The following is a 144,179-nucleotide window of genomic DNA, read 5'->3' as shown; positions in this document are numbered from 1 at the left end:
TTCCAAACCCAAAGAGTTTCTAGTTAAGAAGAATTTATACACTAATACAGCACTTTGCTAAATAGCATTGTGAATGTGTGATTACAAACCAGGTTACTTGGTTTGGCAGCATTTAAAAAGATAATTTGTGCATGTAAATATACAGCATGTTATTACAAAATAACTATTGTCCATTACCGTCTAATTTCTATGAAAAGCCTAATGTATGGTGACAGCAATACAAAAAAACCTATTATTTGATCAAGAGAAAGGTAATAAAACCTTTTTTAAATTTGCATCAAATGGGGGGAAATCCTTCCTAACTCTAAAAGGCAATTGAACCTGTCCCTGGGTCAAATTTGTTTTTAAAGCAGATACCCTGGATTTTCTGAAACCCCTTCTTAAGATAAGCAATGTATGTGCCAGAATAGCCACTTCATGAAGAGAATTCCACCACTTCACAGTTCTCACTGCTGGAAGGATCTGTTGATTAATAAAGAATCAGAGTTTATTGTAACCATATATATTTATATAGTTATCATATACCCCCTTAAGTGCCTCTTCTTCAGTTTAAAGAACTCCAATTTAGCCAGCCTTTGTTCATAATTGAGAAGTTCCATACTCTTAACAAGTTTATTTGCCCTTCTGTGCCCTATTATTCAATGATAGCCCATTTGAGCACTGGAAACAAAAACTCGACTGCAAATTGTAGATTTGTGGCCTTATCATTGCATTGTAAAGGGGAAGAATTACCTGATCCTTCTATGAATCAATTACCTGTTTTAATACAGTTTTAAACCTTGATTGCCTTTGTAGTTGCTGACTGGCATAGCTTATTACAGCTAGGTTTATTATCCACAGGAATCTACAAAGTTTCTACTTACTTCTACAAACGCCAGCACAGTTCTCGAAAAACATTCTTTGGAGAGATGAAACCAAGATCAACCTCTACCAGAATGATGGCAAGAAAAAAGTTTTCAGAAGGTGTGGAACAGCTCATGATCCAAACATACCACATCATCTGTAGAACATGGTGGAGGCAGTGTGATGGTTTGGGCGTGCATGGCTGCCAGTGGCACCGGGACACTAGTGTTTATCAATGATGTGACAAAGGACAGAAGCAGCCAAATTAATTCTGAGGTGTTCAGAGACATAGTGGGGATCATTTATCAACAATGGGCAAATTTGCCCATGGGCAGCAACCCATGTCAACCAATCAGGTTCTTGCTTTCATTGTTCTACTTGCAGGTGACTTTAAAAAGCTAATCACTGATAGGTTGCTATGGGTAACTGCATGTGGGCAAATTTGCCCAGTGTTGATAAATGAGCCCCACTGTCTGCTCAAATCCAGCTACATGCAGTCAAATTGGGAGATGTTTCATAATACAGATGGACAATGACCCAAAACATACAGCCAAAGCAACCCAGGAGTTTATTAAAGCAAATAAGTGGAATATTCTTGAATAGCCAAGTCAGTCACCTGATCTGAACCCAATTGAGCATGCATTTCACTTGTTGAAGACTAAACTTCGGACAGAAAGGCCCACAAACAAACAGCAACTGAAATCCGCTGCAGTAAAGTCCTGGCAGAGCATTAAAAAGGAGGAAACCCAGAATCTGGTGATGTCCATGAGTTTAAGACTTCAGGCTTGTCATTGCCAGCAAAGGGGTTTTTAACCGAGTATTAGAAATGAACATTTTAATTTCAGTTTTTTAATTTGTCTAATTACTTTTGAGCCCCTGAAATGAAGTGATTAAAAAAGGCTTTAGTTCCTCACATTTTTATGCAATCTTTTTGTTCAACCAACTGAATTAAAGTCTACAGTTAAACTGCATCTGAGTCGTTTCTTTGAAAATTCATTGTGGTAATGTACAATTTCACAGTGTAATATTATTTGCTAAATAGTTACTGCACTTATTGCACTTATTACACTTTTAAGTCATGCTTGAAGGTGGCATATTTTACATACACTGCACACTGGTGAAAACTATAACATTTTCAATATTTCTTCAACTGGCAGATGTTTTTGGGTTTGCAAAAGCTGTATTAAATTTGTGCAAATGAATATTTGTTCACACATTTTAACATTGCAAATATTTTTCCATGAACAACTTTTATTACCGTACATGTAATAACTCAAGGTGACTCACAATTTGCTTGAACTGAGCCTTGTGTACCTATATGACTCCTCTGACGTACATTGAAGCAAAGAACTGTACATTTGCTTTTTCACTGTCCCCAACCACACAACCCACATCTTTATACTAATGAAATACTTATAATATTTGGAATAGTATGATGAGTCTTTTCAGTGCAGCAAAGCTATTTTTGTCTTCTTGCTGCTTTAGAAAACTTTACATATTTGTGGATCCTACAAGTAGTAATGGTAATGATTTAATATAATATTAAATGACAATCATTTGTATGTGTGTGTTTTGTGCAGATAAAAACCTCATGTCCAAACCTACCAAACTTAAAAACTTAAAAATATTCAAATCTAAAAAACTTAATTCAAAGCGAGAAAAAAAACCTTATAGGCTTTATAGGGAACTGAAGCCTGTATTTGCTTGTGTGACCACAGGGCTGTGATTGGTTATTCCTCTCCTATTGTGCTTCTGGCAGGGCCCATCAGAACATGCCTAAATTCAACTTTTGTTTTCCATGAAATTCGAGTTTTGGAGGTTTTTTTCTCAAAAATCAATTTTTCAGGTTAAAAAAAACTTGAATTTTTCAAGATTTATTATACCCTGCCCCAGTAATGAATCCGAAAATACATCTATAACCTGTCGAGGTCATGTAGGAGCCAGTGGCAGAGGTCCCTTAAACCATTTGAAGATGTTAATAGCCTTCATGATGTTCACTTTTTTTTCTGAGGGTTGTGCCAGAAAACGCAATCAATTATAGCGATTCAAGTTCTTTCCCGACGAAAACAGGATTCAATGGAGTTTTTGAGTTGTTAACCCTGAACTCGCTGACTCAAATTTTTTTTTAACTAGAAACCATTTGAGTTGTGAGTTTGAGTTCATTCGAGGTATAAAAAAACTGTAACATTTACCTTTGATAAATAACCCCCATAGTGTTTATATTCATTGAACACAGCAGCTGTCCCCTCTGACTTGTAGTTTTAAATACCATGCTTCCTCTTCTTTCCTTCTTAATTGAGCCACATAGGGTGGACCTTAAGGCTCCTACATTTACTTCTTAAGGGAACAGTAATGATTTAATATGATTTTAACCCTTTCGTTACTCCAAAGCAGCAAGCTGCAAGCGTTTCCTAAATCTGGTGATTTTGGTGACATTTCCTAAAATCACCTTTACAACTTCCACTTTGCAGCATCTTATTTCCAACATACTATTAGGTGTAAAAATACATCACCCTAAACATGGGTAAATAGATAAATAGTTTACCTAAGTATGTTGCATATAGGGGCCCCAAAATATAGACACCCTATTTAAGCTATCAGTTTTGTAATTCCAGATACTGCGAAATCAACACATTTACATAATTTTTGGTTAGAAAAAAGTACATTCAACCCAGAAAACCATATTTTTGGAAAGTACACATTTCCCTGAATCCAAATTGGGTATTTGTGTCGCAAGCTTTTAATAATTTAAGTGATTTTGGTCACATTTCCAAAAATCACCACAAAACTTCCACCCTGCAGCATCTTATCTCTGCATACTATTAGGTATCAGGATAAAACACCGTAAAAAATGAAAGCCTGGGGTCTGCTAAACAGTTTGATGCCCAATAGAGATAGGTTTATTGAAGAAAATAGAATGTAAAGACCCCAAAATCTACCTTGTGCATACTTATTTGATTTACATTTACACTCATTTATAAACATTGCCAGTTTTCTGTGGGATAAACGCTACAAAAAGGCGATGCCCCAAAACCATATATTTTTGGAAAGTACACATTCTGATGAATGCAAAATAGGTAATTATGTCTTACTATTTCAAATTACCATACTGCAAAGCTACACTAAAGGCAATGTTTTTTCTGATATTTCTGAAAACTGCCTAAAAATATTGTAATTGCCCACATTTATCTCACCATATTTCTTACATACAATTGGAAAACACCATAAATATTGACGCCAAGGGTCTACTGAACAATTTGATGCCCAATATGCATAGATATACCAAATAATTAGCATTTGCGAACCCCAAATAAAATAGTGCATATGAATTTTCTTGACTGCCGATTCGCCTTCTGTGAACAAAAACCTCTGACTGCGTATTATGTGCTGAAACAGGCCCGGACTGGCAATCTGTGGGTTCTGACAAATGCCAGAGGGGCTGCTGGAATGGCAGGGCCTATTTTGACTCCCAGTCCAGGCTTGGCTGCAAGACCCCGTAACTGTAGAAAGACCCCCCAAAATCATATATTTTTGGAAAGTACACATTCTGACAAACTACACCAAAAAAACCCATAAGGAACAACAATTGTAACGTTCACGTTATTGGGAACCTTGTACAGTGTTGGATACCTTCAGATGCACAGGTGGGCCGTGTGGATTCTGGTGTTCACCGACGCCCTTTTGGGGCCCTGGGCTTTCTGCTGCGTAGGAAGGCGTAACTAGAATCAAGTCCATAAGCAAGGTACCGGCAGGGATTAATAGAAGACAAGGTCAGAATCAGGCAAAGGGTCATGGCAGGCAGCAGGAATCGGAGTCACAAATCAGGCAGAAGTCAAAACCAGGAATTCTAATCACAATCAAAATGCTTTGGCAGGAACAGAGAACTGAAACCACCTTGGGCACAGACAAAAAGTCACGCTGGGAAATCAACAGTTTTAGGGGAATAACAAGAGGGAAACTGATAAAATGAAGAACTAAAACCCCCCTATAAGTGTGGTGTGTGTTGTGTATGCATGTGTCGCAGCTCTAAAAAGTGTATAAATGTGTATATGTGTATGTGACTGTGTAAATATGTGCATATGTGTGAAAAACAAAGAAAATAAATATAAAAACTACCTACTGTACTGTGTATGTGTAAATGCATGTATGTATGTATGTATGTGTAAATGCATGTATGTGTGTGTATATGTGTAAAAAAGGGCACTTGCCATTGCTAGATGAAGAAGGGGTCCTTATCAGAGCTGGAGTCCCCAGAATCACAGAGACAGGCAGCAGGAAGTGAGTGGACGGCACTGATCTCACAATTGTGACTGATCGGGTAAATAGTGTGGCAGCCCCCATGGCTCATTGCCTAGGAGGTTGGTGGCAGATAGGGTGTCACAAATTAAATTTTAGCAACATGCCATGTACTGTACCTGTGGTTTCACTGGCAGAATAAATGGGATAAGCCAAAATTGAGATTCAATAAGAGGAGAAAACACAAAAAACTGTAATTCAAAACTTTGCCAAATAAAAGCAGTCAAAATCCCATAGAAGTTATGGGAGCTGCGATGATCCTATTGGATTTAGCCATTCAGACATTTGAAGGTTTTTAGATTTGCTTTGCTTCTAACTGTCCAAAAAAAAATGTTTATAGTTTTAGAGATATTCTTATTTTTCCAATTCATTTTTTCTGTCCATACATCTACAGTATATATATCATGGCATTCATGATTTTAGAGAAATATGGAGAAATGTAATACGTTTGTTAGGGTAAAAAAAACATTCACAAAAAACGTGACCAAGATTTTCATTGTTTGCATCCTTGTTGACTTCAGGTGGTAAAGGGGTAGGTCACTTTTAGGGTATCTATTAGAATGATATTCCAAGAAAATTTGCAATTGGTTTTCATTTTTTATTTGTGTTTTTTTTTATTCAGCAGCTCTCCAGTTTGCAAGTTCAGCAATCTGGGTGCTATGGTCTAAATTGCCCTAGCAACCATGCATTGATTTAAATAAGAGACTGGAATATGAATAGAAGAGGACCTGAATAGAAAGACGAGTAATAACAAGTAGCAATAACAATAAATGTGTTGCTTTAAATAGCATTCGTTTGTAGAAGGTGTAAGTGACCACTATTTTAAAGCTGGATAGCATCCGAAGAAAAAAGCAAAAGTTACCTAGAATTGGCCATTCAATAACATACTAAAATTAACTAAAATATATTCTGTTTGCCCTTGTATTAAATACTGTTTTTTTGCTAAACATGGTGTTAACGGTGCTAACTTGGTGCAAGGAACTATTTGTAATTAGCAGGAGGGACAAAATAAGAACCTCTAGATGGATGGAAGCAGATAAAAGAAGAATACATCATGTTTCATAGAATCTAGAGGCAGAAATAACATAAAAATGTGTTCCGCAATTTGTTTGATAACAACAGAATATTGTAAAGGGGGTTTTCAATACAGACCACACACAAATACGAAAAGTAGATAAGAGCCATGGCTGACTCTACAATAATAAGTTATTACTGAGCAATGCACCCGCTCCGGGTGCATGAAGTCTTTTACTAAGCACAAGGACATCGCATGGATGGCTATTCAAGGTGGACTTCCCCTTACGACCTTCATGCATGCCTGTAAACTGTGTAGGTACCAGGATTGCCCACGGGGCATTATTCATGATGAAACATCTATGTAAATTTTCTGGAATTGATGCCCTGGAACATGACTGTGTGCCCAGGATGTGTATGAAGTGTTTCAGGGCACCCATACGGAAGGGGCAATTTTGGAATCTTGGTGCCTTATGAACTGTGTTAAGGATATTCTGTCGTTTTCCAGGAGCCACCTTATTCTAAGGTGGGAAAAGCATCCAAGACTGCCGCAGACTGATTCAATGGGTTCCACAACTACAAAATCTGTTACATCCTTTAGGAAGAAGAGGTCTAACATGACTCTCCTACTCCAATTGTTTTACGTGGAAAATAAAGTGTTGGGCCAGTCAACTCCACTATCCGTACCCCACCTACCTCTCCCATCCACTCCCCCTTCCCTATAAAATTATATTTTTTCAATAAAAAAGTGTGCTGCTATAATCTGCAGCAGCTGTATATGTATTCCACTGGAAAAGAAGTTCTAAAGTTGTCAAGTTGTCTATAACTGTGTAACATTTTAGATACAACAAAAAATGCTAATGGTGAGGCTGGGAAATTACTGTAAAATTCATGTTTAATTTCTTTAGCGTCAAGAAGCATAAGGACTGAATTAGAAAGGGTCTCCATTTGCATCGCCCTGTAGAAGTGGTCCCTTGAGTTAGAATACGTTTTATTACTTACTGTTTTATTATTATTACAGAGAAAAAGGAAATCATTTTTATCTGCAGATAAAACGAAGACTATGGAAGCTGGCCATCCTTTCTGGATTATGAATGAAACTATGCCATGGGCTAGGCTTCGTTCAACATAGATTTACCTATGTGGATCCAATTTCTGGCATTTATGATATTTACTTGTATTCCGCTTTAAAATTGTCACAAATTTCTTTGCTTTTTTGAGACCATGGCAACTCCAGTTACCAGTGACATTCTTATTTTTAGATACAACAAAAAATGCTAATGTGAGGCTGGGAAATCACTGTAAAATTCATGTTTAGTTTCTTTAGCGTCAAGAAGTAGAAGGACTGAATTAGAAAGGGACTCTAAAGAACCACTTCTACAGGGAGACCCTTTACATAGGTAAATCTATGTTGAACGAAGCCTAGCCCATGGCATAGTTTCATTCATTATCCAGAAAGGATGGCCATCTTCCATAGTCTTCGTTTTATCTGCAGAACCAGATTTTTAAAAATGATTTCCTTTTTTTTCTGTAACAATAATAAAACAGTAAGTAATAATTAATCCTTATTGGAAGCAAAACCATCCTATTGGGTTTATTTAATGTTTAAATTATTTTCTAGTAGACTTAAGGTATGAAGATCCAAATTACAGAAAGCTCCATTATCAGGAAAATCCCAGGTCCAAAGCATTCTGTTTGTCACAGAGACCACCTCCAGAAATGTAAAAGACAACTCATTACCTAAACAATAGGTAATATGTAATAAATAGATCCCTAAACTTTTAGTGGATGTGTCATATTTATTCACATGTAAATGGTTTATTAGTATCCTTTCTAATTATTTTACCTACTACAAACAACTCAGAATAGAGGTTTAAGAACTCATAAATTGAATTTCTAAAAATATAAATAATTGTAAGGGAAAAAAATGTATTTGGTAAAAAAAAGCCTTTGAGCATATATTTTCCTAATCTTAGTATAAAATGTATGACAAGGGAACTCCTCATTTGACCCTTTGCCTTCAGACATCCCACTGAACTCCATTGTTAGATACCTTAATTAAGAACTAGGAAACAGAAATGGGGAAAAATGGCCACAGCATTTATTCACATTTCATCAAAAAAAATAGGGCATTGCCCGCCTAACCCAATGTAATATTCCAAAGCCAGAATTCCATAAAAGATCTGCCATTCCTCACTGAAGACTTGGGACCAGCACTATGTAATTTTATCCACCACTGAGTATTAGGCTGCACTTACATAAAGAGAGGATGGCCCCCAAACTTTGCTACCAGCAACAGCTGCATCTCCCAACATGAAAGAAGCTCAGCAGCCCTGCTGGCAGCCCTGAATCTGCAGTGTCTCAATGATAGAAAATCTAAGCAGTCTGTCACCTAGCACAAGCAGTAGTAGCGTCCATATCAATAAGCCCACTGTGCAGTCATAGAAGAGAACCTCTTTTCTCCATCTTCTAAAATTTCCTGTGCAGTACTCCGGCAAGGTCCTACCACTGCTGTGACAAATAAAACTTAAAATACATTATCATATACAGTATTCACTGTTTTGATCCAGAGGAAGACAAAAAAAAACCAACCTGAAGCCATTGCCAATTATGGCCCCAATGGCAATTGGAAACATTCCATGGATCAAGCATTCAGAATTAACATGAATGAAGACAATGCTGACTCTCACTTTATACTGTATAAAGGGACAGAAACCACCATATTAAATGCATTCAGGAAAACATCCACATTTATTTATTAATAAATAATATGTGAACATAAAGAGATAAACTCCTGACATTTTCGCAAATATATTACAGTACTTTCAAACAATTAAGAAATTGAAAATATAGAGTAAGTTGTCATCCAATAATGAAAATTCAGTATACACATTCAACTGTGTATTCAAATGGAAACAAAAAATGAACAGTGACATAAATATTATATGCTGAATGCTATCAAATTACAGTGACACTGATATAGTGGGATCCACTTGTAACACTGCCCTAACATTCCCAGGAACCTATTAACTAGTTTCACATAGTACTCTGTTGCTAGTTTGGGAAGCTCATAGCAACAAGATGCTTTATATTTTTACAAATCTAGCTTTAGATAATTCTGCCCTCTTATCAGCACAGACACCGACAGAGCAGTATAAGATATGAAATGGTTGATCCAGTGGAAAAATGAGAGATTGATATTTATTGTGTTTGATGCCTAATTGTTTCTCAATAAGCAACACATTTGTAATATTAATAGCAATATGTTGCATGCTTAGATGGATTGACTAATATAAGGCTACATTGTGTCTTGTTTTTAACTAGGGGTTTGGTAACTTGTTTTTTACTTGCTGTTTAACATATGTTATACCTTGCTGATATTTGGTGAATGAATTGATTTTGTCTGTGACAATGATTATATGAGTTTTGTTATAGCTGATGTTTCCCACCAGTGAGTGAATATAAGGCATGACTGTGAATCATTTGGCACTTTGAAAAAGTCCTTGGGGAGGCCGAAACGTCAGTCCTGTGTAACTAATAAATTATTTATTTTTCTCTGTAAGACCTGTGAGTGTGGATCTTTCTACAGTTGTTGTGTGTATATATATTACTTTTCAAAGGACCCGGATAATATATAGCACCCGAAGTGTTCTAAAGACTGGCTCAGAGTGCAAGCAATAACCTTGAGCAGCAATAACTGCAACTAAACATTTGCTGCAGTAACTGTTGATCAGTCCTGCACAGCGACTCAGAGGAATTTCAGCCCATTCCTCGATACAGAACAGAGTCATCTTTTGGATGTTGGTGGGCTTCCTCACATGGCTTTCTCTTAAGGGCTTTCCACATCATTTCAATTGGATTAAGGTCAGGACTTTGACGTGGCCATAACAGAACATTTACTTTATTCTTCTTTGGATTGTCTTGCTGCATGATCCACTGACTTATGAGATTCAGTTCACATACAGATGTCAAAAAGATGACATTTTTCCTTTAGAATTCTCTGGTATGGTTCAGAATTCATTGTTCCTTCAATGATGGAACACATTTGGTAAAATATGTTTTCTTGGCAAGAGTGAGAACAGTATTATAAGATAAAAACCTGAACTTGTAGTGTATGAAGCCTTTCTTTGTGCGTGATTTTCTCCAGTGACACTATGCAGTTCTTGATCACTGCTGAATTGCAAATAAAATCTATGAAAATATGAATATATGAAAACAATGAACTATATATTGGTTCTTTTTAAGATATGAAGCACTTTATTCAGATTTTCAGGCCCAGATACAATGACTAGTAATGAGTAGTCTTTTAAATTGTCCAAGGGAGCATCTAAAGGAGTAAGTAAGGGATAGAAGATAAGATGCTGTTGAACTGTTGTGAATGTCAGTAGGAATATTGATGCATCATGAAATAAGAAGGACAGATCTGAGGATATAAATTATTGATAGTGATGGGCGAATCTGTGGCGTTTCGTTTCGCTGAATAATTCCCGAATTTCCAGCGAAATTCGTGAAACGGCGAAAAATTCGCGAAACGAGACTCGCGGCCCGATTTCGTCGCGCGTCAAAATAATTTTGGCGCGGGCGCATGTAAGTGTTTTAGCGCGCGACGTTATTTTTGATGTACAGTGCAATTTGATGAAACCCATCTTCTATGGGTGTTTTGTTTGTATAACCTTTTTTCACCTTTGGGGCTACGAATAAAAAATTTTCCCTTAGTTTCAAGCTTTGTAGTCTGTGATGATAAATGAATATGGTATCTTTTGCTTTGTGTCTGAATGTGCTGAATTGGATTGGACTCAATGGGAAGACCAATACACACGCATGTTTCACTTAGTATACTGCTACACACATGCCCTGCATTGTTAGAGGACTCCTATCTTGAAAAAAATGGCTCCCATTTTGCAAGTTTCTTAAACTTTTAACGTTTGTGGATTTTTTTACATTACCTCTGGTCAACTGGTAATGGTATCTACTACTACACTGTTTAACCAAAAAGTACCATCTGTACTTTATATATCTAATAGTAGATTACTAACACAAGTACAACTAATAAATCTGAACAGATAGTATCTGGATGCTTTGTATCTCAGATAAAAATTAATAAACCATATGTTTATGTGAATGAACCTTATATTTATATCATGTAATTGTAATGATTCTGAAATACTATGTAATGTAATTTTAATGACTCCGATTAAGAATAGTCATCGTTGTGTTATTAGAATCCAAACAATTTCAAGTACCATGTGAGTATTAGTTTAGTTATATGAAAAATGAACTTAAAATATAGAGATATAAAAAAACTTTTTTGATAAACAAAATAGCACAACGGTGCTGCTGGCCAAAAAAGGAATATATTACAGTGGAGGAGGAGGAGGAGCAATGACCCTCTGCAGGGACTCCACGATTTCCCTGACCTCTCCCAGATCCTGCCTGATGGCATTCACCTGGTGGACCAGGGTGACCAGGAGTAGGGATGTAGCGAACGTCGGAAAAAATGTTCGCGAACATATTCGCGAACTTGCGTCAAAAATGCGAACGGTTCGCGAACGTCGCGAACCCCATAGACTTCAATGGGAAGGCGAATTTTAAAAGCTAGAAAAGACATTTCTGGCCAGAAAAATTATTTTAAAGTTGTTTAAAGGGTAGAAATCACACTACATTTCTAAACTTGTGTAATAAACTGCTTTAAAACGTCCGGCGTCTACATGCCAATCAAGTCGTGTAAAGGTTACAGCCTGTTCACACGCAAAGACAAAACGCGGCGCTTACTGCAACGCAAAAAAATGCAAAGAGCTTTCATGAATGATACCGTCAAGTGAGCAAATAATAGTTTTTAATTACTAGTTGCTTGTCACCTCCAGGATGTTCGTCCTGTTGGTGGCAATATTTCTGTAGTGGTGTGTTTAGCAGTCACCGTGCTTGTGCGCACGTGCACGGTCAAGCAGAGGTAATTCAATGTACAGTGAAGTGAACCAAAAAACACTGATTCTGCAGTGTGGGCCCAGTTTTGGTCTACTTTATTGATCACCTGCGGTGACCATAAAAGATGCGATTTTGCCACTGTTGCAGAACCCTGAAAAATTAGGCATGTGTACTTTCCTGAAAAATTATGTTTTTTTTGTCGCAGCCACTGAAGCACAGAGGCCAGAAAAAATATGCCATATGAATGCTAAAAATATAATTTTTTTTTGTCGCAGCCACTGAAGCACAGAGGCCTGAAAAAATATGCCATATGAATGCTAAAAATATAAAAAAATTTTGTCGCAGCCACTGAAGCACAGAGGCCAGAAAAAATATGCCATATAAATGCTGAAAATAGTAATTTTTTTTGTCGCAGCCACTGAAGCACAGAGGCCAGAAAAAATATGCCATATAAATGCTGAAAATAGTCATTTTTTTGTCGCAGCCACTGAAGCACAGAGGCCAGAAAAAATATGCCATATAAATGCTGAAAATATGAATTTTTTTTAGTCGCAGCCACTGAAGCACAGAGGCCAGAAAAATATGCCATATAAATGCTAAAAATAGTCATTTTTTTTGTCGCAGCCACTGAAGCACAGAGGCCAGAAAAAATATGCCATATAAATGCTGAAAATAGTCATTTTTTTTGTCGCAGCCACTGAAGCACAGAGGCCAGAAAAAATATGCCATATAAATGTTGAAAATAGTCATTTTTTTTGTCGCAGCCACTGAAGCACAGAGGCCAGAAAAAATATGCCATATAAATGCTAAAAATAGTCATTTTTTTTGTCGCAGCCACTGAAGCACAGAGGCCAGAAAAAATATGCCATATAAATGCTGAAAATAGTCATTTTTTTTGTCGCAGCCACTGAAGCACAAAGGCCAGAAAAACTCAGGATTTACCTGTCCAAAAAGTTTTGATTCAAATGAAACCAAACCAGTAGGGTTTGCACCCTAGTTTGTAACGGTGGCGGAGGGAGGAGGACGCTAAAGGACAGCTGTGTGTGGAGTCATGCGGTGTGCAGAGAAGGACAGCTGAATGGGGAGTCAGAACAAGTCTTCCGGCGTGCAGTAACCCTCCGAGATCCATGCCTCGTTCATTTTAATAAAGGTCAGGTAATCCACACTTTTGTGACCTAGGCGAGTTCTCTTGTCAGTTACAATCCCTCCTGCTGCACTGAAGGTCCTTTCTGAGAGGACACTTGAGGCGGGGCAAGACAAGAGGTTCATGGCAAATTGTGACAGCTCTGGCCACAGATCAAGCCTGCGCACCCAGTAGTCCAGGGGTTCATCGCTCCTCAGAGTGTCGATATCTGCAGTTAATGCCAGGTAGTCCGCTACCTGCCGGTCGAGGCGTTCTTTGAGGGTGGATCCCGAAGGGTTCTGGCGCTGCCTTGGACTAAAAAAACATAAGCATGTCTGACGTTACAGAGTGGCCAAAGTGCATTGTCCTTGCAGGTGCGCTCGTGGCAGGATTACTGGCAACTCTGCCCCTGGAATGTTGATGAGTTCCTGAAGTGACATCACCCTTAAAAGCATTGTACAACATGTTTTGCAGGCTGGTTTGTAAATGCAGCATCCTTTCGGACTTGTGGTACGTTGGTAACATTTCTGCCACTTTATGCTTGTACCGAGGGTCTAGTAGCGTTGCGACCCAGTACAGGTCCTTCTCCTTAAGCCTCTTGATACGGGGGTCCTTCAACAGGCATGACAGCATGAAAGACCCCATTCTCACAAGGTTGGATGCAGAGGTATCCATCTCCGCTTCCTCGTTATCAAGGACTACATCATCCACGGTCTCCTCCCCCCAGCCACGTACAAGACCAGGGGTCCCCAAACGGTCACCACAAGCCCCCTGGGAAGCCTGCTCCTGTTGGTCCTCCTCCTCCACAAAGCCACCTTCCTCCTCTGACTCCACTTCTGACACCTCTCCCTGCGTTGCAGCAGGTGCCTGGGCTCGTTCTGGTGATTCCGACCAGAAATCGTGCGCTTCCTGCTCCTCGTCACGCTGGTCTACAGCCTCATCTGTCACTCGTCGCACGGCACGCTCCAGGAAGAAAGCAAAGGGTATTAGGTCGCTGATGGTGCCTTCGGTGCGACTGACCATGTTTGTAACCTCTTCAAAAGGGCGCATGAGCCTGCAGGCATCGCGCATAAGCACCCAGTAACGGGGGAAAAAAATCCCCAGCTCTGCAGATCCAGTCCTACCACCCAGTTCAAACAGGTATTCATTGACGGCTCTTTGTTGTTGCAGCAGACGTTCCAACATGAGGAGCGTTGAATTCCAGCGAGTCTGGCTGTCGCAAATTAAACGCCTGACTGGCATGTTGTACCGCTTCTGAATGTCAGCAAGGCGTGCCATGGCTGTGTAGGAACGTCTGAAATGGGCCAACACCTTCCTGGACTGCCTGAGAATGTCCTGGAATCCTGGGTACTTCGAGATAAAACGTTGGACTATTAAATTCAGAACATGTGCCATGCAGGGCACATGTGTTAAATTGCCCAGTCTCAGTGCTGCCAACAGATTGCTTCCGTTGTCACACACCACTTTTCCGATCTTCAGTTGGTGTGGGGTCAGCCACCGATCGGCCTGTGACTGCAGAGATGACAGGAGTACAGATCCGGTATGGTTTCTGCTTTCCAGGCACGTCATCCCCAAGACAGCATGACAACGGCGTACCTGGCACGTCGAATAGCCTAAGGGGAGCTGGGGGTGCACAGGTGTGGAGGAGGAGGACCCAGCAGCAGAGGAGGAGGAAGCAGAGGAAGAAGACGAGGTAGAGAGCGAAGGAGGAGTAGAGGTGGTGGCAGAACCGCGTGCAATCCGTGGCGGTGACACCAACTCCACTGTTGTTGTTGAGCCACGCATTCCCTGCTTCCCAGCCATAAGCAAGTTCACCCAGTGGGCAGTGTAGGTGACATACCTGCCCTGACCATGCTTGGAGGACCATGTGTCAGTAGTCATATGGACCTTTGCCCCAACACTAAGTGACAGAGATGCGGTGACTTGGCTCTGCACATGGTGGTACAGGTGTGGTATTCCCTTCTTGGAGAAAAAATTGCGGCTGGGTACCTTCCACTGCGGTGTCCCAATTACTACAAATTTGCGGAAGGCCTCAGAGTCCACCAGCTGGTATGGTAAAAGCTGGCGGGCTAAGAGTGCAGACAAGCCAGCTGTCAGACGCCGGGCAAGGGGGTGACTCGCAGACATTAGCTTCTTATGCTCAAACATGGCCCTCACAGAAACTTGGCTGGGGGCAGATGACTGGGAACTGGTGGTCAAGGTGGAAGGCGGAGTGGAGGGTGGTTCAGACGGGTCAAGGACAGCAGAGGTAGAGCAGTAAGATGCTGGACCAGAAGGAGGGTGGCTTTTAGTTTGTCTGCTGCCTTTGAGGTGTTGCTCCCATAGTGCTTTGTGCTTGCCGTTCATGTGCCTTCGCATAGAAGTTGTACCTATGTGGCTGTTGGGCTTCCCAAGACTCAGTTTCTGACTGCACTCATTGCAAATTACAACGCTTTTGTCAGAGGCACACACATTAAAAAAATCCCACACTGCTGACCTATTTGAAGCTGGCAATCTGGCGGTAACAGTAGAAGTTGGCGGCAATGGCGGGTGCGTTGGCCGGCTGACCACAGGTGGCGATACATGTTGTTGCCCTACTGTTCCCTGCGAGCTGTCCTCCCTGCTTCTTCTAAGTCTTATTCTCCTCCTGCCTCTCTGACTCTCCGTCTCTCCATCTGAACTATCCTCCTCTTGCTCTCTTCTACTGGGCACCCACAAAACATCAATCTCCTCATCATCATTCTCCTCAGATGCATCAATTTCTTCTAACAGCTCACAGAAGGAAGCAGCAGCGGGGACCTCCTCATCACTCATTATGTCCATCTCTGTTGTGTTGTCTGCCAGAATTATATCTGGTGTAACGTCCTCATCTCCTTCATCTTCTTCTGCCAATAATGGTTGCGCATCACTCAGTTAAAAAAACTCATGTGTAAATAACTCCTCTGACTCCAGTGAAGAAGGGGCGCCGGTGGTGGAGGAAGTGTTACGTGGGGTGCCCATAGCAGAGGAGGATGAGGATGTTGTGGCAAAGTTAGAAACGGTAGAGGATGGGGTGTGCTGTGTAAGCCAGTCAACTACCTCTTCAGCATTTTGGGAGTTCAGGGTAATTGCCTTTGTAAAACTGGGCAATTTCCTAGGGCCACAGGATAGCATAGCAGCACGGCCCCTAGTGCCTCTGCGTGGCGGCCTGCCTTTGCCTGGCATTTTTTTTAAAACAACAACAACAACAACTCAGGTGGTGTTTCTGGAGACGGTATTATTATTGATATTTAGACAGAATGTGAACAAGCTCACACAGCTAGGTGGCAGTTGTTTGAAAATGAAGAACACACTGGGCAAACAATGCCTGCAAGGTCAACGTATACACTACAGCAGTGGATACGGAATATATTATTGCTGCTTGAAAAACGTCACTCAGGTGGTGTTTCTGGAGACGGTATTATTATTGATATTAAGACAGAATGTGAACAAGCTCACACAGCTAGGTGGCCGTTGTTTGAAAAATGAAGAACACACTGGGCAAACAATGCCTGCAACGTCAACGTATACACTACAGCAGTGGATACGGAATATATTATTGCTGCTTGAAAAACGTCACTCAGGTGGTGTTTCTGGAGACGGTATTATTATTGATATTTAGACAGAATGTGAACAAGCTCACACAGCTAGCTGGCCGTTGTTTGAAAATGAAGAACACACTGGGCAAACAAATTGAAACAATGCCTGCAAGGTCAACGTATACACTACAGCAGTGGATACGGAATATATTATTGCTGCTTGAAAAACGTCATTCAGGTGGTGTTTCTGGAGACGGTATTATTATTGATATTTAGACAGAATGTGAACAAGCTCACACAGCTAGGTGGTCGTTGTTTGAAGAACACACTGGGCAAATAATGCCTGCAAGTGCACTACTATTGGTGCACTACTATGAAGAACAGCAAACAGCACTGGACACGTTAAAGAACAGTGAGATAAGTAAAATAAAAAAAATATATATATATTAAAAAAAAAAAAATTACTCTGGTTGGTGCTGAACTACTAGGAGCAGCACACCAGTCCCACTCCCCAACCCAACACAGCTAGACTAATAGCACTGGGCTCTTATAGTAGCAACTAGCAAAGTAAAAAAACAAAAAAGAAAATAAAAGCAGTCCTTACAAGGACTATTGGGTTACAGGCAGCAGTCAGCAGATGAGAGATCAGCAGCAGTGCCCACAGCAGCTACACACAGAGCACTGCAGTAGAAGGTAGATTACTAGCCAGCAAAGCTACCTAACCTAAAATGTCCCTCAAATCCCTGCAGAGTTCTGTCCCTACAATACAGAGCAGTATCAAGTAGATTACTAGCCAGCAAAGTTACTATCAACTGTCCCTCAAATCACTAAACAGCTCTCTCCCTACACTAGCTCTTCCAAGCACACACAGGCAGAATGAAAAAACGCTGCAGGGCTTCAGTTTATATATGGAAGGGGAGTGGTCCAGGGGGTGTGGGGGTGGTCCTGGAGGGAGAGCTTCCTGATTGGCTGCCATGTATCTGCTGGTCTGGGGTGAGAGGTCAAAAATAAGCGCCAGCTATGGCAAACCCAAATTGGCGAACGTCGCGCGACGTTCGCGAACATTCGGCGGACGCGAACGGTAGATGTTCACGCGAATTAGTTCGCGGGCGAACAGTCCGCGACATCCCTAACCAGGAGCTCAGTGTGGTCATAATAGGCATTCCCAGTCTGAGTGCCTACACTGAGCCCCTGGTTAGGTGGTGGTGCTTCCTGGTCCGGTGGTGGTGCTGCCCTGTCAGGTGGTGGTGCCCGGTCCGGTGGTGGTGCCGCCTGTTTGGGTAGTGGTGCTGCCCGGTGAGGTGGAGGTGCCTGGACAGCTGGCGGTGCTGCCTAGTCAGGTGGTGGCGGTGCTGCCTGGTCAGGTGGTGGTCAGGCCTGGACTGGCAATGTAACTTTTTGGGCAAATGCCCGAGGGGCCGCACTATATTTTGTTTAATTGGGCCACGGCAATACTAATTTAGAACTTTCACCGCATCTGGCGGGCTCTAGGACCCCGCTCCTCAGTCCTAGCTCCAACTGTGGCCCTGCCCCTCCCACTCGTCTCTGCTCTCTGCTGCTGTCGCTGCCATGCACGAGTGGTGTGGAAGCAGAATACACAGGGCCTCTCAGTCTCCTGTCTCCCCCATCGAATAAAAAATATAGGGCCAAACTAAATAGGAGTGAAGATGGGGAAGCAGAATAAGGAATGAACGGAGAGAAAGCTGGAATAAAAAAAACTTAAATGCTGAAGGGTGGTAAAATGAAGAGGAAGAGATAGATACAGTACAAAGGCAGGGTTACAGCAACAGTTAGCAGGAGAGAGACAGGCACTGGAGTCCCTGTGGTATGCTAGTTGGCAACTCTAGAACTGCTGCAGGCTGAGTTATACAGGGAACTCTGAGTATCACTCATGTATTATAAGGGATAATGTACCCCCTACTGTAAATGATAAGGATATTAGAAGTCACTGAGGGGTTGTTCTGTGACCATATAAAGACACAAGGCTACAGGCTGAGTTATACAGGGAACTCTGAGTATCACTCATGTATTATAAGGGATAATGTACCCCCTACTGTAAATGATAAGGATATTAGAAGTCACTGAGGGGTTGTTTTGTGACCATATAAAGACACAAGGCTGCAGGCTAAGTTATACAGGGAACTCTGAGTATCACTCATGTATTATAAGGGATAATGTACCCCCTACTGTAAATGATAAGCAAATATAAATTTAAATGCCCATTGGTATGTATCATATAGGATGCATTATTAGTTCTCCTTTAGCGCAAGCCCAGAAACTAAAATGTACTCCTTTTGCATTTGTTTATGACTTATAATATAATATAAAAAAAAAATATATATATATATATAATATATCTATATATACGTATATAATATGTCCAAGGTACCTGCACTCCAACCACTTAGATACTTTCACGGGTGCTTGGTCAAAATAATGTTGTATAATCATCAAAGGATGGACCAGCACTCCAGTTCAGATAAATAATCGTGCTTTTATTTACATATCACCGTGCGTATATATATATATATAATCGTGTGTAAATAAAAGACCAGCATGCATTTCTTTGGGGGCTGCTTTGATTTTTTTTTTGCCAGGGCTGCTTTTTACTCCCAGTCCGGCCCTGGTGGTGGGGGTGCTGCCTGGTCAGGTGGTGGTGGTGCTGCTGCATTATCAGGATCATCCTGGATCCACTCAGCTGGCAATGAATGAATTTCAGTTTGAATAACGCAGCAATTGCATTTGTACAGTATGAATTATACAGGATAAGGTGTCATGTTGTAACTAAGTAATTAACTTTATTGTAGTTAAGAAGGGAAACCTATTTATTCCGTTTAAAAAAATCTACCTTTATGTGAAGTAAAATTCTCTCAGGCCTAAACAAATACACATTTGCTCCAAAATGCCAAAATAAATAGGAATCAAGTGCAGGGCCAGATTTACATAGTAGGCACCCCTAGGCCCACTGCCATTCGTCGCCTCTGTCCCCTTTATTCAGGCAAATTTTTATCATCTGGACAGGAACAATGGGGATTGCTGCATGGGAAACTATTGTATCTCCTGTGCATCCCCAGTGTTTCTGAACCAATATGGGTGTGGTTGGGCAGCATGCCGTCACCCTAAAATCCTCCAGCCCTAGGCCTGCGCCTTGGTGGCTTTTCCACAGATCCAAGCCTGATCAAGTGGCTTTATTGTAGTTAAGAAGGGAAACCTATTTATTCCGTTTAAATAAATCTACCTTTATGTGAAGTAAAATTCTTATTAGCCTTGCCACAGGCCTAAACAAATACACATTTGCTCCAAAATACCAAAATAAATAGGAATCAAGTGGCTTTATTGTAGTTAAGAAGGGAAACCTATGTATTCCGTTTAAATAAATCTATTATAATCTGTTTAAATAATCTCCATTTGACAGCTCATTTACTTGTTATCTAATTTGTCTGCAATTATGACAGTCAGTCAAAGTCAACTGTTCCAATCCTAATTACGGTATTCACTTAAATACGTTTTTGCTGTAAAATAGCAAATCATTATAAGATGTTTTCTTTTTAAATAACTCTACCTTCAACCTCCATGCGCAGTTCTTCAACAAATGCGCTGTGGCACCTTTTCAAATCGCTCCATATCCTCTGGAGCGCCCTCAAAGTTAGGCGCATGCCAAACTCCCTGCGCAGCCTGCGCCTCAGCCTCTCCATAATGCTGCGGCAGAGTGCCTGGATATTGTCGTATCCCTCCCGATGCAGGTACCTGACGAAGTACCGCAGCTGCTGGCTTGTCATCATGCCAGGTCCTGCCATTTTCTAACTGCACTCCTACAACTGTAAGCAAGGGCGGGGCTATTTATAGTGGTGACGTTCGTTTTTGAAGCGAGCACGACGCGTGCGTCACATGATGCGCGCAGGCTCAAACCTAGTTTGCTATGACGCGCACCGAATTTCGACGCAACGGCGCAGAAATTGATAAATTGACTACTGTAACACTCAAATACATTGATTTTTTAAATAAATTTTGACATTAACTCACACTATATTTGCTAATTAGGCACTATTAGAAGTAACATTATTCCCCTAGCAATACTCATTGATTTAAATAAGAGACTGGAATATGAATAGGAGAGGCCTAAACAGAAAAAAGTAGCAATGACTAACAATACATTTGTAGCCTGACATAGTATTTGCTTTTTAGTTGGGGTCAGTGACCCACATTTAAATGCTGCAAAGAGTCAGAACTTAGAAGAAAAAAGCAAATAATTAAAAAACCAAAAAAAATAAATAATGAAAACCAAATTAAAAGTTGCTTAGAATTTGCCATACTATTGCATACTAAAAGTTACCTTAAAGGTGAACCATCCCTTTAAGGCAGGGATCCCCAACCTTTTGAACCCGTGAGCAACATTCAGAAGTAAAAGGAGTTGGGGAGCAACACTAGCATGAAAAATGTTCCTGGGGTGCCAAATAAGGGCTGTGATTGGCCATTTGGTAGCCCCTAACTTATAATCAACTCTATATTAGAGCCAGAAGAATTAAATGAGGCAGGCCTCAAACAGAAGACTTTTGCCAAATAATGAGGCATTAGTAGCAACAGCAGAGGCAGCAACAGTCATGTTATAACTTATAATCAACTCTATATTAGAGCCAGAAGAATTAAATGAGGCAGGCCTCAAACAGAAGACTTTTGCCAAATAACGAGGCATAAGTAGCAACAGCAGCAACAACAGTCATGTTGTAATTAACTCTGTATTAGAGCTAGAAGAATTAAATGAGGCAGGCCTCAAACAGAAGACTTTTGCCAAATAATGAGGCATTAGTAGCAACAGCAGCAACAGTCATGTTATAACTTATAATCAACTCTGTATTAGAGCCAGAAGAATTAAATGAGGCAGGCCTCAAACAGAAGACGTTTGCCAAATAATGAGGCATTAGTAGCAACAGCAGCAACAGTCATGTTATAACTTATAATCAACTCTGTATTACAACCAGAAGAATTAAATGAGGGAGGCCTCAAACAGAAGACTTTTGCCAAATAATGAGGCATTAGTAGCAATAGCAGCAACAACAGTCATGTTGTAATCAACTCTATATTAGAGCCAGAAGAATTAAATGAGGCAGGCCTCAAACAGAAGACATTAGCCGCAAAATTATAAGCAACATATTTAGATGTCATGTTAGGCCTCAACCCGAAGAAATTAGCCAACTAAATGGCAAAATTATAAGCAACATATTTAGAAGCCAAGTAAGGCCTCAACCCGATGAAATTAGCCAACAATGTGGCAGTACTCGAAGAAACATATTTAGATGCCATGTTAGGCCTCAACTACTAAAAAAATTTTCCGACAATGCAGCAGTAGTATCTACGATTGCAGTAGGAGCTTTGATAGGCCCCCACCATAAAAAAAATTGCCGACAATGCAGCACAGCAGCAGTACTACTAGGGCTAGTACCAGGCTGCAGTAGCAGCAGCAAGGGCAGCAGGTGCAGACAGATGGGGAATGGGCAATACTACTGAGGAGGAGAGTATGGGCACCAATGGAGAGAGGAGGCTAAATCTGTGGAGGAGGAGGAGAGGAGGCTAGTCTCTGCTGTCTGCAATGGGCACTTGGATATCCCCGCTTATCCATGCCTCCTTCATTTTACTAAACGTCAGCTTATCCACGCTGCCAGTGGATAGTAGTGTCCGCTTCTCAGTGACCACCCCACCTGCGGCACTGAAGACACGCTCTCACAGGACACTGGCAGGGGGCAAGCCAGCACCTCCAGAGCATACTGTGCCAGTTCTGGCTACTGGTCGAGCCCATTAATGCATGGGGTCATCATCAGGGCGAATGGCATCCTGCACGCTGACTGACCCCATGTAGTCAGCCACCATATGCTCCACTCGCTGCTGGTGGTGGCTTTGGGTGCTGACTGGGCCTGCTGCTGGCCGTTGAGGCTCGAAAAAGCTCTTCCACACACCCATGAGATCTCCGCCCTCACTGCTGCTGCTGCTAGGTCCCCATCTCTGCTGGGTGTGTGGAGTAGTGGAGGCCTGAGAAGTGTCAGACTGGGGGAAGGCCTCCACTAATTTTGAGCACAGAGCCCTCCTCAATTGACCCATCCTCCTCCCTCTCTGGCTGGGTACAAGGAACTCCCCCACCTTTCCCTTGTACCGTGGGTCAAGCAAAGTAGCCACCCAATAATCCTCCCGGTCTTTGATAGAACAGACCCGGGGATCGCTTCGGAGGCAAGTCTGCATATGGGCAGCCATGTAAAAGAGGTGCCCCCGACCAACCTTTTCTTGACTGCCCTCCAGATGCAGCAGGTCATCTGGCTCGACCTGCCCCTACTCTGTACCCTCCCAGCCACGGATAATAGCTGGGGTGGTTGGGTGGCATGTGCCCTTCTCCCCATGCTGCGCAGGCACCCAGTCCTCCTCTCCCTAATCCTCCTCATCAGGCACCATTTCCTCCTCAGCCCCCTCTGCCTGCCTACAGGGCCTACTCTCCTCCTCAGGCACGTCACCCTCCTCTAGCAGCCCATCCAACGTGCGCTTGAGGAGGAACACCAGGGGTATCACATCACTAAGACACGCATTGTCCCTGCTAACAAAGCGTGTCGCCTGCTCAAAGGGGGCAAGTACTTGGCAGAGCTGCCTCATTTGCTGCTCTGCATTAAAGTACCCTAAATCTGCCCCCTGAGTACCCCTGGCACTGTGCTCCAGCAGGTAATTGCTGACCGCCCAGCGCTGCTCTACGAAGCACTCCACCATGTGCAGGGTGGAATTCCAGCGCGTCGGCAGGTCACAGATGAGCCGGTGGGGTGGCAGATTATGCTGCCGCTGCATCCGTGCCAAAGACGCGCTGGCGGTGGGGGACCTGTGAAAATGGGCGCATACCCTACGTACCTTCTCCAGCATGTCACCCAACCCATGGTAGCTCTTGAGGAAGTGCTGCACCACAAGGTTGAGGACATGTGCAAAGCAAGGCACGTGGGTCAGGTGGCCTAGGTGGATGGCGGCCAGCAGGTTGCAACCGTTGTCGCAAACAATGTTACCTGCTTGGAGCTGGCGGGGAGTGAACCATCGCTGCATCTGAGTCTGGAAGGCAGCCATGAGCTCAGGTGCAGTATGACTCCTCTCGCCCAGGGAGAGGAGTTGCAGCACAGCCTGACATCGCCTGTGCTGTACTGAAGCGTAGCTGCGGGGATGCTTCAGGGGTGGCTCATCCATAGTGGAGGAGGAGGAGCAAGTGGGCATGTGGGGTTTGCCCTGTACCCCACGGGGAGGCACCTGTAGCCTGAGGGGAGCGCCCCGGCTTGCACCCTCCCCAGCACTCATCAGGGTGACCCAGTGTGCAGTGTAGGTTATGTACCTCCCCTGCCCGTGCCTGCTGGTCCACATGTCAGTGGAGCAGTGCACCCTGTCGCTGACAGCATGATCCAGCGACAGGGACACATTCTCCACCACCTGCTGGTGGAAGGCAGAGACTGCCTTCCTGGCAAAATAATGGCGGCTGGTGATCCGCCAGTTAGGGGCAGCGCAAGCCATCAGCTGTCGGAAGGGGCCTGCTTCGACTAGCTGATAGGGCAGCAGCTGCACTGCCAGAAGTTTTGCCAGGCAGCCATTAAGCCTCATACCTCTGTTACCGCTGCAGAGCGCTGATCAAAGCATTCTTCATTCAAAGGAGGGGATTTACATCTAATGCGTTTCGTGTCAAAAGACCTGAAACTTCATCACATTCATCTCTGATGAAGTGTCAGGTCTTCTGACACGAAACGCATTCGATATAAATCCCCTCCTTTGTAATTTTAAAAAGCGCAAAATAAAGCCGATACATTGATATTAATTTACCAGACTCCAAGAATGCTTTGATCAGCGCTCTGCAGCGGTAACAGAGGTATGATGTAGTAGCCAGTCAGAAGGAGCCGATACATTGCGAGAGCTGCGGCTTAGCAGGAGCTGGCATGCATGGGAAGCGCTCGGCCATTGCCACATCGCCTTTTCGTTTTTACAAGCCATTAAGCCTCTGCACTTGGGGGTGGCTGGGGGAGAGAGGCGTCTTGAGGGTGAGGAACTGGGGGAGGGAAACCTGGCGGGACAGGGATCGCATTGAGGAGGAGGAGGCTGCAGAAGAGGCCGAGCTACACAGTGGCTGCCTCCGACTGTGAGCCCCAGAATCCTCTTCCCTTGCTGCAGGGTCTGGGGAGCTAGCACTTCTTCCCTGAGGAATGGGAGGAGGTGGACAGGAAGCACCGCTGCCCCCCAGTGCCCTGCCACTTTGGTGCTGCTCCCACGTCATCCTGTGATGACATTTCATATGGGAACTTAAAGCTGATGTTCCCATATGTGACCCTGCCTGCCCCCTTCGAACATTCTGCCGGCAGAGCTGGCACACTGCTACTGCCTGGTCCTCTGCCTGGCACGTGAAAAATGCCCACACTGCTGAAGTGCGGGCCACTGCCTTGCCTGCTGTGGAGGGTTGGGGATGGTCCCCACCCATACGCCCATATGCTTTGGACCGAGGCCCAGTGTTGCCCTGTTGCCTGCCCCCCCTAGCAGTGGTCGGTGGAGCCGGCTCTTCATCCTCATCAACAACAAACAGTTCCCCCCCTGAACTGCTGCTGCTCCCAGGGTCATTGTCCTCCCCCAGACCTGACCCGCCTCATACATAGCATCGATACCCACACCAGCAACCTGCTGCCCTGCCATAAGGGGACCCTGCCCAATATCCCCTACTGATGTGGGCTGTGACATGACCTCCTCCTCTTTATCAGACATGAATGCCCCCCCATTCCTGCCTGATCATCAAAAAGATCCTGGGTGCCTGGGCTCAAGTCCACCTCAGGATCAAATAAGAGGGATGGGGTGTCATCCCACACTGAGCTAGCAGGTGATGCCACCTCCTACTGCTCACTGGTGCCCGCTGCAGATGAGGTAGCCTGGGTCAGCCAGTCTACCACCGCCTCTGCTTGCTGCGAGCATATGGGTCACAAAACAGTGGCAAAAAAATCTGGCACAGACCTACGTGTGCCAGTTGCCCCACTGCGACCCAAAGCCAGTGTGGCATTTGCTGCTGCTGTTGTTGCGGCTGCTGCTGTTGTTGTTGCAGCTGCTGCTGTGATGGCAGCTGCTTTGATGGCAGCTAGTGCTGTGCTACAGTGCCCAGACTGGGCATGGCACATGGGCTGGGCTGTTGTGGGGTTGGATGTCCACGGCCAGCACCACGGCCTCTTCCTCGGCCACCCCTCCCTATCCCACCCTTCTTCCCACCACCACCACCCCTCCCCCCTATCCCACGGCCCATCATATTGGGCAACTAAACTAAAAAAATATATATAAGGGGGGGGTTTGGATATTTGGGGGAAGAAAGGAGAAAAAAATAAAACCCTCAACTAAATCCCCTCAGCAGAAGTGTGTACCCACAAGGAATACACACACAAGCACAGACAAAGACAAAGACAGTTAGCCCTAAAAAGGGCTATTGGGTGGTGAGCAGGCAAGCAGAAGAGGGAAAACAGTAAACTGAAATCCACAACCTCCACTTGCAGTGACTCAGAAAAAAAAAGCTCTCTACACAAACTCCACTAGCTAAATCACACACAAATCTCTCACTATCCTGCTCTCTCTACCTCTACCAAAAATGCCACGAGTAATGGCCGCCTCTGCAGCTCCTTATATAGACAGTGGGATGGCTCAAATCTAATTGGCTGCTGTGGGTGACGTTCAGTTTGTCGAAAAGAGCTGCGCGGCAAATTTTTGGCGCAATATTTAACTACGGCGAATTTATTTGCCCATCCCTAATTATTGAAGTTATTCAGAAATAGAGATATAGGTCCAGGAGGGTATTGCATTACAGCCACATAGAGGAGAAGGAGAATACCAATATATAGAGTAGACCTCTGGACCACTGGAGTTGCTAAATAATATCATTCTGATACAATTACTCTGATAAAAAATTTTTCAAAATATGAATCTACATTAAAAGTTACCTATAGGTCATGTTGATTGTTTTTCAATGATAGTTCTGCTTTTTTAAGTAATTGTTACTTGAAGTTCCTAATCCTGACTGTTTTGCCAACCTGACTGTCCCTTCTTTTAACCTCAGTCAGTTAAGAGTTTCTAATGCTAACAGACTGCTGCTGCACAAATATGTCAGCCCCCTCATAGAGGAACATGGGAGTAAGAAAGGTAATTTAAAAGCATCAGGAAAATACTTTTATGGCAAAATTATAAATATCATTCAAAGACAATTGTATGATAGATATTAAAAAAAGTTTATTTTCTGATGTCGGTATCTCTTTAAAGGACACGTCTTTTAATGGTCATTATTTGAAATGACAGGTAAGTCTTTTAATGGTCATTATTTGAAATTTGAACACAAGTAATGACTAGTCTTTTAAATTGTCCAAGGAAGCATCCAAGGGAGTAAGTAAGGGATAGAAAATAAGATGTTGTTGAACTGCTGTAAATGTCAGTAGAGATATTGATGCATCTTAAAGGAATAGTTCAGTGTGAAAATAAAAACTGTGTAAATAGATAGACTGTGCAAAATAAAAAATGTTTCTAATATAGTTAGTTATGCAAAAATGTAATATATAAAGGCTGGAGTGAACAGATGTCTAATAAAACAGCCAGAATCCAACTTCCTGCTTTTCAGCTCTATAACTCTGAGTTAGTCAGCGACTTGAAGGGGGGCCACATGGTACATTTCTGTTCAGTGAGTTTGCAATTGATCCTCAGCATTCAGCTCAGATTCAAAAGCAACAGAAATGACCCATGTGGCCCCCCTCAAGTCTCTGATTGGATACTGCCTGGTAGTCAGTGTAAACCAAGAGAGCTGAAAAGCAGGAAGTAGTGTTCTGACTGACATGTTATACATCAAATCACTCCAGCCTTTATACATTACATTTTTGTCAAACTAACTATATTTAGAAACATTTTTTATTTTGCACAGCCTTTCTATTTAGCCAGTTTTTATTTTAACACTGAACAATTCCTTTAAATTAGGAAAGGACAGATCTGAGGATATAAATTATTGAAGTTGAATTGTGAAGTTATTCAAAAATAGAGATACAGGTCCTGGAGGGTATTGCATTACAGCCACATAGAGCAAAAGTAGAATACAGATGTATAAAGAAGACTTCTGGGCCACTGGAGTTGCTAAATCGTATCATTTTGATACAATTACTCTACAAGACAGACATATTAAAATGGTGAAATACAACTTAATTCAGTGTTTCAAGTTATTTGTAATGCATGAATGATTTATTAATGGCAATTAGTGATGGGCAAATAAATTCACCGGGCACAAGTTAAATGACAGTTAAGTCTTTTAATGGTCATTATTTGAACTTTGAACAGTTATTTGAACACTTCACCTCTTCACATCATGGAAGCTCAACTCCCATAGGACACACCGTAGATACCCAAATTGTATCACAATCAGAAAAATTGAAGGAGCAACATAACTCTACATATACTGTAACTATCCTGCAGTTCTTTTATTAGAATAATGGCATGTTTAAGACCTCAAGGACCCTTTCTTAAGGTCTTGATATGGCCCTTGTTGTCTGTTGTTACATTTTTACGTGCATAACACATGCAAGCCTACTTTAACTTTTGGAGACAGAAGACAAACCTTAAGTAATGGGTTTAGGGCTCCACGCACCTAACCCATCTACTGATGAGTGGCTTTTAATTCCACTGGGTAATAATTCTAAAAGCCAGTGTCACCCATCAGGGAAGGGCTTTAGGCAGTTAGCACCTGAATCCAAGCACACAGTAGCTGAGTCTGTTAGGGTAAGGCCACACTGAGCGTTTTGGGGAGATTTAGTCGCCTGGTGACTAATCTCCTTGTCTTTGTGGCGACCAATCTCCCCAAACGCCTTCCCTCACTCTGCGCTGGCTAAAATGAAAAATCGCCGGCACTAATCAAATGCGGCGATTCATTTTTCGAAGTCGCCCGAAGTTTCCTCATGATTTATGTAATTCCTCTGATTTATGTGATAATTTGTGTAGGGTTTATTGAGGCTTATTAGGAGTGTGTGATTTTTATTTTATTTACCCAAACCAAAAACGAGTTGTTAATCTTAGTAGAGCCACATAGATTTGTCCTGACCAGCTTCAACTTGTTATTGATTTTCTTTATAATTTCACAAGTAGAACTCCCGTATGTCCTCTTTTCTTTGCAAAGTCTTTGGTAGAAAGATTGATTATTTTTATAAAGATAAAAACTTGAGAGGTGCCTGATTTTACTTAATCAGTCAAAATAGTTTTCTATGCAATGCTATGCAATTCTATGCAATTCTATGCAACTCTTAACAAACTTAATCACTAAGGCAGTGTCCTGGCTTTCTGCTTATTTTAATCAAATGCCAAACTACTGTATGGATTTAAATATTAACCTTCATTGATCATTATTATCTATGGTTTAACTTGCAGTAAAACCTTTGAAACAGTACAACAATAAAATGAAAGGCAAAATGTAATTTTATAGAATATTTATTTCACATAATAAAATGTTTAAAAACTGTCAAGGATCTTGAATGAATAAATAATTTAGGAGCAATAACTAAGCAATGGAATATGTACAAAATAGCACACTCAACTAAATGCAGGAGCAATATGACTTTCTTCTAAGTCATAAATACACAGTAAAACTAAAGTATATGCTATAAGAAGTAATATCTAATTATTGTATTTTGTGGGTATTATAAACTGAGGTAAAAAAGCATGGGCATCTCTATACTATACATGACAGTTTTAAGGCTCTTTGCAGTAAAAATTTTATAATTAAGGGAGAGGCATAAATAAAAGGAGCATTTTTTAATATATGACATTATTTAAATCTAGTGACATGACTAGAGGAAATAGATTCTTTGTTTGTTAGATTATATCTCTATAAGAAGTTCAAATATTAGAGGTACTCTGGTCTCGAAACCACTTGCATTTCAATCCCTTCTGTTTTATCTCTCATGGTGCCACCAAGTTTTGCCGAATTTCTATCTCTGCAATAAAACAAAATGTAATTCAATGGATCTGTTTTTCATAGACAACTTAAATAAAATATTAGTACGGAGTCTAAAGAAGCCATAACACAATGCGTGAGTATTCACATGATAGCATTTTTGATATTGTAATAGCTGAGGCCCATATGTATGCTTGATGGCAGTTTATACATGTATGTAATTTCTCTGTACCCATGTAAAATATCTAGCTCTGTTACAATACAATACCCTAGGGGAATAAGTGAATTGGGGCATAAGCAGAGATAGCACAAAATCTAAAGTCAAGTAAAAAATTTAAATAAATTTGCTTAAAAGTCAGAACACTCTACACAAGTTTATTTGCCTCCAGCAACGTATGCAAACTAAAGTTTCACTGGAGACACTGATAACACACCCAATAAACCTTGATACGGACGAATCAGCAGCCATGAGAGCTATTCAACAGAAGGTGGAAGTTTAACATAATTTTTATGTTGACCATGTGATCACTTAGTCCTGGTCCTCCAACTCAAGAATAATAGGAAACATCTGTGTCATCCCTATTAGTTACTCATTAACAGATGAATTTCATCAATTTCAGTTCAGACAACTCTCTGAGTATAGCTTTTATTATTGCATGTAGTCTTTTGCAAAATGTATGCTTTATACCTTATCAAAGTTGTCAACCCTCATAATCACAAAGCCATCACAGATGATTTTGTGATGCAAACTAGGATTAGGGGCCGATTCACTAAGGGTCGAATATCGAGGGTTAATTCACCCTCGATATTCGACTAGGAATTAAAATCCTTCGACTTCGAATATCGAATTCGAAGGATTTAGCGCAGATAGTTTGATCGAACGATCGAAGGATAATTCCTTCGATCGAACGATAAAATCCTTCGAATCGAACGATTTGAAGGATTTTAATCCAATGATCGAAGGAATATCCTTCGATCAAAAAAAGTTAGCCAAGCATATGGGGACCTTCCCCATAGTCTAACATTGACTTCGGTAGCTTTTAGATGGCGAACTAGGGGGTCGAAGTTTTTTTTAATGAGACAGTACTTCGACTATCGAATGGTCGAATAGTCGAACGATTTTTACTTCGGATCCTTCGATTCAAAGTCGTAGTCGAAGGTCGAAGTAGCCCATTCGATGGTCGAAGTAGCCCAAAAAAACTTCGAAATTCAAAGTTTTTTACCTTTGAATCCTTCACTCGAAGTTAGTGAATCGGCCCCTTAGTGTACAAGGAAACTTTAATTTACAAGGGTACTGTAGGTATTAGTCCCCTTTGGGCAAAGTAAACAAGGCTGTGGGGCTTGAAGGAATTAGTGCAAGTGTTTCTAATTTTCTTAGACTTTTTCGCATCTGGTATGGTACCAATGCATTGAAGCTAAGGTAATTCCAATACCAAAAAATGGGGTATGTGCTTAACCTGGTGATTATAGTTGTAAAGACATTTGTAGTAAGAAATGCATTTGAAGATTTGTTAAGAGACTATTAACATTATATCATAGAAAATGACATATAGGTACTACATCAGCTTGGTTTTATGAAGGACAGATCATGCCACACAAATTTACTTGCTTTTTAATATTAAGTAGGAAGTTGGACAGTGGTGTTACAGTAGATGAAGTCTATACATTTTGTCCAAGCTTTTAATAAAAAAGTTTGCTTTCCAAACTAAGACTTGTTATTCTTGGTTGTGCCAAGAAAACAATAGCTATAGGACAGGGAGTAGTTGTCAATTGAACATTCTGTAATTGGACAAAATTACAAGTGGAATGGCACAAGTCCAATAATACATCCTTGTGATAGATCTGGACAAATGCAATATCTGGACTTTTTTATGGCAGATAAAATTCAATGTTGATAAATGTAAGGTTGTAACTGTGCTTGGATTTTTGGTCTAAAGAAATTGCTGTTTATGCTGTTAATGTGTTTAATTACATTCCAATATTAAGCTTTTGCTTTTAAGACTGGAGGAAGCTATTATATGGACAATGTGATTTCAAAAACTAATTAACTTTATAAATAATAATGAAAAAAAGGCTGGAGGAAGCTACAACTTCACATCCCATTTACAGGTTCAAGACCTTAATGATGAAGTTGATTTTGAAAAGTATTAACTGCCAAGATTGTTTGTTTGCTTAAAAACTAATGTTTGTTAGGTAAATAGCACAGTAATATCTATTGTAGCTTCAACTTTGATAGTTAGTGATGGGCGAATAAATTCTCCAGGCATGGATTCACGGCGAATTTCCATGTTTCACCACCAACTAATGTTTTCGGGAAACTGCATTGAAAATTCATTGGCGAAAAATCCACTGCAACAAAAAAAAAATGTTGCATGTCAACATTGGAGCAAGCATGAAAATTGACACACGTCAAAATTATTTGAACGTCCATCGACTTCAATGCATTTCGTAAATCGGAACAATTTTATAGCGTAAGCAAGGAAAAACCTGGGAGGCAGAAGGTATCTGCTCAAGTGATTTTATTGGTCTTTAACACTACGGGGCCGATTCATTAACTTCGAGTGAAGGATTCGAAGGTAAAAAGCTTCGAATTTCGAAGTTTTTTTGGGCTACTTCGACCATCGAATGGGCTACTTCGACCTTCGACTACGACTATCGAAGGATTCGAAGTAAAAATCATTCGACTATTCGACCATTCGATAGTCGAAGTACTGTCTCTTTAAAAAAAAATTCGACCCCCTAGTTCGGCAGCTAAAAGCTACCGAAGTCAATGTTAGCCTATGGGGAAGGTCCCCATAGGCTTTCCTAAGTTTTTTTGATCGAAGGATATTCCTTCGATCGTTGGATTTAAATCCTTCGAATCGTTCGATTCGAAGGATTTAATCGTTCGATCGAAGGAATAATCCTTCGATCGTACGATCACAGAATTTGTGCTAAATCCTTCGACTTCGATATTCGAAGTCGAAGGATTTCAATTCCTAGTCGAATATCGAGGGTTAATTAACCCTCGATATTCGACCCTTGATGAATCGGCCCCTACATGTTTCGAGCCTCCTGGCTCTTTGTCAAGTGTAATTCAAATAAGTGTAGGTGAGGCAAGTAAAGTGTACAACAGGAAATGACATAGTTGCAGTCGTTATTTCCAAATCCCCCTCCCCCTTTAGGTGAATGTGTGAGTCCATAGTCCAATCATTTCGTAAATCACTAATGATAGCTGAAAGACTTCAGTATTTGCAGTTGTTTATGAAACTCTTTTATTAAATTATATGGGTATTGTTAATCTTGACAGTTTATAAATACAATTTTTTTACCATTGTGACATTTCTATTATATATATTATATATATATATATATAACATTGTGGGGCAGATTTATCAAAGGTCGAGGTGAATTTTTGAATGAAAAAAATTTGAATCTCAAGCTAATTTTTGTGTACTTTGACTAGGGAATAGTCCAAATTTGATTCAAATATCGAAATGTATCATGTACTGTCTCTTTAAAAAATTGACTTTGACCATTTGCCATCTAAAACCTGCCGAAATACTTTTTTAGCCTATGGGGGACCTCCTAGAACCTATCTGGAGTCAATTGGTGGACTTTGAAAAATCAAAGTTATTTTTGGGAAAAACTTTGAATCAAACTCGATTGAATGCGCTATTACTTCAATTTGAAAGATTCTAATTCAGCCTAATACAGACCTATTCCATCAAAAACTGACCTATTCGACCAAAAAAAAGCTTCGACTAAATTTCAGTTGGTCTTTTTGAATTCAGATTTCGAAGTTCGACCCTTGGGGGCAGATTCACTAAGGGTCGAATTTCGAAGTTAAAAATACTTCGAAATTCGACCCTCGAATTGAAATCCTTCGACTTCGAATATCGAAGTCGAAGGATTTAGCGCTAATCCTGCGATCGATCGATCGAAGGATTTTTCGTTCGATCGAACGATTAAATCCTTCGAATCGAACGATTCGAAGGATTTTAATCCAACGATCGAAGGAAAATCCTTCGATCAAAAAATCACAGGCAAGCCTATGGGGACCTTCCCCATAGGCTAACATTGACTTCGGTAGCTTTTAGCTACCGAAGTAGGGGGTCGAAGTTTTTTTTAAAGGGGAAGTACTTCGACTATCGAATGGTCGAATAGTCGAACGATTTTTCGTTCGATTCGTTCGATTTCGTTCGAATTCGAACGAATATAACCAATTCGATGGTCGAAGTACCCAAAAAATACTTCGAAATTCGAAGTTTTTTCATTCGAATCCTTCACTCGAGCTTAGTGAATCGGCCCCTTAATAAATATGCCCCTGTATGTCTCTTATAGCTTTTGTGTATATGTCTTGTTGATATGCATTTGTGCGTGTGTATTTCTTTTTCTGAAATCTCTTAGCTCAAAACTGTTGACATGGAAAGCTTCTCTTTTACTGATCTAAGCCACTTAGAGCCTTTAGTAATTCATATGTACATTCTGCCAACACATTTGTCACTAGCCAAAAATGGTTCAAAATGGAAAAACAGGCCAATTAATCACCTGAGCAAGTATTGAGTCAACTAACAACTAGTCAATGCATATGTATGGACTACATCTGCAGAGTCATCTAAGATACATGTATTTATGCCAGAAATGACGCATCTATATTTTAACACATAGTTTCTTATATATCAAAACAAAATGAAGTTTTTACCTGGATAAGCGACAGTGTCTGTTGCTGAATACACAGTAAATGATTGGATTAATGGCACTGTTTAAAAATGGTAAATGCTGAATAATAACAGATGCATAGAAACGTTCTTTGGTTTCAGGGAGCATTTCGAAGTTGTCCAATATATCAAAAAGAAAGTATGGACTCCAACAAAGTATAAAAGCTGAGGTAGAAAAAAAAAAATGACATGTAAATTAATGATTTAGAATTTGTATAATTTATAATTAAAAAAAATTGGTTACTTCCTATTATTACCTGGTACTAGCATCTTTAGGGCTCATTTACTTACTGTTAATCCCTTTTCAGATCTTATGCAAAACATTTGTATTCAGTCTTTTAAAATTTGTTTTTCCACTGTAATAATTTATTTTGTGCACATGAAAATGTATTTGTTACAAATGTGCAAATTCTTTTTGCCTTAACAAATCTAGTGAACTTTTAGTGAGAAAACTAACTGTGAATGGGAAATTTATTATGTGAAGTATATTTCTATAGGACTGCTAATTTGATTCATAGTCTAATGCAAAAAAATGAACGAGTTTGAGTTTGGAAGAGTACCGATAAGAAGGTGTGTTACTAAATATCCTGTATATACTGTACAACAATGAAATAAAAAGTACAATGGCAAATGTATCTAGGGAAATATTCCAGTTACACCAGAAAATTAGTACCAGAGTATGAGGGGCAGATTTATCAAAATGTGAGTTTAGAGCTTAATAAATAACAACTTGCCTATATTCTATTAATTTCTATGGGATTTCTATTTATCAATAGGTGAATTAGAACTCACAATTTGATAGATATGGTTCTAAACATCCCATACTGTAGGAATGAATAGAACATGGGGGAGTTTTTATTTATTAAGTTCTAAACTCACATTTTGATAAATCTGCCCCTTAATCTATGTATTAGAAATGTAAATTATCAGGTATGGGATAGAGCAGTAGAGGTTTCCCGTTGTGCCTTTCAAAGAAATTTTTTGATTATTTGACGAAAAATATTTTTGATTTAAGAATACATTCTAAAGACTACCATGACTTTAAATTAATAAAGATAAACTAAAGTTTGCATATGTGTTATATAATTTAACTATGGCTGCTGCTGACATGTCTTCATGACACTAAATGAAATGTGATTAGAACACATACATTCAAGATGTTGCTTCAAGCAGCAGCTCAACTACTCTTGGTTGCTATAGCAATGCAAATTTAAAATACCAAGAGCTCTCAGTTATCTGCTACATGATGGATAAACAGAACTGTTGTTTTGATATACAAAATATTGATTGTCCTATGCAGTATGATCAGATCAACAAAGGTATTATTTATTTGACATATCCAATAGGTACCGAAATTATTATTCTATAAGTTATTGCCATGTGTTGTATCACATATCACATTCCCCTGATATTGTATTATTTTGCCATTTCTCTTATTAAATGCCAAATGGGGTATAATATGGCATAACTGACAGAATTAAAAAGAAACTGACACCTTGGGGCACATTTACTAAGAGTTGAATATCAAGGGTTAATAAACCCTCAAAGTAAAATCCTACGGATTCGAATATCGAATTCGAAAGATTTACCGCAAATCCTACGATCGATCGAAGGAAAAATCGTTTGATCGATTCGTAAAAAAACCTTAGAAAACTGATGGGGAAGGTCCCCATAGGCTAACATTGTACCTCGGTAGGTTTATACTGCCGAAGTATGTAGTCGAAGTTGTTTTTTAAAGAGACAGTACTTTGACTAACAAATGGTCGAATAGTCGAACAATTTTTAGTTCGAATCGTTCAAATCGAAGTCGAAGTCGTAGTCGAATGTCGTAGTAGCCTATTCGATGGTCGAAGTACCCAAAAAAATACTTCGAAATTCAAAGTTTTTTTTACTTCAAATCCTTCACTCGAGCTTAGTAAATGTGCCCCTTACTGTATGAACATAGTATTGTTCTTTGCAAGTGGTCTGTATATTACAAAGTTTTTACTGTATATCACTGTTTTATGTTAGCTTTTAGTTTTTTGGCTTCTGAATGTAATGGGATATTTATCTTCCTTTTTTTTTGTCAGCTCCCTATTAATCATATGGCTTGTATTTGAAAGCTGATATGTTTTGATGATGGGTATGAGGGTGGAAACAACCTCTAGTTATAAATATAACCATGTGTTTTCCACCTATTCATATTTCATGTATTCATATTTCATCTCTTCAATTTCAAATGACAGCCCCCCCTTACGTTTATAGTCAACCCCACCCTCTCCCACTTCTAGGGGCAGATTCACTAAGGGTCGAATTTCGAAGTAAAAAATAATTCGAAATTCGACCCTCGAAATTGAAATCCTTCGACTTCGAATATCGAAGTCGAAGGATTTAGCGCTAAACGTTCGTTCGATCGATCGAAGGATTTTTCGTTCGATCGAACGATTAAATCCTTCGAATCGAACGATTCGAAGGATTTTAATCCAACGATCGAAGGAAAATCCTTCGATCAAAAAAAGGTTAGCAAACCTATGGGGACCTTCCCCATAGGCTAACATTGACTTCGGTAGGTTTTACCTGCCGAAGTAGGGGGTCGAAGTTTTTTTAAAGGGAAAGTACTTCGACTATCGAATGGTCGAATAGTCGAACGATTTTTCGTTCGATTCGTTCGATTTCGTTCGTATTCGAACGAATTTAACCAATTCGATGGTCGAAGTACCAAAAAAATACTTCGAAATTCGAATTTTTTTCATTCGAATCCTTCACTCGAGCTTAGTGAATCGGCCCCTTAGTGTCAGCTCCCAATCTAAGAAGTTAACATTCTAATTTTGAAAACTGCTGTTCCTCACCACAAACAATGCTCAAGACCGAATTTTCAAATATTGTGTCACCGTCAATTTAAAATTCCATCAACATTTAAATGAGGCCATTATATTTTTATGAATCTGTTCCTGACTGATTTTACCAACATATTCCAATCTACAGAACAGGTATAGAATTCGTTATCTGGAAACCCGTTATATAGAAAGCTCTGAATTACGGAAAGGCTTCAATAAACTCCATTTTATCCAAATAATCCAAATTTTACTAAATACTTTCTTTTTTCTCTGTAAAAATAAAACAGTACCTTGTACATGATCCAAACTAAAATATAATGAATCCTCATTGGAAGCAAAACTAGCCTATTGGGGGGACTCGAGGTATCAGGAAAACCCTAGGTCTCGAGCATTTGGGATAACAGGTCCCATGTTATATTGAACTTTTGCTTAGAGATGAGGATGAGTTGGCACTGGAACTTGGAATGAGAATAAAGCTTTAGGAGGCATGAAAAATGGTTTTAAACTTTGCACATGAACATGAGGTTGGAGAAATAGTAGCACTATATATCTATGTGTGTATGTATGTATATATATATACAGTATATATATATATATATATACAGTATATATATATATATATATATATATATATATATATATATATATATATATATATATGTATATATATCTATGTATATATATATATATATATATATATATATATATATATATATATATATATATATAACGATCCATGGGGAAGTCAGCACTCACGTAACAAAGTATAAGCGTGCCTGGGTGCAGTGTCCAAAATATTTAGAATAACAATTCAACAAAGAAGGTCCGCACTCTCAGGTCTTAAAAATCAAAAATGGTTTATTATAAAAGACTAACGTTTCGGCCTCTCCGAGGCCTTTCTCAAAGTACAGATCGGTATACAATGAAAGCTTTAAATACCCTAGCTGGCGGGAAAGGTTAATTAGCTGACATCATTCTCGTCATCATCATCATCATCACTAAGCGTCAAGTACTAGAGATGTGAAAATACACATATAAAACACATTCAAATTCAAAAACACTTTTATATTAAAAACCCCAATTCTACTGAATAAGGAAATAAAAACATACTAAGTAACAATATTGTTTGTAACTTCTTATTATGCTACGCACAGTGAACCTGGCTGTATTGTTAATGTTACAAAGTATAAAATCTGAGTATAGGTGAAAGGTCTGTTTTTCAAGTTCCCCCAATTGCAATAAAATATAGATACATAAAGTCTAAAACATGAAAACTAAAACATGAATGCAATCCCTTAAGCAGGTCAGGTATTCGTACTATAACTTAATTAATGTAGCACAAGCCCTCTCACTTCAGTATGTCGTTATATTTAAAATTAACCCATTGTTAATATATAGTGTAAGTTAGCCATTTTCCCATCGTTAAAAGTATGTTGTGTTTCTATAATGTGACTACCAGTGTCTGTTATATAACCCCTAGTGTTGGGGATATTAACCCTTAGTGTGGCCACTCCCCCTGTATACATTCTATCCCATAAATTTTATGACCGGCCATATATACTAAATGTGTGCATACAAATTAAAAATATAGCGTTACTCGGACTAGATGTGTATCTAGTAAGATATTCAATAGTTGTAAACGTGAATAGAGTAAAGATAATTCATCCAAAATACATAAAAAATACATAAAAATAATACCCAAAAGATAAAAAAAAATATATAAATAAAAAAGTCACCATACTGTGTAAAAAATCACCAAAATTAGTGGGACATGTTGTTCAGTCCAAAAGTTCATATAATCATCTAATAGAAATAAGTATTTTCCTCTGGGTTATTGTGGTAAGTGGCTTGCACTTGTGGGCGTCGAGACTGTAGTTGTTGCAAGGGTGGATATTAGCACATCGATACATTACATGTTAGCAGATCGAACAATACAATACAATACAAATACAATAGTGTGTATTGTTCGATCTGCTAACATGTAATGTATCGATGTGCTAATATCCACCCTTGCAACAACTACAGTCTCGACGCCCACAAGTGCAAGCCACTTACCACAATAACCCAGAGGAAAATACTTATTTCTATTAGATGATTATATGAACTTTTGGACTGAACAACATGTCCCACTAATTTTGGTGATTTTTTACACAGTATGGTGACTTTTTTATTTATATATTTTTTTTTATCTTTTGGGTATTATTTTTATGTATTTTTTATGTATTTTGGATGAATTATCTTTACTCTATTCACGTTTACAACTATTGAATATCTTACTAGATACACATCTAGTCCGAGTAACGCTATATTTTTAATTTGTATGCACACATTTAGTATATATGGCCGGTCATAAAATTTATGGGATAGAATGTATACAGGGGGAGTGGCCACACTAAGGGTTAATATCCCCAACACTAGGGGTTATATAACAGACACTGGTAGTCACATTATAGAAACACAACATACTTTTAACGATGGGAAAATGGCTAACTTACACTATATATTAACAATGGGTTAATTTTAAATATAACGACATACTGAAGTGAGAGGGCTTGTGCTACATTAATTAAGTTATAGTACGAATACCTGACCTGCTTAAGGGATTGCATTCATGTTTTAGTTTTCATGTTTTAGACTTTATGTATCTATATTTTATTGCAATTGGGGGAACTTGAAAAACAGACCTTTCACCTATACTCAGATTTTATACTTTGTAACATTAACAATACAGCCAGGTTCACTGTGCGTAGCATAATAAGAAGTTACAAACAATATTGTTACTTAGTATGTTTTTATTTCCTTATTCAGTAGAATTGGGGTTTTTAATATAAAAGTGTTTTTGAATTTGAATGTGTTTTATATGTGTATTTTCACATCTCTAGTACTTGACGCTTAGTGATGATGATGATGATGACGAGAATGATGTCAGCTAATTAACCTTTCCCGCCAGCTAGGGTATTTAAAGCTTTCATTGTATACCGATCTGTACTTTGAGAAAGGCCTCGGAGAGGCCGAAACGTTAGTCTTTTATAATAAACCATTTTTGATTTTTAAGACCTGAGAGTGCGGACCTTCTTTGTTGAATTATATATATATATATATATATATATATATATATATATATATATATATATATATATATATATATATATATATATATAAAAGAACTGTCACATTCAAGTTTAGAGAGTATCGCCTGGACATACAACCTTTGGATTATGGAAAACTGACATCTGGTGCAGCTGGAAGAAGGTGGCCAAAAAAGTATTATATTAAATTATATATATATATATATATATATATATATATATATATATATATATATATATATATATATATATATATATATATATATATATATATATATATATATATATATATATATATATATATATATATATATATATATATATATATAACAAACAAGGGAAAGTTGTGCTCACCACTAGTTTTTAAAATCATTGCACCCCCGCCTAATGATTTTAAAAACTAGTGGTGAGCACAACTTTCCCTTGTTTGTTATAGTTCTACAAGAGCAGTGACCAGCTCCATGTTGTAGCTCCCACCCCCTCCAACTATAGTCAGGTGATCCCACTGGTGTCTAATAAAAGGGCAGCCAAGTTTGGGAGTTTTACTTTGAAAGCAGCTAGTAAGTTGCAGGTAAAACGTATTCGTCCCTTTTATAAAATGTATAATGAAACCATAGAATTCTTAATGAATCAAATGAAAATTGAGCATAGGACTGGCCAGATATGGGATGACTTTGACGTAGTTGGCCAGCTTAAATATATTGCAATATATGGACAAACAATCCCTGTTTTGTTTAAAGGGTAAGGCATTTTTCAGTAGCAGTATGCACAAAATGTCTCTGTCTTAAATATATTGATAATGGGTTGAGTGCAGAGGAATCTTGTATTTGTCTATATATATATATATATATATATATTAAATTATGGTTTCAGCATTTATATAAACTACATTTCATTTTACTATGTGAGTACTATCATTGTTAAGAATCAATCAATTAATACAGGTAATACAAAGAGTACAACCAGTTTTCCTTTACAAATACTGTACTCAAAGCTACCAAGAACCTGGTACCCCAAACTAATCTATTGCCAGGGTGATTGTATAAATTTTTGCAAAAAGAAAGGAAAGGGCATGCTATTACATTATCTTCAATAACTACAGGAGGCAAACACAGCTATTAATTACATGCATAGGATAGCATACACATTTTTAAGTTCTTTAATGCTTGCTTTTTTATTTGGATTGAAATTGACTGATTATATTTGCACATGACAATGCTAGCTGTTCTTTTGTAATATATCTTCAGTAATAAAAATTTCACTGTTTCTGAGATTGCGTAGTATATGATTTTATTAATATTGTTAATACAGATATAGGAAATGTTTGCACTTGATATTAGAAAAATGTTTTACTTACCAAGAATAACCACAATGCTGTATTTAATAGCTTTCATTTTGGCTTTGGAAATTAGACCTCGATGACTGTAACTAGTGCAAAAATTTCCATCTAAAAGAACATATATATATTTTTTTGTTTTGGTAGGAAAAGAGACATAATACAAACAAACATAATAATAATCACTTTAAACTCACATGTTTTGTGCACAGTGGATCATGTTGCCCCTAGGTTAGAGGTCATATGTCTATGGGCTAAAAAGTAAATTTGTTTTAGGGCACCAACCTCATAAAAGTAAGGCTAACAGTGTCACTAGGAAGGGCCAGGTTGGAGCAGTTTGGGAAAAATAGATATGGATGATGCTATGGTTTTGTTTTGTTATAAATACCCAACAGGGAAGGGTTTGGTTGACTCCATTAGCTAATAATTGTTGTCACCTATAACTACATGGCAAGAATAGGCACTAGACCCCACACTAACAGTCATATGAAAAAGTTTGGGAACCCTTCCCTGCCTGCATAATAATTTACTCCACTTTCAACAAAAAAGATAACAGTGGTATGTATTTCATTTCTCAGGAACATCTGAGTACTGGGGTGTTTTCCGAACAAAGATTTTTAGTGAAGCAGTATTCAGTTGTATGAAATTAAATCAAATGGGAAAAACTGGCTGTGCAAAAATTTGGGTAATTTTGCTAATTTGAATGCATGTAACTGCTCAATACTGATTACTGGCAACACCAAATTGGTTGGATTATCTTGTTAAACCTTGAACTTCATAGGCAGGTATGTCCAATCATGAGAAAAGGTACAGTACAGTATTTAGGGTGGCCAATTTCAAGTTGTGCTTCTCCTCTGAAGAGTGACAGCATGGGATCCTCAAAGCAACTCTTAAAAGATCTGAAAACAAAGATTGTTTGGTATCATGGTTTAAGGGAAGGCCACAAAAAGCAATCTTAGAGGTTTAAACTGTCAGTTTCAACTATAAGGAATATAATCCAGAAATGGAAGGCCACAGGCACAGTTTCTGTAAAACCCAGGTCTGGCAGGCCAATAAAAATACAGGAGCGCATATGTGGAGGATTGTGAGAATGGTTACAGACAACCCAAAGATCACCTCCAAAGACCTGCAAGAACATCTTGCTGCAGATGGTGTAGCTGTACATCGTTCTACAATTCTGTGCAATTTGCACAAAGAACATCTGTATGGCAGGGTGATGAGAAAGAAGCCCTTTCTGCACTCACGCCACAAACAGAGTTGCTTGTTGTATGCAAAAGCTCATTTAGACAAGCCACAGTCATTTTGCAACAAAGTGCTTTGGACTGATGAGACAAAAATTTAGCTATTTGGTCATGACAAGAATAACACTGCATTCCAAGAAAAACACCTGCTACCTACTGTCAAATTTGGTGGAGGTCCCATTATGCTGTGGGGCTGTGTGGCTAGTTCAGAGACCATGGCCCTGGATGCATGAATTCAATTGAATATCAACAAATTCTTCAGGATAATGTTCCAGCATCAGTCACAAAGTTTAAGTTATGCAGGGGTTGGATATTCCAACAAGACAATGACTATAAACACAATTCAAAATCTACAAAGGCATTTATGCAGAGGGAGAAGTACAATATTCTGGAATGGCCGTCACAGGTCCCCAACTTGAATATCATCGAAAATCTATTGGATGATTTCAACCAGGCTGTCCATGCTCAGCAGCCATCAAATTTAACTGAACTGAAGATATTTTGTATGGAACGAATGGTCAAAAATACCGTCATACAGAATCCAGACACTCATCAAAGGCTATAGGAGATGTCTAGAGGCTGTTACATTTGCAAAAGGAGGCTCAACTAAGTATTGCTATAATATCTCTGGTGTGGTGCCCAAATGCATGCAACTGTCTAATTTTGTTATGATGCATATTGCATATTTTCTGTTAATCCAATAAACGTTATGTCACTGCTGAAATACTACCCTTTCCATAAGGCATGTTATATATTAAAAGGAAGTTGCTACTTTGAAAGCTCAGCCAATGATTAATAAAACTCCAAAGAATTAAGAGGGGTTCCCAAACTTTTTCAAATTATTGTATAGTCACTTGTTGAATGGTATGCTATCCCCAGGAAATTTAAACACTTTGCTAATCACCACCCCACTGCACATATGGTGTGAGAAATAGTGGTCAAAATGACACATGACATTAAGCTAAATCTAAAATTGTTTTCTGTTAAGAAAAACCACCATGCAATTATTTTACTGAGAACATTAGTTGTTTTTAGAAATGTTTACATCCTAGCAACAAAGAAGCACCTATCTTTGTTTAATCAAATAGTTATTTGACCCAGCAGACTGACTACTGTGCTACTGCCTTGCTTACCAGCTGAGTCTAGTGATTGGCGAATTTATTCGCCAGACGCAAATTCGTGGTGAATTTGCACGATTCGCAAAATGGGCGCGAAAATTCACGGGCATCAAAAATGGACACGGCGTCAAAAACTAGACACCGGCGCCGTTTCGCGAATTATTCGCCATTTTGTGAATTTCGCGAGGAATTCGAGAATTTTTCGGCAAAGCGGAACGGCGCAAATTTGCCCATCACTAGCTGAGACTCCTTACCAGGTAATTTTTTCATCTAAATGCTTTCACCATACACAAAAGTTGTCCTGGTAGCCCTTTTTATGTTGTTAATATACAAATCTCAGCATCCCACAACAGTCAAATACAGAAGCATTACTTGTTTTTGCAGAAACATATTTCAGGGTCCCTTTATCCCCCAAACTACCTCATGTAAAATAGTTGTAGTTCAACAATTGCTTAGGCATCATGTGGTTCATTTGTTACTCTACAACTTAACAGCCTTGACTTTGTTTGGCCTGATCAATAGCTGTGGAGGAAATAACTAACAACCTTCTGCACAGGAACAAGAGGGAAAAAAAGACAAATATGCACCTGTCACCTGGTAATTTTAAATTTATGTTTTTTTACAGATGAGATGTTTCAAAATAAAATGATCTTTATAAATACCATATTTTATTTCTGGGTCTGTATATTATATTATACTTATTATGTTGTGTATGCATGCTTTATGTGTTTATTGGAAATCAGAACAGACAGAATTCTGTTCATCTGGCAGCAGTTCTAAATGCGTCAGAGTGAATGCCTGCATCCTAGCATCCTTGTGAGCTAGATTATCTTTGCAACGTGGGATATTGGATTAAAAATCCATTTTTTTCTAGTACATTTTTCATGTTGTTCAAGATACAAAAAAAAATCTAACAACTTAAAATGCCATATCTTTATATCTTTAACCATATGGGCCTTTACTTTATAGACTTACTTTTACCTATAAAGTTTAGATTAAATGGTATAAAGGGACTGACATGCCCCATTCTGCATAAGTCTGAGAGAGAGGTATATGTCCCCATCATTTGGATCTGCAAGTAGTGTTCAAATGACTCTACATGCCAGAGCAGCAATCCAGCTAACTAGCAGGATTAGAATGACCTGGGTTACAAAAAGATATTTAACCTTAACAGGATTCTGACGTGATTTTTATGGTGTCGTTTTTATTTCTAAATTACACTGTTGACACTGTAAATAATTAATTTTACTATGGAACATTTTGTTTCTCCTATTGAGTAGTTGCGGGACATGGATTTTTACTATTGAGTGTTCTTATCTCCACCAGGGAGCTGTTTTCTGGTTACCTTCCCATTGTTCTGCTGATGGGATGCTCGGCGGGGGGGGGGTGATATCACTCCAACTTGCAGTGCAGCAGTAAAGAGTTGACAATATGTCTATCCCCATTTCAAAATTAAATTTAAAAAATCATTTTTTTTTTTTTTGAAAAACAGATTTCAGTCCAGAAGTCTGCTGGAGCAGCACTATTTACTGATGCATTTTGAAAAAAGCATGTTTTCCCATGACAGTATGACCTTTAGCATAAACTTTTAGTATACTTTGAAATATTTGCTTTTATTTTATCTGCAGTTCTCAGCCTCCGGTGGGTAGGGCTCAATTACTCTAGCAACTAGGCAGCAGTTAGGATCAGTACATAATACAGTTCTGAATAGTCCTGAGTGTTTACTGAATAGAAACACTAGCAATTAAAGATAGAATAACAAGAAAAACGATATACTGTATACAATGGTGTTGCATATATCTCTCTGAAGAAATCAGTTAGACTAAACTGACTACTGTGTAATCCATGGCAAATATGACCTTATACCATAAAACGCCTCTATTAATCATTTTTATATTATTCCTGCAAAATAGTGAAGTGGGGAACCACACCTGCTACAATGGCATCTGATGTATCAGAACAAATGCAATTATGCATATATGTGGTAGATAATTGGATGCAAGTTGCAGGTAACATTTTTAGAGAGTTGTATTATTTTTGGTGCATGGATTTAAAATGCAGTTTGCAACTCTGCTGCACCTATAGCACAACCTACTGCAGGAACCCTGGAATTGCCATCAAGTTCAGGGCGACAGAAGCTCCAGGGTTCCCTAGTATTAGTTGGCACACTTGTACAAGATATTTATGTAAAAATAAGGCCAATTGAAAAGTTGCTTAAAATTAGCCATTCTATATGACTTAAAGGTGAACCACCCCTTTAAGAGTCTAATATACTGAGTACAATTCATTTTACAAGATGAACAGACATTCATTTTTATTTTGGTTGACTGTCAATAAAACACAGACCTGCTTGAATTTTTGTCTGCTGTCCTGGGCCTCATTTATGTGTGACCCAAACACAAGTGCTAGCACACTAAGCAGTGCAAACTGAAAAAAATGTAGATCTTAAAATCACCATAAGCCTTGGATATTGTACTTGTGAATGTCATCCAATCCACTCTTAAAGGCATGAATAGAATCAATGCCCTCTGTATAGATGGTCAACTATTCCAAAACTGTGCTCTTCACCACGTGCTGGATTTTTTTAATCTAGGGCAGTCAAACCCCAGCAAAAGGATCATTGCATGAACACGAATGGGCATGATCTTGCAATTCTGCCCAGGCTCTTAAAAGACCAGTGACATCATTTTTTTTTTTAATTGTTTCTACTTAACGGGAAAAAAAACACCAAGGCAGTTTTAACTTTCAATTTGCAAAGTCTTTATTAAGAAATTATTTACTGATTCTCTGCTTGCGCACCTCTTCAGAAACGGCGACAGGGAGACAATCCATCGTGCGGCGCTTGATTTCTCCTCCCTGCCTTCTATAGGAGATAGCCAGGGAGGATAAATTGAGCGCCGCACAATGGATCATCACCGTTTCTGAAGAGGAGCGCAAGCAGAGAATCGGTAAGTAATTTATTAATAAAGACTTTGCAAATTGAAAGTTAAAACTGCCTTGGTGGGGTTTTTTTTGTCACGTAGAAACAAATCTTTTTAAAAAAATAAATTTATGTTACTGAATAACGTTCAGTAAATGATCCCTATGAAATCATAACATTCACATTCAAGTACAGCTATGTGATCTATTATTATCTTTTATAATTATTATAATTTGCACTTGGGCAGTAACCCACAATAACCCAATCAAAAGTTTGATTGGTTGCTTTGGCATAATGTGTCCCTTAGGGGCACATTTATCAGAGTTGGTGTTTTGTTCTCGATCTGAGAAAAAATGTGGCAAAAAATACAAAAGTGTTTATTTTCTGAAACTTCAACTAGTCTGGTGTCACGGCCGGCACCCAATACCAGAACAAGTGCCAAGCACCCTGGTCTCGGCTCGGCTTCACCAGTAGTATGACCACCGTTGGGCTTCGGGAGGAGCCCTCAGCTTACTTGGGTGCCACCTGGACTTAACGAGGGGTACAAGGCGAGGTGTTCTGGCTGGCAAAGGGGCACGGCAGGATGCAGAGTCTTTTGGGCCAAAGGTCACAGTACAAGAGGGTTGGTCAAGCGGATGGTCAGACAGGCTGGGTCGAGGCCGGGTAGTCAATCAAGGGGTTAAACAGGAGAGTTGACGTAGGCAGGCAAGAGTCAGAATACAGATTGGAGAGTAGTCAGGAACAGGCAGGGTCAAACACGGATAATCAGATCAGAATTTTCAAGACAGATGCACAAGGCTCAGAAAAACCACTAGAACAAGTTCTATCACGGGCAAAACTGGGCTTTAATACTATTTGAATTTCACACCTTTGCGCCTTTAAATCCCCAGGAGGGCGACAACCCCGCCGCACAGGTATTCTGACATTACCCCCCTCTCCAGGGGGGGCCACTGGACCCCCAGGCTTCCCAGGAAACTTTTGATGGAATTGCTTCCGGAGATGGTCAGCCTTGATGTCCTCAACTGAGACCCAAGAGTTCTCCTCAGGGCCATAGCCCTTCCATTTAATTAAGTATTGGAGCTTACCCCTTACCAGACGAGAATCAAGGAAGTCTTGGATCTCAAATTCAGGCTGACCCTCGACCAACACTGGGGAAGGAACAGATGACTGTAGGATTTGTGAAGCTGGTTTGAGAAGGGAGACATGAAAGGAGTCAGAAATTTTAAAATTAACAGGTAACTTAAGACGAACAGAGGAAGGGTTAATTATTGCGGTGATGGGATATGGACCAATGAATTTAGGACCCAGTTTGAGAGAGGGCACCTTCAACTTGATATTCTTGGTAGATAACCAGACCAAATCCCCCACTTTATACTGGGGTGCCTCTCTACGAGATCTGTCAGCAGCTTTCTTTTGAGCTGATGTAGCTGCAGACAGAGATTCATGCACTTGAGACCAAACCTTAGAAAATAATTCAACAGAGGAGTTGGCAGATGGTACAGGGGAACCAGACCCAGAGAATGAAAAAGCTTTGGGGTGCAACCCATTGACAATAAAGAAAGGGGATTCTCCAGAGGAAGAATTAGTAGCATTATTGTATGCAAACTCTGCCCAGGGTAATAGTTCCGCCCAAGTGGACTGGTTGTTGGACACATAACACCTGAGGTACTGCTCCAGGGACTGATTCACCCTCTCAGTTTGGCCGTTGTTTTGGGGATGATAAGCAGTGGAAAAAGATAACTCAATCCCCACCAAAGAACAGAAAGCACGCCAAAACTTTGAGACAAACTGAACCCCCCTGTCAGAAACAATATTTTCAGGAAAACCATGTAACTTAAAAATGTGATTAACAAACAAATCAGCCAAGGTCTTAGCAGAAGGGAGGTGTGGAAATGGAACAAAATGGCTCATCTTGCTAAACCTATCCACCACCACCCAGATCACAGTTTTCCCCTGAGAAGGGGGCAAATCAACAATGAAGTCCATTGAAAGATGGGACCAAGGTTTAACTGGAATGGGTAAGGGAATTAACAGACCTTGGGAAGAATTTCGAGAAGCCTTGGATCTTTGGCAGACTGGGCAGGAATTAACGAAGGCCTTAGCATCCTGTTTGAATGATGGCCACCAAACATGAAGGGATAACAGGGACACCGTCTTCAAAATGCCTGGATGCCCTGCCATCTTAGAATCATGAACCTCTCTCAATACTTGCTCCCTTAATTCCTCTGGTACAAACCATCTTCCCGAAGAGGTATCCGTAGGAGCAGATGTTTGAAGAGGGAGCAATAGAGAAGAAAGGTCAGATTCAGGGGTTGCTATGATAATTTCCCTAGGAATAATGGGAGTACACTCACTAGAGTCAGAAGAAATGGATTCGAAACTCCTAGAGAGTGCATCCACCTTGGTGTTTTTAGTCCCAGGCCTGAAAGTCAGAGAAAAATTAAACCTTGTGAAAAATAGAGCCCACCTAGCCTGCCTAGGATTAAGGCGCTTGGCAGACTCTATGTATAGTAAATTCTTGTGGTCAGTATAGACCGTCACCAGATGTTTTGCACCCTCCAGGAGGTGCCACCATTCCTCAAAGGCCCATTTGACTGCCAACAATTCCCTGTTACCTATATCATAATTCACCTCTGCGGGTGAAAACTTCCTGGAGAAGAAAGCACAGGGATGCAACTTGTTGGTAGTCGGGTGCCTTTGAGAAAGGACTGCCCCAGCTCCCACCTCAGAGGCGTCAACCTCCACAATAAAAGGGGAGTGCAGTGTCGGGGTGACGAAGGATTTGGGCAGAACTGAACTCCTTTTTGAGGAATTCAAATGCTTGAACAGCCTCAGGAGGCCAGATGCTGGGGTCAGCACCCTTCTTGGTTAAATTAGTGATGGGGGCCACAATAAGGGACAAATTCTTAATAAACTGACGATAATAATTAGCAAAACCAAGAAACCTTTGGGTTGCACGTAACGAAAGGGGTTGGGTCCAATCCAGGACTGCTCTCACCTTGCCTGGATCCATTTCTAGACCCTTGCTGGAAATATTAAACCCCAAAAACTGAACAGAAGAAACCCCAAAGTACATTTCTCTAGTTTCGCATAAAGATTATTTCCCCTTAGCCTTCGTTTGACTTCACAAACATGATTTTGATGTTCTTTCATGTTGGAGGAAAAAATAAGTATATCGTCTAGGTAGACCACTACGAAGATCCCCAGCAGGTCCTGGAAGATGTCATTGACAAACTCCTGGAACACTGCGGCGGCATTACAGAGACCAAAAGGCATTACAAGATACTCATAGTGGCCATCCCTGGTGTTAAACGCTGTCTTCCACTCGTCACCCTCCCTGATACGTATCAGGTTATAAGCCCCCCTAAGATAAAGTTTGGTAAAGACCTTAGCTCTTTTAACCTGATCAAATAGTTCGGAAATTAAAGGGAGAGGATAGCGGTTCTTTATGGTTATCTTATTGAGCCCCCTATAGTCGATACAGGGACGAAGACCACCATCTTTTTTCCCAACAAAAAAGAAACCCGCCCCTGCAGGAGAACTAGAAGGTCTGATAAAAACCCCTCTCAATATTTTCCTTTATATACTCTTTCATGGCCTGGGCTTCCAGCAATGAAAGAGGGTAGGTTCTATCACGAGGAGGAGTGGACCCGGGGATCAAATCAATTGGGCAGTCATACTGCCGGTGTGGGGGTAGGGTTTCTGCTGCCTTTTTAGAGAACACATCAGCCTATTCTGCATATGCAGCAGGTAACCCCTCAAGGGATGTAGTTGCCACTACTGAGGGAAAGCATACCCCACCACATTTAGAACCCCATTGAATTACCTCCCTCGAGAGCCAGTCAATCAGAGGGTTATGCCTCTGGAACCATGGTAACCCCAAATTGAGAGGAGCGGTAGCACCTTCTATAAGGTACAATGCTATCTCCTCACAATGCACATTGTTTATACACATGGAAAGAGAAACGGTTTGTTTGGAAACCACACCTGACCCTAAGGGTCTCTTGTCCACTGCCCATATTCTCATGGGGTTAGTTAGGGAAACCAAAGGAATCTTGTATTTGGCTGCAAAAGCAGCATCCAGAAAGTCTCCCTCCGCCCCAGAATCCACAAATGCGGACACCTTGACAGAGCCCGTAGGCCAGGTTAGTTTTACCGGAATCAAAATCTTGGAGGCAGATTGGGGAGAGGAAACTCCTGCACCCAAATGGAGCTCCCCTTCTCCATTTAGGCTTCGGAGTTTCCCGGCCTCTTAGAACATTGGTTCAGAAAATGTCCCTTTTCACCACAGTACATGCAAAGACCCAGGGAACGCCAGGAGTTAGATGGGCTATGCCTAATTGCATAGGCTCCTCCTGAGTTAGAGGAACAAAGGGGTTAGGAGATTTTACATTGGTTACCACATTAGATTTTATATTAGAAACCCCAAGAAGTTTGTACTCCTCTCACCCCTTCTCTCCCTTTGCCTTCTATCTACCTGGATGGCAAGGGACATGAGACCATCCAGGTAAGAAGGTAGGGGGTAATTAACCAGACTATCTTTTACTGAATCAGATAACCCCAAACAAAAATGACTCCATAGAGCCAAATCGTTCCACCCAGTTTCTACTGCCCACCAGCGGAATTCGGTGCAGTACACCTCCGCATCCCTTTTCCCTTGGCGCAACTTACGAATCACGGTGTCAGCAGAAGATGCACAATCCGGGTCACCGTAAAGAATTGCCATGCTGTTAAAGAAAGTGTCAAGGAAATAACGAGCGGGATCAGAGGAAGGCAGCCTTAGGGCCCAAATTTGGGGCTCACCCAAAAGCAGGGTTATTACGAACCTTACTTTCTCCTCACTAGATTGGAATGAGTGATGGAAAAAACTAAGGTATAACTTACACGCCTCTTTAATGACTAAAAATTTAGTACGATCCCCACTGAATTTCTCGGGGAACACAATTTTGGGTTCATGATGTTTAGATGAGTTACCCCAATTGGCAGAAGAACCCACAGGAGATGCAGGAACAGGATTAGACAGCTGCTGCGAAGGCCCCAACTGACGGATCAGATTGTGAAACCCTTGAAGCAAATAGTTCTGCTTTTGCTCTTGCTCCTCCATACGTTGCAGCAAAGTAGAGAGCAACATCTCAGTGGAAGTTTGAGGAGATGGTGTAGCAGAGGCAGCAGCAGCTTCGTGACCGTCATCCTCCATGGCCCGTGATAATATCACTGCTGGCACCCAATACTAGAACAAGTGCCAAGCACCCTGGTCTCGGCTCGGCTTCACCAGTAGTGTTACCACCATTGGGCTTCGGGAGGAGCCCTCAGCTTACTTGGGTGCCACCTGGACTTAACGAGGGGTACAAGGTGAGGTGTTCTGGCTGGCAAAGGGGCACGGCAGGGCCGAAGGTCACAATACAAGAGGGTTAGGCAAGCAGATGGTCAGACAGGCTGGCTCGAGGCAGGCGGATATCAGAATCATCAGGCAGGCAAGGGTCAAAACCGGGTAGTCAATCAAGGGGTTAAGCAGGAGAGTTGACGTAGGCAGGCAAGGGTCAGAATACAGATTGGAGAGTAGTCAGGAACAGGCAGGGTCAAACACGGATAATCAGATCAGAATTTTCAAGAAAGATGGACAAGGCTCAGAAAAACCACTAGAACAAGTTCTATCATGGGAAATTACGAACAGCAAAACTGGGCTTTAAATACTATTTGAATTTCACGCCTTTGCGCGCTGACGTATGACTTCAGCACGCCTGCGCCTTTAAATCCCCAGGAGGCGCGCCGCGCGCACCCTATAGAGGAGCCAGGTGCCAGCGAAGACACGCTGGCATGGCTAAAGGGAAGTGCGGGCGTCCCCGCCGATGTCGCAGCGGACGACCCCGCCGCACAGGTATTCTGACATCTGGATTGTTAAGAAGAACTTGTCAAGTAAAAGCTGGTGAGGTTCCATAGAAGTTAATGGGAAATAACCTTATTTTCCCAGTTTATTAAAACATTTGAGACTTTCAGACTCATTGAAAATGAATGTAATTATGTGATTCTCATGAAAGAATGCAATCATGTTCATTTCTGCTTGTGGAAAAAAAGGTAAGGTGTGTTTTGCTGCTTTTTTATGCAACTGCATTTTTTTCTTGACCTCCATAATTAGTAAATAAAATAGGCCTTCAATTTCAAACTTTTATTATTATTGACTGACTGATTTATATTAGTAATAATAAGCCTGTACATTGTTGTACAAGTAAGGGTCCTACTCTCCAGAATGTTCAGGACCTGGCGTTTTTCAGATAATTTGAATTTCTGTAATATGGATCACCATCACAAGGGGAACTATCGTGAAAATGAAAATATAATATAATATAGGTTGCACAACCAATCTATTTACCCATTCTTTATTTTTTATACTGAATAATTTCTTTAATACATTGATAATGGGTTTCCCCTGAAGATCATTTATGACCAATGCAAGTTGCAATGAGGAAGGAACAGTTGAGAAAAATTTCTGAGCTGCAAAGAATCATTCCATGAAAAAAAAGAAAAAAGCATGAAATGTATGCAATGTATAGCAAATTGGCCACTGTGCATTTGAAAACTAAAATATATGCCAAAGGTTTAAAGGAATTGTTCAGTATAAAAATAAAAACTAGGTAAATAAAAGACTGTGCAAAATATAGTTAGTTAGCCAAAAATGTAATGCATAAATGCTGGAGTTACTGGATGTCTAACAGAACAGAACACATCTTCCTGCTTTTCAGCTCTCTTGGTTTCCACTGACTGATTTCCCTGGTTACCAGGAAGTAACCAATTATTGACATGAGGAGAGGCCACATGGGTCATAACTGTTTGCTTTTGAATCTGAGCTGCTGAGGATCAATTACAAACTCACTGAACAGTTATGTCCCATGTGTTCTACCTATTATGCTAGACATCCAGTCACTCCAGCCTTTATACATTACATTTTTGGCTAACTAACTATATTAGAAATATTTTTTGTATTTTGCACAGTCTATCTATTTACCCAGTTTTTATTTTGACAATGAACTGTTCCTTTAAAGTCCTCTTAAAGTTTGTATTGATTGTCCATAGTAATTTTTGAAACTGTATTATTTTTGACATTTCAACCACAACTGTTTCATATAGCAGTACAGTATACAGGTATGGGATCCCTTATTAGGAAACCCATTATCCAGTAAGTTCCGAATAACTGAAGGCTATCTCCATAGACTCCATTTTAATCCTATAATTATTTTTCTTAATCCTTTTTCCCTGTAAAAATAAAACAGTACCTTCTATTAGATACCAACTAACATACAGTAGAATTAATTCTTATTGGTGACAACACAATCCTATTGGATTTAATTATAATTTAAATAATTTTTAGTATGGTGGTCCAAATTATGGAAAGACTTCTTGGAAGTCTTATCTGGAAAACCGCAGGTCCCAAGCATTCTGAATAACAGGTCCCATACCTGTATAGTATTGTATATTATTGTAAACCATTATCCTTACTTATTTTGCATGACACATCTGGTACTGTATATGTGGGCTAAAAAAAATCACTTACCAGTATAGTTGGAAATTATCACTGTGTGTGCTTTACTTTTTACCCATATTGTTCGTATTACAATGAAGTAAATCACACTATAAATTGAAAAAGATATGAAAATAATTAGGACTTGCAGTATGCAATTTAGCATCTAGACTATCTCTGCTGCTTCAAATGTATGCTTTTGAAAGTATAAAAAGAGAAAAACCCTGCATGATTCATTTTAATTCTAACATTTTCTCAGTGCATGGTCTCAGCTGTATTTAACAACTAACCCTTTCTTTGAAAAATACATTAAAGGATTTTCACAGTTATTTAAAGCAGTATATGCTCTAAAGCAGCATATATATTACTGCATGTGATAAAAAAATCAAGTAGTTCTTTACCAGACACATGTGCTAGAGCACTATAGAGCACAAAATCACATCCTGCAAATTGAAAAAGTAAATGCAACTGGGGTATGGCTGCACTCTGCATCTAGGGGCATATTTATTATGCTGTGTAAAAGACAGTGGGATGATACACCACATATTGTCAGGCTTCACCGTGTAAAAAACAGCATAAAAAGACATAACATTTTTATGTTTTTTCTTAGAATGACTTCCACCAGAAGCAATGTAAAATAACCATGGCAAATGTGGCGTTTGCACTGCATAAAATTACACACACTGATAAATTTGCCTTTTATTTTACAGCAAATTAAATTTTACACAACATAATAAATATGCCCCCTAATGTCAATTAGCTGCTAGGTACAGAACACAGCTCCATCAGGTGCAAGGCATCCCTGTTCTACACCTGCCAGAGGGTTGGCAGCAAGTACAGAGATCCATTATAGCATGCTTCCTTAGGCACTCCCTAACTTGTGTATCTGAATAAAGTACAAGATTGGGGAAAGATATTGTGCATTCATCTCCCCTGCCCTCCTGCATGAATACTGTAATAATGGACCTTATAAATGGGGTGCACACAAATCCCTGCACTCTATTTTGGAGTGCAGAGACCTGCAGAAATTCAGAACACTTCCCCTTTTTTGCACTTTGCACCCTGCCTTCCACATTGTAAATGACCCTTAGGGGCTGATTCACTAAGCTCGAGTGAAGGATTTGAATGAAAAATACTTCGAATTTCGAAGTATTTTTTGGGTACTTCGACCATCGAATTGGTTAAATTCGTTCGAATTCGAACGAAATCGAACGAATCGAACGAAAAATCGTTCGACTATTCGACCATTCGATAGTCGAAGTACTTCCCCTTTAAAAAAAACTTCGACCCCCTACTTCGGCAGCTAAAAGCTACCGAAGTCAATGTTAGCCTATGGGGAAGGTCCCCATAGGCTTGCCTGTGATTTTTTGATCGAAGGATTTTCCTTCGATCGTTGGATTAAAATCCTTCGAATCGTTCGATTCGAAGGATTTAATCGTTCGATCGAACGGAAAATCCTTTGATCGATCGATCGCAGGATTAGCGCTAAATCCTTCGACTTCGATATTCGAAGTCGAAGGATTTCAATCAGAGGGTCGAATTTCGAAGTATTTTTAACTTCGAAATTCGACCCTTAGTGAATCGGCCCCTAATTGTGTATAAAAAAGAGTAATCATTAGTGAAGTTTTAATCATAAGTGAATAATAAGTGGAGACTGTGATATGTTGGTACAAACAGAGTCAAAATTCATATTATATCACCTGAACTTTCTTTTTTTAGGACAACCTTCTATTTCCCTTTTGATCCATGCATTCTAATGAAAATGAATTCTATGTTCTCATATGTATGTATTTATTTTATGCATATTTACATACATTATGGGGCTTATGTATCATGCTATGTAAAACAATAGAGAAAAACATCACTGATGATGTTGCCCATAGTAAACAATCAGAAATGTGCTTTTGTTTTCTAACTTGTAGATGGCTTTTGAAATATAATCGCTGATTAGTTGTTGTTGGTGATGAGCAGAGTTTAGCCACAAAAATGATGCCCTTAGACACTAATGGGTAAAAAAAAATTGTTGCTGACAAAAAAATTTATCGCCCATAGACTGCAATGCATTTTGGACATTTTTCAGCATTATGCTAATTTTCAGTGAAGTGAAATGGGTCAGTTTTGTTCAACACTAGTTGCTATTGACTTTGTATTCTACTCATCATTTGCAATGGGTCTACAAATTCTCAAAAAAACTTGACAAGCAAAAATAAGTATTGTAAATATTTATATGTTCAATCTTAACACATTATTACTGTTAATAGCCAAAGATCAGTTCACCAAATTTCCAAAACACAATGAGCTCATCATCAACAGAGTTTATTTGAGGTTTGCACACAACAATATAAAATCATAATAAAGCCTTAACTGTGGATTCAGTTACACCAGTTGATTTACCAGTTGAGTTGTCCATATAAAAAAACAATCTCATTCCTCTCCTTTGGGATTCGATAGCTATATAAGTGCCACCATCTCTACAATGCCTGATGCCTCATCGAATAACTATTGTTTCACCATAAAACAGGCCACCACAATCATTCATCTCTTCCTACTTTCCCTTTGAAACAGTAGGTCACCTTTGCATCCAAGGTTACTCTTGACTTCCTTATCTGGCTGCCCTGGCATCCAACATGTGGAGGTATTTTTATCAAAATTTGAAATTGTGAATTTTAGAGTTTTTTAATTTGAATAAACTTGAAAATTTTACTAGCCTCAAATGTTTGTTTATTTATTAAAAATGTTAATATAAAAAACTTGATAAAATAAAACCGTAAAAAAAAAATATGAACACGTTGAATTATCATTTGCAATGGGTCATCAAAAATCATATTAAACATTTTTGTCTTTTTATTACAGACTTAGATTAATTTTGTAGCAGAAACTAACTCTTTGCTGTGCACAGAATTAACTGGCAGTGAATCCTCCACAACAGTTCTGAAAATTCCAGGAGGAATATGTAAGTGTATGTTGAAGCTGATCCCTTTATTTGAAGCTTTTTGATTGTGCTGTTTAATATAGCAAATCTGAATTTAGAGCATGCCCTATATTGTGATCTCATGTTGAACAAAGCTGCAAAAATGTTATAAATCTTCCTATACACTTTTTAAAATAGTAAAATATGGTAGGAGTTATTAGTGAACATAGTGATAATTTGTAAAAGTGCAGCAACTTTCAAGATTGAATATTAGATTTTTTTATCTTCTTGCTGTGAGAATTGCACCAAAAATAAATATCAAAGGTTAATAAATCAGCAACCTTATCTTCCATTATCTCTAATTACACAAATACTAGGGAATGGTTTATTATGTCTGTATAACTTTATATTTCTGCATTGTTGAAAATTAAAGGAAATTGTACAGTTTAATAAAACACTAAGGGACAGATTTATCAAGGGTCGAGGTGAATTTTCAATTGAAAAAAAATCGAATTTCAAGCTATTTTTTGTGTACTTCATCTAGGGAATAGTCCAAATTCGATTTGAATTTGAAAAAAAGTAAAAAATTCGAATATCGAAATGTATCATGTACTGTCTCTTTAAAAATTCTACCATTCGCCATCTAAAACCTGCCAAATTGCTGTTTTAGCCTATGGGGGACCTCCTAGAACCTATTTGGAGTCAATTGGTGGACTTTGAAAAATCAAAGGTTTTTTTGGGAAAAACTTTGAATCGAATTCGATCGATTGCGCTATTCCTTCGATTCATATGATTCAAATTTGGCCGAATACAGACCTATTAGATCGAAAATGGACCGACTCAACCAAAAAAAAACATCAACTTAATTTCGGTTGGTCTTTTTGAATTTGAATTTCGACGTTTTTTCAATTCGAAATTCGACCCTTGATAAATATGCCCCTAAAAATACTTTCTGACTATTCTACTTATATCCATGTACCATAAAACATATCTCTTTTAGTTCAAATAGGTCACATCACTCAGCTTCTTTAACTGGATTAGATTTGTAAATCATCAGATCTATTTTTAAAACACGATCGATTGACATGTTCATTTGGAAAGTGATGTCTTAAATAAGTAGAAATCTTATGCTTTTTCAGGACCACAAAATTCTTAGAATTCATTGAAGCAACCTATTTATTGTTACTAAGTACTATTCAGTTTATAAATTTCATAAGGTTTGTAAATGGATGATTAAATGGATGATTAATTGGATGATTAAATGGATGATTAAATGGATGATTAAATTAACGTTCTTTCACACATCATTCTGCCTTTAACTATAAATTTAAGGTGTTAAAAACTTGTATTATTGAGGTAAAAATGACATTTTAAAATGTTTATTTTTATGGTAGTGGACTGGTTTAAAAAAATCTTATATTAGATTGGCCACTGATAACTTCACTGGCATAGCACCTACATTTATATACTACATTGCACCTATGTTACTACATTGAGCCCAATGTATAATCACATTTTCTTATGTTCTCCAACTACTTTAAACATCTTGTGAAACAAAATAAACTAATCAAACCATTGAAATAAAAACTGTTAAACTGATAAAATAAACAAACCAACCAAGATCATATAAAATGAGAACAACAATACTAATAAGGAATTAGAATTTAATTTACTGAAGATATGTAGATAAAGTGAATGTAGGGCAATTACTGTTAGGGTATTACTAGTCAAGATAATATAATTAATCTGTGGTTAACCATGTTAAAGGATTAATAATTTTTTGAAAATAATGTTTTCACCGTATTTTGATCATTTATATTGTATTAGCAATTTATCATATTTCTAAGCAAGGTTTAAATAAGGCTTGCTATTTCCTACATATGTTTATCAAAGTATACAGGGCCAGAACTAGCGGTAGGAAGAGTAGGCACATGCCTAGGGTGCAAAGCTGGGGGGAGGGACACCAGGCACATACCTTATCTTATCTGCCTTCTACTCCTAGTCCTGTCCCTTCTCTCCTTGGCTATACACACTTCCGCGCTCACGTCAATTCGCATATGCGTCAATTTGCGCATGTACGCTCCATGTTGCCTAGGGCACCTGGCCGGTCTGGCACAGCTCTGAAAGTATAGCAGTGCATTCTGTTTATGGATAGTGATGGGCAAATTCCTCCCATTTTCTACAAATTTGTGAAACTCAAAAATTGACGCCTGTGTCAATTTTGGACGCACGTCCGAAAAGTCAATTGCGTCAGTTTTTAACGCTGGCATTAAAGTCAATGGGAGTCCGAATAGTGTGTCGGTTTTGACTCGAGTGAGTCTTCGGACGTGCATCCAAAATCTTTTGACGCTGGCGAACTTTTGCGGGAGTTTTGCAAATTTATTCGCTAGCAGAAAAACGTGGAAATTCGTAGCGAAGTTCGCGCCAGGCATATTTATTCACCCATAGCTATTTATGGAGCCTTGATTATCAAATTTTCATGAAATGCAACATCCACATATATCTATGTCTATAAAAATATGGTAGAATACAGTAAATAACAGCAAAAAAAGTCTGTTTGCAATTCAGGAAAAAAAAACTCCTGGGATAACAATAATGAACTATAAAGACTTACCTAATAATAATCAAAGGGATAAAATATACCAAAAGAGCAACAATTGTCATATAAGGTATCCAGTAGGAGTCATCAGGCCAAATTGCCCAGCACTGTATTTCTCCATTAGGAAGTTTGAGTTTTCCAAATATAATAAATGTTGGAATTGAAAATAAAAATGACAAGGTCCATGCAACAGCAATTAGCACTTTTGCTTGTTTTTCTGTTGAATAAAAACAAATGAATATATGATTTATAAGCAATATGGATTAATAATCAAAAGGGTTGGAAGTAAATCTTAAATAAAAAATACATTTATGGTAAACAATTGTCTATATCATTTCAGTCATATGCACTCTGCTCCCTATTTTTTCATGCAACTTTGTTTTACACAGAATGGAAGATGATCTTAGGGTAAATATACCTCCTATGAATTATTTCTCAGCTTTTAGCCTACAGTGTCCAGAAGATCAATATTTATTGTGCCAACTTGAAAGGTACATTTTTTTCAGGTAAGTTTAGGTTGTTTAGCTCGATTAAAAAATATTTAGTTTCTAAGGGGCAGATTTATCAAGGGTTGAATTGAAAATTCAAATTTCAAACTCGAACTTCGAATTTTGAAATTTGAATTTTCAAGTTTATTTAGTGGAACTTGACTAGGGAATAGTTAAAATTCGATTCGAGTTTTAAAAAAATCTGAATTTGAATTTCAAAATGTATCATGTACTGGCCCTTTAAGAATTCTAATTTGACTATTCGCCACCTTAAACCTGCCAAATTGCTGTTTGCTGTAGGGATGTCCTGGGATGAATTTGGAGTTGTTTGCAACCTTCCTGAAATTGCATTTTGTTTTTTAAATTTCAATGGTCGCTTTTTATTCAAATATCAAGTTCCTGGGAGTATATGGGAGTTTTTACAAACTCCCATGAACTCTAAATTCGACCCTTGATAAATCTACCCCTAATTGTGTACTTGACAAAGCTAGGCCAAACACAACTATGTTTTAATAATAGAGCTAGAATCATAGCTGACTGGTGAAAGAATGCATATCATTTTATTTTGCATAGTATCATCTGTAAGAGTTTTTTTAATAATGATAGCTCAAACTTCTCTATACTGTAGGTCAATTTGTGGCCGACCTGGATATGTGTAGGACTAATTTGTGAAATGAGATATAGAGCATCCAATAAATATTTCCTCTTGTGGACCAGCAGTTGCAAGTGAAGAATTAACCATTAGGAAACTATAGTTAAGTATTTAAAACAATTTATTTCGGTAAACAAACGGGACAAATTTGCCCATCACTAGTTCTTAGCTTCCCAGGTGTTCCCAGCTATGTTACTTGCTCTGATAAACTCACTCTTAAATTTGATACTGCTAGTTGGGGGAATATCACCCTTTCCCCTCCAGCAGCCAATTGGCAGTGGGAAGGTAACCAGATAACAGCTCCCTGACAACTGCATTATTAAAAATGCTCCCATGCCGCACCTACTAATAGATATGAGATAAAAAAAATACTTAGAAATTTGACCATTGAATTAAAATACTTCGACTTCAATATCGAAGTCAAAAGATTTTTCACAGATTTTAACATACGATCGAATGATTTTACTTTGATATGTAAAGACTTAGAAAAATGTACTAGAAGGTCCCTATAGGCTAACATAGTACTTCGGCAGGTTTAAATTGGCGAAGTATTGAAGTCGAAGTTTTTTTAAAGAGACAGTACTTCGATATTTTAATATTCAAATATTCAAAATATTTTTACTTCGAATCGAATTCGAAGTAAATTCGAAGTCGTAGTATCCTATTCGATGGTCGAAGTATCCAAAAAATTTCTTTGAATTTTGAATTTTTTTACTTCAAAAATTCCCTCGAATTCACTTCAACCCTTGTTGTAGGAGGTCATAGGCTAAAACACCAATTTGCAGGTTTTAGATGGTGAATAGTCAAATTCAAATTCTTAAAGAGACAGTACATGATACATTTCAAAATTCGAATTTCTAATTTTTTATAAACTCAAATCCAATTTCGACTATTCCCTAGTTGAATTATACTAAAATAAACTCGAAATTCAAATTTTCAATTTTACCCATGATAAATCTTCCCCTAAGTGGCTCCTTTTGTGCCAACCAACTTGTGCCCTTACTCCCACAGACCAGGTTTGGAGAATTCCTATTCCAAATAGAATAGAATGTTGCCTATGCTTAAAATTGCACATCTTCTACCTTTACTACATGCCAGTGTCTATTTATTATTTGTTTCTTGCTATTGCTTCAAAATAGTATGTGATAATAAACCATAATCCATCAAACTTCTGCTTTGCATTAGTTTGAATTTAGATCATAATAACACTCATCATTTTATATTGCCTATTCATATGCCTTTCTAATAACTTTAGGTTCAAACCTACTTTTCATAAACCAATCATACATCTCTATAGCATACAATTGGAAGCTATCCCACATGCAGAAAATCCTGTGAACATGTATACATTTCACTACTGAGCTACAATATAAGAATGAGTAGAAATGGTCGTTAGTAAAATGCAAAAGAGTCTTATGGAAAACTGCACTTCTTATTTCTTATTGTTTCAACTCAATTATATACATGTTTAGATTCAATATAAAAAAATCATAAGTATATTTTAATCATAAAATAATAAAAAAAAATAAGTTTACAAACCAATATCACTCTCTTTGTCATTTCATACCAAGATTAAATCAGTGATGAACAAAGTACATTTTTCAAGATAATTGTGATAATAATTCAGGATCCTTATAAAGATTTGTTCCATGTGGTGGTGTATTTGAAGTACACTGTGGGAACACATTTCCACTTTAATATATAAACTATGGAAAGGGAATGTAGTCAGTAATAAGTCACTCATACTGAAATTTCTTATTATATTACCACAACTTTGAAATTTGTCATACAAAGAGGTTCTTATCTATAATAAGAAAAATAGTTTGAATTACATTATCTATATGTGTATCAATCAGTACTGATTGATGCTAACAAATAAAACTTACCTCCTTGGAGAAACTTCATTGGATGAACTATGGCATGATATCTGTCTATGCTGAGAGATACTAATACATATGTTGAAGCATACAGAAGGACGACCTAGTAAAACATGGAAAGCTTTAGTAAGTGAACCATAAAATATAAAATGTGAGTAACATATATTGATTTCTTACAAAATCGCAGGGCAAAACAGAATTGCCCTCATCTCATTTTGGTGCCAGAGATTTTTTATCATACAGAACAATGATACCTAAAACATGAAACTGAATACTTATTTGTTTCCATTCAAATGAAGAACATTTATAATATGTTATTTACCTGCAGATAACGCACAATCTTGCAGACAATATCAGGGGCCATGAAATCTCCAGTAATTCGCCATATAATGTTTACGGTGATGCTTATTATTCCTGTAAGGAAATCTTTTGAAAAAAAATGAAAACAAATATTAGGATTAATAAATAGTAATTTTTTGCATAATTTTTTTTTTTAGATCTATTTGCATTGTTAGAAGAGTTAGAAGAAGAATGGCCCTCATCTTTTACACCATGTGCATAGTATACAGATATTGGATCTATTTTCTGGAATGCTTGAGACCTCGGGTTTTACGTATAAAGGATCTCACCTTAATTCATATCTCCATACCATTTACACATTTAGGGGCACATTTACTATTGGTGGAATATCGAGGGTATTCGACCCTCAAAGTTAAATCCTTCGACTTCGAATGTCGAAGTCGTAGTCGAAGGTCGAAGTAGCCAATTCGATGGTCAAAGTAGCCAAAAAAATTTTTTATTGTAATCCTTCACTCGAGCTAAGTAAATGTGCCCCTTAATGAACCCAATAGGATTGTTTTGCCACAAAATGAATTTATGCAGTTTAGTAAGGATTAAGCACAAGGTAAAATAAAAAGGAAATCATTTTTAATATTTAATTATTTTCTTAAATTTGACTCTGTGGCATATGGCCGTCCTTTAATTTGGAGCTTTCTGGATAAGAGATCCCATACCTATATTATTTTCTCTCCAAACACCTGGTAGCACAAATATTTTCTCTGGTAGGACAATTTTTGAGTGAGTGAATTTTAAGAAGCACGTTATGATGGCAAAAAACTTGCAAAGTAGCATTGATTCTTTTAACCCATATCGACTTTCTGATGGTTACATAGTCACATAGTTAAATTGGGTTGAAAAAAGACAAAGTCCATCAAGTTCAACCCCTCCAAATGAAAACCCAGCATCCATACACACACCCCTCCATACTTTCACATAAATTATATAGGGGTGGCCTCTGTTACACTGATTTTCTGTATGGGTAAAAAGGTCCCCTGCTATTTGTCTATAATGTCCTCTAATGTGCAATCACGTCCCCTTGCAAGCACCTTTTTTTCCAGAGAAAACAACCCCAACCGTGACAGTCTACCCTATTAATTTAAGTCTTCCATCCCTCTAACCAGTTTAGTTGCATGTCTAAAAGTCACGGAAACTTCCAAAAAATTTTGGAAATTCTCGTGACTTTTCAGCACATGCGCAGTTGTTCGGGACCAGAAATTTAATCCAACTGCGCATGCACCGAAAATGTCGTCAAGACACGAAGATTACCAGAGAAGAAGAATATGGCTGCCGTGAACTCCAAGGCCATAATCTGCACGGAGGGGTGAGTAGAAAATATGGGGCAGGTAGGCTGGGGGGAGGTGGGAGGGGGGGTCTACCCAGGGTAGGCGGGAGGTTTTTTTTTTTTATTTTGGATTGAATTTTTCTTTAAAGACTAGAGTCCAAAACTGCAAACTCCAGATGAGGCCTTACCATGGTACTATAAAGAGGCATAATTAATCATCTCTTGAGTTAATGCCCTTTTTTATGCAAGAAAGAACTTTATTTGCTTTAGTAGCCACAGAATGACACTGCTCAGAATTAGACAACTTGTTATCTACAAAAACCCCAAGATCGTTCTTATTTAAGGAAACTCCCAACACTGTCATTTAGTGTATAAATTGCATTCATATTATTTTTGCCAACTTTGCATTTATCAACATTGAACCTCATTTTCCAGTTTGCTGCCCATTTTCCCAACTTAGGCAGATCACTCTGCAAAGTGGCAACATCCTGCATGGAACCTATAGTTCTACACATTTTAGTATCATCTGCAAAAATAGAAACAAATAGTTTTGAGGCTGAGAACTGGATCCCTTTTTGAATAGTGGCACCAAATTAGCAATTTGCCAGTCTCTTGGCACTATGCCAGACCTCAAAGAATCCTGAAAAAATTAAGTAAAGAGTTCGGCAATCACAGAGTTAAGCTAACTAAGTACCCTAGGATGAATTCCATCTGGCCCCGGATCTTTGTTTATCTTAACATGTTCTAGTCTCTTTTGAACTTACTCACGTGTGGACCATGCATCATTATTTACATTACTAGAATTGGGACTATCAAGAAGGAAACCTTCATTAACTGGTTCCTCATTTGTGTAGACGAAAAATATGAGTTCAGAATCTGCACTTTTTTTTGTTTTCATCAACCAGCTGACCCCCCTATGATATTAAAGGTCCCATCCCTTCCTGCTTTATTTTTTACTATTAACATAGTTAAAAAATATTTTGGATTCTTTTTACTGCTTGCTGCAATATCCTTTTCCATATCAATTTTAGCTTGCCTTATAGCTTTTTTGCATGATTTTTTGGCCTCCTTGTGCCTTATAAATTGTCCTGCTGTAACTGTGACCTTTTCTTACCCACCTCAACACCAACACTTCGATTGAAACAAAAAGGTTTTGCTTTGCAACAATGTTCCATGCTTACAATGGGAATATACTGGCATATTTATTTATGAAGCAGCATTTTAAGGACTTCCCATTTGTGTTTTGTGTTTAACCCTGTGAAAAGCATTTCCCACGTTATATGTTGCAGAGATTCCCTTATACTGTCAAAGTTTGCACGTCTAAAATTTAGTGTTTTAGCTACTCCCTTATAGAATTGCTTCTGCAACATAATCTCAGAATAGACCATGTTATGGTCAGTATTCCCTAAATGCTCACCCACACAAATGCTAGAGATGAGTTCAGTATTATAAGTTGCATTCCAACAGGTATACAGTAAGTGCTCTGTACTGATTGGCTACTGTAGGTTTGTGAAACTGTTGCTCCCTTTATTAAATTTCCAATAATAGTGAGCATGTCGGTATAGATTTTGATGTTTACATTGTAGTGATAGCAGCCTTCCAAATATATTAGCAGCGATCCAAATATATTTCATCTTTGCTCAGTTTAGGCAAGGCAACCATGGAAGCCTTCTACATACCTTGTTGTCGAGAAGATACTCTCATACCTTTCATACCTTACGATAATAAGAGGTTTATATGTTCTATTCACTCTTTATAAAGGCTATGCCCCTATAAGTGGGCAGAGATATGTAGCTGATATCTCTCATATGATGTTATATGAGTCTAGTTTATATACAGTGTTTTAAACACTTAGAGAAAGATGACTAGATGAATATGGTGCAATGGTGGTTAACCCTGTTTCTTGCAGCTTTGGAATCCTAAGTTTGATTCTGACTTGTGCATCATTTTACAACCACTGATGTAGTTGTGGTTCCAAAAACATCAAATGTTCAAATATGCAAGTGCCGTTTTATTAAACTCAAAACACCAAACAAAACTGTGCCTGATGCAACTGCCTCTGGTGACTGCATTGCCACTAGAATTCTGGGAAAGAATGTTACATTGTGGAGAAAAAACATGAGGATTGCCCTCGAAATTGCACATTTCTCACAGTTATTTGGCCCTTGTTGGTACTTTTCCAGTGTGTGTTTGTGCACATTTGTGTAACTAACACAGGAAATTAGATTGCAACTGTAAGCTCCAGGGGCAGGAAATTACATGATGGTAATTTCTGTAAATTGCTGTGTAATATGTTGACAATCCATAAATAAAATAGGACAAAAATAATATGTTCACATAGTAGCTTTATTGGTTATGTCTTTTAAAATGCTAATGCTTTCTAGTTCAGTATTATTACTATTTAGTTTTATTTATCTTAAATAGAAAAAATATGACATAATTGCATGCTGAATATGAACCAAATTATTTCAGAATGTTTACTGTATCTTCTTAAAATGTACTTGAGATTTAAATTTAGTAGAGTAGATAATAGCATGGCATACTTACTTGCCAAGAGTCTAGGAGAACAGCTGTTCACTCCCCTGCATAATGAATTTAACATGATCTAAAACTGATGATTTCTTTGTGTACAACATATGTGATTTGTTTTGGATATTTGTTTGTTTAATATAGCAAGTTTGTAAAGAAATAATTTTATTACTGTGTAAGTAAGAAATACAATAGAACCTGCTTGCATGACCTGGTATAGAACAGTAAACTGTTCAATGCAGCAATAGGTTTGAATGTATAATTGGGATCGCAAAAATTAATCTTTAGTGAAACGGAAAAGAATAAAACATAAAAGGGTCATCCTTTAAATTAATAGAACATATTGAATGATCACATTAAAACCTTATATCCACAATATGTAACTGGAAGTGGTATCTTAAAAAGTGAAACATATTAATATGACTTAGATTGAAACTGTGGCAATATAGAGAAAAATGTTTAAATGTATGCAACAATGTATCAAAGTGATGGGAATTTGTTTGCAGAATTAGAAATGTTAAATCAATTATTTTAGAAGTTTTTCTTTTTTCTCTTTAATTTTGATTGTTTGCATGTGGTGCTAACCAGTGCATAGTTTTAATTAGTTCACCTTTGTGTAAGGGGAGGGGGAGGTCCCCATGTGGGTATAAGTAGTGGTATGGAACTGAGCATGCCCAGGTCTCTGATGAAGTACATAGTTACGAAACGCGTCAGACCATGTGTTAGCATTTCTTCTTTTAAACTGATGTAAACCAATAAAGGATGAATTTTTAACCACAACAACCTATCTGAGCGATCCTTTTGACTTTGGAGTGCGCTGCAACAACTTGGATTTGAATGTATAATTGCACCTGCAATATTTTAGTTCTTAGAATATCCTTTACATGTAATGCTGATGTACAGTTTATTTGTTTGTCAGATGCAGTGCCTTTTAAAACCCTTAGCTATAGGTTTTATTGCATTTGGACATATCTTGTAAAATGCTTAAATATGATTGTTCAGTTAGAATGGAGCCAAGTTGTGAGCAGGGGAACTAATGGTTTGAGTACCAAATGTAGTTATTGTCCTTATTCATGGTGAGAGGACAGTCCCTCTTACATTACCTGTACACATGAATGATTTACTGTATATATCATAAATGACATGAGATGGTGCTCCAAAATACAATGGGCCATTGCATTTTGGAACCCAATTCATTTTTAAATGTCGTTTATCAATACTGGGTGAAATTCCTGGGTAGTAACCATTGCTAACCAATCATTGATTAGATTTTCTATTATCAGAGAACAGTGTAAGCAAAATGTGGTTGCCTGGTTTCTGACTTAGATAAAATTTGCCCAGTTTTGATAAATGACTGAGCCTTATAGTACAGTAAATCATATATGACACTCTCCTTCTTGTGACTATGTTTATATATTCTTTGTTACATTCAAAAAACCCTTTAAAAATCATTAAATATATAAGTGCCAAATAAATGTAGCCAACTTCAATGTCCAACCCTTTCTAGTAACATAATGTGACAAAAAGTTGCATAGTGCACAACCTCTAATATTTGTACATTTCTCATATATGTAAAACTCTTATTGCATATATTCATTGATTTGTACTATAAACTCCAGTGTTTCAAAATAATATTCAGTGTGACACCTTGTTAACCAATAGAAAACTACACTTCACACTTCCTTTGTATAGTGTTTTATCCCAAATATTCCATGTGTAATGAAATTGGGTGAATTTGGTACTTTAGAAATATTTATGGTTAATACTTGTATTTTGTTTAAGTAAACTGAAAGAGAGATTACAATTTTAAGGTCTACACTAATTAGTCTCTATTATCTGAAAATAACCAATTTTTTGTTGGCCCAATAATGTTTGGGTTCCTTAAATATCATATATATAGTTTACATATATAGTTTATATCTGTTATCAGGCAGCCGCACTCAAATTCGGATTTATGATATTCGTGTGGGTACAGGCTCAAAATATATTATTACTTAATTTGTTGCATAGAGCCGCACTCCAAGTCGTTTGTGAATCAAATCACTTTTATTAGCAAAAGTTGGACACAACTTTGGAAACGTTGGGCACATATGCTATTTGATTCACAAATGACTTGGAGTGCGGCTCTATGCAACAAATTATATATATAGTTTATATATGTAAGTGGACAGATAAGCTGTATATAAGATGTTTAGAGGGATTGCACTTGATGAACTTTGATATTTAACCCACATTAACTATGTAACTATGTAATCCTGGCTATACAGTTGAATTGCTAAATCAGACAAAGTCTGCATAGAATATGAGAGTCTACTGCTCCTTCTGTAACACTTTAGAAACTCAAAATGGAGTATATTATTTGGACTAATAGATAGAGTCCTTTATTTGTCACATACAAAGTTATACAAGTACAACCTGTGGTGAAATGTACCCTTATCATTCCAAAACATTGTAATTTTTGAAAATAACAATATACTTGTGCAAAAAAATTGCACAATGGTGCTTAAATACAATAAACAATGACAGTGCAAAGCATTAAACTATACATAATAAATATATAATAAATCAAATGTTGTACCGTATTTTTAAAAAAACACAGCTGCATTATGCTTATAATATAAAATTGCATACTAAATATCCTACTGTGAAACACTAGCAATATCCAGATCTGTTAGGCTACTATAGAGTTAATTCCCTACCCTCTTACTTTACTCTATTGTTATTGGATTAAGCCCCTGTAACATGCCATTTAGTACACCATTAGTTATTGGTCAAAGGGTGTAATACCATTTCTTGCCACACTGCTACATACTGTGTGTAGAGAGTGGCCTCATCCTCTTTGACTCCTGGTGTCTGTGCTGCTAAGTGTTTCCCATTGGGCCTGCGATCACCAAGACCCCAGTAAAGCCATTCACCCCAAAGGGACTCGGAAAGTCTGTGAACGAGGTTAGCTATCATAAGGGCAGTTCTTTAATAGACTCTCTAGGAGTGTGAGATAGTCAGCTTTAAATAGCATGAGCAGTTGTGCTCCATCAAGGATAGTAGCAGGGAGTAGCTCCCCAAAGGCTGTCTCCTGGGAATTGATGTACACTTGACTACTATGCCTTATGTGAGTGACAGTCTTCATTGTGCTGTATCATCTTCTGCTATCCTCCCTCCTCTGTGATAAGCTACACCTGCATCAACTCCTGCGTGAGTAAACCTGTGGTCACTTGCATTTACATTTGTTTAATAAACCATCTACTTTATTTGCACCAAAGAACCGCCTGGCGTCCAATCAATCCATTTTATATGCAGCAGCCTGTGTTATGTAGTTATACTACATCTTAAAGGGATAGCTTCCACTTGGCGAAGGCTCTGACCCTGTTGCGTAATAGTGGGTATTTGTCTAAATACAGCCAAATAGGTGCTACATACAGTATTATAAACAATCCCCCATATGTAATAAAATGTACTGTTTGCCCATGAGCAATAACCAATAGCAACCAATATGATGTTTGCTTTTAAAGAAGTGACCAGTAAATCCTACCTGCTGATAGTTATCCAGAAAGCTCAGAATTACAGAAAGCTATCTACCATAGACTCCATTATAATCCTCTGTAGTAGTAAAACAGTACTTTGTACTTTAGGTAATGTTTACATGATTTTCTAGTAGACTTAAGGTATGAAAATCTAAATTACAGATCTGTAATTTGGAAAATCCCATGTCCCAAGCATTCTGTATAACAGGTCCCATACCCGTATTAATATATTAATATTTTTGTATTATTTCACTAATACAGAGCAGCCTGTCTTTTGAAAGCCACAGTGCCTCTCAAGGTTAAAATCATATAGCAAGCTTTCAATCATAACAAATGGGCTCAACTTTTATTTAGACAAATATAAAATATATGCAACTGTGTATTCTACAATTATTTACATATGTTACATGTCATGTTATTATTTTTATCCCCTCGGATATAAGTTAATAAAACAAATAAATGTATTCAGTACAACAAATCTCCCTTCCTAAAAGACACAACTAAAATGAAACCTTCAGTTGGAAATACAAGTGTGAGTATCCTTAGAATTATAGCAAATATGTCTACAAATTTAGATTTATACAGGAAAAAATAATAGACTGAGATACCAGAGTAATTAAAATCAAAATTAATTAAAAAAGTAAAGGATAAAAAAGAGACAAAAAAAGAAAACATTTTATAGAGAGAGTAATCGGTGTGTCCTTACAATTATATAAATCTTTTTGACACAACGTCCTGTCCTAATCAGTCCAGTGAGCAATAATAACCTCTGCCGCACACATATTGTCTGAATCATTATTTCAGTCACCCTTAAATCAAAATGTCAGTAAAACTGTGCAGGGAATGGTGAATTGAATAAAACCATGATTGGCAGCAGAAATGGCACAGTGCAAGTGTAAGTTATACAATAAGTATAGACGTTACTGACACTATAAACCTTTTCAGACTGAATGGACATAAAATGCTAATTTTAGATATAATACAGATGCGGTGTACCTTCTTTGGATCTTTGGGGGAAAAAAGTAAAATTTTCCTTTTGCAGTGAATGGCATGAGCTTAATACCATAACAAAATGCTGTCCATCGATATACTATCGCAAGCATGCATGCCATTCAACATCAATAGGTGCACTTTCCCTAGTGTTTGAGAGGTGCAGAAATGAAAGTTGAATTCAGCGGCTGGTGGAACATGAAGGGCTAAAGTTTTGGTGTTTTGGTGCAAGCCTGTTGCAGCTATTGATCCAACTAACTGTGTGAACCTTGGAATTATCTCTTTGTTCAGGAAGGATGTATTTCCAGGGTTATGAGCATCAGTATAAACACGTGCACAGTATTCAACATCTATATTGATACAGTGTCTATTTGAATGCTAAAAGTATTTCATATGAATACTTTTCAAGTTATTTAGTTGTTTTAAAACATCACGGGGTGATTCTGCACCTCAGGGTGCTCTGAGGCAGCCTTCCCAATGCCACTCCACTAACCCCACCACTCTTACCTTCTCAGCACCATTGTAAAAACTGGAATTTAGGCTCTTAATGTTACCATGAGGAGCTAGGTTCTCCAGTTTGTTTGTGTGCCCCTGTTTGTTAGATGCAAGCAAAAGACAGGTTAAAGTTCTTTTATTTTGACTATTTTGATGATATTTATATACAGGTATGGGACCATCCATTGCTATCCAGAATGCTCAGGACCTGGGGTTTTCCAGATAATGGATCTTTCTGTAATTTGGATCTTCATACTTTAAGTCCACTAGAAAATCATATAAACATTAAATAAACTCAATAGGCTGGTTTAGCTCCCTATAAGGATTAATTATATCTTAGTTGGGATCAAGTACAAGATACTGTTTTATTATTACAGTGAAAAAGGAAATCATTTTACAATTTTTGGATAAAATGCAGTCTATGGAAAATGGGCACACCGTAATTCGGAGCATTCTGGATCCCATACCTGTACAGGAAACCCTTTATCCAGAAAGCTCAGAATTATGGAAAGTTGTTTCCGATAGATTCCATTTTATCCAAATAATCAAAATCTTTAAAAATGATTTCTTTTTTTTCTGTACTAATAAAACAGTACCTTTTAGTTGATCCCAACTAATTAATCCTTATAGGGAGCTTAACCAGCCTGTTGGATTTATTTAATGTTTACATGATTTTCTAGTAGACTTAAGGTCCCATACCTGTATTATAAACTGAATTTAGAATAGACACAAATCTTTTTAATGCCATATTAACAGTAAGGTGGTTGTTACTGCTGACTTCATATGTGCAGAGTAGTGATGGTTGAAACTGAACCATTTTGCTTTGCCAAAATTCGCAAAATTTCAAAAAATGCATTGATGTCTTTACTATCCATTATAGGCTATGGGTGTTGTTTCTCAGCAACAAAACAATTTTGACAAAGGTAACTGTCCTGTTTACTGTTTACTCATTGCCTCAGTATTATTTTGTAATTCTTACTTTTTACTAGGTGTTTATTTCTCAGTATGTATGATTTTAATGGTCAAAGAACAAGATATTTTTCTAATTTAATTATACTCGAGTATAAGCCGACCCGAGTATATGACGAGGTACCTTATTTTACCTACGGAAACTGGGAAAACGTATTGACTTGAGTATAAGCCTAGACACAACTACAGCCCTGTCTCCCAGCAGCGCACATTCCGCCAAAGCAACCCCCCCCCCAGTGATCAACTTCTTTGCAAAGTTTATACTGACAGATAGTGATGGGCGAATTTATTCGCCAGGTGCAAATTCGCGGCGAATTTGCGCGATTCGCCGCCAGCGAATAAATTCGCAAAACGCCCGCGAAAATTCGCGGCAAAAAATCGCCGGCGTCAAAAAATCGCCGGCGTCAAAAATTTTTTTTCGAAAAAACGGATGCTGGCGTCAAAAACGGACACCGGCGTCAAAAACGGGCGCCGGCGTCAAAAAAACGGGTGCCGGCATCGAAAACGAGACGCCGGCGACGTTTCGCTAATTTTTCGCCGTTTCGTGAATTTTGCGCAAAATTCGCAAATTTTTCGGCGAAGCGAAACGGCACAAATTCGCGCCATTTAGCTTCGCCGAAAAATTTGCGAATTTCGCGTGCAATTCGCGAAACGGCAAAAATTCTCAAAACGGCGCCGTTTTTGACGCCGGCGTCCGTTTTTTCGTAAAAATTTTTTTTGCCGCTTGTGAATTTTTGCCGCGAATTTTGGGGGGGGTTTCGCGAATTTATTCGCTGGCGGCGAATCACGCAAATTCGCCGCGAATTTGCGCCTGGCGAATAAATTTGCCCATCACTGATTACTGTGTGCATTGTCCCACTACCATGTGCAGAGGGTGCTGTGTGATATTGCCATCACTGTTAATCTTTTGTATAACCAACAGAGGGCGCTGTGTGATATTGCAGTCACTGTTATTCTTTCCTATAACCAACAGTGGGCGCTGTGTGATATTGCAGTAACTGTTATTCTTTCATATAACCAACAGAGGGCGCTGTGTGATATTGCAGTCACTGTTATTCTTTCATATAACCAACAGAGGGCGCTGTGTGATATTGCAGTCACTTTTAATCTTTCATATAACCAACAGAGGGCGCACTGTTATTCTTTCATATAACCAACAGATGGCGCTGTGTGATATTGCAGTCACTGTTATTCTTTCATATAACCAACATAGAGGGCGCACTGTTATTCTTTCATATAACCAACAGAGGGCACTGTGTGATATTGCAGTCACTGTTAATCTTTCATATAACCAACAGAGGGCGCACTGTTATTCTTTCATATAACCAACAGATGGCGCTGTGTGATATTGCAGTCACTGTTATTCTTTCATATAACCAACAGAGGGCGCTGTGTGATATTGCAGTCTCTCCCCAAGCGAACTGTTGGTATAGGAATGATTAAAAGTGACTGCAATCTCAGCTACTGCCCACTCAAGTATAAGCTGAGGTAGACTTTTTCAGCTCATTTTGGATGCTGAAAAACTCTGCTTATACTCGAGTATATACGGTAATACAATATAATATCTGGAAATTTCTTACATGTTATGCTACTTGTTTTTAAAAACATGTTTTATTTCATGTAACTTATTTTGTCTGATACAAAGATTGTTTTTATGATTGTTTTTATGTTTGTTAATTTTTTTTAAATACAGTATCTTTCATCCAAAGTGATATGTTACAATGTAAAGCAAAACATGTGTTGTCAGGGCTGCCTGGCTCCAGGCGTCTCGGTTTGTTTGTACCTCACACCATATATTTAATAGAACTAGTGATGGGCGAATAAATTTGTCTGTCACGAATTTGCTGCGAATTTCCACATTTTGCCGCGGGGGACTAAATTTGCGTATCTCCCCCGAAAATTCACTAGCGAAAATTCAACGACGTCAAAAAATTTTTGACTTTAACGCCAGCGACTTTTCAGATGCACATCCAAAATTGGATGCAGGCATCAATTTCCAAGTTTCGCGATTTTTACGCAAATTTTTTGCTGTTTCGCGAATTTCAGGACCTTTAATGATCATTCAAAAAGAATTTACATCTGAACCTTGTGCTGTATTGTCAGTCTGGCTCAAGCAATGGCAGACAAAAACCTGCCCTTGCAGGCAGAAAGGAGGGGGTCTTTAGGCAGCAACTCCTGGGTGCCCCTCAGAAATACAGCCCTTAAAATGAGTGCAGTATTCATTTGTGCCTTTGTGTACTGTTATACAACTCAACTGGATCGGACTGGACTGGTCCAGTAAGGTAAAGGGGCAAGCATTAATACCCTTGCATTTTGCACCCATTTTACAGCACCTTAAACAAAAAAATTGCCAAATAACTGCCATTAACCCTGCTGTTAACTTCACCCTCCTTTAGAAACACACATAGCCACATGCTGTGCTGTTGGACAAAGTAGGCCTGTCCTTTCTTTCTTCCCTATGGCAAGCAGTAAGAAGTCAGACAAGGATGCATTGGACCCATTAATGCTACACTCTGCATTTCTACAGCAATTCCTCAGAAACAATTGCTTGGAGTTTAGGGTGATAATTGGCATGCACTTGCATAAGAGGCATTGTTAACTGGCCCACTATCTCAAAATAACATTATAAGTATTTGAAATAACACACCTAAAATCAAAATATAAACAAATTTATTGATCATATTTGGATTCAATTTCAAAGTCCTTCTTTGAATTTGTTATGTCCCACCAGATACAGAAATGAAAGGTGAGAGGCCAGAAAACATCAACATTCTCCTTTTGAGAGTTAAAGATTCTGAGCTTCCTGTGAGAGGCATCCTTCATGTCCTAGATGTTTTCTTGATCGTAGTTGAAAGGCTGACTTGAAGTTGTTTCTAGTCAGTCAGGCAGGATGTAAGAAGCTCATAATTCTGACAATGCCTACCAAGAAAGATTTTTCTCTGACCTTGAAGCTTGCACTTGCTTGCTTGCTACTCACATACGCATACTGTATCTACATAGTATTTCCAAAGCTAATTAACAGTCCTTCTTGCCAGCTCTACAGCACACACAGCACACACATTTTCTCAGATACAGTATCATTCCAAATCTGTCCTTCACTGCTAGAAGGTGTGAATCTGTAGTGAGTGCCATGTAGTTTCTCATACTTGGCACTGATCTGTGTAAACAAGATTTCGTATTTTATAGCTATAAATTAAAAACAGGTACAAAGTAAAACTTTTACAATGGCTATTTTATGCCATTAGCATTTTTGCTTAAAATACTTTGTATAACTATTGAACATATTTTTTTAATTACATTGGCCTTTCGAGAGGAATACAGATGACATAACATTATAAAGATTTATATTAAATGCACTCAAATGTATACAAAAGCATTTAGAAAGTCAAACTTTATTAGAAGTTCATCACCTATGCATTGCTAGTTAAAACATATGTATATCGTTTAAATATTTACTTTTTCTAAAATATTTTGTTTGGTTATTGACTATTAGAAATGCATTTAGTTGGATAATAACAGAGAAACACCTGAGGACAAACATAATGCAGCACTTATATATGATTATTCGCTCCCTGGGGCTTAGTCATTCATACACAAGCACTCAAAGATAACTATATGTTTCAGGATATTTACTAAGCTATAGTATATTGTAAATTAAATCTTTAAAATGTATTTTCTTTGCATCATTTACCATGTTTTATCATTTTATCAACTTGTTTGTAACACAGAAAAATGGGCATAAAAGCACTATTCACATTTTATACTTTCATTGCCAAGATATTGATTTTGTTTTCAGAGAAGCTTCTAATTTTTACTATGATGGCAGTGCAGGTGAGATGGGGGGGTGGATATTCTTGATGAGTTGGTAGTGAAAGGGTCTGCCTTTAATGCAAGTTTGCAGAAGCCCCTTGTCTCGCCTTGTCTTGTCAAACTATGTGAGACCAAATTCTGTTCTGCACAGTCAAATACAGCAAGCAAGGTTGGACCTAATGCAACACTGGGATGGATTGGGTAATCTCTCCTAAAGATGGTAGATTGGCAGGTTGCTCCCTTAATGCAATGACAGCTGCCTTCGCTGAAGGATTGATCTCTAAATCATGGATTCTAATGGTTGCCAAAACTGAAGTGACATCCAAACTGACATAATAAAATCTAGCCTTTTTTCTGTAAGTAGTTAATGAAAACAGATTATTAAGAATGTCAGGCTTGACTGTCAAATATGCTTCAGCTGATTATAGGCTGCAAGAAATTATTTTATTCAAAGTTTTTTAAATATAAAATATCATCAAACTTTACATTGAATATGTTTAAACACAGGGAGGCACATTTATTAAAGGTCGAATTTCGAATTCATTCTTTTTAAACTCTATTAAATACGAATATACTCACAATTCGACTGGGGGGGATATTTATAAAATAAATCGGATATCTAAAACTCAGACTCATTATACCGACTGGAAAACATTATTCAAATTTGAATCAAATTTGACTAAACCCGATTCGAGTTTTTTCTCCGAAAAAAACTTCAATGTCAGGAAAACTACTAAGATGTCCAAATTGTTCCCTGGACCTCTCCCATTGACTTATACAAGAACTCAGCAGGTTTAAGGTGGCAAATAGTCAAATTCGAGTTCTTATAGGGCCAGAGTATGATAAATCTCAAAATTCTAATTGAGATTCGAATGAGAATTTGAATCAAGTTTGGATAATTCACAATTCAAATGTGAGCGTTTTGACCATAAAAAAAAATCTAATTCAAATGTTCAATTAAACCCTTAATAAATCTGCCCCCTAAAGTATACAAAATTAACAATTTTTTTTAATTTAAAACAAATGATAATACATATAATACATTGCTTTGAAATAAATACAAATTATTAAATCAGGATATAATTATTATACAATTACAATAAAAACTGTGATAGTTTGTGAATTCAAATAAATTGATAAAAATAGTTGTTGTTTTTTAATCAAAGTTAAATACATTCTAGCAAACATTACTTGTATGGGTATAAGATCTATTATCCAGTATGCTTGGGACCTGGGGTTTTCCACATAAGGGATCCCCACTATGTAACATTTGTTAGGATATCACAATCAGTCATCTAAACATGAACTTATATCAGAATACAGCCCATGTTAAGTTGCCCATTCAAGCCCCTTGGTGCTACACAATTTAATTCATGTATCTAAGATGCTTCTAGTTTGAGGAGCTCATTTAAATCTAAATCACCAACCCTTAGCCTCTTTGTCTATGGGCATGCACCTAAAGGCAGTTGGATCATGATGGGCATCTGCCAAATACTTTGCAACTGGTTGTTGGATTATGTCCTGTTTGCCGTCCTCCATTTTTTTGTGCCTTTCAGGGTCTAATGCTGCTCTTATGGATGCCCTGTGCATGCCTATCATCTCTTTAAGTTACCATATTTCGACAATACAATAGCCCACATGGGCATTTAATTATGTAGACAACATTTGCGGAGGCTTTTCACCAACTTATCACATATATAGAATGCTAAAGAAGGGTTTTCAAACTCTGGAATATCAGGATAAGCAATAGTGCATAAAAACAATGGGAGTTATTTATAAACATTGGGCACATTTGCACCTGGGCAGTATCCTATGACAACCAATCAGATGATTGTTTTCAGTGCTCAACCTACAGCTGGCTGAAAAAAAGCTAATCACTGATTGGTTGCTATGTGTTACTGCCCAGGTGCAAATTTGCCCAGTGTTTATAAATGTGGCCCAATGTTTTCTATAGTATGAAGTACTCTTTGCATACAAGGCATACGTATGTATAAAGACTCCAAACTTGGAGGCCTAGTTACTAATTTTTCAGTTTGAGGGGAAAATGCATATATTGATTGGATTGGATACATAGTAAAGATGAGCAAATTTTTTTGCAGAGTTTTGCTGCGAAAATGACTCCCATAAATTCAAATGGTTGAAAAAATTGTCACCCCCCAACTTGCATTGCATCTATAGACTTCAATGCATTCTGGTGAATTTTCGCAGTTTCACAAATTTGTGGCTAAGCAAAATGGGTCAGATTCACCCATCACTACTCCTGCACAATTCCTGTATGAAAAAGCTTGATTTTATTCCACCGAAAGGTGGAATCAGGTGAAAAAATTTGCTCATCCCTACATACAAGCAAAGTGGCCGCTACAGGCCAAAGTATGGAAAGTTCTAACATATTCTAAACTGAATGTAAACTATGTTATAAAATATTATTATAAAATTATAAAATAATCCGAAGGGGGGTAGAATGTACATACAGTAACATCCTGAAAATGTTCATCTGTGTCTTATTGCAGGATAGAGAACAGAGAAATGTCACAACACTACATAGCAGAATAAGCAAGTGGTTGGTTGCCCTTTTACTAAACCATAAATAAAGAAGTTCGACTTGATCAATGCACCACCAAGGGCCAGAAAGAGCCAAAATCAGCCATCTGAAATCTGCAGGCCAATTTCAGCCCATCGCAGTCTTGTGACAGCTCCAGCAAGAACACACTCAGCAGATATCGACGAAGAAACACAGTACTTTGCATTTCTATCTGCTGACTGTGTTTGTGCCGGAGCCAAAGCAAACCTTCCAAATGTGAACAGGGAAGATGATTCTACTAGAGGTGAGAGGCTAAGATTGGCCTTCGGATTTCAGCCAATCTTAGTGTATAGCCTCTAAAGGGCACTTCTGCACTATCCATTATGAATGAGGTGCAGAGAATATGAAGGAGATACCTTTAAATTATACCTTAAAACACAACCGGGGGAATGTAATAAAAATCGCTAACGGAAAAACTATTTGCAATGCGAAAAGTTATGCCTTTGCGCGAACAAATTTTGCTTTATGCGAATTTAATATAGCTTTTGCGAGCCCAGAAACTGTTTAGCGACCACTTCCGACAGTGAAAGACCGTTTGCGAATTTTATAATTTGCACCATTGCGCAGTCAATGTAATAAAACTTCTTAGTGAAAAAGTCGTTATGTTTGCTCCAAAAGATTACGACACCTTCAAGCACTTCTTATGAGTGCGCAATTAGAATTCGCAATGCGCAATTAAAATTCGCAATGCAATAACAGTTCAAGGAACAATATTACATTGCGAGATGTGGATCTTTAGTCTTATTGGTGCGAATTGTTTTGCTCTTTGCAACTTTTATTACATTCCCCTGTTAATCTGAGATAATTTATCTTAAGTGCAAAGTAAGAATTCTGAAAATAGTCTGAGCCCCTTACTGCCCTAACATAAGCTATTATAAAGAATGATGTTCTTGTTTATTCTCATGAAATTTAACAAGCTATTATACCTAAAAATGAAAAACATTTATAAAGAGTAGGTATATTTACAGTATTTTTAGACTTTGTAGAGTTACTTTTCCATCAGAAATGTTTGTGAATTCATTTGCTTCAGTACTGAACACTCAATATCTGCCTTTTTAATTTTTTGTTTAATATCTGTCAGTTCTGTATTGAATTATTTCCAGGCTGTGTATAAACATTTTAAATAAAGATTATATTTATATTCAAAAGGAATTACACATCTAAGGGTACATCTTTTTTCTTTTCATAGACTACAATTAGTACTCTTACATCTCACAATATTTGTGTTTGGTAGACGAAACATTGTTTTATCATGTGTTTCATTTAGATATCAGAAGCTGCAATTTGATCACAGACTTTCAGTATATGTAATCATTGTCCTGAGACCCTTTTATAAATACCATAGCACAGTAATTGTTTGTCTGTTCAGACAAGCAACCAAGTTTGCAAGTACAGCCAACAATTAAACAAACATGTTCTGTGCAATGTATAGTAATTAGCATCCCCTAGTCAGTGCTCAATGTGGTTGTACAGTATTTAGATATATATTATTATATTATACTCTAATAAATAATATATGTCTAGCCTATTTTTCAATATATATATATATATATATATATATTTTAAATGAAACAACTCAGATGCAGTTGAACTGCAGACTTTCAGCTTTAATTCAGTGGGTTGAACACAATCACTTCATTTTAGGGGCTCAAAAGTAATTGGACCATTGATTCAAAGGCTATTTCATGGGCAGGTGTGGGCAATTCCTTTGTTATGTCATTATCAATGAAACAGATAAAAACCCTGGAGCTGATAAGGAGCTCTCCATGCAGGTAAAACAAGCCATCCTTAAGCTGCAGAACAGAAAAAAACCCATCCAAGAAATTGCTATAATATTTGGAGTGGCAAACAGCAACTAAAAGGCGCTGCAGTAAAGGACCGGCAGAGCATTAAAATGCAAGAAACCCAGAATCTGGCGATATCCATGAGTTCAAGACTTCAGGCTGTCATTGCCAGCAAAGGGTTTTCAACCAAGCATTAGAAATTGACATTTTATGGCCATAAATCACCAAAGGTGTATCATTTGGAACTTGCTAATAGCCTTAAATAAAAGTGTGGTGCACTAGAAAAGACTAAGGGGTATACAGTATTTATTAAAAGCGACCACAGTGCTCTAGATTGGAATTCCGCCACTCTCCATTCATTTCTTTTTTTTTTCAACTTAGAATTTTTATTCGAATTTGAGCATACAAGAGTGCAAGCATTACACAGTTACACAGTTGACAGGTATACAGTGAGTGCATGACATTGTGGTGCTCAAGGTGTACATGTACTAATCTCTTGAATTAAGAATATCCAAAGAGGGAAAGGAGAGATGGGAAACATAACCTCTAGAACAAATTTACACTGTACGGTAAGGATACAAACATAGTCTCCACACATGCAAAAAAGAAAAAAAAAAAAGAAAAAGGGAAAAAACCAATACCTAACTCCAACCCTAGTTCAGCAACCACCTTGTCACCCTGCTGAAACCTGTGAACCCCCGTTAAACCTTGTGGGAAATATAGTAAGCCCACTTTGACCAGGTTTTCTCATGTTGGGGGACCTTCCCTCGAAGCCTAGCTGTCATTTCCTCCATCAATTTCATCTCCCGAACCCGTGTAATTACTTCAGTAATGGTGGGGCTCTCACTCAGTTTCCACTTAGAAGTGATAGAGAGCCTAGCAGCTGTGTAGATATAGTTCAGCAGTTTCTGTTCGGAGGCGGAGATGCCTAAGTGGGGGAGACCTAAAAGAGCATTTGGTGCCTGAATCGGTAATTCCACAAAGAGGAGCTTCGTTACAAGCCCCCGGACATTTCTCCAGAAGTCAGACAACCTGGGACACGACCACATTATGTGGGAGAGAGAGCCCCCCTGCCCACATCCCCGCCAACACAGTGCCGAGGTGCCCGGGAAGATTTTACTGAGTTTTTCCGGAGTGTAATACCAAGAAAGCATGACCTTATAGACACTTTCTTTTTGCCGTACACATGTGACACTGCGGCGAGCATTTTCCCATATGTCCTCCCATTGTTCCTGGGACAACGTAATGGAGAGCTCCCTCTCCCACTGTAGCATATATTTATGTCTGGGGGGAGGGTCCCCCTCGACTGTATTCAAAATACTGTAAATACGTGAAATGAGAGCTTTCTGAGGAAGGCCCCCCAGGCATAATTTCTCAAAGGGAGTAAGCGAAGTAGGGAATAATCTGCGACCACATAGACTCTGGACATAGTGAACAATTTGGGCATATTCAAAGCCCCAGTTCCCCGGGATCTGAAGCTTTTCCTGTAACTCTATAAAAATATATAGCCTGTTTTCTAATGGGCGACAGAAATCGTAAATCCTAAAAAGACCTTTGGAGCTCCAATGCTCTTGAAAAGAGCGGGTCAGACCCGGAGGGAACTGGGGATTTGCTAGTACTGACTGCATAAGATGGTGAGGGCCCCGTAGATGATACTTGCCTTGACACCTTTCCCAAATTTTAAGAGTGAATTTGATCACCTGCGGAGTGTCAGGTGGGAGTTTGACCTGTTTCTGGTGTCCCCAAAGCAGGGTGTTCAGGTGGGTTCCAGGTAGTGTAAGGGATTCAATGAGGGCCCATTTGGACTGTGGGGCAAATGTAGTCCAACCTAGCACTTGACGTAAGTGTGCCGCCTCATAGTACCTATGGAGGTTTGGTACTGCTAGTCCTCCCTGAGATCGACTTAGAGTCATCACCACTTTGGGTATCCGGTGTCTAGACTTCGCCCAAATAAACTTAAAAAACATTGACTGAATACTTTTGAGGGTGGCGTTCGGTACAATCACTGGCAATGTTTCGAATAAATAGAGCAGTTTGGGGAGGATAGACATTTTAATAGCAGTTATCTTACCTAGCCAGGAAAGGGTGTAAGTACCCCATTGCTCCAGAAGTGAAGTAATGGAATTAATGAGGGGGATAAAATTTTTCCTGTATAACTGGAAGTATGATTTTGTTAGCTGAATCCCTAGGTAACGTATGGAGCAGTCATTCCATTTATACTTGAAAGTAGCACTCAGACTGTCCCGCTCTTGAAGCGGAATGTTAAGAGCAAGAGCTTCTGACTTTTGGATGTTCAACTTATAGCCTGAGTGTTCACCATATTGTGTTAGAAGGGCGTGGAGGTTCGGCAAGGATATGATGGGGTTCGTGATTGACAAGAGAATATCGTCTGCGAACAGCGAGATTTTGAATTCAGAGCCTTCAATTTTGGGTCCCGTGATGTCTCTATGACCTCTTATAGCTGTGGCTAATGGCTCGATGCTAAGAGCGTATAGGAGAGGAGAAAGTGGGCAACCCTGCCGAGTCCCATTTGAGATGGTAAACGGGCGGCTAGAAGCACCTGGGAGTTTGAGCGTAGCTGTGGGAGTAGAATACATAGATTTTAGGGCCATCAAGAAGGGTCCCTCAAATCCCATCTGTTGCAGCAAATCAAACATAAAGCGCCAGTCCAAGCGGTCAAATGCTTTTTCAGCATCTAAGCTGAGGATGACCGCCGGGATGTGGGCCCTGTTAATCTGAGCTATGGTATTGACAGCCCTTCTGGTGTTATCTCCAGCCTGTCTGCCATGGATAAACCCCACCTGATCCGTATCTATGAGACTGGGCATTATTGGGGCAAGACGGTTCGCCAATATTTTAGTAAAAAGCTTGAGGTCAGAATTTAATAGGGCTATGGGTCGGTAACTCCCGCATTGATTGGGATCCTTGCCCTCTTTGTGTATCAAGGTGATATAAGACGTTAACATAGAAGAGGGGATAGGTGAGCCCGTTAAGAATGAGTTGAAAAGTTCTTTCAGATAGGGGGCCAGGGTAGTGCTAAATGTTTTATAGTAAAGGTATGGGAATCCATCCGGGCCTGGAGCTTTCATAGAGGGGAAAGCCTGTATGGTTGCTAAGATTTCCTCTACTCCTATGGGGGCATTCAGGGACTCGAGGTCAGATTGGGACAGTTTGGCCTTAACATTCTCTCGGAGAAATGCCGCTCTTTGTTGTTTCGTGGGCTGCTGGTTTGAAGGGGTGTGAGTGCGGAGATTGTACAGGGAGAGGTAATATTTTCGGAAAGCCTCTGTAACCTCTTCAGGAGAATACACCATTTGCCCATTACCTATGTCTATGGAGGGTATGGCAGCTTGGGCTAACTGTTCCCTCAGCTTCCGAGCTAGCAGGGTATGTGGCTTATCTCCACTCTCGTAATAACGCTGTTTAAGCCAGCGTAGTGCTTTTTCAGTATTCGCCAAAAGTAGGGATCTAAGGGACCTACGAGCCTGTGAAACTGTTTGACGTAATTGCCTAGTGGGGGTTCGAGAGAGGAGTTTCTCCCCTTGAGCTATTTGGTTTTCTAGGTCAGTAATTCGTTTTAACCGTAAGCGTTTTCGTCTAGACGCTATAGATATAAGGTGGCCCCGCAGGACCGCCTTATGGGCTTCCCACAAGGACGCTACACTGTCAACCGACCCTTGATTCATCTGGAAATACTCAGTCATGAAATCTAAGACCCGTTTTTTAATCTCAGGATCGGCAAGAAGTGACTCATTCAGACGCCAGTGAGGCGATCGTTGGGGGGGTCGGTTAAGATCCACCTCCAATATAGCTGTGGAGTGGTCTGTCCAGGACACGGGCAGAATGTCAGATTCTGTCGTCGCTGAGAGGAGGTCTCTGGAGACTAGGAAATAGTCTAACCTAGTGGACAAATCATGCCTCGCCGAATAGAAGGTATAAGCCTGCTCATTAGGGTGGTGAACCCTCCAAGCGTCACGAAGGTCTAGATTTCGGATCAACTGCCTAAGTTTTCTGGACTGATCAGCTGTATCTTTATTCAAGGGAGGGCTAGAACGATCTCGTACCTCTGAGTATGGCAAATTAAAGTCCCCGCCTATAATAGTGGGTATTTGACAGTCCCCTCTGGCTTTTCTCAATTTCGAGCGAAGGAATTTAATCTGGCCTTTATTAGGGGCATAGAGGTTCATAATGATTATGGGTTTACCCCGCAGTGAGCCCGTGAGAATCAGATATCTACCCGCAGGGTCTGCCTCTACCTTCGAAACCTGCAGCGGGCAGTCTCTGTGGATCAAGATCAACAATCCGGCCTTTTTAACCTCAGCCGAAGCATAATAAATTGTGGGGTAGATATGGGACTTAAGGACCTGCCCCTCGGACCTTCTAAAGTGTGTCTCCTGAACTAGTGCAATGTCTGGCCTAAGTCTATGCAGTTCACGTATGGCCAGGTAACGTTTAATCACACTGTTAAGGCCATTAACATTCATTGTAAGTAACTTAACCATTTGTGTAAATAGAAGGTCGAGCTAACGTCCTGGTAAGTTGGTGTCTAAAGCCCGGGGGGCCCCATAAAAGATAGTTGACAATGGTGGCGTGGTTCTGAGACGGGCATATCGAATAGTAAGGTAGGGTCGAGGAGTGGAAAGGTACAGTAGTTGCATAAATCAGTGTGGAGAGAACCAACAACAATAACAATAACATTTTAAGGAACAAGCAAACAGAGAAAAACCCCCCCTGAAAGTCCACTCACGGATCACCAATAGAGGTGGAGGGGTAAAGTCAGACCATGTATAGCCTAAATTGGGTGCGTCCCGGAGGCTACTAGAGCACTCAGTTATGGAAATCAAGTGATAGGTACTCACGAAACGTCCCCGACTCTGGACCCGTCTCCGTCTGTGGCAAAGGGTCAGAACAAGTGAGTCGAAGGGTTGTAGTCAGTCAACCATCTCCAGCAGGAGTCGAAGAGGACGCTTTCGCTGGCGATCGAACAACCGTGCTCCACTCCGGCGTGAGTCTCTCTTTGGGTCTGGCGCCACTTGGTGATGTTTCCAGTTGCTGGCCCAGATTCGATATCCCCAGCTCTTTAAGGAACCGCTCTCCATCCGCCGGGTCCTGAAGAATGCATTGTCGTTGCCCCTTGTTAACGATTAACTTGAAGGGGAATCCCCACCTGTAGAGGATCTTGTGGGAGCGTAGTGTTTGGGTGACCTGTCGGAGATCCCGTCTTTTCTTCAAAGTAATAGGAGAGACGTCGTTAAATATTTGGAGTCGATGTCCTTGATGGTCGATAAATTGAGAGTTGCGGGTCTTGCTAATGATGCTTTCCTTGCTTTCAAAGTAATGCAGACAGACCACGACATCCCTTGGTCTGGAGGCCCCAGGTAATCTAGGTGCCAATGCACGGTGAGCACGGTCAAAACGCCAGGCTTCAACCGGTAAATCCGGATTGATACTGGAGAAGAGGGAGCGCAGGAACACTCTAATCTCCTGAGGCCCCACATCCTCAGATATACCTCGGATCCGCAGGTTTTGACGTCTGGATCTGTTTTCTAGATCCTCTGCGTAGGATTTAAGTGATGTCACCTCCTCCTGCAGCAGTGCATTTTTATCCTCTAATGCGTTATATCGGAGGGTAAGATCATCCACTGTAGTCTCCAGCTTATCGGTCCGGTCTCCTATGGCATTGACATCTGTGCGTATGTCTTTAAGAGCCAAATGAATAGACTCCGTAATAGTCTCTGAGAGCTTCTCATGCAGCTGGGCAAGCTGTTGAGAGAGGACTTGAGCAGTCACAGTGTCAGCAGGAGATTTGTGGCCAAGCATTAGGGGATCACCTGACAATCCACCCTCTGGTTCTTGATATCGAGGGGATGAGGCCTGTGAATAAGTTTGGCGCTCGTTGTCAGAGTCGTCGGCGCCATCTTGGATCCTGCGTTGGGAGGCCGCCGGAGTTTTCTGCAGGTATGGCGACATAGTGCCTGTCTGGTCATTTAGCTTGCGTCGCCCCATGTAGCGGATCGGTTCCCCCGCCTGAATATGTGCTCGGTGGGGAAGATCAAAGGCTGCAAGAGGCTTATTAGCGAGCAACGCTAAGTCGGGTCACGGAGCTCAGCGGGAGTACGTCTGTTCTCACTCCATGCCGCGCATGCGCCCCCTCTCCATTCATTTCTATGGGATTTTTAAGAGTATTTATCAATGGGTGAAAGTTCATTCTTTCATAAATACGCCTTTCAAAATCCCATAGAAATGGATGGAGAATGGTGGAATTTCACTCTAGCAGACTGTGGCGTTCTTTAACTTCACTCTTTGATAAATAAACCCCATAGCCCCACCTAAACTACTACCACTACTGCTAATGGACATTTACAGAAGTAAAAAAGTTAACAGGAATGAAGAGAAAGGCATTTAAAAATGACATGTCTGTGGGGACAGAAGCTGCATTTAACAAATATAAACACTATAATAAATCTTGTAAAACAGCAATCTGGAAGGTAAAGAAAGCAAATGAGGAGCACTTTGCAACAGAGGCTAAAACTAACTTTTTTTACTATATTAAGGGGCCGATTCACTAACTTCGAGTGAAGGATTCCAAGTAAAAAACTTCGAATTTCAAAGTTTTTTTTGGCTACTTCGGCCATCGAATGGGCTACTTCGACCTTTGACTACGACTACGACTTCGAATTGAAGTACCATTAGATAGTCGAAGTAACATTCGATAGTCGAATTACTGTCTCTTTAAAAAAAACTTCGACCCCCTAGTTCGCCATCTAAAAGCTACCAAAGTCAATGTTAGCCTATGGGGAAGGTCCCCATAGGCTTGGCTAACTTTTTTTGATCGAAGGATATTCCTTCGATCGTTGGATTAAAATCCTTCAAATCGTTCGATTCGAAGGATTTTATCGTTCGATTCGAAGGATTTTATCGTTCGATCGAAGGATTTTATCGTTCGATCGAAGGAATTATCCTTCGATCGTTCGATCAAACTATCTGCGCTAAATCCTTCGACTTCGATATTCGAAGTCGAAGGATTTTAATTCCTAGTCGAATATCGAGGGTTAATTAACCCTCGATATTCGACCCTTAGTGAATCGTTCCCTAATAGTAAAAACATGTGGGTTGAGAGTGTGGCTCCTTTAAATAATGGTACCAGTATGGTTGTAATTAGTGATGAATGAAGAATGTCGCCATGCACAGATTCTCTGCAAACGTAAGCATTTGGGCTGGGGTGAATTTTTTTTGCGAGACTTTGCCCTGAGCACTTTCATTTTGCGCAACAAAACAAAAATGACATGTGACACACAATACATTCATCATTTAATCTTTCCCCTCTCCTTCAACATCAACCGAAGGGATCTGAGCCATCCCACTGTTTATATAAGGACATACACAGTAGTATAAAGTTTATTCATTTCAATGTGATACAAAGCACACAGATATTATCTGTTGGTAGTCATATTTATTATTAGTTGTGTCTGTGTTTGTCAGCAACATGGTGTAGTAGTAGATACCATTGCCAGTCGACCAGAGATAATGTCAAAATTCACTTGCATGTTTTTAAGTAACTGGCAACATTGGAGCCTTTTTTCTATTGAAAAAGCAGTTGCACCACAGTGGATAGAAGCTCCTCTAACAATGTAGGGCATGTGTATAGCAGTATACTGAGCGAAAAATGTATATTATTTTGCCCTCCCAAAGCAGAAGCAAGGGGCCAAGAAAAAATCTCCCATAGATGCTAATGTATAAATTACTTGTCATGTTATAAAATATGCATGACACAAAAGATTCTCACATTTTTCGCCATTTTAGACATTTTTCAGCAGTTTTACAAATCTTTTGGCGAAGAAAAACGGGACAGATTCATCACTAGTTGTAACAGATACAGAAAAGGCTAATGTGCTAAGTCTGTTCTTTTCTTCAGTATATACAAGAAGAGTCAGAGTTCCCAGACCCATCTCAAAACTGAATTGTTGGCTCAGCTCAATCTAGTCAATGGCTGACTCAAGATATGGTCCTTAAAGTTTTACTAAAATAATGTGCACAAGGAGCCAGGGACAAATGGGATACACTAATCTCAGCCTGGCAGTTATAGGCCAGTAAATTTGACATCCATCGTGGGCAAAATATTTGAAGATTTGTCCAAGTAAATGGCATTATGAGTAGATGAGATTCAATGTCGATAAATTTAAAGTCACGTGCCTCGATATAAGAGTATGCAAACTACTTAAACCCTAAATGGGACTGCGCTAGGCAAATCCATAATGGAAAAGGACCATGGAGTCCATGTAGATAAAAAACTTGGCTGTAGCATACAATGTCAATCAGCAGCTTCAAGGGCAAAGCTGTCTTGAGCTGTATAAAAAGGGGCATAGATTCATGAAAGGAGGGGGTTAGAATATGCTGTACAGTTTTGGTCTCCAGAGCTCTAGAACTGGACATTATTGAATTAGAGAGGGTCCAATACCAACTAAACTGGTAAAAGGTATGGAAAATCTCAGTTCAGGTTGTTGATACTGGAGAGGAGGCACTTAAGGGGTGCTTTGATAACTATGCATAAATATATAAGGATATAAAAAAAAATAAAAAAAAAAAAAAATATATATATATATATATATATACAAATTGTAAGACTGTTGCACACACTTCAAAAGAGGATAATGCCCTGGTGCCAACAGAATGTATATACAAAATCTGTAGAAGAAAAGCTGTTGCACGCAAGGGACTCTTATCTGAAGAAAAAATATAAGCTTTATTTAGATCAACGTTTCGACCCTCAATGGGGCCTTTATCAAGATACATACAACTGGTTTATCCCACACATTTATAGCCACATATGTGCACTCCCCCCACACAAGCCACCCCTACCAGAAAGTGTCCAATTTCAAGCCAACAAGTCCCATGATCCTCATTGGGACGGTGATCAGTGCTGCCACCTAGGGGTAAAAACATAAAAATATCCAAAATGTATAAAATTCACTATTTAAATTTAACAGATAAAAACAAATTCAGCGTTCGTCTAAAAAGGATACATAGGAACAGTATTCATTTAGACCCTTAGGGGAAACGGTATTAAGTTTCTTAATCCAAAATGTTTCCTTTTGTAATAATAGGCGACCACGGTCGCCTCCTCTTCTTGGAATGGGGATAGTGTCTATACCCATAAATCGGATACTGTTCCTATGTATCCTTTTTAGACGAACGCTGAATTTGTTTTTATCTGTTAAATTTAAATAGTGAATTTTATACATTTTGGATATTTTTATGTTTTTACCCCTAGGTGGCAGCACTGATCACCGTCCCAATGAGGATCATGGGACTTGTTGGCTTGAAATTGGACACTTTCTGGTAGGGGTGGCTTGTGTGGGGGGAGTGCACATATGTGGCTATAAATGTGTGGGATAAACCAGTTGTATGTATCTTGATAAAGGCCCCATTGAGGGTCGAAACGTCGATCTAAATAAAGCTTATATTTTTTCTTCAGATAAGAGTCCCTTGCGTGCAACAGCTTTTCTTCTACAGATTTTATATATATATATATATATATATATATATATATATATATATATATATATATATATATATATATAATATCATACAATAACCTCTCTAAAACTTTATTTACCAGAGGATTGTTCAAGCTGACAAGAAAGCAACCATTTTGATTAGAAGAATGTAGGTTCCGGCTAAATTTTTAGAGTTTTTTTTTTACAGTGAGAGCTGTGAAGATGAAATTCGCTTGCTGAAGCCTTAAGAAGGGGTTGGATGGCTTTTTAGCAGGTGAGGGAATACACGATTATTGAAAATAGCTTAGAGTACAAGATGTTCCAGGTACTACTCTGATTGCTTCCTGATCTTGGAGTCAGAAAGGAATTTTTCTCTCTATGAGGCAAATTGAAGAGACTTTAAATGGGGTTTTTATGCCTTCATCTGGATGAACTAGCAGTTAGGCAGGTTATCTATAAAGGTTGAACTTGATGGACATGTGTGTGTCTTATTTGAACCTAAATTACTAAGTTACTATGTTACTATGTTACTATCAATTACATCCACTGCCATCTACCTTAACATGTTTTCTATTGCTAGTAGGAGGAGTTTTATTGCCACAAAAAACTCTGTATTATAAAAGGTGCATGGTACACAACTCTGTAACTTTGACAATCATTGTCAATTGTATAATTTAAAAAATGCTGTTGCACACAGGGACTTTTAAATAGAGAGAACATTCTTTATTATATGTACATGATCATGCAATAAACAATTTTTCCTCTATATAAAAGCCCCTGTGTGCAACAGCATTTCTTCAATTTTGTATATGTGATTTATACATCTTACTATACTATATATCTTACTATATATTTACACATTTTGTGGTGTATGCATTTTTAATAGCAGTATTAATGTGTGTTAAATGAACAGGTAGACATTAAAGTACAACTGTACCCTAAAATGTTCCTGACATACTAAGCTTACTACAGTTCAATACCTGTGCAGAATTGTTTTTATAGCACATTATTGTACCAGTTAGCAGAGCCATGTTAGGCTCATGAAGATGTGAGTAGCTAAAACTCAGTTAAGACCACAGCTATCCAATATGTCAGAGAAGAAGTAATATGCTATAGAAGAGGATAAAATATTCTTTACATTGTTAGGTATACCTTATGACATCCTTTCACATGGAATCTGTTTCCTCCCTTGTTTCTTAGAATGTGCTGTCATTGTGAATACCTTTGTTATATTTATTATCATTTGTTACAATTTGTCTCCTATTTGTACAATTACTGTATTGTAAAAATGTACATATATTAAAAACGTTTCATAATGTTTATAAAGTGACATCCTGTGTGTTTTGACATCACAAAGGGGAAGAGAAATGTCCTGGATCAACATAACCATGCCGCTGGAAGAATTAGCAACAACCAGTGGTACTCGTAAGCCACCAGGAAGCTGCTGGCTCGCACTTCTCTTAGATATTGGAGCTGTGAGTATCAATATCTGTGGGTAGGGGAGGATTTGACTCCTATACTTAATACACCAGAATGAACCACATGTCCTGTGAGTTGTTAGGCAAATCACTTGGCGTTGAGCTCAAAGATCACTGGCTTTCATGGATTTAGTTATATATCAGAGTAACTCACTGAAGTGTAAATATTATTTTTGCACCTAAGTATGTAATAGATGTTAGTTGAGTAGAAGTGGCAGAAATTGAGTTAAGATTATAGCATTTAACCAACACTGCTAATCAAGAATACTACACTATTGGAGTGATTTATCAAATTTTGAATTTGAATTTTTGCCATAATTAAATTTTTTTGGCATAAAAACTCACAAATTATATTTATATTTTCAAAAACTGAAATGTTTGGTCTTTATTAAGCACAAAGAAACTTGAATGTAAAACTTTGACTTCTAAAGTCTTGGGAGTACATATAGAAGTCAATGGGAGTTGTCCTAGGCAAAATTCAAGCTATTGGATTTTCGCATTTTTTTATTTTTTTTGATCTTGTAAACTCACAAATTCAAGTTTTTCAAGGTTTTTATATTCAGATTTTTCAATAAATAAACAGAAATTATAGTTTTATTTTAAATTGTGAGTTTATAAGTAGGGAAAAAAACCTCACTAATTCAAATTGTGATAAATAAGCCCATATACTGTATATATATATACTACTGTATCCCTAGTCTATCCCTGCTCCTGTTGAGCACTGGTTATTCCATATATCTATTCTTTTGGAGTTTAAAGGAGAACTTTAACTGGCTTTTGGGACTGAAAGTGAAGAATTGGTTTGGATTTATTCATTAAAAATTGCTCCTATTTGCTATTATTGTAAATATTTTTATTATTATGAATAATCATTCATTGCTATGTGTGTCTCCTATTTGTACAAATACTGTATTGTGAAAATGTACATATATCAATAACATTTCATAAAAACAATAATCATACAATATATGTGTATAGCTACCGTATATATACATAGCTATACAGTATACTGTATATCTCAAGGGGTATATTTATCACACTTTAATTTGTTCTTGCTTTTTTGATATGACAAAAACACTGAGAAAAAGTACATTTATCAAACTTAGAAAATAACTAGTTTGCCAATGAAAAGATTCAACAATCAGTGTAGAGAACACAGTGTAGTCCTCATGATACCAATTTTCAAGAAAGGAATAAATAAATAAAAGTGAAAGACATTCCATTCAAAGACATTATACAGGTTCTAGAACACCTAGAAAATCTAATAATCATAGGAATCCACAGTAGGGATTCCTAAAAATGCACAGGAACTGCAAAAGCAATGTCAGATGTGGCTCTATTTATTTCTCTGCCTTTGCTGGATTAGAGCTGTAGCAGCTGCTACGAGTATGTTGTTTTGATAGAATGCATGTTGACATAATTGGTCTTTAATTAGAAGCACAATTCAGAGAAATTTCTCTATTGAATTACAAGTGGTTTACACTCAGGAGTGAATTATATATATTCACTATAAAAATGATTTCTTTGTTATATAACCGTATTAAGACGATACAGTAGCAAAGAATTGACGTGTAACCATCATCAATTGATGTATACGTGATCGTCATTTAATGGTCAGATGAAGTGGTGATTATTGTCTTTTATCAATGGTAAATTAATCACACGAGTGTGTGGCATTACATTCTCAACAGTATTACACTTTTGTAATTTTTTTTTTCCTTTTCCTTAAATATTGTATTTTTTTCCCCTCTTTTTCTTCTTTCCCCCCCATAAGAACTCCCCTGAGGAGTCTAACCCAGAAGAGGGCACTTTAGAATAAAGAAAAGTATTATAAAGGTGTTGTGCAAAGTATCTGAAGTGGGGGGGGGTACACATACTGTAAGGCCTAAGGCCTCAGGAGTAGTGAGGACCAAGGGAGGAAATAACAATGTCCAAGTTCGCAGTACAGATGAGGATGAGACAGAAGAATGGTCAAACAGGCAACAAGATCAGTCCAGGCAGAAGAGGTTCAAGGTCGAAGTTTTCAGGCAAAGGTCGGTACACAAATATCAAGAAGTTCGCAATGAATCACACCCAGGAGTAGTAAACTAAACCTATAATTGGGCACTGATGACTTCCCAGAGTTCCTTCTTATAGGCCCAGGTTTGGCGCCAATTTTGGACGCATCGGCGTCATAACGTGTGCGCGGATGCGCTGACGTCAGCGACCGATGCGCTGACGTATGCAACCGACGCCGGCGCCGATTATTGATGCCGACGCCCATTCCGTCGCCGTCGACCAATCTGAGTGCGGGAAGAGGTGGATGTCATCCGGCTGCATCCGTGAGGAACCAGGGAGCCACCATCTTGAACGCCATTTTGGAATCCTGACTCAGACTCCATTACAGTACCCCCCTCCCTAGGGGGGGCCTCAGGACCACCTGGGTTAGAAGGAAACTGCCGATAAAATTTTTGGACCAGGAGAGGAGCATGGACATCTGCACTTCTTACCCAGGAGCACTCCTCAGGGCCGAACCTCTTCCATTCAATGAGGTATTGTAGGGTGCCCCTCGAAATTCAGGAGTCCAGGATTCTTTTTACCACGAATTCTTGATGACCGTCCACCAAGACAGGAGCTGAGGAGGAAGAAGAAGAAGAAGTACCTGCAGGTTTGAGCAAGGAGACATGGAAGGCGTTTGGAATCCGCATTTCCGAGGGGAGTTGTAACCGGACAGCCACCGGATTGATAATCTCGGAGATGGAGAAGGGACCAATAAACTTGGGACCAAGTTTCGGAGAGGGGACTTTAAGACGAATGTTCCGGGTAGATAGCCAAACCTTGTCACCAGGTGCATACAGAGGGGAAGGAATTCTTCTTTGATCCGCGAATCTTTTCTGGACCAAGGAACTTTTCTCCAGATTGACAACCGTGGCGTGCCAGATGGCCGACATGTGGGCAGCTTGGTCATTGGAGGCAGGGACATTGGTGAGTAATAAGTCCTGAGGAAAAGCCAAAGGGTTAAGACCATACATACAGAAGAAAGGGGATTTTTCAGAGGAAACGTGTAAGGCATTGTTATGTGCGAATTCAGCCCATGGAAGCAGATCCGCCCAATCGTCTTGGCACAAAGATACATGGCATCGAAGAAACTGTTCAAGGGCCTGGTTAACCCTCTCTGCTGCTCCATTAGACTGTGGATGGTATGAAGAAGAAAATTGAAGAGAAACACCAAGGGCTTTACACAGGGATCTCCAAAACTTGGAAACAAATTGGGAACCACGGTCAGAGACAATTTCGGCAGGGAAACCATGGAGGCGGAAAATGTGTTTAATGAATAATGAAGAAAGTTCAGGAGCAGAGGGGAGTTTTCGAAGAGGAGTAAAATGTGCGACTTTACTGAATCTGTCAATTACCACCCAAATAACAGTGTAACCAGAGGAGTTAGGGAGGTCCACGATGAAGTCCATAGATAAATGAGTCCATGGGCGAGAAGGAATGGGTAGTGGTAAGAGTAACCCCTTGGGAGGGGAACGTCCAGACTTGGATACGGCACATACAGAGCAAGAAGAAACAAAGTCTTTGACATCCTTTCTTATGGAAGGCCACCATACAAGACGAGACAGAAGTTCAGTGGTTTTTCTGATTCCAGGATGCCCGGCCTGCTTGGAGCTGTGGGACTGAACCAAAATGGAATGACGGAGTTCAGGGGGGACAAAGGCAACACCAGGAGGGGTTCCTACAGGAGCAGAAGGTTGAACTGACAATAACTGGGAGGCCAAGGATGGAAATAGAGCAGCGATGATCTTCATAGGAGGTACAATGGACTCTGGTTCGAGGGAAGCGAGATCTTCAAGAAGAAAACTTCTGGAAAGAGCGTCTGCCTTCCTGTTTCTAGCACCAGGCCAAAAAGTTAGAATGAAATTAAAACGAGAGAAGAATAGTGCCCACCTGGCCTGACGAGGGTTGAGGCGTTTGAGTGATTGGATATATTCAAGATTTTTATGGTCTGTATAGATGGTCACAGGGACGGAAGAGCCTTCCAACAAATGTCTCCATTCTTCTAAGGCAAGTTTTACGGCCAGTAACTCACGATTTCCAACATCATAATTTTGTTCAGAAGAGGAGAATTTCTTAGAAAAGAAAGCACAAGGATGTAGTTTCCCATCAGTAGACGCTCTTTGGGACAAAATTGCTCCGGCATCGACATCTGAGGCATCGACTTCAATAAAAAATGGCTGGAATGGTTCAGGGTGTCTGAGAATGGGGGCAGAAGAAAAAGAAGTTTTAAGATCCTTGAATGCTTCCAAAGCTGAAGGTGGCCAATGCTGAGGCTTACCCCCTTTTCTGATAAGTGAAAGAATGGGGGCAATTTTGGAAGAAAACCCCTTGATAAATTGTCTATAATAGTTAGCAAAGCCAATAAATCTTTGGATGGCTTTAACACTGGTGGGGAGAGGCCAGTCCTGGATAGCGGAGACCTTGGCAGGATCCATTCTGAAACCCTGTTGAGAAATGATGTACCCAAGGAAAGAGATGGACGATACTTCAAAGGAACACTTCTCCAATTTGGCAAATAAGTTATTTCTCCGCAGACGGGAAAGGACTTCTTGGACTTGAAGACGGTGCTCAGCAAGGTTCTTGGAAAAATAAGGATATCGTCCAAGTACACCACCACATACTGGCCCAGCAAATCCCTGAAAATGTCATTTACAAATTCTTGGAAGACCGCGGGAGCGTTACAGAGACCGAATGGCATTACTAGATATTCATAATGCCCGTCCCGGGTGTTGAATGCGGTCTTCCATTCATCTCCCTCTCTGACCCGGATTAAATTATAAGCCCCACGAAGATCCAACTTGGTGAAAAGACAAGCCCCTTTGAGTTGGTCGAACAGTTCGGAGATGAGAGGAAGGGGATAACGGTTTTTAATTGTGATTTTATTCAAACCTCTATAATCAATGCAGGGCCGCAAACCTCCATCTTTTTTCTCTACAAAGAAGAAGCCGGCTCCAGCCGGGGAAGAGGAAGGACGAATAAAGCCTCTTTGCAGATTCTCTTGAATGTACTCCTTCATGGCACAGGTTTCAGAAGGAGAAAGCGGATAGGTGCGACCCCTGGGAGGCATGGTTCCAGGAAGAAGTTCAATGGGGCAGTCATAGGGACGATGGGGAGGCAGGACTTCGGCAGACTTTTTATTGAAGACATCAGAGAAGGCTTGATAAACAAAGGGCAAAGAAGAATTGGAAGACACAGATGAAACTTTAATGATGGATTTGGTGGGTAAACAATTTTGTTGGCAGAAGGAACTCCATCGGGAGATCTGAGACGAAGCCCAATCGATTACTGGGTTATGAATATTCAACCAGGGCAAACCAAGTACAATGGGGGTAGAAGGACAATCGATTAGAAGGAAGGACAATCTTTCAAGGTGCATGGATCCCACAATAACGGAAAGTTCATCGGTGGAGTGGGAAATTGTAGCAGAGGATAGTGGACGATCGTCAATCGCCAATGCACGAAGAGGAATAGCCAGAGATCGCAGGGGAATGGAGTGGCTTTCAGCAAAGACTTTATCCATGAAATTCCCAGCTGCGCCGGAGTCAAGGAAAGCTTTAGAAGAAATCGTCTGGGTTCCAAAACGAATCTGCACAGGAAGGAGGAAGCGTTGAGCAGAAGAATGGGGAGAGGGACCAATTCTACCCAGGTAAGTCTCCCCAGTCTTACCTAGGTGTTGGCGTTTCCCGGCTTCACTGGGCACTCATAGGCGAAGTGGGATTTTCCACCACAATAGAGGCAAAGTCCAGCAGCCCTTCTCCGAAGCTTTTCCTGTTCGGTCAGACGAGCCCGTCCGATCTGCATTGGTTCTTCCGAAGGCAGGGAAGAAGAGGCAGGAGTCGCAGGATTTGGAGAAGACAAGGTGGAAGCCGGGTTGGGAAGAAAGGGTCTTTGAAAACGAGGAGCCAGAGTAGGTTGGAACCTGTGGAATCTTTTGGTTGGGGAGCGCTCTCTGTCGAGTTCAGCTTGAAACTCCCTCTGCCGAGTATCTACCTTTATGGCCAGGGCGACTAGATCTTCCCAACGGGATGGAATTTCCCTGGACACCAGATCAGTCTTTATACATATCGCCAGGCCGTTGTAAAAGGCAGCGTGATACCCGTCATTATTCCACGAAGTCTCTGCAACCAGGGTGCGGAATTCAATGGCGTACTCCGAGACTGAGCGAGTTCCCTGTTGAAGATGGAACAGGCGTGCGGAGGAAGCAGTGGCACGACCCGGAGCATCAAAGACCACTCGAAGTTCACGAACGAAGGCTCTGGCATTATCGATAATGGGATCCTCCTTCTCCCATAGAGGCGAAGCCCACTCCAATGCCTTCCCTTGCAGACGGGAGAATATGAAGCCCACCTTGGCACGTTCAGAAATGAATTGGCTGGGTGCGAGTGCAAAGTGGACCTCGCACTGGTTGATAAACCCACGGCAGGCTGCAGGATCACCACTGTAGAGTGGGGGAGCCGGAATGCGAGGCTCAGAGACGTGAAGCGGAGCCACAGGTACAGGTGCAGGAATAGGATCAGCGGGTGTTAGAGCCGACAGCTTTGCAAGAATTGTTTCCAGAGCCTGACCAAAGTGAGACTGCTGTACCTCATAGGACTGCATCCGGGAAGCCAGACCACGAAGCGCTCCACCGACATCAGGCGGCGCTGGATTCTCCTCCGAAGGGTCCATGGCCCAATTATAATGTAAGGCCTAAGGCCTCAGGAGTAGTGAGGACCAAGGGAGGAAATAACAAAGTCCAAGTTCGCAGTACAGATGAGGATGAGACAGAAGAATGGTCAAACAGGCAATAAGATCAGTCCAGGCAGAAGAGGTTCAAGGTCGAAGTTTTCAGGCAAAGGTCGGTACACAAATATCAAGAAGTTCGCAATGAATCACACCCAGGAGTAGTAAACTAAACCTATAATTGGGCACTGATGACTTCCCAGAGTTCCTTCTTATAGGCCCAGGTTTGGCGCCAATTTTGGACGCATCGGCGTCATAACGTGTGCGCGGACGCGCTGACGTCAGCGACCGATGCGCTGACGTATGCAACCGACGCCGGCGCCGATTATTGATGCCGACGCCCATTCCGTCGCCGTCGACCAATCTGAGTGCGGGAAGAGGTGGATGTCATCCGGCTGCGTCCGTGAGGAACCAGGGAGCCACCATCTTGGACGCCATTTTGGAATCCTGACTCAGACTCCATTACACATACCTCCCAACATTTGAAAATTGAAAGAGGTTCAAAAAGGTCTGTTGCAAAATCTTTTTACCATGCCCATTTGGGACCACAGCACCAAAATTCCATGCCCGTTTACACACTTTCATTTGGCAGTTTGAACACATTTTTTGGGGCTTTTAAGGCCATGTTTTATGTGTCTTTAAGGCTTAATTACCCTGCTAAAGTGTTAAAATCCCTCTTATGTGCCTTTCTTGTATAACAGAGATTTTCTTCAGCATAAGCCTTGTTATTTTGTTGTCATTAAAAACTTATTAAAGGGATCCTGTCATCGGAAACAATGTTTTTTTCAAAACACATCAGTTAATAGTGCTACTCCAGCAGAATTCTGCACTGAAACCCATTTCTCAAAATAGCAAACAGATTTTTTTATATTTAATTTTGAAATCTGACATGGGGCTAGACATTTTGTCAATTTTCCAGCTGCCCCATGTCATGTGACTTGTGCCTGCACTTTAGGAGAGAAATGCTTTCTGGCAGGCTGCTGTTTTTCCTTCTCAATGTAACTGAACGGGTCTCAGTGGGACATGGGTTTTTACTATTGAGTGTTGTTCTTCGATCTGCCAGGTAGCTGTTATCTTGTGTTAGGGAGCTGTTATCTGGTTACCTTCCCATTGTTCTTTTGTTTGGCTGCTGGGGGGGTGATATCACTCCAACTTGCCGTACAGCAGTAAAGAGTGATTGAAGTTTATCAGAGCACAAGTCACATGACTTGGGGCAGCTGGGAAATTGACAATATGTCTAGCCCCATGTCAGGTTTCAAAATAGAATATAAAAAAATCTGTTTGCTATTTTGAGAAATGGATTTCAGTGCAGAATTCTGCTGGATCAGCACTATTAACTGATACATTTTGGAAAAAAAAATTTATACCCATGACAGTATCACTTTAAGGTAAATGACATTTGTTAAAAATGTAATAAAACTATAAAATTAACATATACATAGATTGACAGAATGATAATCAATCTGATTAAAATATGTATGCTACTAGTAGTGATAAGCGAAACTGCTGAAAATTCACGAAACAACAAAAAAAAGGTGAAAACATTGAAGTTTTTACACGCAACAATTTTTTTTCCAAATGCATTAAAGTCAATGGCCATTTTTTGTTGCAGTGAGATGTTTCCGACTCCAAATGCATTCTCACTTTAAATGGAGTCAATGACCATTTTTTTTTCTTGCGGTGACTTTTTATCTTGGCGACTTTTTTATCACAGCAAAATTTTTTTGGGTGAATTTTTGCAGCAGTTTTGCAAAAACATTTTCAGATGGCAAAATGCAGAATTTCTCTGCAAATCCATGCCTGTCATCACTAGGTACTAGATGCAATCACATTACTCACATACATCAGTTTAAGGTAATGATCAGCTAAACTGTAATTTAGAAGATTAGAAGATTTCTGTCCATTCTTTTCAAGAGCAAATAAAATTGGCTTTGTTAATTATAACAACTTGTGAAACAAAGCCAGTGTGATTAACTCTACCCACTTTTGTGATGTCACATTGTATTAGGGGTTAGTTTGCTTGATAGTAGAGGCTAGGTGGCTATGTACTGTATTTTCTGCAAAATTCCAAATGATAAGGGCATATTAATCTAGTTTTGTTATGCAGTTGTGTACAACTGTTTATAATGCTGTTCTGATGCTATAATAAAGCTACAGTAGAAATATATACAGTAACTGGATTAGTTCCCTGCAAACTTAAAAGGTGCATTACATTTTTTTAATTTAATCAAGCTATGTACAATTGTTTACAATTAAATAAATAATAGTCTTTGTAATAGGCAAGTTATAAACCTCTGATCCCAGTTTATTATTCACAAGGACTGTGTCCACATAGTTTTAATTGCTTTTATTATTGCAATTATTATATTTTAACATATGTGCATCTTTCTCAAATTATCATCTTGGTATAAGATCATTGCTCCTTGTGGCTTATTGATGATTTATATAGTAGGCTGCTGTAATATTATTTGTTTGTATCTGTACAGTACATTGTTCTTTGTGGTTTGAAAGACCAAAGACCACACCACATTGCTTCTAGCTCTAAGCAATTTACAGCGAAGATGTTTCATGTTTGGATATCTCACATAGTTTTAATTGCTTAGTTGATTATTTTTTCTTTTCTTATAAATAATTTTTAAGTTTGATAAATGAAAATTATGTTTTAACATAAGTGTATCTTTCCCACATTATCGTTATATAAATTACTACAAGATCCTTGCTCTTTGTGACTAATTGAAGATTTACTGTATATAGTAGGCCACTGTCATATTATCTGTTTGTTTTTGTACATTTTTCTTTGTGCTTTGAAAGACCACACTACATTGCTTCTAGCTCCAAGCAGTTTGCAGGGAAGGTGATTCATGTGTAGATTCCAAATCTCATCTTTTCAAGTAGTTGCACAGTGTACTCTCCAACCATTCTGGTTTTCATTGGTGCTTAATACTACAGGCTGTTAGGGAAAAAGATGTGCTTCATTTATCTGATTTATTTTGTTTTTGAGCCACCAGAGCAAGTTCCTGTGGTCACTCAAGTTGACTTGTCTAGAATATGTACTATTCATTTTAAATACAGTAATTTATCAGAAAGTTTTGAAGATGTTTGGATAAGAGTTGTTTTCCAAGTAATGGCCTTTATGGCAGAAGACTTGTGACTTGTCTGTAAGAAGATTTTTTTTCCAAAGAGAGAGTGTTAACTTTTTGCTTGCCTCTCTTCTGACAGCTAAATAACTAGAGGGTATGTAGATGAGGCATGTGTCTAGGATTTAATGGTAAAGGGCAATAGGCACTTAACACTAATGATGAGTGAATCTGCTTTGCTTCTCCAAAAAATTGTCGAAACAGCAAAAAATTTGTGAAACACATTAAACTCAATGGGCGTCAAAATTATTTTGACGCCATGGATAATTTTTATGCGCGCGACTATTTTGTCCAAATGTATTAAAGACAATGAGCATCCAAATAATTTTGATGGATTTCTTGGTAGTAAATTTTTGCCACCGTTTCATGAAAACATTCGCCGTTGGCGAAACATGGAAATTCACAGTAAATTTATGCCTGCCAAATTTATTCGCCCATCACTACTTAACACTTCTTTCTGCCTACCCCTATTTCAGTCCCTTAAGTCCTGCACAGAATGCATTTGAACATCGTCCCTCCGCTGCCTGCTCACTTTGTCCCCCTCCCCAGTCATTGAGGTTGCTGTCTGGATTTTTTTATGCATACGCCATTTTTTTATGATGTAGTGGATTTCTTGCTAGTGAATTTTTGCCACAGTTTCACGAAAACATTCGCTGGTGGCGAAACATGGAAATTTACAGTAAATTCATGCCTGCCAAATTTATTCGCCCATCACTACTTAACACCTCTTTCTGCCTACCCTATTTCAGTCCCTTAAGTCCTGCACAGAATGCATTTGAAAATCGTCCCTCCGTTGCCTGCTCACTTTGTCCCCCGTCCCAGTCATTGAGGTTGCTGTCTGAATTGCCTAGGGCTATTGCTATGCCTACTACTGTGTTTGCAAGTCCCTGTATCAAATAGAAAGGTCAGTGATGTTTTCATTTGAGAGGGTTCTATAGAAGACTTTCTACAGTTCCAGTATCCATCCTAAACTCTAAACACCGAAATCACCAACTGGAGGTTTAACCTTAAGTGATTTAAGAAATGTGCTTTCATAAGATAGTCATCCAAATATAGAAGGATGGCCAAACACAGGATATTAGGTAAAGTGCAATGGCTGCAACAATTTTGGTAAAAACTCTTTGGGCACTAGTTTTGCCAACGGAAGAGCAGTGCATTCTAGATAGTCTACAACCATATTTATTTAAATTGCAAGCCTTATATTTTTGATGAGCTTGTTTTATGAGTACATACAAGTAAACATTTTTGAGATCTACAGTGATCATGTCATCATCTGAAAAAATACAGATTGAACCATTTCCATTTTGGAATTGTTTTGGTTAATAAACGGAATCAGGATAATAGTCCTGGTACTAGGAAGACTGGGGAATATACACCCTCACATTTTTACTTTCATATGTATATATGAATACCGTTTTGCTTCAAAAGAAAATTCACAAAACTGCAGCAAAATTGCACGGTCAAAATTCCTGCAGTGCATTCAAGTCAATGGCTGTTTTTTAGCAGCAACTTTTTTTGTGACAACTTTTTCCATGCAAAATACATTGTGCATAAATAAATAAGTCTATAAGCTGCAACGGTTTTGTTGCAACATTTTGCTGTGGTTTCAAGAAAATATTCACCAAAGGAGATTTTTTTGCTGCCAATCCATACCTGTAAAATAAATGAGACATACACAAAGCTCCTCCAGGAATTCCAGAAGGCAAAAGAAACTGCAATATTGAAGTACAAAAAGCTAAAAAGTCACAGTCTACCACAGAATGTCGATTCCACTTAAGTATGGAGTGCACAACCAGTAAAGCAACCTTTGTATATCGGGTGCTAAACATTTAGTAGATCAACCTGCCATGGATCACACTGTATTTCAAAAACAAAATTCACTGTAGTACACCAAACAAAAGAGAATAGTGTTTCAAAAATGCTTTAATGGCTCCAATTATAGAGCCCGGAATGTCAATACAATCCATAACCAAGGACACAGTAAAAAAAATACTCTTTGCAGATAAATAAATATAAATATGCCTGTAAAAATATAAAACCAAAAAAATTTATATTTTAATGAAAAACGTTATCCTTACAAAATATTTTTCACTTTGCAGTTCCTGTGGCTTGCAGCAACAAAGTCTGTTATGGCTTTCACACTAGCTTCAGAAATATTTTATTTTTTCATAAGCCTTTACTTATCTGGGTCAATCTTTTTAAAAAGTATAGTATTATACTATTATACTGTTATACTAGTATTAATGTTAACCTAACAAAGATACATAAATACTAAACAAATGTATGTAAGCATAGTATTAGAAAGAAATGTTTCCCTCTCGCACACCTGTATTTCACATGCACTGCACTGGTGGTGCTGGCTATCCGTTGACCTGGCTTGGTACCTCAATTACAGCAAATATTCATGGGTTTGCACACACACGAGTTATGCAGTTGGGGAGCTGCACCAAAAGTATCAACGTTTCGGGGAGGTTACACCCTTCTTTCATCAGGATACAAATCCTATGAAGGGAGGGTGTAACCCCCCTGAAAGAGTGTGTGCAGACTCATGAATATTCTAGTCCCTTTAGCACAATAGATTGTTTGCTATCATGCATTTCATAAGTGCTTAATCACATTACTAAGAACATTAGTACATGAGAAGTTGCCACCAATCTCATTTAACATTTTCCAGTATATCGTTCCCCATCCCAGTCTCAGCCCATTTAGTGGAAAAATGTTTGTACTAATATGGAGAATTCATATACAACCTGTATAAATTAATATTTATATCTACAGAACAAACCTAATATAACACAGAGAATAAAACAGAAAAACAGTACCATAAAAAACAAAGTACAGAGGCATGCATTTACTGCTCCTGATTGATCTGCCAGATCTCGGCTTGTTAAATTACCAAAGTAATTAATATTTTACTCCAACCTTTCCATCTTTATCAACGTGTCTTCTGAGAGTCTCAATATTCTAATTCACAGGTTCATAAAGTAATTGGGATGATATTAATCTATTTAATATACATTTCTATGCTCTTTTGGCAATGATTTAGCTAAAAGGTTACTTTAGAAGATGCAGCTAAAAGTTGATTAGAATTTTTTTCTATTGCCAGGCTGAAATTCAAAATAAAAACTCTACATTTCTCAAAGACAATACATTTCTTAGCACATATTTCATGAAATATGATTATAAATGTTTGATACACTAACATTTGTTTAAAGAGACAGTTCTACCTGATTATATGGTACAATAAGGAACACTCTACATATCACCAACATATTGAATATAATTATTTGAAGTCTAGCCTTAATTACCTATAGTTTAACAATACTCTCTTGTTAAAGGAAGAGTTAAAGTGCTCATCTGTCTTGTAAAATTAGTTTTTAATATATGTTTTAAACATATGTTGTTACTTTCTTAAGACCAATTCTGTCCTGTGGATACCTTGAGTTGTTTTATAAATGATATTGTAAAACCAGCTGTTGGAAAGAGCAGATTTTATCCTGAAACAAGCAGAAGTTATTTAATTTGATATTTGTTAAAATGATTTTGTGTGTACTTAAATATTCTGCGACAGTATAAAACCCTTTAGTAGTAGAGTTCAAATAGGTACATTGACATTCATAGCAAAAGCAGCAGGGGATGGTTATTCTGGAAAAACATTTCCTTTTGCTTTTTTCTTCTTTGTGTATTATCTGCAATCAGTTGTTTGCTATCATCTTTTTTTGTGAACCAATTTCATCCTCAACTCACACCCAGACTGTTGTATGCATTCATTAGTTCACTTACATGCAAAAGGAGACTTATTGATCAGGTCACCATGACTGATTCCTCTTTTGAAATTGTATTTGTGTGTGTATACAGTTGTGTGTGCTAAAGTTCCTTGCAAAAGTATTCAGATCATGATCAATTTCTAATTTTACTGAATAGCAAATCCTACACTTACATCTTTCTTCTCCCTGCTATTTTTATTTTAAAATATTGTTTATCAAAATAATGAAAGTTTTTTTATAGTTACAATTCTATAGACTACACACTAGTTTATCAGTATTTGAAAGAATAAGCTTGGGACCAGGAGTGCATCAACCCTCAAAATTTAACAGCATTATTTTGTCCATCTCTTCATCTCTTATAATATTAATTATGCTGCTAGATACAATGCTGAATGAAAAAGGCTACAGCTGACATTCCCCCTTTAAACCTGAGCAATCCTCAGCATAACTGCAGCTGATTGGTATGTATGGAGCCCATACTGTATATAGTAGATAATGCACCCCCTATCACAATTTATATAGATATTAGAAGTCACCAAGGAGTTACGTGAACATATAAAAGCATGAGATCTAGGCTGGTAGGGAGTAAACGAGACACATTGTGAGCGACTCGAGATACTGATAGATGGAGGTTGGGAGCGGCAGATGAAACAAGACTGGAGAATGACAGAGGGAGCATGACTGTAGGGTGGAAAGTGCAGGGGGAACACCACCAGAGATTAACGGAGAGTAGGGGGATGGGAGTGACAGAGGGTTTAAGGGCAGAGGGAGCGATACAGCCAGGAGATTGAATATGCTTACTCTTTCCCTGTTCCTTCTGTCACAAGTTCTGGTTTCCTCACCCTCATCTTGATTCTCTCACTTTAAGACCTGGTGGCATCAGAGTTGCGAGGCGCTCCTCCCAACATGAAAGGCACCTGTTATAGGCAGAAGTGTGAGCTGTGACCGGATCCTTGGTGTTTGTTCTGGGTTTCGGGATACCATATGTGACGAGGTCTTTTGCAATTCAAAGTGAAACTGTTTGTACAGTAGTTATTGGTAAAACAACATCTAAGGAAATTACCTGTTTGACTGAAGCAATTAGATTTTGATATTTTATTAACATGTTAATTATCCAATCAGAACACATGCCTATTTTGGTTAGTGAGACTGTAACTGTATAACTTAGGTAGTTCTCACATAATAGAGTGTGAAGACTTGGATGGAAGGTCAGGTAGAAGTATTCTGAAGGCTGTTCCGTATACAATATATCATGTGGGCACATTTTTATCACTTGCTGTCTCTGGGCTGGACAATCTTAACAAATTGTTCAATCTCTGGGAACCTTGGTTCTATCCATTTGCCTAGCTGTGGTATACAAATAAACATCTCTATTACACAACAAGTGGAACACAATTTGAACACAACAAGGAAATAGAACTGCCTTGTTTTAACTTACAACCATGTAAAGATACACATTAAGGTGAGAAGAAGCTTTCAAAGGGACACTATAATGTGAGTATGACATGTTGAAACTGTGGAGGGCAGCTAATAATTTTTCTGCAGCAAGTGTCTGTTGTTTTTTCTGCTTTGACTGTTTTGTCAACCTTTGACTTATTATTCTTCATTTATCTCTTATCTGGAAACCTGATATCCTAAAAGCTCCAAATTGTGGAAAGGCTATCTCCCATAGGGGCACATATACTAAAGGGCGAATTGTGAATGTTTAGAGAAAATTTGCCAAAAAGACAATTCCTCTTGACATTGCCTATTTACTAAATGGCGAATAGGACATTAAAAGTGAAAAACTAGAGAACTTTTGCACCATTTCACCAGTGAATTTTTTGCCAGCAAAATTTTTCTAACAAAAAATCTGGTAATTTATAAATGTGTGAACGCTACCCTATTTGCCAAAGTGCATTTTGCCTGGTTCAGGCTAGCGACTCCCATTAGCAAGATAGAGCAGCCACTTTTAAATTGCAATCAACATTGCCCTTTCCATTCTATTTTCTGTGCAGAAAATTAGTCAGAAAAAATTCTCTAAGAATTTTCCCTTCTACTATGGTATGGTGAAATATACTGGCGAATTTTTGCTAGCAGAAAATTCGCCACAATTCTCTTGAAAAAGTAAACTTAAGATTTTTAGTAAATATGGAGATGTGTATAAATAAATCCAGACACAGCCTCCCAAACTTACTTTGAAAGGTGGTGCTCTAAAGAATCCATACCCCCAAAAACCATTTCACTTTTATATTGCAACATGATATCACCCAAGACTGCTACTGACCTCATTTACATTAAACTATGGGAGAAAGAGCTGGGATGTGCCCTAACGGAAGAAGAATCGTTTAAAGCTTGGTCTAATCTGAAACATAGCTCAGTCAACACGATCCTAATAGAAGCTGGTTACAAGGTTCTTATGCAATGGTATTTAACACCTGTATGAGTAGTAAAGATATACCAATCCCCCGATAACCACTGTTTTCCGGATGTATGATTCCTGGCTCTATGGGACATATATGGTGGTCATGTCCTAAGGTGACCAGGTTTTGGGGAAGAGTTTACAATTAGATTTTTTCAGTTCTACAGCTAAATCTAAAGAAAAATCCTTATGAAGCCTTAATGGGACTGCCACCTAAGAATGTCCCAAAAATAAAATGTAAGTTACTGAACCATATATTTCTAGCGGCAAGACAAACTATAGCAAAATGTTGTAAGTCCCCTAACATAAACTACATTATGTTTAAAAACAAAATCTCGGAACTTCAATAGGATATACTGTATGTATCAAGCATGAACTTAAGATGTGTTATCTGAAGTAAGGATATAACGTTACGTTTTTGTGGCCAGGTACTGGGATTTTCTCCCATTAGATTTCAGTCTAATATACACATGGGCAGTTTATAATTATCTGTAATTTCAATTGTGTTAAATGTACTGCTGTGTATCATATTGGATTAAAGTACAAATAAAATAAAAAATATGGAGATGAGTTGTGAACATACACCTGACGAAGTGAGACGAACTGTGGTGAAGTTGGGTGAAGATTAAATTTACACTTGAGTAAATGTGCCCCATAGACTCCATATTAAGGAAATAATTATGTTTTTCTTAATTATTTCATTTTTGTATGTGATAATAAACAGTACCTTGTACATTAGGGGGCAGATTCGAATTTCGAGCTGTTTTTGTGCACTTCAACTATTTGAATTTGAAAAAAATGTGACCATTTGAATATCTAAATCTATTATGTACTGTCTCTTAAAAACTTTGAATTCGACCATTTGCTATCTATATATCGCCTATGGGGGGACCTCCTGGAACCTCCTGGAGTCATTTGGTGGATTTTTAAAAATCTAATTTTTTTGGGCAAATTCTTCAATTCGAATTTGATCGAATCTGGTAAAACTTCTATTCGAACAATTCAAAAACAGCCTATTCACCGAAGTTAAAAACTTTTTTTATTCAAACTTTTCAAAAAAAAAAACTCCCATTACTTCAAAATTCGAACCTTGATAAATCTGCCCCTAGGTGACATACAGATGAAGCCACTTGGATTTGTGAGTTAAATGCGTCATGACTCAGAGTTAATTGAAGAAACTGTGTTATCTAAAGTTATCTTAACTCATTTAATGCATTTAACCTTTTCATTAGCATACCAAAGCACCATTGTTCACAATGGTGAATGCTTTAATTAGATGGGATGTTGTGACACAGTTTTCTGTGTTAAATGAGATAAATGGGATATCTGTGTTTAGTTATTCTGTGTCAAACAGACAAACCAAAGTGGCTGCATCTGTAGGTCCATACTGATGGTAAAAAAAAAAAAAAAGTTAAACAAATGTTTTATAGTAGAATTAGGAGGCAATGTAAAAAAAAGTTACTAAGAAAAAATTGCACAAATAAGAAGACAAGATCGCATTTCCCAATTTAATATTCATATTTAGGCTGCTACTGCATTGCAAATTTAAATTGCACATTGCAAACTTTTAAGATGTGCTTGAAGGTGACGTAATCTTTTGGAGCAAACATATATTTTCCAGTAAGAAGTTTTATTACATTACATAGTACAACCATAAAGTTCTCAATCTCTTTCTTCCACAAAAATCCAAAAAATCCAGGCTGAAAAAATCAAGCGATTCTGGAAAAAACTAAAAAAATTGTATGATTTTCACTTTATCGAGTTCTACCCAAACTGATTAAATTGAGATTTTGTAATAATCAATAAGTTAACATCGTGTATTAAAGTTTGGTCGTGTTTTTTTAATTTAAATAATAGCTACATTCAGATTTTAGTAAATAACCCTCCAAAACCTACCTATAGGTCACGTTTACCGGTTTTCGCTGAAATGTCTGCTTTTTTAAGTAATTGTTACTTGAAGTTCCCAAACCTGACTGTTTTGCAAATCTGACTGTCCCCTCTCTACCTGTCTGAGTTTCTAATGCTAACGACTACTGCTGCACAAATATGGCAGCCCCCTCATAGAGGAACATGGCGGATCAGGCAGGTCGTGTAAAAGCATTGGGCAAATACTTTTATGTTAAAATTATTAATAGCATGCAAAGACAGTATTCTGATAAGTCAGTATCTCTTTAAGACATTTTACTAAAAATTTCAGAAACCCTCTTATCCAGAAAACCCTAGGGCCCAAGCAGTCTGAATAATGGAGATTCCATATCTGTATTTTATAGAGAATAATGTATAAGGTAACTCCCTGGAATGAAATATGCTATACTTTTGGCCATTGTGTGAATTTTGCCCATTATAAATGTTGCCAAAGACCTAGAGACTTTTTTCAAACACTAATACAGATAAAAACAAAAGTGATTGGAGGCATCCACTGAAACTTTAACAGCTACAAAACAGCATTCAAATTTTTCTATTGTCAGTGAGGTAAAACCTTCACTATAGTGAATAAAAGAAAGAAGGAGAACTAGGAGAATTAATTTGTGTTATGGCAAATATAATAAATAAGTTACAGAGAATTAGCAAACCTATCATGTCTCTAGAAACTTAAAAAACTCCCATATTCAATCTGAACATTGCCTGGACAGAAATCGGCCAGTCTAGCACTCACAACTAGTGATGGGCGAATTTGCGTGAAATTCGCGAAACGGCGAAAAATTCGTGAAACGGCGCCGATGTCTTGTTTTTGACGCGGGCGCCCGTTTTTGACGCCGGCGCCCGTGTTTTTGACGCTGGCGGCCGTTTTTGACAGGCGATTTTTTTCGCGAGTTTTTTTGCGGGCGTTTTGCGAATTTATTCGATCGCGCAAATTCGCACCTGCCAAATAAATTCGCCCATCGCTACTCACAACATACTGCATAGTCTAAAACTTCTTAACACTGTGGATGGAATTACTTATGATTATACTTAAATTAATTGCTTGGTCGCAGGAAATTGTCAAGCTCTGACTGCTCAAAAACAAAAAAGTGCACTTTGTCACTCCGCTGGAGAAGAAAATTTTGCATCTTTTCAAGGTGTTTTTAAATGCGGAAGGTTCTGGCACTGATTGATCTAAAATCCCCCCATACAATATTATATTTATGGCACTTTATGCCATTTTGTTCTTTCAAGGAAATTCTCTTAAGTTGTCAATAACAAGGCATGTGTAACCAATTTTCTAACAAGTTTGATATTTTTTTAAGATAAAGCCCTTCATAAAAGACAGTTTTAAGCTCTTGGAAAAGGTAACAGGTAATAGGTTGCTCAGATATCAAAATAATTAAATAGTATGCCTGTATGCATAGTTATTGCACCTTTGTAGTGCACTCTGTACACATGTGCAAACATGGGGAGTCCTATTTACTAAATATCTAACCTTGTTAGAGACTATTCCCACTAACTTCTATTGAACCTCATCAGCCTTTACTTGCTGAACTTTTTTGTTCCTTTAATAAACCCCATCTATTCATGGTTTCAGAAAATACTTGAGCATATTTTTCACCCATGAATTTTTTCTCTGCATTTTTATTAAATTTTGGAAAAGATGCTAAATTGGTTTGTGATAAATCAGCCCCTAGGACTGGGCAGTATTGACCATTCCTTGTTATATTGTGGCTCTGTTATCTATGGCTTTAGCTGGAAACACTTGATCTATTAAGAAGCTGAAACAATTTTGCCACTAATAGACATGATTGTTTTTTTAATTTATTCTCTTCTGAAAGTATGATTCTTTTTTAAATGCTTAAAAAATAATCATTATGTGCCCCAACAGCAGGACACCAGAGAAGAAGCAAAAATAATACACTGCATCTAACCAGGTTAGGTAGCAGCAGCAACAATTCAGTTAAATCCAGTGTGACAGCATTGAGTTACAGTACGTACACACTCATTCTAATATTTCACACATTCTTTCTATATACTGTAGATATATTTGTTGTGTTAAATCCTCAATCTGTTCTAATCAAAAGCTGAGCATTTAAGTCAAGTTACAAACTCACAGTGACTAAGAGACAGATTTATTAAAATCAAAGCTTGATTTTTTTCTGTTATTCTGCTCATGTTGAGCAAAGATTTATATATAGGTGTATACTGCCCCTTTAGTAAGAGATACCTGTAAATCCATCTATTCTGTGATGAGTAATAGATTAACAATACATTACTCTCCAAAAGTTACAAGGGTTTTTGTAAGTATATTTTTTTAATTTATTATAAATATTGCGTGCTGCTTATGTGGTTAAAAATGTGAAGAGCTTTTATTAGGGAGTAGTAAAAAATAAAAACAGTAAAATATATCTCTTGTTAATACTTAAAATACTAGTTTGCTTTTTCTAAAAGCTTTGAATGTTTTTACCAAATTTTTTTGTTTTGTCCTTCATTAGAAATATTGATTATAGAAGATTCAAGAGAATCATAGATCCAGCATGCAACTCATAGAGCTTGCCAATTTGTAGTTAGTGACTTTCCATTGCTTCCAAACCATTATTCTCCACTTAGTGCTACCTTTTTGATCGTACTTTCAAACTTGGAAGTTATTTTTTGAAATTAGAATACAAAATCAAAGTACACTGAAAAAAGAGATAGAAATTATTTTTTTGGACAATGATCACTTTCTTGTGATACATAATCTACTTTGTCCATTTGCCCAAGATACATAAGAATCCAGTATAACTGCCTGGTCATGTCATATTGTCAAACTTTTGTGCTCTATGGTAACCATACTGGACACAATACTGGGACCTATACTCCAACAAATATGTACTGTAACTGGGATCTATAATCCAGCAAGTATGTTAAAGATGCAGGACCATTTTTGGATCGACTACATTTAAATATTGAGAACTGAAAACATACAATAATGGTAATGTTAGATTTCATAAGCTTGTTTATCTCAGCCCTCTAACACAGGCTTTTACAGTTTTTCAGAAACTGGGCAGCAAAATTAACAAATGAGCTCTAATATTAATAAATTATGCATTTTATTAGAAATAACATAAATGGTAGTGACTCGTGAGCCACACTTTTTAAAAAGGAATTTGTGGATTTTTGTTGATAACAGACTGTGCATCTATAGACAGTCAGTCAGTGGTTATTAACTTACTAATCAAATAAACTGCTGTCTTGCATAAAAAAAGAGATTGACTGGAGGGAGGAAAATTAATTAATTATTATTAATTATTATTAATTTGGCTCTTTATACGTCCCTTGTAAGGCCCAAGGGACCATGCATTATAATTGAAGTTTTGCTCTGTAGTCCTTAAAAGGATATGACTGATCTGAAAAGAGTGCAGAAACATGCAACTAGACTGGTAAAAGGAAAAATTTAATTATGAGGAAAGACTGCCAGAGTGGGGTTTGTTTTCTCTGGAGAAAATAAATTTGCGAGGAGGCATAATCACTTTTTTCAAATATACAAGAGCAAGAGGCAAACCCCTTTAGACTTGAGAAACTAAAAATCAAAAGAGGTTCTTCACAAGGAGGGCAGTGAGTGTGGAATTCCATACCAAGTATTACTGTGAAGGAATACTCTATTAATGCCTTTAAAAATGGCTTGGATAACTTCTTGGATAAGCAGAATATCCTAGGTTACATGATAAGGTGTCTATGTGGTCATATCTGTATAGGTGAGACCACAAAATGGGAAAAATATAATAAAACATAGTACTCATAGTACTTTAATAAAACATAGTACTCATAGTACTCATAAACTCATAGTATTTTAGTAGAAAAAATGTTATACTGTACATAACTCACCAAATGTAAGATGCACTCCAGATGTGCTTCATAAGATATGGAGCACGAAACACATAAGGCAATAGAGATGTTGCATCAATAAAGATTTTTTGTTTTTAACATAATCTTCTGGTGACCTACATGGCTTCTTGAGTGCCTAACTCAATTTACGTGTTAATATACACAAAGACAGTAAAATCACGTATTTCACATTAGTCCATCGCCAGCTTACCAGTGTTAAAATACTTTGCTGAAAAGTAATTTGTTTCATAAAATATAACAGTAAAGGCCAAGCCATAAGTTGAAATCTTTATTACCAGGGCTAGAACAAGGACTATGACTTGGAGTGCATTTTATTATTTTAGAAAGTTGCATCAAAGACAATACAGTAATTTATACCTATTTCTGTTTTTACAGATCACTATATTGATATATATGATGTCATTCTCTGTCAACCCCTTCAAAGCTTGTGCACTATATTCTCTATATGGATATGTTATTTAGGGTTTGACAAAAAGTGCATTGCTTGCCTTGCATACAGCATATAAACCAGCAAAAAAAGTGATAATTTAAGAAACATTCATGCTTTACCATTTTAGCCATGCAATGCAACTCAATTCTACACAATAACCATGAAAATTTTGTAACTCTCAGTAGTGATGTCATCAGATATAATTGGTGCTTTATGATGTAATTTGTGGCATATGACCTTTGCATTAAAAATCTGTAATTATATACTATTATAATGTTGTGTAGTTCTACCTTAAGGCAATGGTCATAAATCCAGTTAAAGTAAAAAAACTATTACTCAGTTAAGTGCAGAATGGTATATAGTGGTCATATCCCAGAAAACCCCCAGTTCAAGGGTTATACATCATTTGGTAAGGCAAATCAAAAACAAAAATTGGGAAAGACCTACTGTTTGATGAGAAAGTAGCTCAATATTTTTTAATATGTTAGAATTTCACCCATTTATCCAGAACAACTGATAAACATTCCCAATAAATCCCACTATCAATTCAGCTTGGTCTCCACAATCCACAGATCTGCTTTAGAGACAGAAAGAGAGCAATGGGTATGTGCATGCATTCCAGAGTGTGTTACTAATACATATTAAAAATAATGCTTATTAAAACAGAACCATTTCTCATTTTTCATTTATACAGGTTACTTTAGCAACATGAATTGGTAACAAAATGTACAGCATGTTTATATGTTCAATACAAACTATTTAAAGTTTGATGCTGCACATGAGACAGATATTGTCAAAAGTGAATTAAATTATTTATTTCAGAACCAAAGAATTGCTATCATCTATTGGGTAGACCTATCATTTTGGGTCTTAGTCTTTATAAGAATAATTGTAGGCGCAACCATTCAACGTTAAGCAAAAAACATATCTAAGAGGATATTAGTTGGATTAATGCATATAAGTGGTTGTCTTGTAATGCTTCTTCTCTATAAACTGTACATACTGTATATCTCACATGATAAAGGCTTCCTAGCTATGAGAGATAGCTTGAACCCTAAGGGTAGTTTCCCCCAAAAGCAGATACAGTTTACTTTAGGGAATATAATTTATACATAATTATTTCACTTAGGATAGTCAGTTTTATTTACAAACATCCTGTGCTAAAATGGGCACACCATTTCCCCGCATACTCCAATCTACATGAGAATAAAAAAACAAATACATTTGGCAATCGGAAACATATGTGAAACAAATGTTGCCACTATATTGTTGCCACAATATGTTGCCACTATATTGCCACTGTATAATTTTTTTCAGCATCTGAATCATTATGAAAATAATTTTCAATTTACAAAGGAGACTTTTATAGTGAAGATTAATTATGTGGCCTTGAGTCTTATTTACAGATAAACACTAAGCTATATAGGAAATTCACTGATCAAACACATTACTACATACAGTGGTTGTGGTAGGAGATGGATTATCGATATATCTTCTGGCCAAACTTTATGAGCAAAAACAAATTGCTGTTAATAGGTCTTCAATCTAGTGCAAGTGATATATTATGTACACAGAATGAATACAATCCCTTATTAGTTTAACAGACAATTTTAAAGGCTAAACCAATACCAATGGTAGCAATCCAATTAAAATGATCACATAGGTTTCATATTCCATATCCATAAATAGGTACAGTAGTTAGTTTAGTGATGGGTGAATCTGACACGTTTCGCTTCATTGAAAATTCGCAAAACAGACAAAATTTGCAAAAATGAAGTGAAGTCTATAGGTGACAATATATCACCAATTGGCGCCTGGGTGCCAGTCCAAAACAAAATTAAATATCCCAGCAGTATGACAGCACTCTGAGGTAGATAACAATAAAGCTAAAAAAGGTCAAATAGGTGAGGTCTCAAACAATAAGCTGGTGCACTCAAAAACAGTCACTGCCTGGGTGCTGGTTAGAACATAGATAAGTATCCAAAACAGCCAACAAATCGCACTGACAGGAATTATTTTCTTGAAATTAAAGTTTTTTTTATTTACTTCATCTTTTCGGCTTCCAACTTAAACCTGCCTTTCCTGATATCCTGAGGATGGCTTAAGTTGGAAGCCAAAATGTTGAAGTAAATAAAATTCCTGATAAGAAGTCCTTTATCGGTTTGTTGGCTTTTATATATATCCCTACTGATAAGGGCACACCAAGGATAATTCAGCATACACATTTAGATCAAATAAAGTGAAGGTTTATTTAAAGACCAACGTTTCGACTCCTCACTAGAATCTTTGTCAGGGAAACAGAAATGCCTGTGTACAGAGTAAGTAGAAGGATCACCGGCACACAGGAGTTTAGTTAAGCAGGGCAAGCCCTTGCAATTTTATTAAAAGGCATTTAATAAAATTGCAAGGGCTTGCCCTGCTTAACTAAACTCCTGTGTGCCGGTGATCCTTCTACGTACCCTAGCTGGGCGGTTGCTGATTCCCCCATCACTGAGCACCAGGAAACTCTGCTGGGGTTTGTGAGGTGTGCGGTTTCTCCAAATTGGCCTGTGTACAGAGTAACCATTTAAATCTAGAAAATTGGCACCAAAACTCGTTGCTAGGACACCTAGCAACCAAAGTGACATAAAAGAAAAGTGGCAAAGAGGAAGGAAAGTGATACCGCTCAAAGAAGATGTCCCCAGGCCATAAGAGAACTACAAGTGCTTAGGTATAGGCCTGATCAGAAACCAAACCGGAGTACAGCCGCAGCAAAATCGGGCCCGTCTAGCAAAGGTGAACCGGAAGTTCACTAGTGGTTGAGCGTAGTAGAAAAATAGAATACTGTAACACACGACAATAAACAAGAGTAGAACAGTAGGATAGGCAGTAATTATAAGTATGAGTGTAATAGATACATTAATGGTTACAACGAGTAAGGAAAACAGGCTACAATGTTATATACATTTTTAAAATGTTTTCAACAACATATTACAATGTTATAATATATATATATATATATATATATATATATATATATATATATATATATATATATATATATATATATATATTTTTTTTTTTTTTTTTTTTTTTTTTTTTAAATCTTTTCAACAACATATCTTGATAATCATTGCTGTAGATGGACATTATGTTTAGGTGACACCCAGGGTACTAACACTTTTACCTTACTTGTTGGACCCTCTGGCTGCTCTACTAACTACCCATGAAGTGAAACAGGAGCTAAGGGCAAGTTTGCAAATGGACAATCAGCAACAGTGGGAGGCTACTTATAGCCCATATGCATGCTTGCTAGCAGCGGCCACCTGTAATGGTTCCTGCCTGTGCTCCGTTCCATTGCTTCGCACTCAGCAGCTAATTTGGGGGCTTGATCTCGCTCCAGCCAGGTTCACCGAAACTGGGTTCCACTCAAAAAAAAGAACCCTAACACTATTAATCCTGGGAGCAAATTTATTGAGGTGCATATTTTTGCTTTGGAAAATTTTGCTATACTTTGCAAAACTCAGTCATTATTATATTGCAAATATGTGTATTTATTAACAGCAACTCTGTCATAATAACATGTGCCAAATGTATAGCTTTGTCTTTTTACAAAAGCTGAGAATGTTTTACCAGTTTTTCATTCTCCAGGATATGTATTTTACCAATATATAAAAAAGGAATGAGTTATCACACTGTGAGATGTGTTTTTGACATCTGCATGCAGTGTTTTTTGAGGATTTTCATGAGTCTATACATGCCATAGACCCTTGGCATTACAATTTGTCCTATATAAAATGCACAATAGTTAATTTTTCAATAGCAGATATTTTTAGTGTTTTTTTGAAAAGTGTATTACAACTTTGTAAGGTATTTTTCACATATTTGAGTCTCTACATGATGTATAATTTGGCTCATGTTATGTACATATATTATATGAAGAAGACCCCTAGCAGTCCGATTTACTCTTGATTTTAATCAGGCAGGGATCTGCATTCTCATGTTTTGATTTAGCCTTGCTCAATTAAATTGTTTTATCTTTGTTAGAGTAAATTTTGTGCTCACTTCAATTACAGTACATACATACATTGTAATGTATCAAATATCTTCGTGCTTATTAAATAAACTATAAGAATGCCTTTGATTTGTACCCAATAACATGCAAAAAAAATATTAGGCCTCATGTACTAAGCACATGACAGGTCCCAGAATGTACCTCAAGGAGTTGCACCCTCCTAATACTGCACTGTTTGTGTTCAGCATATTGGCATACTCCTAGCTTGCGTGTCTTTAATATACTACCAATTACTATATATAGAGCTTGTTAAGTAATGAGCTAATTTATAGAGTTTTTATCTTGCTTCTTTAAAGCTACAGTATACAGAAATGAACTTACACCGGCTGATTAAGAGACCTGTGAAAAAGCTTGCAAATCGTTGTAGGAATGTGAGCTTTGGTTGGAGAAGAGATGGTTGCTTCATTGTTTCAAGAGTCAGGACCAGCAGTGCATAAAGAGTCAACTACAGCTTTCAATTCGATTGCATTTTCACATAATGTTAAAACCAATGAAAATGCTTATTGTGGAAAGTTGCTTAAAATTAAATGTTCTGCCACTATGCAAAATAGACTAATTCTGCTTTTGCATCTCCTGTAAGATGTATTTATTAAACCAATATAAGATGCTCTTTTACTAGGGTAATATGAATAAAAGGGGTGGTTCACCCTTATGCTAACTTTTAGGGGCAGATTTACTAAGGGTCGAATATCGAGGGTTAATTAACCCTCGATATTCGACCAGGAACTAAAATCGTTCGACTTCGAATATCGAAGTCGAACGATTTAGCGCTAATCCTGCAATCGAACGATTCGAAGGATTTTAATCCAACGATCGAAGGAATATCCTTCGATCAAAAAAACGCAGGCAAGCCTATGGGAACCTTCCCCATAGGCTAACATTGAGTTCGGTAGCTTTTAGCTGCCGAACTAGGGGGTCGAAGTTTTTCTTAAAGAGACAGTACTTCGATTATCGAACGGTCGAATAGTCGAAGGATTTTTAGTTCGAATCGTTCGATTCGTAGTCGAAGTCGTAGTCGAAGGTCGAACTAGCCCATTCGATGGTCGAAGTAGCCAAAAAAACACTTCGAAATTCGAAGTTTTTTTTATTCGAATCCTTCACTCGAGCTTTGTAAATGTGCCCCTTAGAGTGTTATAGACTGTCTAATTCTAATTTTTCATTGGCCTTAATTTTTTCTAGTTTTAGTATTTGCCCTCTTTTTCTGACTCTTACCAGCTTTCAAATGAGGGTCACTGACCCAATCTAAAGGCTACACATTTAGGGGGTTATTTACTAAACCTCAAATTTATCTGGTCGGGCTTTTTGGGGCAAAAAAACCCGCCATCTCAGACCTGTTGAGGTCCTATATAAGTCAATGGGAGAGGCAATATCTCAGTTTGTAGTTGTCATTGTCTACACTGGGTTTAGCCTGAAAATCAAACTTTTTCTGGGGTTTCAGGCAAAATCTTGAAAAATGTTAGCAATTTGGGAAAAAAGCCCAAAGAATTTGAGTGATTTGAGATTCGATTAATTCAGGTTTTTTTTTATCAATAAATAAGGTCAAATCAAGCATGGAAGTTTGATCATGTTTATTTTAAATAAAATATGAGATAAATTAGCATTTTTGTAAATAACCCCCTTATTGTTATTGCTACATTTTATTACTATTTTATTCTGTTCAGGTCCTCTCCTAATCATATTCCAGTCTTTTTTTCAAATCAATGTATGGTTGATTGGGTAATTTGGACCCTAGCAACCAGATTGCTAAACTTGCAAACTGTAGAGCTGCTGAATAAAGCTAACTCAAAAACCACAAATAATAAAAACAAATACCAACTGCAAATTGTCTCAGAATATAACTCTCTACTAAAAGTTAATTTTAAGGTGAACAACCTCTTTAAATTATTTATTAGTGAAATGAAACAGGCAGGAGTTGAAAAACCCTTTCCACAATCTACATGAGATAAACTGCAGAGACTGCCACTGCCTAGTTATAAGTAGAGGAGCACATGAGATAGGTATAGGAGTTGTACTGAGCTTCCTTTCCAGAATTTCAATGCTTTGCATACAAATAAAGAGAGGCTCAACCAAAAAGGTTCTGTTGGGCTTCCATGTATCTTGTTATAATGATTATATTTGTCATATATATGCATATTCCAAAGTGTTTTAATAGATAAGGTGCTGCTCATAGATTTTATAGTGAAAAGCATGTACTATTATATTTAACTGAGTTAATTAGTTATATCACAATGCCCTGCCATTTATTTGCAATACTATTTAGCCCCCAGATTTCTAGTGTTAATTAGGCTCATATTTTAATACCAGGTTACTAGCTACTGTATGTGGTGGCCTTTTTTCTTGTTGCCTTTGTTTAAATCAAGTCCCAATGTCTGATTCAGCAACTGCAATCTTCTTGTAATATATCTTTTGAGCACAAAAATCTGTCATTATTGCAATTCATATTGAAAGGTATCTTACCTGTGATGGCTAGCTGCGTAACAAAGAATGTCATACGCGATTTCCGCTTTCTTTCCTTCCAGGTCAGAAATAGGACAACTGAGTTGCCAAAAATAGTGACAATAAACAAAATCCAGAGGGTAATCAGCTGCTCCATCTATAACAAATGAAAATAATTTGTAGACTGTATTTATTTTAGCTGAACCATATGTAACTAGGTACTACTGTATGTAACACTTATTCCGTGCAAATAATCACATTCAAAAACATATTAAAATTATATAGCCTTATATTTTAAAGTAATATTAAACACAGTTGCAGTCAGTGTTGGACTGGGACACCAGGGGCCCACCAAAAAACCTTAGACCAGGGGCCCACCAAAAGTTTTTAGACCAGGGGCCCACCCTCAGTACTATTTTCTTCCTCTCCTCACTCAACCTCTAATCTCCTGGTCTCTTTTCTTCATATACTATAATCTATTATTCCACCTATTTAGCCTCTTTGTTCTCATATAAATAGGGAATGGCCATGAAATAGGTCAAATATTTAGCAGCATGAGGGCCCACTGACACCTGGGCACACCGGGAGTTTCCCGGTGGGCCAGTCCGACACTGGTTGCAGTGTCTTTAATCCACAGTGCAGTGTTTCCTCAATAATTCCAGCATAATTGCAGTTGAGAGGAGTTGAGTCAATTGTGGCTAATGCATCAAAATTCACACAGTTGCACTTACCTTTCAGCATGAATTGGACACAATGAGAATCCCTTCCCATCAAAATTATATCTATGCCCAATTGTGACCTACATATAAGTGACTTACATATATTGATGCAGAATGGTCAAGGAACCCCTGCGTCAATAGGTGTACTATATGCAATTCACAAGAGGGAGCAGAACTGGTAAAGTGGCACCAAGCACAACTATGCAGAAGTGCAAGAACACCCTTTGACACAGTTACAGAAAACATTTACATTTTATTCACTAAGAACTTGTAAATATAAAAAGTATATAGTACAAGTAGGAGGCCTGTTATCTGAAATGCTTGGGACCTGCTGTTGGATATGAGTTTTCTACTGATACGTGCATGTCACTTTGAATGGGAGAAATTTTGAGTATTGTGTCCACCTCCCATGAAGCTGCAAAAAGCTAAGGTGACAAACTACTCAAAATCGCACTGTATGACATTATCCAACACATCTTTTCGTTTATACGGTGCATATGGCACAAATACAGCAGTAAAAATACTCTGTCAGTGTTCAGACATCCATTAATGTATCCTTAAAGAAAATGTGTAAATAATTTTGTCTTGATGCATGGAATATTTGAATACTTGAAGGATTCTTGATGTGTGACTGCTCATACATTTTTTTTTATTCATTCTTAAAAGCAAATGTACATTCATTTTAAAGATTAGGTAATTTGGGTTTGCTATTATTGTTAGGTTGTGTCTAAAATATATCATTTGAACCTTAACCCAAAACCGCTGAGGGTAAAAGAGAAACTGTCAGAATCCACTGACAGAGACTGCTTCTTTTCTCTAAAATAATTACATTCAAGTTCAGAAAAGGTTCACTGCATATTTATGAAAACCGATAGGTCTGGTAATCTAAAGAGGGTTTCAGGTCTTAGAACTGAATACACTATGTATGCTGTCAGTATAGATTTAATATAAACTTAAGACATATGCATTGATAATATTATTTTCATGCTTTACTGGTCTCTAAGCAAGGGCAGCAAAGGGCACAGTGTCACTTCGCACCGTGCATCTGTGGCATAGCAGTTGTACCCACCTCCTGCCTATGGTAGAAGGTGCAGAGAATAGCCCAAATAATTGCTCCAGGTGTAACAGCATGTACATGGGAATCAAGAGGTAACATTTTACTTCCCTTAGTTCTCTTGAGCTTGTGTCTGGTGTAATGGCAAATAGGCCCTCATGTGTAAGCTTAAACATAGCCAAAATAACCAAGTGACACTTCTGCAAAAATTTGTTGGCATCCAAGAAGTCGCTTGTATCAAAATCGCTGTGCGTCAACACTATTCGGACGCCCACTGATGCAGGTGTCAAAATGGACGCAAGCGTCTTTTCTGACATATGTCCAAAATTTATGCAGACCTCAATATTCGAGTATAACAATTGTTTTTGCAAAAAAAATTCACCGTTTGTGAATTTTGCGGGAAATTCACAAATTTTTCGAAGAAGCGAAACGGGAGACATTTGCTTTTTATTTTTGACTAATTTTATAATATTAAAATGTAAAGTTACATTTTTCATCTTCTCATGTCTCACTTTAACAGCTCTGTGGGGGAGGGTGGTAGCCAACTCTGTAAATTGTACTATTTGCTACATTAGTCAATACATTTCTTATGGACAGTCCTTGCAAAATCTCAGTGTCTGAGCTCAGCTGTTATAATTGATAGAATAGTTGCTAATATTCCAGATGCTGCTGAGAAATGTTTCAACTAATGCAGCGAATTGTAACAGTTCAGTGATTACTGAAATGCCAGACAAATCAGAGAGGGACATTAAAGTTAAATTTCAGTTATAGAAAAAGTAAAAAATAAAATGTTTAAACTATTTGAAAAAAAGTTTTTTCTGTTGTACAAGCTGAAAACAACTGAACTGTTTTTCAGGTGGGAATTACTCCTCTAATATTTCAAAATATGTAAACTTCATATTATTGCTTTATCCTGTTGGTAAATCATTCTTTCATACAGTTTAAATTATTTCTCGTGTTTTTCATGTTGTTATTTGCACTGTTCTTGGGATCATATGTTAATTGCACTTAACTTGGAGAGCTACATAGGGTTGTGTTGAAAAAAGACCAAGTCATTCACTAAAATTATACATACCAACAACTATACTAATTTTAGATTTTAGCATCACAATAGCCTATTATATTATTATTATATCACCACCCTTACTGTGAAGAACTACCTTCAATTAAGGTTCTGTTCTTCTAGTCTTAAGGGGTGGCCTCTGGGGCTGTGATTATTTTTATGGGAAAAATGTCCCCTGCTATCTTATAAAGAGGCAAAATTATGTTTTCATCCCTTGAGTTAATGCCCATTTTTTGCAGGACATTATTTGCTTTAGTAATCATAGAATGACACTACCTGGAATTAGACAACTTCTACAAAAATCCCCAGATCCTTCTCAGTTAAGGAAACCCCCAGCACATTTAGTATGGAACTTGCATTCATATTATTTCTAATAATATTATTTCATTGTTCAGTTTGCTGCCCAGATTTGTCAAATCACTCAGCAAAGTGGCAGAATCCTGAATAGAACTTATAGTTCTGCACAATTTTGAATCATCAGCAAAAATAAGAATTGTACTTTCAATGCCCACCTACAGGTCATTAATAAAAGTTAAAAAGCAAAGGACCAAGGACATAACACTGTTCCGATCACAAAATGTTCCATTTACCAATACTCTTTGTAATCTGTCCTTTAGCCATTTCTTTATCCAAGTAGAAATATTATGTTCCAGACCAATATTTCTTAATTTAACCAGTAACCTGCTGTGTGGTGCTGTATCAAATGCCAATGGCAGATCTATGCTCATTTAGTACCTTGGGATAAATGCCATCTGGTCCCTTGCATCATTAGTTCTAGAAGTGAGACTAGGACCTTCATTAGCTGGTTCCTCATTTGTGTAGACAGACATAAAATAACAGTTCAGAATATATGTTTTTTTCTCTGTTCTCATTGACCCACTAACCCCCCTCTGATATTAAGGGTCCCACCTCTTCCTGCTTTATTTTTTTACTATTTACATATTTAAAACATTTTGGATTAATTATACTTTACTATAATTTTCCTTCTGAATTGTAGCTTGTCTGATGATGATTTCTGTAGAGAGAGAGAACTGTATTCACATTTAATATAACAATATAAAGTGGTTGCCCAAGGCCCTTAAACACCAAGTAGCTCAGCACCGGTTAAAAGGGGAACAGAGCTTGGCACAGGCCAGGGGCTAATGAAATAATTAATCTGTCCCCAACTGTATAAGTGTATTACTTTATTGCTTGTAACATTTTCAAGCCCTTCCTTTTATAATACATTTCTTTAGTAAGTCTATTTATATATGTGCAGTACCACATGTTTTTTTTTTTTACAAAACATGGGGCTTGACTTATAACCATTCATTCTGTTTAACACGTTGTAACAACATTTCTTTAAAAAAGAAATTCACAAATATTTTTTGATTTAGTAATGTTTCATAGTAAGGATAAAAATGTTTTTCTGTTAACTAGGTATGTCTGCCATAGATATAGGACTGCATTACCTTCAGGTATAGAATCAGTAGGGTGTTATAGGTCAGACACAGCACTGATACTGAAAACCAAGTCTATATGAAGTTAATTTATTTTATGAAAAACAATTTTTCTAGACAAGCTTCAAGACTATTAATCAGAAAAGTGCTATTCATGCAGAAAATACTGGGTATTGCTTCTATCTATTACTGGAGCTCAGCTATAGGGATGTAGCGAACTGTTCGCACGAACTTCGACTGTTCGCGTCCGCCGCAAGTTCGCGAACGTCGCGCGACGTTCGCCAATAGGCGTTCGCGTCAAAATCGTTTGACCATTCGACCATTCGATCGCTAAAATCGAACGATTTTCGTTCGATTCGAACGAAAATCGTTCGATCGAACGATTAAAATCCTTCGAATCGAACGATTTTCGGATGTTCGAAGTTCGCGAACAGTTCGCGAACTGTTCGCATTTTTTGCCGGTGTTCGCGAACGGCGTTCGCGAACACATACTCGGCGGTTCGCTACATCCCTACTCAGCTATAATAGCACTCATTTATGACAACAAGTGCAGTGTGCAAATTGCAGTTTCAGATGTACAGTGGGCAAACTGTAATTTCAGAAGTAAATATTCATGCTTCTTATCCACAATGCAGCATTTTTTTTCTTCTCTACTGCACTTTCTACTAAGAACAGCTTCAGATTTTGAGGAAACAGGGCTAAACGAGAGATGGATTGGCAAAACCCCCACTTTTTTAGCAAAACAAAACACAGGTGGAATTCTAGTGTGGATTCACAAAGATTTTTACTGGCAAAATGTAACTGTCCAAATGCAAAAAAACGCCAGTACCTTAGTATGCTGCAACAGGGGTGATCCCAATTTATTCCATGGTGCTACCAGACACTGCAGTTACAATCATGATGATTGAAACGGCAGTGTCTGGTAGCACCATGGAATAAATTGGGATCACCCCTGTTGCAGCATACTAAGGTATTGGCGTTTTTTTGCATTTGGATTAATTGCTGGCGTTTGGCTAGGCCAGTGCCATAGCCTTTTACCCCTTAAACTGAATTTTTGTAAAATGTAACTGTCTCCACAAACTTGTACTAGGTAAAAACATTTTCTCACCCCTACGCATGACTTAATTTGATAAGGAATGCAATTTTAGAAGATAAGATTTTGTAGCAGATGGAAGTCTTGACTTAGAAATGAAATCAGCTGGCTGGCTAGAAGAGATCTAAAGAGACCCAAAAGGCAAAACTAGAAACTTTTCACAGAATCTGATTTATAAAATGCAGAAAAAAACAACTTAGCCAGAACAGTCTAATTAATATCTGTATGACCTCAAATGAAATTTCAAGATTTCTAAGCCAGCTGTCTACAGAACATAAATATTGTCCTGATGATAAAGACCATCTTGAAAAGAGAGCTTTGAGATATCTGCAATGAATGGATCTTTAAACTGAGAAAGGAGTTTGGAGTGTCAAAGCATATAAGGTTTAAAAATAGCCTCTTGACAACAGTCACATTTACTGTGAATATTGCATCTTGTTTTTTCAGTCTTAGAACTAGGTTGGAATGCCACTTTGAACCCTGCCCTACACAAAGGAAAATTGCCAATGGTCTTGAGAGACCTGTGTTTGCCTATGAAGAGAATACTGCCTGTATTTGACAGTGCTGTAATTATTAATGGTGGAATGTACGTGTACGCCTTTCTGCCCCTGCCCATTCCCACCAGCTTTTGTGCCCCTTATTGCTCTTGTACTTTTGTCTGTGTTATAAATAAATGACCCCTTAAACCTTTTAGTTGTAGATTTTTATGAACAGAAGAACTAAAATTGGATGTACTGGAAGATGTTCTCTTTTGGATTGTTAGTTTTCTAGCAATTGAGTGCAGGAAACCTTGAGGACCAACCTGCTAAGGAGAGGCACTGCTGCCATGAGGCGAGTTGAGAAGCTCACCTCAGGCGGCAGCAGCCCACCAGTTACCAATGGTGGCAAAAAGCCACTCCTGGTAACTTTAAGAACCTGATATTCTGTTTTTTTAATTTAAAATCTCAGCTCCTCTAGTGCTTAGAGTGCCACCCTTGATCTGCATGGAAGCTCTGCATCAGAGAGTCCATCTCAGGTGGCTAGGTGCAGCAAATCTCCCCTGCTGCTGACACAAAACTGCAGCAATAGTGTTTTCAAATGCCTCTACTTCAAAAAAAGAATGAGCAGGATTAGGATGTTTTCAAATTGGAGCAGAATTAATTTATTATTTAATATCTTTAAAAGTTTCTTGTGCCTCCAAAGACTGACTGAATGCTTTACAAGTACTTGTTAGGTCGGTAGTTAGTGTGATTATTTTGAAATTGCTGTGGTCCAATATACATTCTATACATAGACTTTGGGTCTCTCCCCAAGTGAACTGTTGGTAAAGGAATGATTAAAAGTGACTGCAATCTCAGCTACTGCCCGCTGACCCGAGTATAAGCCGAGGTAGACTTTTTCAGCACATTTTGGATGCTGAAAAACTCGGCTTATACTCGAGTATATACGGGTAACATTTTTCCAGTTGGCATATAGTCAATTAGCAAGTGCAATTTTGGAGGCAGTTTGCCGTGTTTTGTGCAATGAAAATTCATTGTGGGCAGAGGGGGATGAAGGTGATGAAGGTCTAAGAAACAGACCAAAGTGACAATGTATGCAATAAAGTAAGTTTTTAAAGTCCCCGGATTATATTAGATATAATACTGACCCACTTTTTAGCTCAAAGACATATCCATATTAGTGGTTATAGTCCCTGCAATGATGTTCAGTGACTCAAGGGTACTACTTGTATATGTAATGTAATATAATTAAGTTTCCTGTGTAGGTGACAGGTGTTTAGTGTAGGATGTGTTCTCAGTGGTCTTGTGGTCAGCGAGGAAAATTCTTATAGAACTAATGTTGACTAAATATTTTGACTTTCCCTGTCATAAAGTTCTGCTTACATATCTAGATGCTACAGTGTATTGTTAGTGGTCAAAAACGTGATATGATATTAAATTCATGTTTTAGCTAGGACTCATGCAGAACATTTGTTGATGCTACCAGCAATGTGGTCAAGGGTACAGCATGCTAATGCCACCCTGTTAAAGTTATTTATCTGTTTTTGCTTTATATAAATTTCAGCGTAAACTGTGGGAAAGATGAAAAGTGTGTCAGTAGGGACAAAAGAAATGTATCTTTAACAAAATAACTGGGAAGAAGAAATGTATGATGAGGAGCCTGTATCAATTTGTGCATGAAAAAAAAAAGGTTTACTTTGCCATCAGTGGAGATATCACCATGAGATTAATGTTGTTTATTCCTCTTTATAAAGATTTGAATTTGTGTCTTTGTTTACTAAGGTCTCTTCACAAACCTGCAGCTTCTGAATCACCTTTTTATCATTCTTGTCAGCTAAATGAAACAATGCATATATTTACTGATGTATTGTTGAAGACTATAACATTGTAATGAAAACAATAAGCAAGGATTGAGAACATGCACTTGTTTTCAATATCTAACTCCCTGGATGTTTTTGAGTTTGAGTTGTAAAAAAACAGTCATGTCCTCAAAATGTAATGGACTCCATATATTACCATGACATACTGTAGATACAGTAAATCATTGTAGCATTGTGGCTCATTGGTGAGCACTGCTGCCTTATAGTGTGTCAGTTGATATTTCATTGATTGACAGTTGTTAGGGGCAGGGAGCTCATCTCGACTATGTATGGTATTGTCCTGTTGCTTAATTGATATTACCTGTACCCTTGATTGTGTTCTCACCTTTTAAAGCACTGTGTACACTGTGTGCACTTGTGGTGCTATATAAAGAAAGAAATACAATGCCCTGTGTTTTCAGTAGGAAAGGAAGCAGTACTATTAATTTATTCTAATCAAATTATTTTGTGTGGAATCTTCCCTGGTAAGAGTTTCTCTTGTACAAATTTGCATGAATTGTACTAATATTTAAAACATGTGCTTTATTATAGGGTACAAGCTTCTGCCAAAAGTTGTGGGTGCAGAATGACCACTAAGGGGCATGATTTTGCACCCCATAGTGTTCTATCATTTGGGACTTGAAAAATAAAAAACTACAATTTTTTTAATTAAATGCAGTCTTTGTTAGCCAACTTCAACAGCACCAGGCTCCCTAACAGATGTTTTACCCAATGTACTTCAACAAAGAAAAGATCACAACTCTGGATTCATCTAAAATATGACAGTCACTCAATAAGTTACTGTAGTCCATAGTCATGTCAGCTCTTGGGTCCATAGGACACTTTTTTGTACTTACTCTTAGTTTGTAGTAAATATGGAATGACGAAACATAAAAAAAAAAATTTGCAAATATTATAAAAAAAATGCAATAAAAAAGTATTCATATTATATTCTTAGTGCAATTTCTGTTCAGATATTGATTGTTAGTTTTAATGCCTCAATCTAAAACTAACCATTCTGATTTAAATTATAGGATAAAGTAGGAAAAATAACAAATCAGACAATGTTCTGGCCATTAATTGACAGACCGCAATGGGACAAAAGTTGTGTCCCAGAAATAGTAATTACAGTCACCCACCAATACATGGAAATACCTATCTGATCGACTAAACAACCCATTGCCACAGGACAAAAATTTTGATTATTATGACAATAATTCCACAGACAGTCCAAAAATTGGGGATGCACCGAATCCAAGATTCGGTTCATGATTCGGCTTTTTTCAGCAGGATTGGGATTCGGCCCAATCCTTCTGTCCGGCCGAACCGAATCCGAATTAGCATATGCAAATTAGGGGCAGAGAGGGAAATCGCGTGACTTTTTGTCACAAAACAAGGAAGTAAAAAATGTTTTTCCCTTCTCACCCCTAATTTACATATGCAAATTAGGATTGGGATTCGGTGCATCCCTACCAAAAATTGTATAAAACTTTTTTCCTACAGACATTAGTACAGTAGGAACTTCATGGAAGTTTTTTCCATCAATAATGAATTAAATTAAATAAAAATGGGCACAATACAAAACCCTGTGACACCCCACCTAAAACTCTTCTCTAAGCAGAGAATGTTCTATTGTCAACCACCCTCTGTACCCGCTCCTTAAAGTGATACTGACACTAAAAAAGTACATTTTAAAATATGAATGTACATTAAAAGTTACCTATAGGTCGATGTTTTTTTCTGAGATGTTTGCTTTTGTAAGTTATTGTTAGTTGAAGTTCCCACACCTGACTGTTTTGCCATCCTGGCTGTCCAATCTCAGCCTGTCAGTTAAAGTTTCTAATGATAACCGACTCCTGCTGCAAAAATGTATCAACTAATTTATCATTTAGACCAGTTTATAGTGTCAGAAAAAGCTAAAATAATTCTCTAAGTACCTTAGAGTGTACTAAAAAAGAATGGTTGTGGGTGCACACCTGAGGCCAATTTCAAAAAGTCTAATTCCCTGTCTCAATGATTCAAATAAAAATGCTAGTGCATATAGTTTTGAAACAGGGTTTTTTAGTTACAAAGTTATGATCATAAAATTGATAAGCCACCATACCACGTCAAGGTTAACCCCATACGGTGGTCCCTAACTTGTTTACCTTTAATAGTAGTAAAATAGGTATCTTACCTCTCTTCTTAATAGCATTACTTTATGTGAACAACTCCTGTGCCTTGGTTTCAAACTGTGTGCTAAATCCTCCCCCGCCAACTGCTATGCGGCTTTTAAATGGGAGAGACTGCCTTCAGGCTAGATCCTCCCATGCCGCTAGCATTTTAGGCTTTTAAGGGAGAGTGATTGCACAAACCAAAGCAAAATATTAAAGGGACAATAGGACCACCAAAATTCTAAAAGGGTGGGTATGAAGGTGCAACAAACCACATGGAGCTTAGCCAAAGCTCCCAGCAAATACAAATACAAAAAAAGAATGGTTGTGGGTGCACACCTGAGGCCAATTTCAAAAAGTCTAATTCCCTGTCTCAATGATTCAAGTAAAAATGCTAGTGCATATAGTTTTGAAACAGGGTTTTTTAGTTACAAAGTTATGATCATAAAATTGATAAGCCACCATACCACATCAAGGTAAACCCCATACGGTGGTCCCTAACTTGTTTACCTTTAATAGTAGTAAAATAGGTATCTTACCTCTCTTCTTAATAGCATTACTTTATGTGAACAACTCCTGTGCCTTGATTTCAAACTGTGTGCTAAATCCTCCCCCGCCAACTGCTATGCGGCTTTTAAATGGGAGAGACTGCCTTCAGGCTAGCATTTTTACTTGAATCATTGAGACAGGGAATTAGACTTTTTGAAATTGGCCTCAGGTGTGCACCCACAACCATTCTTTTTTGCCTTAGAGTGTACTCCATCAGGACCCAGGCACTCATTCACATAAATGTTGCTCAAACATTTAACATGTCTTGCAGCAGCCATGGACAATTTGTTGGGCTGAGCCATGATCACTTTTGCAGAGTTGGCCCTCCATTGTATACATAGAGGAAAAGAACTGATTAAGCATATGTGTTTTTCTTGGTCCCTTGCAACCAAAGTATCTCCATTTTTTAATGCAGCCACCTGTAACCTGCATCTTTTTACTATTGAAAATCAAGGCTACTAAAATAAAATAAAATAAGAAAAAAACTGCTGAGTTGTTTGCATAAATTGTCTCCTTGTTCTCCAAGTTATTCAAACGACCATAATGTTTGGTGTACCATGATCCATACCTCAAGTCAGCATATGGATGAATGCATGTGTATGGAATAGTATGTGTGTATGCATGCCGTTCAGTATAAGCATGTCTATGTAAGTAGATTACATTTGAAAAATCTTTTCAAAGCTTTCATTTTGCAGCATCATATTTCTCACACATCATTAGGTACAAAATAAATCACCCTAAACATGAATGCCAGAGGTCTGCTGAACAGTTTGATGCCCAATGTGCATAGGTTTACCAACAACTGTTCAAAAAATGTTCACCCCAGAAAGTCATATATTTTTGGAAAGTACACATTCCTCCAAATCCAAAATGGGTTCAAATTTCTTTCTATGCCAAACTACCAAACCACAAACCTTTTCAAAAGTTGGCAATTTGGATGGCATTTCTGAAAATCACTTCAAAGCTTCCACTTGGAAGCATCTTATATCCCACCTATCATTAGGTACCAAGAAAAATCACCCTAAATATGAGGGCATGGGGTCCACAAAACAGTCTGATGCCCAATGTGCATAGGTTTACCTAACTTTATAGCCTCTAGGGTCCCCAAAATCAATAGTCAAAGCTACAAATAGTCAAAGCTACAAAATCCAAAATGTGTAAACATGTCTTTCTACTACAATGTTCCAAACAGCAAAGCATTCCTAAAGTTCTAAAATTTCTAAAAACACTTCAAATCTTCTACTTTACAGCATCTTATCACCCACTTATCATTAGGTACTAGTGGGCCCCCAAATATACCTTGTGCATACTAATTTGATGGCTTATATATATATATATACTAATTCTTAAACACCCAACCAGATTTACGTGTGGTAAAAGCTCCAATAAAGTATGATGACCCCTAAAAACCAAATATTTTTGGAAAGTAAACATTATGACAAATAAAAAATAGGTAAAACTGGCTTTCTTCACCAAACTGCAAAGCTTTCCTAAACTTTTTATGACATTTCTGAAAATCACTTAAAATGTTGCAATCTGCTGCATTTGCCTCACACAATTTTTTTTTATATACAAAAGCATATCACCTTAAATAAAAACTAGTGATGGGTGAATTTATTCGCCAGGCGCGAATTCGTGGCGAATTTGCGCGATTCGCCGTCAGCGAATAAATTCGCGAAACGGCCGCAAAAATTTGCAGCAAAAATTTTTTTTCCGAAAAACGGACGCCCACGTCAAAAACGGGCGCCGGCGTCAAAAACGAGACGCCGGCGCTGTTTCGCAAATTTTTTGCCATTTCCCGAATTTCGTGCGAAATTCGCAAATTTTTCGGCGAAACGGCGCAAATTCGCCCATCACTAATAAGAACACCAGTGGTCTACTGAAACGTCGAATTTTAGATTAATCAAAGTATTAATCAAAGTATTTGATATGTACAAAGCCCAAATGAAAAATGTGCATATGAATTTTCATGCCTGCCAACTAAGCTGCAGAAAACAGAGCCCCCTGACTGTATTATTGTATGTGCCATTTGACCACCTAATGTACAAAGACCCCCAGAGAACCATATATTTTTGGAAAGTACACATTCTGATGAATCCAACAAGGGAAAAGATGCCTTTCTATACCAAAGCACCAAACAGCTATGCTAAAATTACATAAGGAACTATAATGCAGGGATAAAATTGCAATAGAACCACATAAATTATCAAAGTTTTTCTGATGTTCCAGCCACATATGGAATACCTATGTTGCATTGTCTGCTATGCTCTTCCCTTCTGTTTGTGGGCATGGTGTGAAAAAGGCCTAGTTTGGGTATCCACAGTTTTACAGAGCTCCTTTGAAATTTTGTATTCCTTTTCTTTAGCCTCGGCATTGCCTGATGGTTTAGAGATCTTAGAACCCCCAGTTTATATTCCAGAGGGTGGTGAGAATCAACCAGCAAAAAGTGATCAGTATACAGTAAGTGGGTTTCCTGTATACTACAATAGCTAGGTTTTATAACTATTGCACAGTCCAAAATGTGCACATCAACACCAAAGAATTGGACGGCACTCCGATCAAAAGGAAAGCAGGTTTATTGCATACTCCTGCAGGGATCCTACCCCTACGCATTTCGGGATTCAATCCCTTAATCATAGGCATACATCCAAAGCCATACAGACAGGTTATATACAAAATGTAGAAAGCGACCCCTATTGGGCTCAATGTTGTAATACATTTAAAACTGACATATTTTATTCATCGCATTAAAAACAACATCCTAAAGGTAAAAACCTTGTTTGTATATTAAAACCATGCTGCTATCTAAAAAGATCCTTGTGTCAATGTGTGTTTCTTTTCCCTTGTGTATAGAATAATTCGTAATTTGCTTTATGGGGGCAAACATGGATGATCAATAAATTAGTGGATAAATATGTGGATAAAGGTTTAGATATATAGGGGGGGCTACACGCTTGTCGGGACTAATATAAATATGATAAATCATGTCTGGTGTTCAGTCCATTAGGTATCCTAGTCTCCAACTTTAGAATCCAGAATGCCTCTATCTGGTTAGTGAACGCACCAGATCTCCCCCCCTGAAGGGTATGCTCACTTGTTCAATAACTTGAGCCATGTTGTTGTCTTAAAAAACTTCCTTAAGATAGGTTCAGTAAAGAACAGCCTTGTTTTTGGCTATGAAGATTTTCATTCATCCAGGTCATGGAATATCTAGTATAGGTAAATCTTAAAACAACTGGACTTGCTGAGTAATCATTGAAGACGTTTCACTACTCATCCGAGCAGCTTCTTCAGTTCAACTGACTGGTGTGGGAAGTTCTCGGCATATAAACTCTACGAAAATTCGTCTCTCAAAGTTAGCCCCTGGTAACTGCCCACTTGGTAACATGCCATCTGAGGCAAGGTTCTCACCTTATTTCATGGCAGGAGCGGCCCTGATTACAACTGCACGTACAAGTAGGGCATGCAATCCCAGATTAGGTTCAGAATCCAAATGGATCCATCTGGCTGAACAGATTCCAAACCCTTATGACTGAAGACCATATGATAACAAAAGGTGCCAAGATTTTGCTAATTTGTATATTGACGTTAGGTGTTCCAATTTGTTTCAGGATTCAGCCACATCCTTTGTAGAAGATTTGATGCTCAACTGAATCTGAAAAAAATTTGATTCCATACATATCTACTGATGCTATGAGATGCACTTAGGGGTCAATCAGAGTAATTTAAAAAAAAACATAAAACAGTATTCTCTAGCAGCTAAGAGGAACATCTGATATATTATTAAGAATAAGGAACCTCCAGAGGCAGTCAGAGGCAGAGATGAACACGGTAAGAATCATTTTTCAGATTGCTCAACCCTATAGAAGGTGCAAGGCTATGGGCTGAGCCCATACAAACTCCCCCACAGACTAGCTTCTATTTCAGCCTCACACACAGGAGGGAGGTGTCAGGAATTCTTCCTCACAATAAGGAGCATTTCTGATGTTCTTGGACAGTAAGGATCACTTATATGTTGGCAGAACATACACTTTTTAGGTGATTTGTATTATGAGAGCCATATTTATTCTGTATATCCTAACTTGGATTTTGATACAACGCTGAAATCTGACTAATCTTTTGTGGGGGATCTGAGGAGGATTTAGCATTCATCTGAAAACAAAAAATCTGATTCATCCCCAGAATACACATCTTCTAACCCTCAGATACTGACTCATAATAATATTGTTATATCATAAAGCAGAAAAATCTGACTTTTTTTTTAACATGTTTTTCACAGTTAAAATAACTACATAGGCCACAGCAGCAGACATAATCACATTCAACCTTGTGATTGTTGAATATATGTTGCTTTCATTATGTCAAAATCTAGGGTCTAAAATATTCTAGATGTATGTAGATTTATATTTACAGATTTTCAGAGTTAAATCATTCTTTATAGAAAACTAAGAAGAAAAACAACCTTTTTTTAATAATTTACTTTTTTATAATGATAATAAAAAACCAATATACAGTATATAGAGAAATAGAGAGGATGAGTGAGTTGAAAGTTGAAAACTATATATATGCTAAAATGCCAGCCTTGGTTACTGCAATAAAAGTCTCCCTATAATCAAAAGTTGTATACATCTTTATTTAGTAACTTGGCCTATAGGTCAGGTTGTACAAGGAAAGAAGTGTGAACAATATTTAGTAATGTATTTGTTTTTTAATTATTTTATTTATTTATATATTTTATTTATATAGTCCCAAAATTTTATCCAGCTCTGTCATTTATATCAGCCCTGCAATCCCTAACACATTCACCCAACACATAAGGATTAATCAAACCAAGTAGCCTGAATATGCATTTTTAGAGAGTGGGATGAAAGCAGAGCACTCAAAGTAAATGCAAGCAGATAAAGGGGAGAATATGCAAAATCATTGCAGATTGTGCACCTGTCCTGTATATTAGCAGCTTGGCCAGTAAAAATGGTGTTTGATTCCAATGAACTAGTATTTTTTTTTTTTCAAGAAAAGGCCACCCTAGATAGAATCCAGGTCTAAAAAAATTCAGGACACCAGTGATGCATGACAGCAGTGCTAACCATATAGTTCCAAGAAAGCAAATTGGCCTTCAGAGTCAGGTACACCTAGAAAATATGGTTTTTTATATTCTAGTTTCAATATGAAATAGTTTTACCTATCTTTGAAAATTTGAAAGATCAAGAAACACAAAAGCCTGGATATATCTAGATAGATAGATATTATATCTAAACCAATGACAAGACAGCAAGTCTTCACAACTTCCTTCATTGACTTTTTAAAGGACAACCTCTCCATTCTCACTGTGTATCCGTTATTGAGGCGAAACAATTTCTTTTTTGAAGAGTACATCTGACATGACATTCCTCCATTAAAATAGTCCATCGTCCACACAGATAAGCGCACTCATTGAAATAATAAGAACTGTGCCGGTACTGAAAGTAAGTTTAGTGACTGAGGTAATGATTTTGTTTAAAGATAAGTGGTTTGCGATGACTTCAGGAGCCAGCTTACCGTAATGAAGTACAAATATATACATTTTCAACTTTATGATTTAGTTTGGACACTTTTAAACTGTACTCTGGTGGTTCGTTTACGTAAAAATGGTGGAGGTTGAAGTCTCCTTAAAACACAAGAAAACAAAACACTCGTAAATGATAACTCTGAAATCCTTCAACTGCTTTTTTTAAAAAATCAATCTTGTGGTTTTTTTTCAGATTGTGTTCATTTTCTTATATCACTCTTTGTCACTCTTGTGTTATTTACAGTACATACATTGTGTCAGCAAGTTCAGTATTCGTTTGAGGTCTATATCTAAACCCTGCCCTCTTGTACTTTGCTTTTTTACATTATGATATCTTTCAGAACAGAGCTGTGTGATATAAAAGCATAATACAATAAGCAGCATGGGTAGCAAGATCTGAGTGGCATGGGTGACTGCCTGTTGTCAGAGGTTTCATTATCAGGTATTAGCTTGATAAACATAAAGTATATCATCTTCTTATTTTCTTTTCTACAAAGTAATCACATTATCTTTTAAAATATATGTATACATTGCCAACATATTTCCCAGCACTCTCTATGTAACAATTTTAGAATGGTTTACAAATACAAAATATAACCAAACAAAACATATTTATAACTAAGCTTCCCCTGTATAGTGTATACTGCCAATGTCTTTATATTTTACAGAAGTTGATGTGTGTTCTTCATTTTATGAAATAGAAAAATGAAAAAAAAAACAAAAAAACATTCTGCTCATCATAACCTAGACTTTGCATGAAGGTAATTAAAGTACCATTGAAGCAATATATCATTTTTCCTAATGGACATAACAAGCCATGTGTTAATTAATGTAACATGCCTTGTTATAAAGTGTCACCTATGTCCATTTGTTATTTTTTTTATTAATACATCCTTTAAAAAGATCTAGCTGGGGAAAAATGTACAGACTATATAATTATGTTCATATATAATATTTACTTTTGCCAAAATCCACTTTACGTTAAGAAAATGTGTGACATACCTTAAATGATGTATAAAAAGATTCCAGTGCATATTCGTCTTCTATTTCTGCTGAGGAATTGGTTGAGGTGCAGTTGGTCAGAGTTAAATTCAGTGTTTCTGAGCTGGTATTGGAAACATCACTGGCTTCAGTAAAACTAACTTGCATGTCGATGTGTGGCTAGGCACAGCTTTTCACTGACAGTGCGCAGGAGAAAAGTGTATGAGCTCAGCGTTCTTGCTCCACCACTGGCTGACTGAGGCATATGCTTTTTCAGCAGCTTCATTTTAGCAGCAATACATGTCCCTCTTCAAGCTGTACCCACTCATCATCTCTGACAGAAATCTGTAATGAAAAAATGATAGCCACATGCTCTATCCTAGCAGACAATGGTAATAAGGCACATACTTTACATTTCAGCTGCATGCTTCCAATAATGGCTTGCTCACCTAATGTACATTATATATATATATATTCTGCTAGGTAGCGTTTGATTTTAACTCATATAGACAGACAATGTAAAAATTAGTTTTCATCAAATTTATAATTTTCTATCCTTATATCCACAGCAATGTGGATTAGTGTATATTCTGCTAGCTATATATTATATATATATATTCTGCTATATCTATCTACGGTATCTTTATACAGGTATAGGATCTCATATCCAGAAACCTGTTATCCAGAAAGCTCTGAATTATGGGAAGGCCCCCTCTTAAAGACTCCATTAAAATGCAAATAATCCACATTTTTAAAAATAAATTCCATTTTCTCTGTAATAATAAGAGTTCCTTGTTCTTGATCCTAATTAACATATATTGAATCCTTACAAGAGGAAAAACCATTATATTGGAATTATTTTATGTTTAAATATTTTTCTTTTTTAATTTCAAAAACAGAAAGAGGAACAAAAAGATCTGCTGCACACAGCGTGATGGAAATTCTTTGACCATGCCTATTTTGCGGCCACACCCCCTAAATACCATGTCCATTTTACAAAATTTGGCAGGTTATTGAAAGTTTAAACACATTTCTGGGATGTTTAGGGCAATGTTTTATGTGTTATAACAGTTTTGCTAAAGAAGGTGAATTGGCAGTTAAGCTGTAAGTCTCATTTCTCCCTAGAGATATGCTAATCTTAAATAGGTACAACTGTATCTTTACTTATCTTAAAGGAACAGTAACACCAAATAAAATGTATGTGACAAATCCAGTCTAAACTGCTTCAATAACATCTCTATTGTGCATTAAGTTTATTATATTCAATGCTTTGTCCAAAAAACATATTAAATCTTTGCTTCCGGATGTACACTGTGGACTGGCGAAAGGGCGATTCTGCAAAATCCGAGGTGCGGCGCTCCACATCTCTGCCTAGACTGCTGAAACGGAAGCTTGTTTTTGCTGCTGTACTGAGGATTTTACAGACTTCTGCAGGACTAACTTCTGTGCTGCAAGCAGGGAAGGAATGTCCGCAGCGTAATTTACTTCTATGAGTGCTGTGAATGCCCGCAGCAGTTATTCCTAAGCTTGCTTTAGCTTGTTCAATGCTGCGAACGGTAAAGGTAGCATGCAGATCAACCATAAATCTAACACACAGGGACCAGTAAATTACCGCTGTGGACATTCCTTCTCAAAAAAGTGCAGGTGCTCAGTGTTTTGGGTTCTCTGTCAAAGAGCCTCTTATTTAATTATATTTCAGAAACTTTGTATCTGTGTACAGTGCATGAGATCAAAGAGAAACTCCGGACATTTCACTAACAATCTGGGTTTGCGGGCTGAGCTTTCAAATCGGGACTGTCCTGTGAAAACCGGGACAGTTGGAAGGTATGTCAGTGTATGAAGGTCCAAATTATAGAGAGAACCCTTATCCAGAAAACCCACTGTGCTGAGAATTCTGGATCACAGGTGCCATACCCGTATTTATCATGGATCTGTTTTTCTTTCTCCTTCTACCTGCTTGTAAATAAATTGAGCTTGGGTGCAGAATATGTAATATTCTGTGATTGCTGTGGATGCACTGGGGACTGTACTGGGGGTATAGCAGGAATAGTGTGAAATTCTGTTGTTACAATATACAGTAAGGTCTGTGTTACCCTATAGTTGGACTATGCGAGAAAAAAATCAACTGCTTTATTTCAAATAAGTATACTAAAAAATTGCAGATACCTTTGTTAAATATGAGTACAGGTATGGGACCTATTATTCAGAATGCTCAGGACCTGGGGTTTTTCCAGATCCGGATCATCTTTCCGTAATTTGGATCTTCATACTTGTCTACTAAAAAATCATGTAAACATTAAACCAATAGTTTTTTTTTAGCTCCAATAAATATTAACTACTATCTTGCTTAGTACAAGTATAATGTACTGCTTTATTATTACAGAGAAAAAGGAAATAATTTTTTAAAAATTGTCATTATTTGGATAAAATTGAGTCTATGGGAGATGGCCTTCCTGTAATTCGGAGCTTTCTAGATAACAAGTTTCTGCATAATGCATGCATAATGGATCCCATGCCTGTAAGTGGAATCCATACCTTGCTGCCTGATTATTCTTTACCTTTATTGCTAATATTCTCAGCGTGCATTAGTGTGCCTCTGTATGAAGAATATAGGTTGTTTTGTGGATACATGAAAACTACATGCCACTCTTTGGATGTTTTGTGTGTGATTTGCATTGTGACAATATTGGGTGCAAGAGGCTTTTATAATAATTTGTGGACACTGTATAAACCAGGCAATGGGTGATATTCTAGAGAAAGTGGAATAATATTTGTGGGTGAATCAGGGAATGGAAAAAACTGTACATTGCTGTACTTTGACATGCGCACAATTACAGAGAATTTATATACATACATATAAATAGGGATGTAGCGAACTGTTCTGCGGCGAACTTGTTCGCGCGAACATCGGCTGTTCGCGTCCGCCGCAAGTTCGCGAACGTCGCGCGACGTTCGCCAATAGGCGTTCGCGTCAAAATCGTTCGACCATTCGGTCGCTAAAATCGAACGATTTTCGTTCGATTCGAACGAAAATCGTTCGATCGAACGATTAAAAATCCTTCGATCGTTCGAATCGAACGATTTTCGGATGTTCGAAGTTCGCGAACTGTTCGCGAACTGTTCGCATTTTTTGCCGGTGTTCGCGAACGGCGTTCGCGAACACATACTCGGCGGTTCGCTACATCCCTACATATAAATACAGTCGCTCAAGATAAAAAAATGTCATAAAATGATGGGCATGTACAAATAAACAGAGATGGCAGAGTGAAGGATGCTGTACATGATCTGCAAGAAAAGGAAAAGCAGAATAAAATGCTCTTCTTTATATTTTAACACAAAGAAACACTTGAATAAAACCACCTACTATTATGTTATCTATTGAAGTGATATTCCTCTAAGATCACAGCCCTTGCAATTATTTCTGACTTTAGTAACAAAATTTTATGAATATGTTCATTCATGTAATATCAAGGGAGAAGTGAATTCTTCCCTTCTTCAAGACTATAATTATGAAATGACTGCAAAATTTTGCAAGGAAGGAAAACGATTAAGGCCAGGGTATGTATTTCTATGCTGTATAACAATTTTTGTGTAGGGACCTTTGTGCATGCATATGGTTAGATGTAAGGTGATTATAGGGAATTGCATCACTAATAAAATAAAATGCCATTATTTGCCCCATACCCCTCAACATTCTGGAAATCTGTTACAGTACAACAGAATATGGTATTCTAATTGTCACAGTTTTCTGACTTTAACCTATGTTCTTTTTGTCTTTCACTGTAAGTTTTGCCAAATTCTGACTCAAGCAGTCAGACTATTCTCCTACCTACACTTGGGGGGCAGATTTTTTTAAATACAGGTATTTCACCTGTTAACCAGAATGCTCGGGACCTGGTATTTACTGAATAAGGGACCTGGTACTTTCCAGAATTTGGATCTTCATGATTTGTCTACTAAAATTTTTTTTAATTTAACATTTTTTAATTTAAACATTAGAATATAGAATTATTTTGCCCCCTAATTAATTAAATCTTATTTTGGATCAAGTACAAGGTATTGTTTTATAATTGGAGGGAAAACATAATTTAACATTTTTAATTATTTGAATAAAATACAGTTTGTAGGAGATGGCCTATTTGTTAGAGCCCTGCATCAGGTTAGGTACCTGCAGGTCCCTGCGGAATACCTGCAAGATGGTCAGGTTTTGGGCAGAAAATTTTGATTGCCTGATTGTGCTGGTAGTACATAGGTAACCCAACTGGGTCCCCGGGAAAGTTGCACGATTGTCCCTCCCGCAATCTCCTGAGTCTGTGGTAAAATTTCTTGCCCTACCCAATGGAATAGGCTCCAACATGATGTCCCTTCCAGATCACAGTGACATCACTTCTGGTTTCATGGGTGCCTGGTAGGGGGGCAGGTAAACTATTTGCAGGCTGTGTCGGAAAGCAGGTCTAGGTAGGGGAGCATAGTGGGTAGTGGGTGTGGGTTGGCTTGTAGGTCAGTGGGTCTGGGTTAGGCATAGGTCTGCCCAATCAGACATGCACAGGATAACAGGGTTCAATATAACAGATACCATACCTGTATTAGATATACGGTATCTGTATCCTGGCTCTTATTTTTGTCATGGCTGAACACATAAGTCTTACTTACTGAGCTAACTGACTAGTCCTGTGCATAGTGCACCCCCTCTGATGGGAGACCACTGTAACACATGGATTTGGTCTGCATAGATTTCCCTATTCACTTACATCATTTTAAAGTATCCATAACTACAGGGCAACATCAGCCGATATGCCTTATAAAACTAAAAAAAATATTTGACATTGATTTTGAGGCATTTTGAGGAGTTTGATGGAATATGTATAAGAAGAGGAGTGTGAATACATCTGTTTTATTAAACACATTTTTGCATGGAGGGTTACTGCCTCATTTTATCCCAAGTCAACAAAAACCTTTTTAGTTGTTCTGATTGCTATATTTTGAATTATTACTCTGGATGTGTTATTATATTTCCATATTTTAATAATTAATGTAACAGTACCCCATTGTATATTCAGTGCTTTGGATATTTTTAATAACCTAACCCTGATGTATGCTTCTCTATAACTTTATCCCAGAAAAGCTTCTTGATATTCATGGAGCTGTTTGCGTAGCTATGTTCTCTAACAGTATCTGGGGTCTTCCAGAAACAGTTATTCAGTATTTACTCTGAAATTAAGTGATACTGTAATGGCACACAAGTTGACCCATTACTTCTGCAGTTGACTGCACCAGAACTTAAGCCAAATTTTCCATTTTTATCTGTAATCTGTAAAAGATTTGTATAGCATTATTGACTATTTTGTTTAAATTCTAGTATAATCCATTTAAATTCCAGGTAGTAACACAATGAAATGTTTAATGTTTAAATGTAGCATATCCTTTTGCTTAGTTAAAGGATTACTGTATACATATATTTTCTTAAAGTGAAAATAGGGGTGACAGCATTTAAAATGGTTGGAAATGTGTGCTCTTTCCCTTGCTATTATAATTTATATTATATTTATTTATTAAGAGCTGTACCAAAATCTCTTCAGCCCACAGAAGCAAACTTGAGAGACTACTGCAACACACCCAAACTTATTCATTTTAAGGTGTGGGTCCTGAGCAAAAATCCAGTTGGTGCACCCTCCCTCATTCTGCACAGACAGCTTGTTCCCCAGTGCCATTGCCATACAATTACAGACACAAACACACACAATATGACTGTGCATGTGGCAGATTGGAAGTAAGCACACCTGCCAACATTTGAAAACTATTAAGATGTATAAAGTTAATCGCCGCACATAGCTACATTTTCACCACACCCATCTTTACGCCACAACTCAAATTCCATAACTATTAAACCCCCCCAGACATGGCAATAATAATGCTAGAGAAGTATCCTAGGATGGTGCAGTTTTCAGCAATCAGAAGCACCAAATCTTCCCAACAGATTTCAACTTTACATTACATTTAACTCTGACTCTGTGGAAGATGGTTTCAGAGCTTCCTGGATAACAGATATTTAGACCTGTACTATATGCAGAACCATTGCAGTTGTTCTGTAGGCAGCACCATTTGCTGTCTTCTAGGGAAATTTCTCCTCAAGGTATTTATGAAAAGTTTGAAATGCTGTATGAGGTACAAAGTTATTAAGCACCCCCTAAGTTATTAAGCACCCCCTAATAAAAATTCTACAATACAAGTTCAGCATCAGCACTTA

At 38.1% G+C, this 144,179-nt stretch overlaps 1 protein-coding gene across 1 annotated transcript; it reads right to left on the bottom strand.

Annotated features, from left to right (window-relative positions):
• Positions 1-29,249: 29,249 nt before the first annotated feature.
• npsr1.L (neuropeptide S receptor 1 L homeolog) lies at positions 29,250-138,166 on the bottom strand. Its single transcript, XM_018266842.2, has 9 exons — positions 137,954-138,166; positions 121,017-121,152; positions 63,263-63,366; positions 62,950-63,043; positions 59,939-60,140; positions 54,447-54,523; positions 41,640-41,729; positions 34,362-34,542; positions 29,250-29,717 (listed from the first exon to the last, which is right to left on the bottom strand). The coding sequence occupies exons 1-9, from the start codon at positions 138,098-138,100 to the stop codon at positions 29,627-29,629; spliced, it is 1,122 nt and encodes a 373-aa protein (XP_018122331.1). The 5' UTR covers positions 138,101-138,166; the 3' UTR covers positions 29,250-29,626.
• Between the last annotated feature and the right edge of the window lie 6,013 nt (positions 138,167-144,179).

This window comes from Xenopus laevis, chromosome 6L (assembly GCF_017654675.1).
Source record: "Xenopus laevis strain J_2021 chromosome 6L, Xenopus_laevis_v10.1, whole genome shotgun sequence".
NCBI classification, from domain to species: Eukaryota; Metazoa; Chordata; class Amphibia; order Anura; family Pipidae; genus Xenopus; species Xenopus laevis.
Note: the sequence above shows the minus strand (reverse complement) of the source record. Positions and strands in the feature narration are given on the sequence as shown.

What these genes read in the sequence shown, in the direction of transcription:
- npsr1.L (XM_018266842.2), bottom strand. Translation starts at nt 138,100, where the DNA reads ATGCAAGTTAGTTTTACTGAAGCCAGTGATGTTTCCAATACCAGCTCA. An exon ending in CTTTTTATACATCATTTAAG is followed by an intron (nt 121,153 to 137,953) that starts GTATGTCACACA and finishes CATTTGTTATAG; the next exon opens with ATGGAGCAGCTGATTACCCT. An exon ending in GATAATTTCCAACTATACTG is followed by an intron (nt 41,730 to 54,446) that starts GTAAGTGATTTT and finishes ATGTTCTTTTAG; the next exon opens with ATGGAAATTTTTGCACTAGT.